A 144,179-nucleotide genomic window follows, 5' to 3' on the forward strand; every position below is an offset into this window, starting at 1 on the left:
GCGGTAGGCGCCGGGTTCGAATCCCGGTCAGGCAATACTATTTCAGTCGTCGTTTGAGGTTTCAACCCCACTACTGGTGACAAACTGTGATATCTACATTCTGATTTTACGTACTTATTCAACAATCCGATTAGGTGCTGGGGTCGCATCCTTGTCCCCAGCATTACATGATGGCATTTCAATTTTAAACATGTGCATCCTTTATTCCTTGACAATGCAACACTATATAACGTCTTTCGAGATTAATTACCAAGAAGGTAATTGTCATGTTAGAGTTCCTGCTTTCGCACAAAATTTATCGTCATTTACGTTCAAGTTGAGAATTGATAACTGATACTGGTGCAAACGTCAATATTTGACGTCTCTTTCTGCCTAGTGATCGAGTCTCGATAAGGCACAAAGCTTTGCTTGGTTAACAATGGCTTTACATTCTGGGTTTGCATCCAGATCCAGAACAAAGACGTTGGTCATGTCATTTAAAGTAGAACTTCGTGTACAAGTAACTGTTGATGAGTAATGTGAACATGATATTTCTTGTGATTCACTGTTAATGTTGGGATTTCCGTAGAGTGGTTGCCGCCATTAATCACGTTTTCTTTTAACTGCTTAGTACTACATATAGTTGATGCGAATCCACTCCCCGTTGAACGTTGAACGACGTTCAGCATGTGTTGCGTAAACCTTTCAGACAGCAAAGAACTTGTTTCCAATTGCCATACAACCTTATAAATCCATATACTGTCTCAAATATTTATTTGTGCCTAAGGATTAGTGAACGAATTATGTGACAAAACTAGTTGTCCCATAACGTTTGAAATGTCACTTATTGTAATTAAGTTTAGTTTACAAACGCTAAGGACTGTCCTCTTCTGTACCATTGTGGTGTTACTTTACATCTCGATGGACTGTCATAAAGACCGGTGTTCTCTAGCAGTCTCTAGCGGTACCCATTGTGTATCTTACAACGACTGTACTGTGGAGGGTTGCGACGATGTGCAACACAGATATGCAATGTTGGTTGCATACATTCAGGTGCAGCCTACACGTTGGAATTCAGGGGTGACCCACTTTTTTTGCTGTCGAGTGTACATATGGAACTACCGACTACCAGGACGGCAACGGCACGTGATATATATCACATCTTGACTCGACGACGGCCGAATAATGCCGCAGAGCGCCGCCAACCAACAGTTACGCGGTCAGTGGTATGGCGTACAGTGCACCACCCACGCCTTGATACGGGAACACGTGCACAGTGGTATCAGGTGGTAAATCGGAAATACGTGACTCGTTCCAGGTTGCATACAATTCATAGGGCGGGCGAGCCACTGTGTCAGCGGTGCAATGTTATGGACACAGAGGAACATCGCCTGACATGTGGACCTTCGGTGGACGTATGGTGTTTGGTCTAAAAAAATGATCGCCTTCCTCCTTTGGGTGGGGCCGCAAGCAATAGAACCACGGATACTACTTACCCCCGAACAAAGAAAAACGCAGTGACTTGGGTTCGACGTTTGACTGTGCGTTATCTTTTCCGAGACGGCAGTAAGAATGTACTCGACTTTTGGGTCTTACTACAAGAACATCACTCACACCTTATGAGACATCCGAGATATCGAACATATTACGCAAATTTTTTAGGGAGTGCCTTGCTTGATTTACTCGATCCCCTACTCAGTTGGGGTGTCCCGGGTAGGAGAATGTAATTACTGCCTATAAGTATCAGAACACGAAAGGACCAGGACAGTGGAGAGGATCCACCACCACACGTGAAGACGTACCCGTCACCAGCTCGTGGTGTAACGGGATTAGCGAGGTACGCGTCCAAGAAGAGGAACGTGGTCCGTTATTCTTTTGTTCTGACAGAAGCAGGGTATTTTTTCACTATTATGTAAAATCAGTCCCCTTATTTACGTTTCCCAGAAGTATTTTATTTTATAAAGGTCATCGCCTTATATATTAAAAAAATGCTAGAAGCAGTTTATGTTTATTATTGTTACACCATTATGTAAAAAAAGTACACTTATTTACGTTTCCCAGAAATATTTTATTTTATAAAGGTCGTCGTCTTATATATATATATATAAAATGGTCAGCGTGATGGACTGCCGTCCTAAGGGGCCCGGGTTCGATTCCCGGCTGGGTCAGGAATTTTCTCCGCTCAGTTACTCGGTGTTGTGTTGTCTTCATCATCATTTCATCCCCATCCGGCGCGCAGGTCGCTGAATGTGGCGTCGAATGTAATAAGACCTGCACCAAGGCGGCCGGACCTGCCCCATAAGGGGCCTCCCGGCCAATGACGCAAAACGCTAATTTCTACCGTGGCGCTGCTATACGGAGAAACACAGGGTCTTCAGAGGCACCTCCTGTACATTGTTGCGGATTGCAGTGGGCGAGCCCTCGCTAATGTCTGTGGTACCGATGTGTGTTGCTTACTTAGGTGTCGCACCGCAGTATTTGGACGATACCACAAAAATTCCTTAGGGGAGGGTGAGGAGTACATATAAGGCGTCAATGAAACCACCCTTTTCCTTGTAGCGTTAATTCCCGCGCAGCTCGCGGTCGAAAACAAGAGAGTTCCCAGTGCGGTGAGCAACAGGACGATGTTCTTGACAATCTTCCACACTGCTGACACCACCGGATTCGTGGGGCAGTAACCCCACTAAATACCATCTCATCCCTTTGAAGTGCAGTGTGATCCACAATTTTTGCTCCGGTGTAAAGGGTGGAACCACTAGGTACTGTTCAAAACAATTCTACGAAATCTGAACGTGATCCAAAGCAGGAAAGGTTCTTATGCTTTTTCAGCCCTCCTGTTTTGTGCCCTTTTGTGGTATCATGACAGAGGGGTGCGACATTGACACATGCGTGAATAAAAGGGCAAATGGTCCCACTAAGACCATCCAGTTATGCTGCACCGTTGGTGACCACCGTTGTTGACTATCTAAAACCGTACAGGTACGGACTAGACTTCTAGGCACATTCAGGCAGCCGACGCTGCAGATCTTGCGCCTCCTAGTAGGTCACCCTGATTCGGAAGGGTGTCGAAGGGGTTGCCTGCATGCGCGCACGTAATACTTCGTCACAGAGTGTCTCTGTTCAGGCAGGTTTTTTGAAGCGCTCCGTAAATGCGAGTGGATGGCAGCGAGATGTTTCCGAACTAGATGACCTTGGAAGGACCATTTGCCGTTTTATTCACGCATGTGTCAACGCTGCACCCCTCCACGATCACGCCCACAGTAAGGCATAAAAGGGGAGAGCTGGAAAAGTGTAAGCACCCTTTGCAGCTTCCAGTCACGTTCTGTAGGGTTAGGGGCCCACGAAGTCCTTAGAGTAGGTCGGAATCGTCCGAGGGTGTCTCCAGTGTCAAAGGTTGTGAATAACGCTTTTCTGTTGCTCATCGCACTGCGAACTGTCGTTTTCAACCGGGATTTGTGTGCAAATCAACGTTTCAAGGAAAGGATTGACTTCACTGACGCTCTTTTTGTGACCCCCTAAGGCATTTTCATTGTCATTCTGAGCGGTTTGTGCCTAAAATATTTTCCTTGGCTACCCAAAATTCATAAAATAGATTTATCTTTGAGAAAATAGTTGGTGCCATCATTTCTCCCACGTACGAAATAGCGAGATATCTAGCAACTCGTTTACAACCATATATTGAGAAAAGTGACTCATATATAAAAGACTCGCGTCATTTTACTGAGAAACTTGAAGGACTGATTCTAGCTCCTGAAGATATTCTTCTAAGTTTTGACATAGTGTCCTTATTCACTAAGATTTCAGTTAATGAAGTTATGATTTTCATAACGGATATTTTTCCAGGAGATTTGATTGCTCTTTTTAGACATTGCCTTACATCGAGTCAGTTCCAGTGGGACGATGAATTTTATGAACAACTTGACGGTGTAGCAATGGGTAACCCATTAGGTCCTGCGATCGCTAATTTCTATAAGGAGAAATTCGAACAGTCGGCTCTGGACAAGACAAATAAGAAACCATCTCGCTGGTATCTGTTTGTAGATGACACATTTGTGGTTTGGCCCCATGGTAGAACGGCTCTGCACGAATTCTTTGATCATCCAAATAAAATTAATCCAGTTCACCATGGAAATGGAAAATGACAATAAAATATCTTTCTTGGATGTTTTTGTTATGGGAGGATCCGATGGAAGTTTGGAACATAAAGTTTTTCGGGAAGTAACACATACAGACAGATATTTGCATAAAAATTCCAGTCACCATCCACAACAAAAGAGAGGTGTCATTAAAAGTCTTGTCGATAGAGTCGAGCGGATATGCACATCGGAACACATGGACACTGAATAAAACATTTGAAGAAAGCCTTCGAGAAAAATGACTACTCAGGGAAAGAGGTAAAAAGAATTTCACGATCAAGGAACAGAAGACCGAAGGACAAGGCTGAACCACAACGACGGAAAAATACAGTTCTTTCCCTTTTATTAAAAAATTATCGGATCAGATCGGTAGGATTTTACAGAAACATGACATCAGACCGGTCTTTAGACCAACAAAGAAAATAAGTCAAGTACTCCGATCTGTGAAGGATAAACGCCCTCCTCTGTCGACATGTGGTGTATACAAAATTCCGTGTACGTGTGGTAAAGTTTATATTGGAACTACCAAGAGGAGCGTAAATACACTGCTAAAAGAGCACAAAAGTCTTTAAGAGAAATCACCTGTAGCTGAGGATGCTCTTCAGTCAGGAAAGCACGAAGTGAAGTTTTGTGAAACAGAAATTTTATCTACAACGTCAAATTATTATCCATGACTATGTAGAGAAGACATTGAAATTTGTAAGCAGCAGGATAATTTTAATAGAAAAGGGGAGACAATGAAAGTTATGGACAGTAGCTCTGCAGAATCGCTAGACAATTTTATTTTTGACGTCAATCAATAGTTAAGTTTTATCTTTGACAAGGATTATCTCTGCTTATGACGTGTTACTTCGACCACGCCACTTTCCTACAGTATATATGTCGCTCTCGGACGTCCGACCAGCCAGTCGGCAAGATTCAGCGGAGGAGCGCCTCTGAAGATGTCCAGCGCAGTCCTGGACGAAACGTCAGGAACGGAAGAGTTTCTTGGATCACGATCTCACATGCCGCAAGGTTTACCAGTCATCCGGTTATGAAAGCCTTCATGCTATGATACGAGGGTAATCCCAAAAGTAAGGTCTATTTTTTTATAAGTACGTAGACCTGTTTATATGTACAATGGTTTACATCAGTTTACAGCTTGAACATTTAGCTATTTTTCGACATAATCACCATTTCTGCCGATGCATTTTTATAGACGCTGTGGCAGTTTTTGTATTTCCATGTCATACTAGCTCGCCACCATGCTGTTCAGAAAGTTATGTGCCTCTTCTTTCACCTCGTCGTCGGAGTTGAATCGCTTTCCGGCCAAATGTTCTTTTAACTTAGGGAACAGGTGATAGTAACTGGGCGCCAAGTCATGACTATAGGGTAGGTGGGTGATTATGTTCCACTGAAACTGTTGCAGGAGAGCAACGGTTTGCCGAGCGTTGTCATGGAGAATGTGTACGCCCTTGCTCAACGTTCCTCTTCTCCGGTTCTGAATTGCCCGTTTGAGTTTTTTCAGAGTCTCGCAGTACCTGTCAGCGTTAATTGTGGTCCTAGTGGGCCTAAAGTCGACCAACATCCCTTTCGATCCCAAAAAACGGTTGTCATGACTTTACCGGCAGACTGTGTTTGTTTGAACTTCCGCGGCTTTGGTAAAGAAGGATGCCGCCACTGGCGTGATTGTTGCTTGGTCTCAGATGTAAAGCGGTATGCCCAGGTTTCGTCAGCCGTGACAACTGAGTCCAGGAAGTTGTCCTGTTCGGCTGCAAAGCGGTGAAGAAATGCGCGGGAAGCATCAGCTCATTGCCAAATGTGGTCCTCAGTCAGCATGCGTGGCACCCATCTTGCGCGCACCTTCCAGTAGTTCAATGTTTCCGTTAAAATTCTGTGAGCGGTGCTTCGGGAAACCTCAGGAACCAACGTGCAGAGATCATCCAGGATGGTCCGCCGATCTTCACGCATGCTTTGCTCAGCCTACAACACTGTCTCCTCAGAAATTGTCGGTCTCCCGATCCTTTATTCGTCGTGAATTTCGGTCCGACCAGCTGCAAACTCTCTACACCACTGACGAACATTTTTGACATCCGTGCACGACTCACCGTACACTTCCGTCAATTGGCGATGGATTTCAATCGGCGCAGTGCCCTTTGCGTTCAAAAACCGAGTAACTGCGTGTAATTCGCACTTGGTGGTAACATCCAACGGGAGCTCCATTCTCAACGGCTGCCAAGCCAAGACTGAGTACCTCAGCGCGGCGTGCGCATGTTTACACATAGCGCGTGAAGCGCTCTTCATAACAGTGTGACCAATTGCCACACAAATAGAGTTCTGAACTTATAAAAAAATAGGAGACGTTACTTTTGGGATTACCCTCGTACCAAGAAGAAATCCGTGTGGTTTCAGCGCTGGGCGTCTCTGTTCTGAGCTCCAAAACACAGGCACCAAAAGAACTTCTGACCTTTGTCCTTAGTTCCGTGCGTGTCGACACCCCTGTTCTTTGAAGCGTCGCCGAACTCGAGGGCGACTTGGAAAGGCGTCCGCAGTTACACCGTAAGAGAGACAGGTTGTAGACACGTTTGAGCCATATTTGCAAATTCTGTGTAGCAATGAGAAACTATAATGGCGTTTCGAAAAAAAGACCCTTTAATTGAGTTGTTCAGTGCAGCTAAAGCCTGCGTCTGCTCAGTCAGAAATGTTCAAATGTGTGTGAAATCTTATGGGACTTAACTGCTATGGTCATCAGTCCCTAAGCTTACACACTACTTAACATAAATTATCCTAAGGACAAACACACACACCCATGCCCGAGGGAGGACTCGAACTTCCGCCGGGACCAGCCGCACAGTCGATGACCGCAGCGCGTGAGACCGCTCGGTCAATCCCGCGCGGCTGCTCAGTCAGAGTTAGAGCCTTCGGCGATTAGCACTTCAAGTGAAAGTGAGCTCCGTGTTTCGATTGCAAGTTCTTGGGTTTCATTCTTTATTACTGGCGTTGGGGTTTTGCGCAGTTCGACCGCCTCGTGTGCACAAAGGGAAGACGCCACGTGTAAAGTGCTTATTAATGATTGGGACAAGTAGTTCCATGCAGCATGAACCACAATCCAAATAATATTTTTAAGCTATCACGGGAGTTAGGTAACTTATCAAATATGGTTGGAAAGCTATGACTTAAACCGCTTCGTAGCACGACCTTTCACTATCGTGTGACTCAATCACGACAGAGGAAATTTTATCCCTTTCTGTCACTATGTTGCATTGTCTGTTTTATTAATAATATTAATATTATTTTTGTCTTAGTTTCCAGCTTTTGCGACATTACTTTTGCGATCACTTGCTCTGGTGTTTCATTGCGGTTATATTTAACCCTGATTTCTCAAAATGAGGGTCTATATAGATTATATTGTTAATCCGACGTTAGGTCATGTATTCCAATCATAGTAATAGATTCACAGTTTTAATCAGAGTTGTCCATCAAATGTCACTCCTCACCATGTGTACCATACATCCTCTAAATGCTCCCCCTAAAGCAGCAGCTGAGCCGTATGACCAGGGTTTAACAACGACGCCATTTAATATTAGGGTCTTAATAGAGTCTGAAAAGTTTCCAGACCGTCAGCATTGCATGCCTGTTGTCTACGAGTGAGACTTGAATTACACTTATTACCTGGTACCTGATTTCGATAACCCTGGACAAGTAACAAAAGTGCGTGATATAAAGCCGCTTGCGTTACTACACACTCATAGTAACAGGCAGTCCTCCCTGGTTATTTACATTATGTAGAGCGACATCAGAGTCAGATTGGTATACCTGTAATAATTAAGTCTGATTTTCATTTATCACGCCATATTACAGAGCAGCAACCTTGCCGTCTCAGGTTGCTGACAAGTTTTTAACAAAAGATTCTGGGAGGAGTGGTGATCCTGGAAGTTTACCTAAATATCGTCGCCACAATACACATCAAATGCGTGAGACAGCAAGTTATTAATAAAACGTATGTTGGATTTCCCATTTTAAATTATTGTACCAAATTTATGACTAGAAGCATTTGCTAGATCGATTGTGACGGAACGTGCGTCAGTTCACTTCATCCTTATTTCCATGAATGAGCAACTCATGGTTTATCAGAGTTGTTAGTAAAAGCATCATTTTGTTTTTTGTTTTGTCCTTTCTGGTATGAATATTTAATATTGCCACTGTAATTGTTAGCATTTCTTGTAGCTGGATCTATATGAATATTTGAGTCGGTGATTTTTTTATTCACTCATTCATTATCAGTACAGTGGTAACAAGTACAATTTCTCATTGTTCTATAGCTAATCTCACATCAAGAGTAATTCGGAAGTCAGACTTTCTTACACCGAGGATACTATTTAAACGTGTCTCACCATCAATACAAAATTTTTATAGACGGAACCAGAAAGAGAGAATTTATTGTGACGTAAACAAGTTTTTCACTGAGCAGCGTTATAATTTTACCTGAACTTGTAAACAAAATGGCCGTTTAAAATAGCAAGCTAATGTCCTGCATCTACATCTTCATTCACACTCTTCAGATTTTTCAGCATTTCTGTCACTCTCTCCGATGGGTCTATCTTTCGTGCTACCGTTCCAAGCTGTTACATCCGGGTATTTGCATGAATCAACTAATTCTAGCTGTGACTCATTGATATTGTAGTAATAAAATCGTACGTTTCTGCGTTATGTCAAGTTCACACTTCTGACTGTTTAAACCAAGTTGACAAAAATTGTCAATCTTTGTGCCACTATGAACTCTTATCGTGATTTGATTGAATATTCGCAGAAACTTTTTTATGTTTACGTCGTTACCCTGGGAGAGTCGCGTAAGACGTAACAATCTTTATATGCCATGAACTGTTCAGGATATCAAAACGAGCTTTTCTGCAAATCATAGTACGCAGAGGGGTTCGTAACAGTTACAGGCTTAACGCACTTAACTGTTGTATCAGTCGAGGTATTGAAGCAAAGGGGAAAGTGTTACATTGTTATTTAACCATAGTAAATTCATTTCTCCATATTTTATTCAAAGTAAATCATAATGTATAATTTATGCTCTAGTTCTCTATTGTTATAAGGTGTCCAGTGGTACGTCACTTGAAAAAGATAAGGGCTATTCGGAAAAGAGGTTCCGATTGGTAACGAAATGAAACTCACTGTGAAGATCTGATGACGTTTTGGTAGATATATTGGATACTGTCTCTAGTATGTCCATCGACCGTGGCATGTCGCTCTATCCAACTATGAGCGCCCAGTGAGCGCGTAAAGATGCCTAGAAAGTAGTGTCTACCCCTAATTATGAGGGCCTGGTGAGAAATTTCCCCTCATGTCATGCAACTCACGTACAATAATTGTAATGTACTTCCTTCATCATGACAATTCTCGGCTGCAACCTGCAGGGGTAATGAAGATGCTCCTGCAGCGTTTGCCATGTGATGTGATTGATCACACTCAATACAGTCCCTGAAGGCTTGTTCTGAGTTTCATCTCTGCTTACGTGAACAGTTGCCTTTGAAGACAACATTTCGGCACAGAAAATGAGCTGCAGACGAGCGTGGAGAATTGGCGGAAGGCACAGGCGGGTGCCTTCTATGACGAAGGCATTGGAAAGTTGCTACAACGCTACCGCCGGCCGGGGTGGCCGAGCGGTTCTAGGCGCTACAGTCTGGAACCGCGCGACCGCTACGGTTGCAGGTTCGAATCCTGCCTCGGGCATTGATGTGTGTGATGTCCTTAGGTTAGTTAGGCTTAAGTAGTTCTAAGTTCTAGGGGACTGATGACCTCAGAAGTTAAGTCCCATAGTGTTCAGAGCCATTTTAACCATTTACAACGCTACGACAAATGGATAATTCGGAGCGGCGACTATTTAGAACAGTAGCTGTAAGCTGTAGCTTACTATTGCAAATAAAACATTTTTGATATTCAAAGTGGTTTTCATATTGCGACCTATCGGAACTTAGTTTCCCAATAGCCTTCGTAAGTACAAAAGTCCTGTTTTACACCCAGTACCGACAACACCAGATTGGTGGGGACCGCGAATTGATACCAACTGCAGTCGTAAATTTTACGAAGGTTTAGCGATGCAGGCTTCAGTGAAAGGGTATACTTTTTAAAGAATTTTGACTGCTCTCAAATGATGAATACAATGATATAACGTTTGTTAGTATTAGCGCGGAAACTTTTTCCAAAAATATCCGAAAAATTTGTTAGAACTGAAAGCTACGCGGCCATAACCTGCTATTGCGTCTTAAATGTTGCCGAGCTAGATACTTACGCCAGCTCTGTTGTCGTATACAGCTTTTAAGTTATTTGTTTCGACAAAAATTTTCGACTTAAAAATTAGTACATACACAATTTTAAATTGTTTTCCTAGATAGTTTCTAACACAATAGAAGCTGATATATACAATGCGCAACATAACTAAAGAGTCACTTTTTCTAAACATTATCTCCCATTACGACAAAGATTTTTAAATTTAGCTGAACGGTGCCTGCAGACTTCCTCTGTAGTGGTGCAAAACCGTGGCGCCCTGTGATGTCATCCTCGAAATCAGCGACACCATGAGGAAGAAAAAAAGGCCACTCGATGCAAATGCTGTCACACTTCCTCTTAACCACATTTCTCCCATTCTTTTGCCGCCATTGCGATGGAGGCCACAACCGCGTCACTCAACGTTGCAATCACGCATTTGATCATGGGTGGTCGACGAAAACATTTCAAACGCACCACTGCTCAGTAACGAAAAGGCCTCGAGGCATGCCATAAAAGACGCAAATGAAACCACGCCATCACCTGGACCCTCTATTCCCACACATTTCTCGTCGAAAACGGCAATTCACCGTGTGATGAACAACTAGAGTTCGTTTCTGACAACCTTTCACACTGCTGACATCCCCCGGATGCTTCAACTCTTCTAGAAGGACGTCGTGGCCCTGCAGTCCTATTGAACGGTATCAGGCCTCTTTGAAGTGGAGCGCCATTGCAATTTTTGCTCTGGTGTACGGGCTGGAACCACTTGGTACTGTTCAGAACCATTCGACAAGATTCTAACGTGATCCGAAACACCCATTGATGTATACACTTTGTCAGCCCTCCTACTTCGCACCTTCCTGTGCCTTGATCACAGGAGCGTGCGAAATTGAGGCAGGAGTGAATCGAACGATATCCTCGGTGCTAGTGGTTAACCTTTTTTGAGCACTTGAAAAATGTTCCAGAGATTCCATTATGATTGGCATCCTTTTCGATTCTTAGATTTCACATGCTACTAGCAGACGTTAGATCGGCGACGTAGCATCACACAGCTCAGCGGTGTCGAAATGCTTACCTGTCACACGGGGGCGTCGGAGTCTACCACTGACTACCTCTGTACAGGTACATTTCTAAAGTGCCCAACAAAAGTTTATTGGTGGCACCGAAGATGTTGCCGAATTGGGAGGTCTTTTAGAGACCATTAGCCGTTTTATTCACGCATGTTTCAAGGTCGCAAACGCCCATGATGACGCCACAGGACGGCGCAAAACAAATTGGTTCAAATGGCTCGGACCACTATGGGACTTAACTTCTGAGGTCATCAGTCCCCTAGAACTTAGAACTACTTAAACCTAACTAAGGACATCACACACATCCATGCCCGAGGCAGGATTCGAACCTGCAACGGTAGCGGTCCGCGGTTCCAGACTGTAGCGCCTAGAACCGCTCGTCCACAGCGGCCGACTGGGGTGCGACATTAACACATGCGTCAATAAAAGGGCAAATGGTCCCTCTAATACCATCCAGTTTGCAGCACCGTCGGTGCCCACCTTTGTTGACTATCTAAAAACGTACAGGCACGGATTAGAGTTACAGGCACATTCAAGCAGCTGACGCTGTAGCTCTTGCACCTGCTAGTAGGCCATCCTGATCCGGAAGGGTATCGAAGGGGTTGCCTGTTGTCTGAATCGTCCGAGGGTGTCACCAGTGTCAAATGTTGTGAAGAACGTCTTTCTGTTGCTTATCACACTGCCGGCGGCGCAAAACAGGGGGGCTGTAAAAGCTTAAACACCACTTGCTGCTTCAGATCACAATTAAATTTCGTCGATTGGTTTTCAGCAGTACCTTGCGGTACGAACCTGTACACCAGAGTGAAAACTGTGATGGCTCCACACTTCATGGGGTTGCGATCACATTCAATGGGACTGCAAGCTCACGATGTTCTTCGAGAGGGATTAAATTGTCTTGAAGGGTGGTTCAGTAGAGTTAAAGGCTGTCAAGAACGTCTTTATACTGCTCATCGCCCTTCGGCATGTCGTTTTCGAGCATGAAATGTGTGAGAATCAGCGCCGCAAGGGGGCGGATGGCTTCATTGGTGCCTTTTATCTCGTCCCATGAGGCTTTTCGTGTCCATACCGAACGGTGGTTGTGTCTGAAATGTTTTCCCCAACCAGCCATAGGAAAACCGCGTGATTTCAAAGCTGGGCGTCGTGGTTCCGATCTCCATAGCACAGGTGTCAAAAGTAGGCGTTAAAGGTGGATAAGAAAGGAAGTGACAATCTTCCCATCGTGTGATACGTCCATGGTGGCGGTGGGCAGAGTTTTGGTGAAATTTCCTGCCAATGTGACATCATTAACCCACCTTACTCCTCACATGAACATTTCAGCTCTGCCTCTTTTTTCGCGTGCGTCAACACCTGGCAGGGCGCCGCGCCTTCGCACCATTGCAGGAGTAGCCTACAAACTTTAACCCATATTTCAAACTTCTTTGCGGCGATGGGACACAATTTCGTGGCTTCGAAAAGTGACACTTAAGTTGTATCTATGGCGCATGAAATAAGGTCAAGAAAGAATACGTTCTTTGCTGGTATCGTATACCTAATTTCTTGCCGCATAAACGACGGAGTTTGGAGAGAGAGTTCCATCTGGCTGCGGCAGTAGTCTATTCAAATCACTTTGTCTTTCAATTTCAGCTCATTTCTGGGATGCTAAAGTGAAAAGTTTTATCGCCAATATTAAGAAGCATTATATAGCTGTACCTGCGTTTCATGAGTTTCCCAAATCCGTTACGAACGTATGACAGTTCTCATATGCACAAACCAAAGATGATTTGAGCGTGGATCAGAAAACATAAGGTGGATCTGTTGAAGTAACTTCGCCATAGGTCGTTCAGAGCCTCACAGAACTTCCGTGCCATTAAGTTAAGTTCGTTTCAAAATCTGACAACATTCAACGAGCTGAAACAAACACCACTTTCTGTGAGGCAACTCGTCAGAAAAGTTTATACAAAATTGAAACACTGTAAAGGCAAAGCATAAGGACGTTATAAAAGCTGTTAGCTGCATCGGTGATGTCTTTCGCTCAAACGAGTACTCTGTGAGTGAACCGTTTCGCTCGTTTATTACTGGTACGGAAGGCTAGGCTGCCCCTTCCGGAAGAAGTTCAGTTTTCTGTTGTTTCACATGTCCACATGCATTACAAATGACTCAGGAAACAGCATTACAGCATTAGAGATTTTTAAAAAAAACTTTTGGTTTTCTGAAGATCATTACTCTTCAACTACATTCAGTCTTCATTTCATTAGTGTACATTTGAGAAGAACAAGATGCAATTTCATTAAAGAAAAAGTGCTGTCATCAGACATAAGAAATATTGTGGAGGTTCATCTGTTACCCCCGCCCCCTTCCACCGAAAGTGCTTTTCAGGTAAGCTCTTTCTCTCGTGACACAATTGTCACTCTACACAATTCTCTAATATATATTGATGACTTTGTTAATTTTACGCTGTTGTAGTGCTCCAATTTGCAGCCAAACAGTCTGATTAGAGTAATGTATGTAGGCTGTGGCTAAGCCATGTCTCCGCAATATCCTTTCTTTCAGGAGTGCTAGTTCTGCAAGGTTCGCAGGAGAGCTTCTGTAAAGTTTGGAAGGTAGGAGACGAGGTACTGGCAGAAGTAAAGCTGTGAGGGCGGGGCGTGAGTCGTGCTCGGGTAGCTCAGTTGGTAGAGCACTTGCCCGCGTAAGGCAAAGGTCCCGAGTTCGAGTCTCGGTCCGGCACACAGTTTTAATCTGCCAGGAAGTTTCAATGTATGTAGGTGTTTGAACAGAAAAGAAGAAATTGGCTAGATATTCCAGCAGTGGAAATGTAATCACTGTATGAATACATGTCTGCTTTCATTTGCACATAAATAATACATTCCGTACTGCAGCTAAAGTGATTGCTATTATCCTTTAGAAGCTCACTTACTTTATTTATCTGAAGTATTTGAACCTAAACAATATACATCACACCACCACACAAACACTAGTGCTCTAATTGAACTGGGTGTTAGATATTTTGAGGTATATGGAACAATGTCAGTCAGCCTTTGATGGGTGCTTTAGGAAATGCATGTCATTCCCTTTGGGTAGTGTATCGTAGCTGACTGATTTGTGGCTTCCATCCTGCATATGTGACGTGACAGGCAGTGTTATTGTACGCATAGCTGCAAAACACCACTGGAGTAGGTGTTTAGTAGTAATAGCTCTGGCTGATTATCATCACTTGCGTTGATGACCAAAGCACTGAGTGAAATTCGCAAATGTATGTCTCCCATAATGCAAGTAAGTGTCTTACAGTGTGACTATCATCAAGTTTCGTGTCTGCACCGTCATTCTGAAACGTTCACCCTTGGTGTGTCCTTATGTTTTGTATACCGTCTCAAACTCTTCGTCCCTCCTATAGAATTATTTCTTAGCAACTGATTTCTCTCTTCTGCGCCACTCTCTATTTACACACTAAAGACCATGCACCTGACAAAAAGCGTTTCCTATGTAAACATTCCACAGTTATACTTAGTTTGGCAAAGTTTCTCCTAGAGCCTTTAAACTCAGTTTTCTGTTGGGTAGTAACAAAAATGGTTCAAATGGCTCTGAGCACTATGAGACTTAACTTCTGAGGTCATCAGTCCCCTAGAACTTAGAACTAATTAAACCTAACTAACCCAAGGACATCACACACATCCATGCCCGAGGCAGGATTCGAACCTGCGACCGTAGCGGTCTCGCGCTTCCAGACTGTAGCGCGTAGAACCGCTCGGCCACTCCGGCCGGCCTGGGTAGTAACAATTATTCCACTTCAGTCAAATGTGTGGCTCGTATATCGCACTCGATCAGCGCTGAAAAGCCGACCAAACAAGCGAGACCCCTGTACTGTAACTTTAGAAATAGTCCTGTACCCTTGCCTTGGATACCTCTGTTCGACCAGATAAATTTTTCTCCTGTGTGGACCTTACCGTGTATAGGCAGATAAAAATATTATTAATATATTTAGTACAGCTTATAATAAGTAACTGTAAAAATGTGACGTACAGCTCCACAAAACTTGCAACGAAAACAGTTACAATATGCTAACAGCACAATTGTTTCTCGTGTGACAGCCATTTGTAACTCTAGCGTGTCATGTTAAAAGCGTACAGGCTGACACTTATTGAACGATATGAAATGAAATCGTCATAATTTCTGAACCGTTTGCGTTAGTACGTTCAAACTGCTCTGTCGGCCGTGCTGCTTGATGAGAATTAGTATGCGCATGCCCATTAGCGACGAAGCCCACTTTCATTCGGATGGGTTGGTGGTGGGTGTGAATTCTTAAGGGACCAGACAGCTGAGGACATGGGTCCCTAGACTTACACGCTACTGAAATTAATTTAAACTAACTTACGGTAAGAACGACACAAACACCCATACCCGGGGGAGGACTCGAACCTCCGTGACATGGATGGGTTGGTCAGTAAGCAAAATTGGTGCATTTGGAGGACTGAGATTCCGCATTTCGCGATCGAGAAGTCTCTTAAATCTCAACGGATGACAGTGTGGTGTGCAGTGTCCAGTCACGAGATGATCAGAGCGATATCCCTTGATGGCACAGTGACTACCGAACGTTACGTGGAGGTTTTGGGAGATGATTTCATCCCCATTATCTAAAGTGACCGTGATCTCGACAAGATATGGCTTATGAAAGACGGAGGTCGACCCCATCGAAGCAGGAGAGTGTTTGATGTCCTGAAGGAGTACTTTGGCGACCGTATTCCCGCTCTGAGGTACCCAGAGGCCACTGGCATGGGCCTCGACTCCCCACCATATTCTGCGGATAGGAACACATGCGATTCCTTTTTGTAGGGCTACATTAAGGACAGGGTATACAGCAATAATTCCAAAACCACTGCTGATCTGAAATCAGCCATTCAGGAAGTTATCGGCAGCATCGATGTTCCGACACTTCAATGGGTCAAGCAGTACTTCACTATTCGTCTGCCCCACATCATCGCCAATGATGGCAGGCATATTGAACACGTCATAACCTAAATCCGAATGTCTATAGTGACGTTCACACCTTGAATAAAGTGTGTGCACGCCGTAGTTTGCAGCTAATTTACATTTTTTCATACAGTTCAATAATTGTCACCCTGTATGTCTACGCTAACATTAAGAACAACCTGGATTAGCATGTACAATCAGCAATACAGTTAAAGGACCACCCTTTTGATACCCAAAAATTATTTCTCAATTTGAAATTTGTCTCAAAGGTGCCTACAGCCCTCTTCTGTAATACTCCAAAAGCGTGCCGCTATAGGACGTCATCCAAGATCTCGACACGAGCGAGGTGTAAGGAGAGGTAATGATATCACATTGTAAACAAATTTCGCCACAATTCTGTCCAACGCTTCCACGATGGAGATCAGAAGCGCCACACTCAGCGCCGAAATCGTGCGGGTCTCTCTCGCCTGGCCGAGGAAGATGTTTCAGACGCACAGCCTCTCATAATTGACACGAAAAGGCCTCAGGGGGTGACGTGAAGGGCGTCTGTGAAACCACCCCTTCCCTTGAGCCGCTGATTCCCAAACATTTTGCGGCCTAAAACGGCAGTTCGAAGTACGATAAGCAACACGACGAGGTTCTTGACAATATTTGACGCTGTTGACACCTCGTGGACGCTTCAACTCTTCTCTAAGAACATCGTGGGCTAGCAACCCAACTGAACATGATCGCACCCCTCCGCAGCGCAGTGCGACAGCAACTTTTGCTCTTGTGTACAGTGAGGAACCACAAGAAACCGTTTGAAACCATTCGACGAAACCTGAACGGAGTCCGAAGCAGGAAAGCGTGCTAATGATTACGTCTGAAATATTTTCCTTGGCCATATATAAGAAATCAGCGTGACTTCAACGCTGGGCGTAGCGATTCTACCCTCAATCGTAGAGGCGTCAAAGAAGGGGTAAAATATTGATAACAGGGACTGCGACGACCTTCTCATAGTGTGACACGTTTATGATGGCGTTGGGCAGTATTGTGGTGAATTTGGTGCCAATATGGCATCATTAACCCATCTTACACCTAACATGAACTTTTGTCCTCTGGATTCCTTTTCGGATGTGTCGACATCTTACGATTTGAAGCACCAGCGAGCCCGAGGATGGTGTCGCATGGCGCCAGAGGAAGGTTGTAGGCACCTTCGAGCTAATTTTCAAACTTACTCACAATGGGATATAATTACGTAGTTTCGAAAAAATAATAATTTAATTCTGTTGCACAGTGTGGGTTGATCGATGAAATATTTTACTTTTACTACAGTTCTTCATATTTGTATTTCTGTACTGTGTTGTTTGTTTGCAATGTGATGCTAATCCACCTGACAGAGATACAAAGAGAAATGCCTCCCCCTAGAAACACCTTCTCCCCAGTTGGCAAACTGTACATCACTTAAATTTATCAATGAACGTTTTTTGAGAGGAACAGTTTTTAGAGTATGTGTGTATCTTAGAACTGATCAGTGTTTTGTGAATGTCTCTCATATGAAACAGCATTAATGGCTTACTGAAGTGTGAATAGTTAAAAGTATACAGTAACTTCCATAAATAATTGCACCATTTAAAAGACTTAGTTACATTTAATTATAGGTTAGCACATCAGATGGGCAAGCTGTTTCAAAATTTCGTTAATTTCTTCGCTAACTGTACCGCAAAGTGCGAAAAATAAGCTTGCAGCATTACGGTAATACCACAAACGATTCACCCAAAAATGTTAGAATCTTTGGAATAGCCTGTCATCAGTTCCAATATGATAGCCATTCCTGTCTGGTTCAGTAGACGATTCATGTGTTAACTAGTTAATAGTAAAAAAAATGTAAAAAAGTTAAAATTTAAAGAATAGTTATTTGATTGTAAGTCGTGAGAGCACTCAAAATCATAAAGAAATACACTCCAGAGCCAAAGAAATTGGTATAGGTATGCGTATTCAATAAACAGGCAAAAAACGGTGCTGCGACAACGCCTATATTAGACAACAAGTGTCTAGCGCTGTTGTTAGATCGCTTACTGCTTCTACAATGGCAGGTTGAGTGAGTTTGAATGTGGTGTACCGTGAATATCAGGAATCCAGTAAAACATCAAACCCTGACATCGCTCCGGCCGCAAAAAGATTCTGCAAGAACGGCACCAACAATGAATGAAGAGAACCTTTCAACGTGACAGAAGTGCAACCCTTCCGAAAATTGCTCCCGATTTCAAAACTGGGCCATCAACAAGTGTCATAGTGAGAACCATTCAATCAAACATCATCGATATGGGCTTTCAGAGCCGAAGGCTCACTCGTGTACCCTTGATGACTGCACGACACAAAGCTGTTGGTGACTGGTCGGACGAGTCTCATTCCAAGTTGTATGGAGCGCATGGACGTGTATGGGTATGGAGACAACCTCATGAATCCATGGACCCTGCTTGTCAGCAGGGGACTGTTTAAGCTGGTGGAGGCTCTGTTAACGGTGTGGAGAGTGTGCAGTTGGAGTGATATGGGCCCCTGATATGATTCTGACAGTTGACATGTACGTAAGCAACCTGTCCACCTGCATCCATTCATGTCCATTCCAACGGACTTGGGCAATTCCAGCAGGACAATGCGACACCCCAGACGTCGAGAATTGCTACAGAGTGGCTCCACGAACATTCTTTTGAGTTTAAACACTTTCGCTTTCGACCAAACTCCCCAGACTTGAACATTATTGAGCATATCTGGGATGCCTTGCAACGTGCTGTTCAAGAGAGATCTCCAGCCGCTGTACTCTTACGGATTTATGGACAGCCCTGCAGGATTCGTGGTGTCTGTTCCCTCCAGCACTACTTCAGACGTTCTTATAGTCCATGTCATGTCGTGTTTCGGCACTTATGCATGCTTGCGGGGGCCCTACACGATATTAAGCAGGTTTACCAGTTTCTTTGGCTCTTCAATGAATAAACTTCGTTACTGTTGTTTTTAGCACATTTACGAGGATCACAAATCTGTATCTTTTAGCTTGCTTCCGACATTTATTTCCTTGTAATTTTGTGTTGTCGATAAATTATTTGTCAAAAATTTTCCAGTGAGTCTCACATGTAGTGATAATAGTTGAGAAAGCCTCAAAGAAGGAAAAGGATGGAGGTAAGTTTTGTGAAAAATAACAGCTCTTGAATGCGAAAGTTCTTTATTGTACACGTGCAGATATAAGAAGAGAGTGTGGTACGGAAATCATAAAAAAGTTTCACCAAATGTTCTGTGGAAATTACAAAAATGAGCATTCTAATACATTGCCACAGGCAGCTGCAATGAATGTGACGTTTCACAAAGCTCCAAAATAATTAAGAATCCATATTTGGTCCTTCTGCAGCAGGTCTTTATGAGTGAACCAGTGACAAATATTTTTGTTTTGGCAGCGGTAACTGTATTCTAGTTTAGCGTAAAAAAGGAGGATATCTAGTTACGCGATAACAGCTCCTGTTAGTGCTGTGGAATATGGTCGACAGAAAAATAAAAAATTAATTGCCTTGTCTGCTCCTCAGATTTATACAATCTCTATTTCCGAATGTCTTAAGGTACCTTTACACTATACGGAACTGCTCGCGAAATAAACGAGCGAGGCTATTTCGCGAGACAGCTGTTTAACCGTTTTCATTTACGGAGGTCGAAACGATATGCGAAACAGGCACACAAACGGTGAAATGTCCATTTGGGCGACACAGCCATTTCAACGTGGTCTTTTGTAATCTCAGAAGTTGCATCCCCATGCGCCCTCACAGATTCAGCAATCGTTTTACTTATTTATTTTTTAATTTTAGTTGGTACAGTGCAAATGGCATAAATGCTTAAGCGCCCAAAACGGAAAGAACAAAAGACGTAACACTGGATGCTGAAGAATCATCATTCCATCCTCGCCTTATCTCTTCTTGCCCGGTTGTGTTCTGCTCTTTCTTAGCTGTCCAACATATGCGAGTCGGTTTTATGGTCTTGGATGACATGGAGAGTTTCCCCGAGGTGTCTGTCTCGCTCACAACAAGTAATGGCGTTGGTACTATGTGAAACGAGAGAAGCAAGGCATTCTGATACGGACACATCGGCCGAATGGGGTTTGTATGGCCGAGAAGCAGGCTCTCGTAGCACAGTGGGGACGACGTAATGTTGCAGGAAATTTGACTCTATAAACTGTTCGCGAGGCTGTTTCGCTGAATGAAAACGTACCTTTACGTATTTCGTACTTCGTTTCCTTGGAGTTAATTGTTTTCAGTAGATTCGATTTTGTACTTGTAGTGTAATATTTGGTGGAACTTCATTTAAGTTTGCCTGTAAATGCAGGATAATATTCTAAGTGTAGGTATAGGCGTCTAGTGAGTACGGTCCTGTTGGTATTGCTGAGGATCCTGGAGCAGCTGTGTGCAGCAGGAACCGAAGGCGGGCGACTAGTGCTGTCGGCGACGGGCTGCGCCGTGATGCTTGGAGGCGCCGTGCTTGCTATGGCGACCAGACTTTGTTGCCTGGTGACGTGTGCCGGCGCGACGCCGCACTGACTTGCTGCGCGTCTCGCACTCTCCGAGGCACGTGGAACTTTTGTTGCTCCTGATCACCTTGCGGCCGTTGAGCGGCTGCGTGGAGCGGAAGTTGTTCACCAAGGGGCCGTTTGTCGACTGGAGAGTCCGGAACACCTCCAGCTGTGGACACGTAAGACACCGGTTATCACCACACTCAATGTTAAGCACGAACTGTCCGGATTACACTATTGGATCTTGAGTTTGTAACACCATGGAAGGCAGTACATAACGAAATTTTACGTATTGTGCGTCTAGTTCGAGGAATGCATGATTTACCCTAGTTTTTATACCCTTGGTCCATTGGACGCAGAGACAGCTTTAACTTTCAACTGCTGTACGAAAGACATAAATCTGAGCCCCCACTCCATCAGGTATGCTCTCATCCAACATTCAATGACACATCAGAGACACTATTAGAAATTAGTTTTATACTTTCAACTGTTACTTTTACACTTATGTGACAGAAGTCGTGGAATAGCGGTATGCACATATACAGATGAAGGTAGAGTCACGTACACAAGGTATAAAAGAGCAATGCAACAGCGGATCAGTTATTTGTCATGGGCGGTTCTAGGCGCTTCAGTCCGGAATCGCGGGACTGCTACGGTCACAGGTTCGAATCCTGCCTCGGGCATGGATGTGTGTGATGTCCTTAGGTTAGTTAGGTTTAAGTAGTTCTAAGTTCTAGAGGACTGATGACCTCAGAAGTTAAGTCCCATAGTGCTCAGAGCCATTTGAAGAGTCATTTGTACTCAGGTGATCCATGTGAAAAGGTTTACGGCGTGATTATGGCCGCACGATGGGAACTGACAGACTTTCAACGCGGAATGGTAGTTGGTGCTAGACGCATGGGACAGTCCACTTCGGGAATTTTTAAGGATTCTAATACTTCTGTATACACAGTGTCAAGAGCATCCCGGGAATACCATGTTTCAGGCATTACCTCTCATCGCCGACAACGCAGTAACGGAAGGCTTTCATTTAACGATCAAGAACAGCGGCATTTGTATAGGATTGTCAGTGCTTACAGACCAGCAACACTGTGTGAAATAACTACAGAAACAATTGAGGGACGTACTACGAACCTATTCGCTAGGACAGTGCATGGTAGTTGGTGCTAGACGCATGGGACAGTCCACTTCGGGAATTTTTGAGGATTCTAATACTTCTGTATACACAGTGTCAAGAGCATCCCGGGAATACCATGTTTCAGGCATTACCTCTCATCGCCGACAACGCAGTAGCCGATGGCTTTCATTTAACGATCAAGAACAGCGGAATTTGTATAGGATTGTCAGTGCTTATAGACCAGCAACACTGCGTGAAATAACTACAGAAATCATTGAGGGACGTACTACGAACCTATTCGCTAGGACAGTGCTAAGAAATTTGGTGTTAATTGGCTGTGGCAGCAGACGACCATGGCGTGTGTCTTTGCTAACAGTACGACGTCGTCTGCAGCGGCTCTCCTGGGACCGTGACCATATCAGACGGACCGTGGCCTCATAAAATGAGTCCCGGTATAAGCTGTTAAGAGTTGATGGTAAAGTTCGAATGGAGCGCACACCTCACGGAGTCATGGACCTTAGCTGTCAACAAGGCACTGTGCAAGCTGGTTGTGAGTCCATAATGGTATGGGCTGCGTTTACATGAAATGGACTGGGTTCTGGTCATGTTAGGCCACCTCATTTTCAGCCATCCATGGACTTTATGTTCCCAAGAAAATATGGAATTTTTGGTTGAGAATGGCCAAGCCATGGGCCACAATTGTTTGGGATTGGTTTGAAGAACATTCTGGACAGTTCGAGTGAATGATTTGCCCACCTAGATAGCCCGACATGAATCCCATCGGAAATTTATGGGACATAATCGAGAGGTCAGTTCATGCACAAAATCCAGCACCGGCAACGCATTCTTAATTACGGATGACTGTGCAGGGTGGAGAAAAATTGTGTCACGAAATTTTAATCCTGGATAGCTGATGTCAGTACGAACCAGAGTTACAAATGTCGTGTAGGTCGACAACGGACCATTTTTAAACTAAGGAAACTTGGCACCACGCGCTCCGATTGTAAATGGGATCACCCTGTTGCCGTTTTCCGGTTGAGGGGCAGCGCTATTGTTGTCGGTTCCCACATACAAACGTCCCTCGCTCTGTCACTGCCGCCACGTGATACGCACACGTGTCGAATAAGTCTTGCTGTTAGTCCCCGCCTCAAGCCAGAGGCATTCACACATAAGCTTCGTTTCGGAGCACAAATACGTCACCTGCGATTTAGTCATACAGTAAGCATGGCGGAACAGTATATTCGTTTGAAGAACAACGAGATATGGTTTTTGTTTATGGACTAGCCGACGGTAATGCGCATGAAGCTCGACGGTTGTATGAGGAACGGTACCCAGTAAGACGCCACCCACACCCGCAAACGTTTACAGCAATTCACCGGCGACTTGGCGAAACAGGGTCGTTAGCGGGATGTCATGGTGATGCTGGAAGACCTCGAACACGACGGCAAGCTACATTTGAAGAGACCTCGAGTACTACGAGGATGCATCTACGACAAGTATTCAAGATGGTTCAAATGGCTCTGAGCACTATGGGACTTAACTGCTGAGGTCATCAGTCCCCTAGAACTTAGAACTACTTAAACCTAACTAACCTAAGGACATCGCACACATCCATGCCCGAGGCAGGATTCGAACCTGCGACCGTAGCGGTCGCACGGTTCCAGACTGTAGCGCCTAGAACCGCTCGGCCACCCCAAAGTATTCAAGAGCTCATCGGTTAGTCTGGGAGGTTTTCAAGGACGACGGGCAACATCTATTCAGTTTCCACCCTGCCCAAGGCCTAAATCTTGTGGTGGACTATGAACACAGGCTAAGGTTTTGCCGGTGGTTTCTGCTACGTGTTGCGCGAGATCCGACTTCCCCGCCATTGTGATGTTTACCGACGAGTGCACCTTCCATCGAGATGGCCTTCACAACACTCGAAACATTCATTACTCGGAAAGATGAAAACATCACGTCACATACGTTCACGGACACCAGGAACGATTTTCGTTTAACATTTGGGCAGGCGTTGTGCGTGACCATCTGATTGGAGCGGTCCGTCTCCCTTCTCGACTTATCGGAGCAAATTACCTTCACTTTTTGCAAGAAACTCTACCTGGCCTGCTGGAAGATGTTCCCCTGGACATGTGGCTACGCATGTGGTTGCAGCATGATGGTGCTCCCGCACGTAACAGTCGTGTTGTGCGCAGATATTAACTGAACTCTTAGACGGCCGGCTAGCTGGCAGAGGAGCTCGTAGAACGATCACGGACCTCACGCCACCAGACTTTTTCCTGTGGCGATTCTTCAAGGTTCTAGTCCACCCACCCGGACGTGAACCACCAAGGAACGAAGAGGAATTAATGGATCGCATTCAACATGCGTCAATCACATCAGTTCAATGCCAGGAATCTCTGAAAGAGTTCGGCAAAACACCGTTTGACGTTACCAAGCTTGTGTCGCGTCAGAGGGTCGCCAGTTCGAGCACCTGCTTTAAGTAAACAATGTTCTAGCTTCAAAAAACGCCCTTTTCAGGGCGGACCAAATTTGTGAAAGAGGAGTTGACGGGTTTTTTCCCGGCACGTCTTATCATGAAACTACAATGGATGTGTCGGGACCCGAGCAGATTCGCTCCCAGGACCCTAGAGTCGAAGGCTGGAGCGCTACCATTGAGCGTGCGGTCCTCCTTGGATACATCGTGATCTCCGGCAGGCAGAGCATTTGCGGCCATGCGTTGTCCAGAGCATCGGGCAACAGGACAATCCCGCGGCTAATCAGGGCTCGTGATGCCAAGTTTCCGTAGTTTAAAAATTGTGCGTTGTAGACCTAATTTTGATTCCTACTGGCATCCGCTACCCAGGGTTAAAATTACACGATACAATGTTTCTCCACCCTGTAGAGACAGAATGGTTATATTTATGCTGGGGACTTGTTGAGTCCATGCCACGTCGAGATGCGGCCTGGGCTGTGCCAAAGGAGATCTGACACTATATTTGCAGGTATTCCATGAACTTTGTCACCTCAGTGTATTTTCTGAGCTCACATATAACACACTTTTACATAACCTGTGTCCGATGGACCCACTGGTTCACGTTGTGGTGTCGTTAAATCAGATTGGGCTGTAATCAATTACATTTCGTTGGAATACAGAGAATATTTTATTGGAACACTTACTCATTTTTGTGACTGCAGAAAAAACATTGTTATAACTTGCAGCTTAATTAACTGTCAGCTTACTACTCTGTTGTGTAAGAGAGCAAAATATTGAGCTAGGTAATTTCCAGTGTGTGAAGCAGTATAGAAATGTTGTACGTGATTGACATTCGATACTCATCCATTTGAAACACGAAACAATAACATCAACAGCAGTTATATTCCTACAGTCCATAGGAGAAGAGGCATTATTTATTCATATTATTCTTATTCAGATAGAATGCCTGAATCTACATCTAAAAAACCAAGCAGGAGAGAAGACAGCATATGTTTTTGAAGCCCAAATCTTAAATCAGTTGTTACTCGGTGGAGAGCTAAGGATGACGATTTGCTTCCAGATGTAAGTACTGCTTCGGATGAAATCCGTGAAGTTCTTTGTAAGGCAGCGGCATGCAACTCTTTAGATGAAGAGCAAAATAGTGGTGGTGGTGGAAGTGATGGAGATGGTGATGAACATAATAGTGCCTTTAGACAAATAATCGGTGAAACTACCAATATACTTGTTGTTCCAAATGGAGTAAAAACCCTCTAGTGCAACATAAAAAGTCTGCACGCAATCTAGTGAAATTTATACCAGGACCAGCGAAGGGTATAATCGCTCACACACTCAAAGATATTTAGGATCCTTTAGGCACTGTGGATGAAATTGTGAGCTGCACAAACTTAGAAGCAAGAATAGTGTGTGTACCAAAATGATAAACTGGTATGACTTAACTAGAGAAGAAGTGTAATCCTTCTGGGGAATTTTGTGTCGTAGTCGAGATGGTAAGGCCTGAAATTTTACAATCAGGGAACTTTTTTGAGAAAGTTTTGCAATTCGTCATATAGGGCTACCATGTCCATGAGTCGCTTAGAGGCAATAAGAGGATTCATTAGTTTTCGTAGGTACAAGAGACGCTCAGTTACAAACCGATGTGCTTGCTGATGTATTGTATGAATGGGAAATATTTATGGGACAGTGCAGGAAAGAAATGAGACACAAAATTAATTTTACAGTCGGAAGACAACTAGTTCCATTTACGAGCTGTTGTTGATTTGTACAATATAATATGTCAAATGAGCGTGGAAAGTTGTACCATTGATAGGACTGTATATGAAGGAGGAGAACCAGACGAGTCACCTCTGCAATATTTAGGCCTTACCACAGTGAAGAACCTTCGAAGCAATATTACTGGTGCAGCCGGAAATGTTACTATACTAATTATTTTATAGGCGTACCATTGGCAGAACAACTCTTGAGTAGAATCCTAACTCTTATGATGACATTGAGGATTAATAAGAGAAAAATTCCAAAAGAGATGACGCTAAATAGTCTAAGATAAAGTCTATTTCCATTCACAACAACAGATATTCAAGTGCACAGAGGATAATCGGGTACGAGCGTAACTAGATGTATATGTAACATTATCTGTCAGACTACCAGAGATGTAAATTTGTTCCAATAGACTGTTGTTCTGTGACATTTTCAGATTAAATATGACAACTGTGTTCTTCGCATGCCACTCTTAAAACCTTCTTCTCCCTGGCCCCTCTTCCCTCTTATTTCCCCTCCCCTCCCCCCACCATTTATCTGGAGCTGTCAGCAATATATATGTAGTTGGAACACGAAATTTCGTGCATCGGAAGAGCAGGTGTACGGATTGGGCAGTGTCTTGAAAGGAGGATATAAGATGAACATCAGCAAAAGCAAAACGAGGATAATGGAATGTAGTCGAATTAAACGGGGTGATGCTGAGAGAATTAGATTAGGAAATGAGTTTTGCTATTTGAGAAGCAAAATAACTCATGATGATCGAAGTAGAGAGGCTGTAAAAAGTAGATGGCAATGGCAAGAAAGGCGTTCCTGAGCAAGAGAGGTTTGTTAACATCGACTATAGATTTAAGTGTGACAATGAGATAATAGAAGCTTTTGAGATGTGGTGCTGCAGAAGAATACTGAAGACTAAATGGGTAGATCATGTAACTAATGAGGATAAAATTTTCTCGGGCTTCCAGCCGCGTCCAGCGGTTTAAAATACACAAGCTTTCGGCCAATTTCTCCTCGGCCATTGTCAATGGTGAGCAGAATTCCGCTGGAACCCCGAGAAATTTTATCAGTAAATATCGCCACGAAACAATGCATTCGTATGATGAGGAGGTACTGAACAAAACTGGGGAGAAGAGAAATTTGTGGTACAGCCTGAGTAGAAGAAGGCATCGATTGGTAGTACACATTCTGAGGCATCAAGGGTCACCAGTTTAGTACTGACGGATGCGTGGGCAATGAAAATCGTAGAGGGAGACCAGGAGATGAATACAGTAAGCAGATTCAGAAGGACGCAGGTTGCAGTAATTACTCGGAGACGAAGACGCCCGCACAGGATAGAGTAGCATGGAGAGCTGCATCACGCCAGTCTTTGGACTCAATACCACAACAACAACAATGCATTGGAGCTTCAAAGAGGTCATACAGCTACTGATAAATGACTTTATCACTCATATAGCTCACTTGACACGTTTCGGATTTATTTCCATCATCACATGTCCTAGTGCACAGAGGGTCACAGGATACAAGAATTACTAGATGTAATTGCAATAAAAGGTGACACAGTGCTCATCTCGGTCATCTTAAGTTCCATATAGAGACCACCAAAGCCTGTCGTGTCCTGCGACATTCTGTGTAATTGGATATCTGATGATGGAAATAAATTCGAATAGCGTCAAGTGATCAATTTGAGTAACAAAGTCATATTTCACCGATTGTATGACTTTTCTGAAGAGACCTATTCGGCTGCAATACAGTACTACACCATAATATAAAAAATGATGTTTTATGGGCCAGGATCTCCTTATCCACCTTCTTCTGTCCTGGGGACAGCGACCAGTCCCACATGACACATTTCGGAGACCATCCCGGAACTATCTGAAGCGTGCTCGTCTCCCTCCACTGTCACCGCGATGGAAGGTTCCATGACACTTTTGATGTAAACAACATCAACGATTGTCGCTTTCACGGCGTTTGGTGTGAGCGGGGCTGAACGTTGTTATTTATCCCTTGCTAGAGTGGTGATTACCTGTTTGAATACTTTTGACAAGCCTGGAAACTGCTGGGTTATGAGGTAGCACAAGTGGAAGTTAGCAACCTTGTATCTACAGCGGGCCTGATGAAACACTGTTTCTGGAAAACTCGATGTCAACAACATGGGCCCATCGCTTAAATGAAGACTCCACCCTGAAACTTCAGTTTTTTTCAAAGCAATTTTAATGGCTATTTCACTTCTTTGGAGTGTTTACTCTTACATCCCAAAATTGCTTGGCTTTATTGGAATTGCATGTACGTCTAAGAAATATTTGAAATATGAACTGTGCGAAAGGGCCATGCCACAATGGCAGCTATAAAGTGGCCAAGACAGTACCTGTCTATCAGAGGCTTGCGTCTGATGCACTACTGGCAAGATGGACTGCTGGCAAGACACAAAATCGAAATGCAAGTTTGTACAGTGTCATCTTGGGTCTTAAAACTGTTTCGCAGTTCAATATGCACTTTATCACTTCCCTGAAGAAGATCTCCTTATCTAAAGATCGACCGAACAAGCAGTCCTCAATATGCTGCATGTAGAAGAAAGGATACAAGAAAAAGTCTACCTTGGTCTTGGAATTACAACAAGAAGAAGCCTTACGTGAGAAGGAAGGGAAAACGTGTGGTGCTGGTGAATTGTAATTGGTATGAAGTGTCTTGAAAGCAGGGTATAAGATGAACATCAACAAAAGCAAAACGAGGATAATGGAATGTAGTCGAATTAAGTCGGGTGATGCTGAGGGAATTAGATTACGAAATGAGACACTTAAAGTAGTAAAGCAGTTTTGCTATTTGGGGAGCAAAATAACTGATGATGGTCGAAGTAGAGAGGATATAAAATGTAGACTGGCAATGGCAAGGAAAGCGTTTCTGAGGAAGAAAAATTTGTTAACATCGAGAACAGATTTAAATGTCAGGAAGTCGTTTCTGAAAGTATTTGTATGGAGTGAAGCCTTGTATGGAAGTGAAACGTGGACGATAAATAGTTTAGACAAGAAGAGAATAGAAGCTTTCGAAATGTGGTGCTACACAAGAATGCTGAAGATTAGATGGGTAGATCACATAACTAATGAGGAGGTATTGAATAGAATTGGGGAGAAGAGGAGCTTGTGGCACAACTTGACTAGAAGAAGGGATCGGTTGGTACGACATGTTCCGAGACATCGAGGGATCGCCAATTTAGTATTGGAGGACAGCGTTGAGGGTAAAAATCCTAGAGGGAGACAAAGAGATGAATACACTATGCAGATTCAGAAGGATGTAGGCTGCAGTAGGTACTGGGAGATGAAGAAGCTTGCACAGGATAGAGGAGCATGGAGAGCTGCATCAAACCAGTCTCAGGACTGAAGACCACAACAACAACAACATGTGTCTTCTACTAGCATTCATGTTTTAGTAAAATTTAGAATCCGTTGTCCCATAAGTTTGTTTTTCTACGTTCAGTGCCAACTTTTTAAACATAAATATTAACCAATCTCAACGATATTTTTGTAGGAAGTGGTCTTGAGGTATTTGTATGCTTCTATGCATTAGTATTAGCGACAGTGTAGTTTGTCAATTTCATTGTCACATTTACGTACTGATAATTAAAGAAAATTTAAGTTTGAAATTTAGGAAAAATGCTGAATTTTTTCTCGTAAGATGAATGCATAGAATTGCTGAACAATGTGTGGTGAATATACCTAAAGAAACTAAAATGTAAAAATTGAAGACTGAATACGTAAATTTGACTTTCAAACAAACCATTAAAAGTCACATTAAAAATTGGGAACTAAAAAACCAATGAAGCCTGGACTACTAAGCTTGGGAATTGCTACATCTTTATATGATGTACACTATTTTAAACAGCGGTTCAAACTGGCAAAGTAGAAGGAAAGTTAAATTATTGGGTAGAGTCTCTCCTTAAGATGTCTCCTGGTTTTGTGCGTGCCGAGCCAGAGGTGCAGTTTTTGGGATGGAGTCACAGTCGGAAGGACCCTCAAAACGAGCGTTCAGATCTCTGTTGTCTGTTCATCCGTATCAATTGGCGCTTCTCGGTTCGCTGGTTACTGGCACAATGAGACCAGCGACTGCAGAAGCAGATCACATCTCCATTGTGTTAACTACCTTGTTATGTCGCTCGATTCCGCGTGTAATAATGTACAGTGTACGGCGAAATCTGATAGCGGAGCAGCAACAAAAACCAGACAGGTCTCATTTGAATCAGTAATGCTAGAGCGCTGAATAACACACCTGCGATTCGGAGACGCCATTCAGAGGGGGATAGACGAACCACATGACGGTCTCTGTGCAGGGCGGAGTGGTGAAGCTGCCGTTGTAATAGTAGTAGTCGTCGACGGGGTAGCCGGAGAAGATCTCGTCGTAGGTGAGTTCCTCGTCTGGCTCTGTGGTCTGTCCAGGATTCACAACTTTGGGCAGGGCTCGCACGATTGGAATCAGCGACGGGTTGTCTTCATCTTGTAGCTGCAACAACGTAGCACACAATGCAATATGTACAGGGAATACTGATTTTCCTGTTCTTGCTCGTGTAACAACGTGATACTTAAGTTACGTACACAAATCTCTGGTCAGACTGATTTTCGTCTTCCTGTCCCTGTAACAAAATGGCACAAGAATAAAGCACAATATTCTTCACTAATGCGGTCATGGTGTCCGTTTCTGTGTCACTACATTAGGTATTTCGAATCCGTCTTTGCAGTTACTAAAAATGCGTATACGTTCTATGAAAAAGAAAAAAAAGGACAGTACCAAGAAGGAATTATCCGAATGGGATCAAATTCGGTGAATGTGTTGTAGTTGTAAAGACAAACAAATTATTACAGCTTCAGAAAAATTCGACGATTTATTCAAGAGAATGAGCTCCACAAACTGAGCAAGTCGATAACGCTTTAGGCCACCTCGGACTCATATGAAAGTAATTATTCGGCTTGGAATTGCTTGACAGAGTGGTTGGATTTCCTCCTGAGGGATATCGAACCAAATTCAGTTCAATTGGCGTGTTAGATCGTCGAAACCCCGAGATGGCTAGACGTCCCTACCCATAACGCTACAGACGTTCTGAACTGGGGAGAGATACGGCGACTTTGTTAGCCAAAGTTTGGAATCACAAACACAAGCAGCAGAACGCTCCTGGTGTTCAGGGAGGGGTGGGGTGGTGGGCGGGGGTTGGGGTGGGAGGGGGGGGGGATGTTATCCAGCTGAAATGTAAGCCCAGGGTAACTTGCCATGAATGGCAACAAAACAAGGCGTAGAATATTTTGTCGACGAACCTCTGTGCTGTAAGGGTGCCGCTGATGACAAACAGAGGGGTCCTGCTATGAAAAGAAGAGGCGCCCCAGACCAACCATCCTGGTTGTCGGACCATATGGCGAGTGACAATCACAATGGTATCCTACGGCAGTCCAGGTCGTCTCCAGACCTGTAATCTCATTGACCGGAGCATAAGTGTCTTCGGTCATGAGTCTCACTCCGAATTGAGCACCGCTGACCAGAGAAGCCGTATCTTGGACGACCTGGACAGCGGCGGGATAACAATGTGACGTCACCCACCATCCGGCCCGACCACCAGAGGTAATGGTCTGGGGTCCCATTCCATGTCTGGTTGTAAGCCGCGGCACCCTTACATCACAGCGGTGATTCGACTATCTCACACAGTCTGTTTTATTGCCCTTCACGGCAAGACACCGTGGTCTTACATTTCAGCAATGCGACACCCGCCCGCACACGGCGAGTATTTCTGCTACTTGTCTTTGTGCTTACTGAACTGTACGTTGGCCAACAAGGTAGCCGGATCTCTTTCCAATTGAGAAGGTTAGGAGTATTATGGGCTGGGCCCTCCAATCAGCTCAGGATTTTTACAATCCAGCTAGCTAACTGTGCAGAATTTGGCCCAATATTTCTCAGGGGGACATCGAGCAACTCCGTCAATCAGTGGCAAGCGGAATAATTGCTCGCATTAGGACCAGAAGTTGGCCAACACGTTATTGACTTGCTCAGTTTGTTAAGCTCTTTCTCTTAAATAAATCATCCTATTTTGTCTGTATTTTATCTAGCCAAAAGCTGTTTCTAAATGTACGGAAAGTTGCGTGTTATATTTATATATTTGCCAGCTTTCATAAGACAGTTTATTTCGTATCGATTATCTGCTAGCAACCTTTACTTAAGCCGCCAGCACACCATAGCGGAGAAACGAGGAAACTCTTCCCGAATTGAAGACACCCATTTGCATGGACGAATATGAGTACTGAGGTATTATTTAAAGGGTATGACAGACAGCGAAAGGGAAAGCACTAAACAAAATGAAAGGCTGTTTACTTAACAATCCCCGCTGAGTCTGTCTTAAATGAATGAAAATTGCCAGTTTTCTGTATTATATCTCCATCGAAACACGGGGAGCAGTTTGTATATACTGAAGAATGTAGGGCTCATTCTTACAAATAGGGGCGAAAATGCATCAAATTACCGAATCAAGATAGTTGCATGAAACTTCCGAAGTCTCAGACAGTGAGATTATTGTATCATTCATTAAGTTTTTCAGCTTCGGTTAAGGTTTCATATTTCGTGGCACTCACAACATGTCTGTCTTTTGAGCTTATTTTTCAGGCTTCAATTAATTTTTGTATGACATAATTTTATCTACCTTCCTTTCCACAATTTTATCGTATTTTCCTTCGAATTATTTGTACCTCAGTGATTGGAATCTCCAACATGACTTGAGCTAGCGACTTCATTTTCACACTTTTTCCTAACAGTAGGCTCCCAGAGTCCTTATGAATGTCAAGTGCAGGAAGCATTGCCCTGCAAATGTCGCCTTCAATGTGGTAGAGCTACACTAGCGCTAGTGAGTCGTATAGTTACTTTTAGTACGTCTGAGCTTTGGCCCTTAACTCTGAGCCCACTGATCGACTTTTGCTACATTAATACATCTGCTGCCTAAGTCAAGAGGGTATGCAGGCGACCAAAACGGTGGGCATGCTTCGCAAGTTTCTAAGTAGAAAAAAGCTATCGCTTCTCTGTTCGTACCTGTAGGAGAGAACAACTTTATGACGTTGCGGTGTGAAATCGTGTGCTATTGAAAGTGGTTGCATTTACAGGTTCTGAGGAAGAGGAAGAGAGAGAGAGAGAAAGCTACATGTATGTGCAAGCAGCAATGGATTGTGCGTGTGAGATATTTTATTGAACGCAACGATTCTGGATAAAGGGCAACACTTTTGCTTAACCGAATGCGGGGTGAGCCAAGTCGGCTTCTAAAGATTTGTCCAGCTCAATTACTGAATTTGTGGCAGAGTGGCTCTCGCGAATGCGATTCAGTGCGGCATTTCCGTTCTGTTTGTGAACTGCAAGTATTTCGCGATCGGGTTCTGGAAGGGTTTTTCATTCGCCAAGCAGATTCTGCGTCTTACATGATTTTCAAATGTACGTTGCTCAACTGTTCTTCACTTGGCTGTGACTGGACGCAGTACGTGTGTCATCTAAAATTAATCAGTGCAGTCTGTGTAAAACTTCGGTAGTTCTAAGGCATAATAATAATCACAAGATTAATGAAATGTTTTACCTTTATTCCAAATTCATACCATTCTTCTTCTTCTTCTTCTTCTTCTTCTTCGCGGATGGATCACTTAGGACCACGCGTAATCAACATTTGTTGGCCTTTCTTTTCGCCCAGTATTCCTTCATATACAACGAATGGGCTAGCTTTCGTTGCGTAGACCACGTATGTCGGTTAGTTTTTCTCTCTTCTTCCTCAAAACCCTGATTTAATTTCTATCATGTGGATTTGGAGACCCTAATTCTCTAAGGTATTTTTCCGTCTGTTTGTACCAGTTCGGTCTTGTAGTTTTGTTCTTTAAAAAATGTATGGATTTTGTGCCTTAACCTGTTTGAGTCCATTCTTTCTAAATGCCCCCTGAATTGGATTCTTCTCATGCGCATTGTGTCTGTTATTTTGGAGATATTTTTATATATTTCTGCATTGGGTTTTGGATAATGCACACCATCTTTAGTTCTTGGTCCTAGGATTTTCCTCATTTTACGTTCTTTCACTTCTAATTCCTCTTTTAGTGTTCTGTGTTGAAGGTTTAGTGCCTTAGATGCGTAGAGAGCATCGGGTTTAATTACTGTTGTGTAGTGTCGTATTTTGTAGTTCCACGAGAGACTCTTTTAGTTGTAAATGTTTTTTGTTAATTGAAACGCCGTCTCCATTTTCTGGACTCTTGATCTGACAGATTTCTTTTCATTACAATTTTCTTCAATCCATTCACCTAAATATTTAAATTTTTTTGCTCGAGAGATGTAGTTATTACCAATTTTTAGATCAGAAGGTGCATCTTTGATGTCAGTCATAAACTTTGTTTTTTCAAATGAAATTTGTAATCCTATTTTTTCTGCCTGCTCTTGTAATAATTCTAGCTGTTTCTGTGCATATGTAATGTCTTGTGCGATCAGTGTCATGTCATCAGGAAATGCTAAACAGTCTAATTCTATGCCCTTGCGCCTTGGTCCCAGTCTGTGTGCTGGTGCACCTGCTTTTCTCCATTCTCTAACAACTTTTTCTAGAGCACAATTGAAGAGCACTGGGGACAGTGCATCCCCTTGTCGTACTCCTGTGTCTATTTCAAATTCTGTGCTCAATTCTCCCATAAATTTTACTTTGTATTTGGTCTCCGTGAGTGTTTATTTTATGATGTTTGTTGTCTTTTGATCTACTCCAAATACTGCTAATACTTCAAAAAGGGATTCTCGGTCTACAGTGTCATATGCTTTTTTAAAGTCGACAAACGTGATGGTATAACTTTTGTTTGAAGTACTCTGCGAATATTTCATTGAGTTTTTCAAGTTAAGGATTTGTTCTACGCATGATCGACCTTTTCTGAATTCACCTTGGTATTCGCCTAGTTCTGAATCCAGTTGAGGTTCTGCTCGGTTCATAAATTCACTTTAATTAAATAATAGTTCCGTAGTGTAATACATGTGTACAGCGATAAGGCCTTGCAAAAATGCATTATCTAGAAGTAACTTAACTGAATACTTGTTCCTTTTTTCCTTTTTTTCTTTTTTTGGGATAAATTTTTCAGTCATCAGTTGCTGAAAATTACAGTCATGAATAAGACGATCCATATTTGTAGTAACTAATACTCAGAGGTAAGCCACTCTTTGCATTAATAAGTTACTTTCAGATCACGGAAGCTAAATTCTCCTCGAGTACTTCGAGAACGCAGCTGCTCCACAACCTGATTAAGTGTTTTGTGATACTGTGGTGTTGTGTGGCTCACCACGACGTAGTATAACCACTTTATGCACTGAAGCGACGAAGACACTGGTATAGCCATCCGTATTCAAATACAAAGGTATGCAAATAGGTCGAATAAGGCGCTGCTGTCGGCAACGCCTACATAAGACAACAAGTGCCTGGCACACTTGTTCGATCGGTTACTGCTGCTACAATGGCGGGTTATCAAAATTTAAATGAGTTTTAAAGTGGTGTTATAGTAGCCGCGCGAGCGATGGGACACAGCATCTCCGAGGCAGCGATAAGTGGGGATTTTCCCGTACGACCATTTCACGAGTGTACCGTGAATATCAGGAATCAGCGAAAATATCAGATCTCCGACATCGGTGCTGCTGGAAAAACATCCTGCATGAATGGGACCAACGACGACCGAAGAGAATCGTTCAACGTGACAGAAGTGCAATCCTTCAGCAAATTGCTGCAGATTTCAGGATTTCAGTTCTGGGACATCACCAAGTGTCAGCGTGCTAACATTCAATGAAACATCATTGATATGGGCTTCCGGAGCTGAAGGCCGACTCATGTACCCTTGATGACAGCCCGACACAAAGCTTTGCGCCTTGCCTGGGCTCGTCAACGTCGACATTGGACTGATGATGACTGGAAACATGTTGCCTAGTCGGAAGAGTTCCGTTTCAAATTGTATCGAGCGAGTGGATGTATTCAGGTATGGAGACAACCTCACGAATCCATGGACTCTGCATGTCGGTAAGGGATTGTTCAAGCTGGTGGAGGCTCCGTAATGGTGTGGGGCGTGTGCAGTTGGAGCGATATGGGACTCCTGATACGTCTAGATACGACTCTGGCAGGTGACACGTACATAAGTATCCTGTCCTGTCACCTGCATCCATTCCTGTCCATTGTGCATTCCGACGAACTTGGCAGTTCTAGCAGGATAATGCGACACCCCACACGTCCAGAATAGCTACAGAGTGGCTCCAGGAACCCTCTTTTGAGTTTAAACACTTCCGCTGGCCACCAAACACCACCGACATGGAAATTATTGAGGATATCTGTGATGTTTCTTTAAAGTAAGTACCGCCATTAGACTTGTTTATTTACAGTGTTACATTTACACAATCATGATTTCGGCTTCAAAGTGCCATTATCAAGTTTTTTCTGAAAGCAGGTTAGACAATAACAGTGAAATACAAACAAGTGATATAACCGTATAACAATCGATATTTGTAATGCGGATGGATATCCCTACTTTTATATTACGTTAAATTTAAATGTGCTGTTTAACATGAAATCTTTTGATTCTTTTATTTGCTTAAATGCTTTTATGTACATGACATGTTTCATACGCCTGTATTATTTGTGCGTATTCCTAAGTACTGTTTCAACACATGTAACAGGATTTACATGCCTGATGATAAGTACATCATAAATATCGCTTCCAACCTCACTGGTTAATTAATGAGTGAGTCGAATAAGTAATTGCATTGTATTGTATTAATTCTGAATTGAGGCAAAATTACACAACTTAGAGTTGGCCAAGTGTTAATTTCACATATAAAGCTGTATATTTACCTACTAAAATGTACTTTAAACAACGTCAGTGACTAGCTGGACTTCTATCTTTATGATGCAGCGAATATTATCGAGAGATTTGTTACTGTTTATGTTTATGAGCAGGCAACTTCATTGTATACTAAGATAAACAGGTACTGCAAAGATGTAACAACTACCAAAGAAAATAAATTGCTCCTAACCTTTCCCATCCAACCGGACACCGACTCCAAAGACTAAAAAAGGTTACGTGCTTGTAACAGGAATTTCTTTGACCAAGACAATTTGACACTTAGCCAACTGTCAAGATGGTGCACACAGTAATGAAACAAAGCAGTAGGCTCTGCCAGAAATATCGACTCTTAGACAATGATTCTAATAGTGTATTTAAATACGACAGCATGCCATCCCAGGCAGTTTATAATACTTGTAAGGAAGCATTACAAATATGGATTGTTATACGGCTATATCACGTGTTATGTACTTCACTGTTATTGTCTAACCTGCTTTCAGAAAACATTTGATAATGGCACTTTGAAGCCGAAATCATGACTGTGTAAGTGTAAATGTAACACTGTAAATAAACAACAGTCTAATGGCGGTACTGACTTTAAAGAAATATATTATGACTGTGGCCTGGCATTATGAAAAAATTATTAAATATCTGTGATGCCTTGCAACGTGCTTTTCAGAAGAAATCTCCGCCCCCGCATACTCTTACGGATTTATGGACAGCCTTGTAGGTATCATGGTGTCAGTTCCCTCCAGCGGGGTACCTACACGATATTAGGCAGGTGTACCAGTTTCTTTGGCTCTTCAGTGTATATGAATGTACAAGTTTTGCTCTATGTCGTACTAATTAGAAGAAAACTAAATCTTCAACTTGTTATCAGTAATTCAGATGTTAACCAGTGGCAATATTAAATTACTTCACATGTCAAACATAAGTCAACTTTGATATCTCTGAAGACCCCGAACTGAGGGTAGTCAGACTGCATTATGCCGGGTGGTGATAATTAAAGTCGAGCTACTTACGGAGGTCCAGCGTCAGCTGGAACTATCGTATGGCAGACACTTGGTAGATGTTGCAACGCCTTAATGAGGAACCGATTTACGCTGGAAAACAAATTGGTTCCAATTGTGGCGACAAGGTATAAGTCTGACACTGTACACTGTTGGTATGACGGTATGACATCCACGCTGTCATTTGACAGCCGTAACGTGAGCGAACAGTATGGCTATAGAGAAGAGAGACCATTCGCTGTTGATAGATCAGTTTTAATTGAACGGCGGCAATTACAGTGCAGCAATGAGGGAGTATCGTTGACTAATAGGTATAAGTAGAGGCCTGATGTCATTAAGAAGATGATAATGATGTTCAAAAATACGGGTGAGCTTGATGAGGCACCTTGGCTTAAATTCAAAGAAATAGCATCGGCAGCAATTGAGAGATTTATACCAAATAAATTAACAAACGACGGAGCTGACCCTCCTTGGTAAAAAAACGGGTTAGAACACTGTTGCAGAAACAACGAAACAAACATGCCAAATTTAAACAGACGCAAAATCCCCAAGATTGACGATCTTTTACAGAAGCTCGAAATTTAGAGCGGACTTCAATGCGAGATGCCTATAACAATTTCCACAACGAAACGTTGTCTCGAAACCTGGCAAAAAATCCAAAGAAATTTAAGTCGTATGTGAAGTATATTAGCGGCAAGAAACAATCAATGCCTTCTCTGCTCGGTAGCAATAGAGATACTATCGAAGACAGTCCTGCCAAAGTTACTAAACACAGTCTTTCGAAATGCCTTCACAAAAGAAGACGAAGTAGATACTCCAGAATTCGAATCGAGAACAGCTGCCAACGTGAGTAACGTAGAAGTAAATATCCTCGGAGTAGTGAAGCAACTTAAATTACTTAATAAAAAGAAGTCTTCTGGTCTAGACTGTATACCAATTAGGTTCCTTTCGGAGTATGCTGATTTATTAGCTGCATACTTAACAATCATATATAACCGTTCGCTCGACGATAGATCCGTACCCAAAGACTGGAAAGTTGCACAGGTCACACCACTATTCAGGAAGAGTAGTATGAGTAATCCACTAAATTACAGGCCCATATCATTAACGTCGATTTGTAGCAGGATTTTAGAACTTATATTGTGTTCGAACATTATGAATTACCTCGAAGAAAACTATCTACTGACACACAGTCAACATGGATTTAGAAAACGTCGTTCCTGTGAAACACAACTAGCTCTTTACTCGCATGAAGTGTTGAGTGCTATTGACAAGGGATTTCAGATCGATTCCGTATTTCTGGATTTCGGGAAGGCTTATGACACTGTACCACACAACCGGGTCGTAGTGAAATTGCGTGCTTATGGAATATCGTCTCAGTAATTTGACTGGATTTGTGATTTCCTGTCAGAGAGGTCAAAATTCTTAGTAATTGACGGAAAGTCATCGAGTAAAACAGAAGTGATTTCTGGCGTTCCCCAAGGTAGTGTTATAGGCCCTTTGCTGTTCCTTATCTATATAAACGAGTTGGGAGACTATCTGAGCAGCCGTATTCAGTTGTTTGCAAATGACGCTGTCGTTTATTGACTAATAAGGTTATCAGAAGATCAAAACAAACTGCAAAACGATTTAGAAAAAAATAGCTGAATTATTATGGTGCGAAAAGTGGCAGTTGCCCCTGAATAACGAAAAGTGTGAGGTCATCCACATGAGCGCTAAAAGGAACTCGTTAAACTTCGGTTACACGATAAATCAGTCTAACCTAAAAGCCGTAAATTCAACTAAATAGCTAGGTATTACAATTACGAACAACTTAAATTGGAAGGAACACGCGGAAAATGTTGTGGGGAAGGCTAACCAAAGACTGCGTTTTATTGGCAGGACACTTAGAAAATGTAACAGATCTACAAAGGAGACTGCCTACACTACGCTTGTCCGTCCTCTTTTAGAATACTGCTGCGCGGTGTGTGATCCTTACCAGATAGGTCTGACGGAGTATATCGAAAAAGTTCAAAGAAAGGCAGCACGTTTTGTGTTATCCAGATATATGGGAGAGAGTGTCACATAAATGATACAAGATTTGGGCTCGAAATCGTTAAAAGAAAGGCGTTTTTCGTTGCGACGGAATCTTCTCACGAAATTCCAATCACCAACTTTCTCCTCCGAATGCGAAAATATTTTGTTGAGACGACCTGCATAGGGAGGAACGATCACCACGATAAAATAAGGGAAATCAGAGCTCGTACGGAAAGATATAAGTGTTCATTCTTTCCGAGTGCTATACGAGATTGGAATAATAGAGAATTGTGAAGGTGGTTCGATGAACTCTCTGCCAGGCGCTTAAATGTGATTTGCAGAGTATTCATGTAGAGTAGAAGAGAAAAGCGTTATCCTGGTGGAAATTATTGACGAGATTGCTGTTACTGTAACTCACCATGCAGCATGTGCTAGTATTCATGCAATGTCACGGGAATTGTTCATCCCATGGTCAATATTACGGAAAGTTGTTTGGTCTGTTTCATATTGTACCCACACAAGATCCAGACACCGTAGAGACTGAAACCGCATGACACGCAGTAACGTTCTAAATTTTTTCTTCGGTTTCAGGCACGGATCGAAGTCGATTACGGTGCCGAGCAATATCCTATGAAGTGACGAGGAACATTTTACACTGCAGTGAGTACACAGAACTGCAGAATTTGGGGCACTGTTAAACCATATGCTGTGCAAGAAGAGTTATTGGTCTCGCCATATGTGATTATGCGGGGTGGATTCACAAGCACATTTATACTCGGTCCGTTCGTCTTTGAAGGGACGTCTGCTTATCGACACTTCTTTGCACAATACGTGATTCCTTCTTTGGAAAAGCACAACTGTGTGAGAACCACTGTTTTCGAGTAAGATAGAGCAAAACCTCGTCCATTAAAAGTTCTACTTAATGCAGCCTTCCACAAACTTGCAATCTCCAAATGTTTTCCACATACATGGCCTGCAAGATGATTTGATCTGAATCTACGTGATATTTGGCTCTGGGGATATGTAAACGAACGCTTTTACCAGCGACACTTTCGGTCTCTACGTCATCTATAGGCCAGTATGTAGGAACATGTTGCTCACATTCCACCGAAACTGCTTCGAGCAGCTGTTGATCAGTTTCACAGATGCACAATCTCGTCAACGTCTCTGGTGCTCATAATAAACAATCTGTGTAAGCGGCCGTTTATAACAGAATCAACATTATGCCTTTCTCATTTATTTTATCTTTTCTGCGTACGTCCAGTACCTAATCCGTTACATGTGGATTTTTTTTTTTTTTTCCTGTGTAGATCAGTTCCGTATCAACGCATTAACGCATTAGAACATCTACCAAGTTTCGCTCTAATTACAGCTCATACTGGACCTCAGTGAGCAGTTGCACTTTATTTATAACCACCAGGTACTAATTAACAGACTGACAGTTGCTCAACTATATGACATAAAATCGTCATAACTTCTGAAAGGTTCCCGTTTGAACGTTCAAACTGCACCGTTGACCGTTTGGCATAATGGGAATTAGTATGCGCTTGCGCACGCACGTTGTTGATGTCGGCCATTTTCATTTGGATGGGATCGCCAATAAGCAGAATTGGCGCTTTTGGGGGACTGACAACACGAATTTCGCGATCGGGAAATCTCTTCACTCTCAACGTATAACTGTGTGGTGTGCAGCATCTAGTCACGTGATAATCAGTGCATTATTCCTTCATGGCACGGTGTTTACCGAACGGTACCTGAAAGGTTTTGTAAGATCATTTCATCCCCATTATCCAAAGTGACCCTGATTTCGACAATATGTGGTTCATGCAAGACGGAGCTCTATTCCATTGAAGCAGGAGAGTGTTTGATGTCCTGGAGGAGCACTTTGGGAACCGCATTCTGGCTCTGGGGTACTCAGAGTCCACTGGAATGGGCCTCGATCGGCCACCATGTTCTCCAGATCGGAACACATGCGAGTCCTTTTTCTGGGGCTGTATTGAAGGCAAGGTGTACAGAAATAAACCCAAAACCATTACTGAGCTGAAAACAGCCGTTCGGGAGGACATCGACAGCATCGATGTTCCAGCACTTCAGCAGAATTTTACTACCAGTCTTCGCCACATCATCGCCAATGATGGCAGGCCTGTCGAATATGTTATAACCTAAATCCGAATATCCGTAGCGACGTTTAGGTGTTGAATAGAATGTGTGCTCGCCGTAGTTTGTAACTAATTTTAGGTTTTTGTTTTCATATAATTCAATAAATGTCACCCTGTATGTGGGCCTTCCTAATTTTCACACGAGAAATCTTGTATGGGACGTAATAACTGCTGGGTGTTGCAGTATAGACTACAACAGGATAAAACAAATGCTTTAGGTGTGTGTTTTCCATTTTAACTCATCTCTTAGGATAAATCGTAGGATTAGAACTGCCTCATGTCGTACTATATTTCTTCAGAATCCAAACTGATCTTCTGGCATATGTTACAGTCTTCCGATGTAAATTCGTCTTAGTAATTTACAACCATAAGTTGTTAATCTGATAATCTTCTGAGAATCACACTTGCCTACTTTAGTACTGGGAATTTTACATTCTTCTTGGTGACTATGGGTATTTTACTGGTCTCATGGGAATGCCTTTTCGTGCCAGGAGGGACAGCTATGTCATCGTTGGTTCTACAAATGATCTTAATAATTCTAAGGGAATGTTATCGACTCTCTGTGGATTGTTTCGATTTAGGTCTTTTAGTGATCTGTCAAATTCCTCTCCCAGTATCACATCGTTCACCCATTCCATAACTTGCCATAAAGTTTCTCTCCTTCTGTGTATCCCTTCCACTTTTAAGTCTCCCATTCCGACTCAGTACTGGTTGGAATGTGAACTGTTGAAGCCATACTCACAGGGTACAGCTGGGAAATCCTCAAGACCCCGCCTGGGTACTTGGACGCTTCCTCGTAGCTTGAGTATTCCTCGGAGAACAATGCCCACTGAGCTTCCAGTGGATACCTGAAACAATTAGAAATTAGAGATCAGCTGCATCTACGTTCACTGTCACACTCAAACACAAAAAGTGAAAAACTATGGAACATGTGGACGTGGATCTATGCACAGCGTCAGGGTTACACACACACACACACACACACACACACACACACTCACACACACACACATATACATACAATCGCACACCACACAAAAAAGTCTAACAAAATTTCGTTCAATGAGTATTTTTGGTAGAAAAGATATTTGTATACGTCAAAGAAAGGCTGCCAACGCTGTAATTACATGTGCACATTACTGTGAAGCTGTGCTCCACACCTGATGCGTTTCGTTGAATTTTGCGTTGGAATGCTGGAATTTTAAATTTTGATTTCACATCTAGTTGCATTTTTCTTTTAATTTCGTAACCTTGGCTGGGAGTGACAAGGTATCTGTATTCTTAGGTGATATACACCAGTTGCAGCAGTTCTTGCGCAAAGCATGTCATTATTTGAGACCAACAGTGACATGACAGAACAATCGTTTCATTATTCCGTTTTTAGAAACGGCTGTTAAATGTTACACATCATAATTAGCAGAAACTTACTTACTACCGTAATGTGCAGCTGTGGTATTATGGCCGGCCGCGGTGGTCTCATGGTTCTAGGCGCTCAGTCCGGAACCGCGCGACTGCTACGGTCGCAGGTTCGAATCCTGCCTCGGTCATGGATGTGTGTGATGTCCTTAGGTTAGTTAGGTTTAAGTAGTTCTAAGTTCTAGGGGACTGATGACCACAGATGTTAAGTCCCATAGTGCTCAGAGCCATTTGAACCATTTGTGGTATTATGATGGACTCCTGACACAGAATGTCTCATTAAACAAACTGACGACCTGAGATGTTAGTAACTCATAGCAAAACTGATTGTATGAGTTCGCAAAAACATAAGTGAAGAAGCTTCATATTTATTTTCGTGATACGGGATCCTCTTTTCACTAGATGTCAATGCATCCTAAAACATTATAGTACTGCATTGAAAAAAAAGAAAAGAAAACTATACCTACTGCTGTATTACCACAGAGAAGAAAATTTCGTGTATTAACTGTATGGCCAATGCCATAATTTCACAAACCTGATTTTGGTATCTCGAACCTTTTAGGAGATACAGTAGACGTTATGAATATCGCACTCTCATTGTATCATTAGCGCACACAATTGCACTACATAAAATCATTTTTATTGACTTTAGAGATGCATGTAGATCTCCTCCCTACTTTAAAGAAAAATTTCGTAAACAGCAACGTATAATCTAATGTCCACCAAGCACAGAATCTTAGACACTCCTATTTTTCACTGAAAACTTCTAGCATTTTGCGCATTGTGTTGGTTACATGCGAAATATAACAATAACTATGACCAATATGCACTCAGCATTACTCTGACATGTAAAGGTACATGTAACGAAAATATATTTTTTTATTGTGTAGTTTCTGTAAAATCGTTTGAGGCCTCGTGCCTCGATTTTGACAGAGCAACGTGCCGTCGACCGCTGACGTGACGTCGACTCTCGCAAATAATTTCTCGCGCCTTCCAGTTTGCACGCAGGTACTGTCACTGTGCTGTGCCAGTAGATAAAAAGGGAATCTTGTTGGCGGAGGCTCAAGCCGCCTGTCGCTGGCTTCTGTTCCGCAGATAAGTTTTTTTCTTCGTGTGCACACCCTGAGCGAACAAGCTTCCAATACGCATGTTCTGTAAAGAGACGGGGACGTCCAACATGTTGACACCTAATCGTGATTTAACGTCCTTCAGTCATACTCCATAAATGTGCTCAGTAACACTGGGTAACAGTCGACAGCTTCGATCCATGTGCTGGGCCATAATCATCTGCCCTTTATCACCCTGATCTAACGATAAACGTGATTCGTCGAGTTAGATGACACGTCTCCATTGATCCACCATCCAGTCTCGATGGTCCTGCTCATTGCAGTCGTAACTGATGATATCCTTAGCTCAAAGGAAACATGCAGATATCGTCTGCTACGGAACCCCACGTTCTATATAATATGTGCTGAGCGATGTGCTCCGAAATATTTGTGCCTCCTATATCCACGATCTTAGATAAGGAGTGGATGTCCAACATCTTGACGTCCACTAGTGACTTCATCTTCCTTCACAGCGTTGCTGCCTCTCGATCACGGGGTCCCGGGTTCGATTCCCGCCCGGAATGGGAATTGTCTCCGCCCATGGACTCGGTGTTTGTGTTGTCCTCATCATTTCATCACCATTAATGAAAGCGGCGAGATTGGACTGAGTAAAGACTGGGAATTTGTAGAGGCGCTGATAGCCGCGCAGTTGAGCGCCCCACAAACCAATCATCATCATCTTTCTTCAGATACTTTCCATAGATGCTCATAACAACAGCACGCCAACAGCCGATCACCTCCACTCCTTCCGACATGTTCGTTCCCAGGCGCTGAGCCGTTATAATCTCGCCTGTGTCAAAGTCGCTGATGCCAGTGCATATCCCCGCTTGCGGACTGTATCGCCGCTAGAATGATTTCCGATACGTCTCTGGTTCACTTCTATTTTTTTCTTACACCATCACTTGCCTGCTGTGCTAAGAGTCAGGTTTCAATCTCGATGTAGCTAGTGTTCGTATTGTTTAGGCTTATCAGTGCATTGTACGATTCTTCTTGGGAAACTACACATTGTATCCCATTTCGTTAGGACTGTGTAACTGCTCTTTTAATTGAGAACGAATAACGTCAGGCTTATTCCCACATAGGGGATAGGTGATCGATAATATCGGTAATAATTAATAGCACTGAAAAAGTTTTTAATTAAATTATCGATATATAATCTCACATCAGAATAACGTCCGCAGCAAAGTAGATCCTCAGGGAAATCAAAGAGAGTTCAGCATGGATACTTCTACTACATAAACTATGCGCGGGTATTGTTAATTCTCTAGTTTTCTGGGCTCTGAGTAAGTCTAGGTAGCTGCGACGTGCGATACAGCTGGTATTTCCGTGTGATATTCCACGGAAGGGATCAGGGAACTTCTGTTAAACTGCAAGAAACGTGACTATAGTTAATTTATACGGGACAGACTTATGATGAAACTTATACTGAGGTCTACAAAGATCTTTGCGGTAAGGTCAAGGACTAAGAATATCCGAGGAATTGTGTGCGCGAGAGAAAGCAGTGCTCTGTATTAAACACAATTACATATTGGGACATAATTGGATCTGTGGACTATATGAAGGGACGCTAAATTGAATATAAGAACGGAATTGGACACTTAGCTTTGTGAAGGTAAAAGCGTACGAAGTTTGAATAACTATATCGAAGTATAGTAATGGACCACAGTCCTTGCTATAACATCTTTGAGTGACGAAGGATAAAAATCACGGACATTTTAGTTGCCATAATTGCTGAGAGTAATTGTAGGATCAACTCTCCTTTTCTCAATATACAAAACGCATTCATTCATGATCATTTAATTTTTATTAAATGTTGTTAATAAAAAAATTAAAGTGATTTACACAGTAGCGTACGTATTAGTCAACGATAATCAAAGGCAAGCTGCAAACTGTATCTCTCGATGACGGAAGGTTAGATTATGAAACATTACGAAGTGTAAATTTTTACTTAAAAGCTATTTAACTTTTCATTTCCATTCGGACAGAAACAGTGCGGATAAGTAGTAACGTCGGAAATAGGAAGCTTAAATTATAACTAACATCCAAAGACGTTATTAATTATCTTGTCTTCGGTAACGCAGCAACTGCGCAAAAAGTCAACATTAATTATTATTATGAAAATCCGAAGTTTAGTCGCCGTTACAGTGAAGACGTTTGTGGCTGCTCCATCTGATGTTTAGATATAATTAAAATTCGGGCATTTACAGTAGATAAAAACATCAATATCTAACGTTAGAGAAGTCGACGACAGCAGATCGGCGAAGGGCGGCTAGAAGTGCTTGTGTGAAATTCCAAAATGCAATACTATTTCGTGGCGTCAATTTCCTTGAACTTTCAACAACAGCCGTGTAGGACGTCAAAGAATATGGAAATATGTATCGACTCTTCTCGGAAAATAACTGTGGAGCAGAGAGGTAACAAGTATTTTAAGTGCTCTGTCGTCTGCAGACGAGAATTCATCGAATTCGACCCAAAAATCGAGAGGCAGTTTCCAGGTCGCTACTCCATGACAACGTCCCAGCCCCGACACCGAAGACTGTGAGCGAATTTTTGGCCAGTAAATCGATAGCAGTGCTGCATCATCACAGTCCTGGGTCGCCGTATTGGTCAGTTTTGACCCCAGATGACTCCTGGTTGATCCCGAGTTGAAATTGGCAATTAAAGGACACAATTGCGACGCAACTCAGGACATTCAAGAAAATTTTACTGCGGTACTAAATGCTATTCCGATAAAGGACTACAACGTCTGTTTGAAAACGCTTTTAAAATGATTGTAGCTGTGTGCTGATTCAGGGGGAGACTGTTTCGAATAAATACAGTGATTTTGTGAACATAATCCATGATTTTTATTTTTCATAGCCATAGTCCTAACGAAACTGGGACACTATGTTAGTAACGTATGTTTGATTTGTCAATTATAAACATTAAAATAGGTTGCAGTATTTGTAAGCAATAAAAATAAATTAATTAGATAAATGCAGTTTCAGAAATGTAGGTAATGTACGCAATAATTGTTTTTATCTGTACAAAACTGATACCTCTTTAGGCCCCATTAATTAATGGTTGCTATAATTCAGTGTTTTAAGACCTTACTCTGAAGTATTTGAACCGAAACAATTGACAATAATATAATCATTCTATTAATATCACTCCCACGATCATTCCCTTCGCCGTTAGGTGTTACTTTGTGTGAAGCAGACCCACTACTCTGAAATATTAGTGCCTTTGCTTACTAGACAGTCTGTGGCCAATGAGTTTCATGCCGCATCCATCAGCCAGCCAGCAGTGACCGCTTGAATCGATCGGTGTTTCAGCAGTGGCTCTGCATCTCGATCCCCAGTCCTTGCGGTCCCGACCAGAGCCTTGGGCCATTTTGCAGCAGACACTTCTCTGTATCAGATGCGGCTTAGCAGAAGCGTGTTCAGCAGAAAGGCTTGACGTTCTGCGAAACTCGTTCCGGGTTTGACTGGCCAACCAGATTCTTCTTCCCCCAATGGAATTATTTGATAGCAAGTACTGATTTTAGACTGCCAGTATGTAACCTGCTATGGCCTGTGTCCTATCATGTCATAAAACTTCATCTACATCTACATCTACATTTATACTCCGCAAGCCACCCAACGGTGTGTGCCGGAGGGCACTTTACGTGCCACTGTCATTACCTCCCTTTTCTGTTCCAGTCGCGTATGGTTCGCGGGAAGAACGACTGTCTGAAAGACTCCGTGCGCGCTCGAATCTCTCTAATTTTACATTCGTGATCTCCTCGGGAGGTATAAGTAGGGGGAAGCAATATATTCGATACCGCGATGCAGAGCGCCTCTCTTACAGAGTCTGCCACTTGAGTTTGCTAAACATCTCCGTAACGCTATCACGGTTACCAAATAACCCTCTGACGAAACGCGCCGCTCTTCTTTGGCTCTTCTCGATCTCCTCCGTCAACCCGATCTGGTACGGATCCCGCACTGATGAGCAATACTCAAATATAGATCGAATGAGTGTTTCGTAAGCCACCTCCTTTGTTGATGGACTACATTTTCTAAGGACTCTCCCAATGAATCTCAACCTGGTACCCGCCTTACCAACAATTAATTTTATATGATCATTCCACTTCAAATGGTTCCGCACGCATACTCCCAGATATTTTACAGAAGTAACTGATACCAGTGTTTGTTCCGTTATCACATAATCATACAATAAAGGATCCTTCTTTCTATGTATTCGCAATACATTTGTCTATGTTAAGGGTCAATTGCCACTCCCTGCACCAAGTGCCTATCCGCTGCAGATCTTCCTGCATTTCGCTACAATTTTCTAATGCTGCAACTTCTCTGTATACTACAGCATCATCCGCGAAAAGCCGCATGGAACTTCCGACACTATCTACTAGGTCATTTATATATATTGTGAAAATCAATGGTCCCATAACACTACCCTGTGGCACGCAAAGGTTACTTTAACGTCTGTAGACGTCTCTCCATTGATAACAACATGCTGAGTTCTGTTTGCTAAAAACTCTTCAATCCAGTCACACAGCTGGTCTGATATTCCGTAGGCTCTTACTTTGTTTATCAGGCGAAAGTGCGGAACCGTATCGAACGCCTTCCGGAAGTCAAGGAAAATAGCATCTACCTGGGAGCCTTGTAGTCCTAGAAGGACTTTTAGTCCTTAGATTGGGTACGCTACTGCTGGTTGTCTCCGTGACCTGTAGACAAAAGCAGAGGTCCAACTACATAGGCGCTCAGGATGGCTAGCTTGCTGCGTCAGCTACTGTCGAGATGTGCCCCTCCTGCCTTTTGGTCCGCCCACGTATCGTGGACACGCCAGAACCAACTCCAGTGTCACTCGACTATTAGCTACAACAGCAGAAGAGAATATGGTCAAAGGCTCACTTCACCCCGTTGAAGCTGTGGTCGCTGCCCTTGGAGTCGTCTGATCCCCAGCAGAACTGCAAGTTGTGCAGATAGTAGCGAGAGTGTAGGGGACCTCCCTCCAGGTACAGGTAGTCGGCGTCCAACAGCTCCACCGTCACTGTGGACAAGAGGCAGGGTGTAGGCAGGTCTGTGTGGAGTACTGGGTTTAACGAATGAAAATGAGTTTGTAAATTAAGAACTACTTGAAACTTCCTTGCAGATTAAAACTGTGTGCCGGACCGAGACTCGAACTCGGAACCTTTGCCTTTCGCGGCCAAGTGCTCTTCCAACTGAGCTACCCAAGCACGACTCACGGCCCGTCCTCACAGATTTACTTCCGCCAATACCTCGTCTCCTACCTTCCAAACTTCACAGAAGCTCTCGTGCGATCTTTGCAGAACTAGCACTCCTGGAAGAAAGGATCTTCAGGAGACATGGCTTAGCCACAGCCTTGGGGATGTTTCTAGAATGAAATTTTCACTCTGCAGCGGAGTGTGCGCTGATAGTTCGGAAGATAGGAGTCGACGTACTGGCGCAATTAAAGTTGTGAGGACGGGGCGTGAGTCGTGCTTGGGTAGCTCAGCTGGAAGAGCACTTGCCCGCGAAAGGCAAAGGTCCCGAGTTCGAGTCTCGCTCCGGCACACAGTTTTAATCTGCCAGGAAGTTTCATATCAGCGCACACTCCGCTGTAGAGTGAAAATTTCAGTCTAAGAATTACTTGCTACCATCAACGAAATATTATATTTAAAAGCATATAAACCTTGCCAAAGTTCAGTAACATCACAGTAACGCTGTATTTTTAGTTTCTGCGGTGTGTTATTCGTAAAGGAAAAGTAAATTTGGTTATGTGACTGCACAGTTACTATTCAATTGAAAGTGGTGCTCTTTGTTACCTGGAAGTCGGAGCGTGAGAAGTAATCATGAACAGAAGTTATGATTACTTATTAATGCCAGTGGATTTAGTCAAGGAGAAACCACTTTCACAACGGAAAAAGCCACAGAGAACAGCACGAATGTATTCATCTCGAGGAGTCATGATTATTTCTTAATGCCAGTGGATTTATTTAAGGATAAAGCACTGTCAGTCACGATGGATAAGGCCACAGAGAATACCAGGAATATAGTAAAGTTGTCAAGTGACTGGTGTGCAAATTATATAAGAAAGCAAATGATGTGGGTGGCAAGCAGATTCTAGTACAAGAAACGAAGTTTTTGCTGTAAACATTAAACTGACAACGTGAATTTCTCACGAGACAGCAATTTATGCAGTATTATGAACAAGAACAAGAGTATTTCGAATGGAATGAGGAGCAAACGATATAACGAAATGCACACATCGTAATTATAGCAAAGCTTGTTTTACGACCGGTGCTATCGCTGTAAAAACTTCATTTTTACTGAACAATAAAGCCCCTGACCGTCACTTAATACAGACACAAATTTACAGTATCATTCTCGCAATATGCATTGTCCAATGTTCAACGTCTGGGGAAAATTCCCCGCTCTATTCACCTGTGTAGTTGTCGTTGCTGAGGCTGAAGTGGAACGGAATGCTGCGGTCTTGGTAGAAGGGCCCGTTGACGTTGGACAGGTCTTCCGTAATGGCGTTTTTGCACTCGACGTCTATGGGGCTCTGCTTGTCGCCGTTACACGCTGGCGAGCACTCTCCCCACTCTTTTTCTTCTGTGGACACAGACACAAATAGCTAAAGACAACGCAGGTTCGAGAAAACACTCCCCGTGTCACGATCCTCTTGTCCTGTGACTCCACAAGAGGGGGAGCTTCTTGTATACGTGTATGTTCAAAACTGAAAGTCAGTTGGTTAAATTGGTTTCTTAGATCATACATTATCAATTAATCAGTACTAACATTCACTTAAGAATTATACAGGTAATGTGTTGAACCCTGGAACAATTTTTAACTTGTACGCAGCCCTGTTATATAACTTCAGTATATTTTCTTGTTCCATTTTTAAAACATAGCATTCACATTTTGTGCTTAACACGCCTTTTATGAAATTACAAAAATTACTTCGGAAAGTTAAGTTTTTCCATTTGTGAATGAATGTTGCAAGGCAGAACACAATCATATAGGCTACCTAGGAACAAATATTTTACTGAAATTTAAAAGTGTTGCAATTCAGTAAATCTTGTCAATACTGTACTGAATAGTCTAACTGTTGAATTATTATTCTGCTACGCACGTGTAAACTCTAAATGGAATCAAATTAGGTACAAGTGTTATCGAAACCTAGTGACAGATTAAACAGATTTTGATATAGAAGCTACTAGAAACTAACACAAATTTCCGATTTCAGAACGTGTAAAGTTCTTGCCACATTGAAGAAACTCAGTTCAGTTGCAAATTGCACATGCTCCATGACAGAACACCTCCTACCGTTACAAGACACGAAATTTAGCTTAACCATCCCCAAGTCATATAACGAGACTCAAAAGTAAGGATGATTCACAGAGATATGCAAATACTTTAATATTTTATTCTAGAAATAAAACTAAAGAAAAAAGTTCATGTAAACATAGGTCCACAAATATTTAATTACGGTGGTATGGCTAATAAAAGATTTTGCCTAAAATGTAACAACTTCGCTACTATGAAGCCATCGCAAAACTCTAAAAGGTTAAAGTAAAGCACAATTTCTATTTGTTTTGTTGTTATTGATCTGGTGAATCTAATAAAACAGGTCCTAGCTGTGTATCTGCAGTAGTTTTCCAGAACATCCAGAGAAGCAAAGATTATTGTACAAGTAAATTTGTTTACTTTCCATTAAGAACGTATAAACGATACGTCATTGTTGGCAACTGTCAGTGACTTTTTTCAGTAGTTTCAGTCATCAGTAAATAAAATATATTTGTATAACCGCCGATTAGTATTTAACAAGTTTCACATCTCCAAGCCAAGGGCAGGATCTCCCACATGTAAATGATGCACTTTTTGTTTATGTTAAGGACACAGATTATTATACTTCAGTGTACGCCATACCTTAGATCGTGAAATGCGTAATCATTGAGAGATTCGTCGTGTACTGGTACCCAGGCTAAGTTGAACAGCATCCACAATATCCTCATTATCGTCTTCACGTATCGAGCGCTCGTACTGATTATGAACGGTAGGGAGAGAACCTGTCTCGCGTAACATTTGAAATACTGCGCTAATGGTTCGTGCATTCGGACTCCAAGTTGGATAACGTACGCGATATTCGTTAACTGCAGCCGTAGCTTTACCATCACATTTGCCATAAATAAACGCCATATTGTCGTATTCCTCTGTCGTAAATTTGAAAGGCATCCATATTTCATAAATAATCTACAAACTGCAACAGTTACTATGTAGTTTCACTTAAATACACTGTTGTTACAGAAAACTAACTCGTTTCAAGATTGGGAAACGACTGAAACAACACAGTAATGGTTGCCAACAGTGACATAAACGTTTCTAAATTCTTAATGGAAAGTAAACAAATTAACTTGTATAATAATCTTCGCTTCTCTGGATGTTCCGGAAAACTACTGCAGATACACATCTGGGACCTGTTTTATTGGATTCACAGACCACTAACAACAAAATAAATGGAAATCGTGCTTTACTTTAACCAAGTACAACTTTGCGATGGCTTCATATTAGCAAAGTTGCTAAATTTCAGGCAAAATCTTTTTTAGCAGTAACTCCGTAACTAAACATTTGCAGACCTAAGTTTATATGAACTTTTTCTTCAGTTTTACTTGTAGAATAACATATTAAAATATTTGCATATCTTCGTGAACCACCCTGTGTATACCATAAATTTCTGCATCTGAAGAATTAACCATACCTCCCAAATAGGTGTAAGACACGACCCAGCACATAAATGTGTTGAAGGCAAAATATCTACAAATGCTGTTCAGAATATTACCTCATATCTCACAACAACAAAAACTGTAGAAAATAGCAGAAACTTCCTATCGCGGTCTCAAGTGCGCATTCTTTCATGTGCTGTAACCGGTCAATGGGTTTTAAAGATCGACTAGGAAACATCATGTATTCCTAGGTACACTAACCTCGATGTACGACACTCCCCACTTCAGGTAAACATGATTTCTTCCTGACACATTTCCTCTGTTATAAAATCTTGATGCAGTTTGTGACACTACGTAGCCAATAGGGTAGGGTACTAAAAAACAACGTGTCACAGGACTCGGACAGGTCACTAAAAAAGGTCGTTGTTTTGAGACATCAGCAAAACAACCCGTAAATCGTAAAAAATATGACCTATATTAAGACTTGGAATCTACATTAAGATTCGACGTTGTTCAGCTGTTATTCATCCATTCTGTGTACAAAGGAAACGAGTAATTCTTCTTTAATTAGACATATGTCTGTTACGCGGAGTTATTATTTTCAAGTGTTAATGGAAATGGAGACTATAATCTGTTTTGTGACAGCAAATGTTTAAATTGAAAAATTTGAAGTTATTTCACTCAGATGGAAATGTATAGTAAAAGTGTGAAGTAAATCATCACAGTTAATCATTACAGTTACGTAGTTAGTCAAAATATATATAACTTTAAAATGCCTAGCGCACATCTCCTGTTCCTATTCCTACTGCAGTGCAGCTTGATTATCTGTATTTCGATTCACATCAGTATTAGTAAAATGCTAAACTTGTTTTAGTTTCAAGTCGCCTATCTAACGGTTTACAGAGACAAAAAAAGTTGATGTTCAGTATTTCATATCGTTATTTACTTACTACACAGTAACAAATCAAAGCTCACATGGGTCACAGTAACTGGCAAATAAGTGAAAGATAGCGTAATAGACAACAGAATTCCTTTTAGAGGGGCAACACAAAATGCAGGATTTCACGACAGAAAAAGGTTTGCAAAGGGAAAAAAGTAGATCTATGAATAAAAGGAACGATACTCCTGAAGGATGAAGGAAAACTGGGAGCAACGACAACTAAACACCAAGATGCAAAACAAAACTTGATTTACTGTACCCCCCAAAACGGTTATTCCAATAAATAAATAAATATTAACTGAATTAAAAAATTTAAAATGCGGTCATAATTCATTAAGTTATAAACGTATGCTTAAGAATTAACACAGTAAGTACTAAAGTTAGAAAGTGTGTATATATCTTGAGACATTGCAAATCAAGGCGCGCAAATCATCCACACTATGTTTACCCCTTATTCGAGAATAAGCGCATTTAGCGAATTCAACAAACATCACACATCATTTCACAGCTTTTCTCGCTGACACGCACCACGAAAAAAAGAGGAAAAAAAAGTTTATATGTTACTACATTTTGGCTATTCATGCAGTAAATCTTCACCATCAGGCATGACGTTTAAGCTTCTTTTTAGTAAGGTTCTAGTATCACTCCTTAAAACATTATTACGAAAGGTGTTTTGGAATATTTCCATTTTGAATTACGTCTGCGTTATCCTGACGTATATACAACATCTAATGTGACTGCATCTGGTTCTTGTTATATTCCACATGAAGTTCTAAAATATCGATTTCTCGTCGATTTTGTGCTGTTTTATACCGCGTGGTGTAATATTTTGGTACAATATTGTAGAGACTTATATTTTGACAGTTCACACCATAGATGTTTTTTAGTTTTTTCCAACACTAATTCTTATCGCAACACTTTTGCAAACATTATCCACATCTACCACTGTATTTATCTGCTAAACACCACTTCGCGACTGGAAAAATAAAGCACCGAGAACGGGAAGAGGAAACGAAATGAAACTTCGCGGATTTACAAGGTATGTGATGTTATTTCAGTAATTACATTATCGAGTCAGACTTATATACAACCTTACAATACGAACCAAATTTGCCAGTATGACACTGCACCGCAATGTCGCTTGGATACATGCTCTGATTTGTCTGGGAAGGGTGTCACGAATATGTTGTATCTTTTTCTGGGGCAAGCAGGCTCACAGCTGTAGTAACTCGTCCTTGATGGCCTGAGTTATTGGCACTGGGACTGAGTTGGCGCCCGATTTGGTGCCACACGTGTTCTAACATAGACAGATCTTTCTGGCCACCGGAGTACCTCAGCTTCACACAGACGCTTCAGAGAGATATACGTCACATGTAGACAAGCAATGCCTTGATGAAAAATGGTATCATGATACTGTCGCATGAGAAGTAACACATAAGAACACAGTCGTCTGTGATGTCCTCAGAGTCATACCCGATTGCTCACCACCGTACAAATCCATAAGTAACACCGCTGTGCCTCTTCAAATTCAAATGGCTGTAATCACTATAGGAATTAGTCCACTAGACTTATAACTACTGAAATCTAACTAACCTAAGGACATCACACAAATCCATGTCCGAGTCAGGATTCGAACCTGCGACCGTAGCAGCAGTGCGATTCCATACTAAAGCGCCTACAATCGCTCGGTCAAAGGCCGGCACTCTGTGTCTCTCCAAACCAGTGGAAGAATGGGACATGTCCCAACATCACCGGCACAATGGCCGACGAAAGACATCCAGGATAGTGCAGTACCGCGATTCGTTGCGAAAGACAATGCGGCGCCATTCTCATACACATGAGACGTTGCTAGTCTGCAACGAATGCTCCACGATAACACAGTATGTTGCTAGGAATACATTACTTGTTCCGAAATCACAGGCGCAGATGTGAAGGCATCAGGATGTGCTTGTCGAATAATACGGTGACCCTTCCTTGTCACGCTCAGACATGGTCGACTGGTACTGTAACCACGAGTATGCCTTCCTGACAGTCCCATGCAGCCGAACACTGCGCCGCTGTCACGTTTGAGTGACCCTTATTGTACGTGTCCACCAATGATTAAAATGCAGACAAAAAATGTGGCCCCAAAGAAACTCTGTCAGGTGTTATTTTCAGCCATAATGGCTATGCTTGTGAATCGTGACTGTGTGGGGTAATTATTTATTTCAAGCCTTTCACACTATTTTCGTAACACATAACTGATGCAAATCTATCTGCATCCTATAAAGGCTGTGATGTACATAGTCAACCATAAAGAAGAAAACCAGCAGAAGACATCACCGATTTCGATTTATATCTATACACTGCCCCCCTCCTTCCCCCAAAACGCCACACCAGCAACTACAGTAAAAAAACAATGGACAAAATGTTCTAGATTAATCTAGTTTAAGACTGTTTATTTTTAAGTAACGTTTCTCTATGTATGTATGCATGTGTGTATAAACACCTGAAGATGAACAGAACATGTTGCATTATGTTAAATTAAGCATAAAATAAAAACTGACTGGTAGCAGAAACTTGAAATAAATAATTCTGTCAGGTGTGGTTAACCCTGTCTCATGTGAGTGTGCAGCATCTCTGTGGCCTTCACAGTAATCACTCAACCTCTAACACTGTTCACACCCCTTGTGTTCTCTACTAGGCCTGCTGTCAACATTAATGCATGCTGATGGCTGTTCTGTCAGAGAGAATTGAAATTGTAGTTGTGCTGACGTAAACTGTGGCCAGTGCAGCGGTCAGCAAATAGGTTGCAAGAAGATCGATAATAGGCGCTGAATCAAGTGCGAATATCAGGAGAAAGGCCAAAGACAGACCCGCAAGCAATCTGCCGCCAACGACCTCTGACTGCCAGGACTTAGATCACCGCCGCACACTGGAGGGCCACATCAGTCACAGACAGTCAGCCCAGTGGCAGAGAGGCAGTCCCAGTCAACGCAGTTAGCAGCTCAGTTACTATTCTAGTGGCATCTGTCAGTTCACATCACTGGCCATGTGAGTGTAGTGTTTATAGCAGGACTAGTACTTCACCAACAGTGATGCTAATGTGGACTATTATGGAATAACTCGTACCACAACACATGGACTAGCTTAAAGATAAGTAGCTTTCTGTTCTGGTTAGTAAAGAACCGTGTTAACACCTGTGAGCAGCTTGCATTGTAAAAAGGGGATACTAGCCACCAAACAACATCCTCTCCTTGCTTCGCATGATACAAGATTCGACAGTGGCAACGAGATGACACAAAACTAGTCATGTACATACCCGCCTAATGTGTGTACATTGTTGTGGCAGCAGACACAGTTGAGACTTTGCAGCCTGTGGTGAGATGTGTAAGAAAGCTGCCTGCGAAATCCTATGCCAGGTGCCAAAATACTGCTGGCACAGCACCCTGCAACGAAGAGAGTCTGCCTCAGAGGCACTGCTGTTGGTGAAGTACTAGTCCTGCTATAAACACTACACTCACATAGCCAGTGATGTGAACTGACAGATGCCACTAGAATAGTAACTGAGCTACTAACTGCGTTGACTGGGACTGCCTCTCTGCCACTGGGCTGACTGTCTGTGACTGATGTGGCCCTCCAGTGTGCGGCGTTGATCTAAGTCCTGGCAGTCAGAGGTCGTTGGCGGCGCATTGCTTGCGAGTCTGTCTTTGGCCTTTCCCCTGATATTCGCACTTGATTCAGCGCCTATTATCGATCTTCTTGCAACCTAATTGCTGACCGCTGCACTGGCCACAGTTTACGTCAGCACAACTACAATTTCAATTCTCTCTGACAGAACAGCCATCAGCATGCATTAATGTTGACAGCAGGCCTAGTAGAGAACAAAGGGGTGTGAACAGTGTTAGAGGTTGAGTGATTACTGTGAAGGCCACAGAGATGCTGCACACTCACGTGAGACAGGGTTTCCACATGCTGTAGCACAACTCTATGCTTCGGTGGTGATTTATGTCACTTGGGGCACAGCAACTATAAATATTGACCGCTCAGCCGTTAGCAGTACTTGTGTTCGTACTACGAGTGATTCCACGTCTTTCGACTGTAACAGATACAGTAGCGGACTCCACACCAGTTGACTCTCCCATGTGGTCCAAGTAGTTTAGACCACCTAGCAGTGTCATCAGCCTAGTAGCTAGCCTACAAGCCGCCGCTAGGCCTGATGATTTGGGTCCTGATACGGTGCTGCCAATGGAAGATCCCTTCTAAGTGTTTTCTTTCGCCACTCTAGGCAACTCCAACGGGTCTTAACTTTAGCACTGGGTACCAGCACTCAAGGGCTGCTGTTCACGGCCACTGTGAAGTGAGCCTGCTGGCCTTCATTCTGCAGTATTACCTATAAAACAAGTTGAAACATCGTACAGGACAATTATAATTTCTTATCATTGAGACACATTTGTTAACTCTAAACTCTTGATCCACTTTAAAATCGAACACCACTAACTCGTTCTGACCATATTTTCGTCTGTGTTCCTTTTTAGTAGTTTTCCTCTAATCGTTTTTTCCCTGCTTACCATAGCCTACATTAATTTCGTAAAACCATTCGCTCCAATTGTCCAGAATATTCTTCAAACTAATCGCGAAAAATTGTGGCCCAGTGACGTGTCGCATCCATAATACTTCCATCGTTTGGCTGAAAGTGGTCTCACAGTAGCCGAACATAACCATTTCTACGAAGTGATCGATCCAGTTGGACCAGAGGATGAAATCAATTCCTTGTACACACAGCCGACAACTTGCGTCCATGACTTCGTGGGGTCTGCGCCATACTCGAATCCTACTATCAGCTCTTAACCACTGAAACCGGGATTCATGTGACCAAGCCACAGTTTTACAGTCGTCTAGGGTCCAACCGATATGTTCACAAGCCCAGGAGAGGCGCTGCAGGCGATGTCTTGCTGTTAGCAAACGGACTCGCTTCGGTCGTCTGCTCTGCCTTACCCCTTTACACCAAATTTCACCCCACTGTTCTAACGTATATGCTTGTCGTACGTCCCACATTGATTTCCGTGGTTACTTCAAGCAGAGTTGCTTGTCTGTAAGCACTGACAACACTTCGCAAACGCCGCTGCTCTCGATCGTTAAGTGAAGGCCGTCGGCTGCTGCGTTGTCCGTGGTGAGAGGAAGATCAGGAAACAAGATCACTGTTTAACGTCCCGTCAACAACGAGGTCATTCGAGACGGAGCACAAGCTCGGATTCTGGAAGGAAGGAGAAGGAAAGCGGCATCTGTCTTAAGCGATTTAGAGAAATCACGGAAAACCTAAATCAGGATGGGCGGACGCCCGTGGTTAGAGGCAATGCCTAAAATAAGGTATTCTCGGAATGCTCTTGACACTTGGGAGCTTGGAATGCTGAATCTCCTAACGATTCCCGAAAAGGAACGTTCCATGCTTCAAGCTCTAACCACTATTCCGCGTTCAAAGTCATTTAATTTCCGTCGTACGCCTACAATCATGTCGGAAAACTTTTCATATGAATCACCTTATTACAGCTGACAACTACACATACGCACTGCAGTTTTATACTTCGTATGTCCGCAATCTGCATACATGCACACCGCTATCCCATATCTTGTCACCTCAGTACACTAATGTTTGGCATTAGCGAAGTGTAAATTATCTTCACAATTTACAGAATCGAAATATGAATCGCCGGCACGGATCCACGCTTCGAGATGATGCCGTCTATGCCCTTTCTATCATCGAGTCACGTTCCACCGTTGGTCATCTTGAATCGCAACCATCGCTCTCGTCCTTTACTTCTAGTAGTGTTTGAAAAACAAAACACTCCTCTAGTTTTTGACGTCTCGTCAACATGTGAAACCTTATGGTCAACTGTAGTGAACTACTTTCCTTTGATCTTTGTACAAAAACGTTAAACCTTTGGTGCACAACTTATTTCATCGGCCGGCGAGTGTTTACAAAACCGTTCACATTTTCTTCCACTGCGATGTATCCTGCTGCTGTCGTCTTGAAAAATGGGGGTATCAGTAACATACACATCATGCAGATGTTGGCCGGCCGGTGTGGCCGTGCGGTTCTAGGCGCTTCAGTCTGGAACCGCGCGACAGCTACGGTCGCAGATTCGAATCCTGCCTCTGGTATGACTGTGTGTGATGTCCTTAGGTTAGTTAGGTTTAAGCAGTTCTAAGTTCTAGGGGACTGATGACCTCAGATGTTAAGTCCCATAGTGCTCAGAGCCATTTGAACCATTTGAACCACAACTTATTTCAATTGTCAAATCATATTTGGGCACATCCCAGCGATGTAACTTGCTGCTCACCTACTGCTCCATGATCAACCTTGATTAATAATTGTAATTATTCGTTGTTTGATTCCCACCCGTAAGTACAGGCCAGTACTACGCATATGAGGCGATTCAGAAGCGAACTGTGATTCCTTTGGTATCTGTTGATACAGGACTTGGTAGAAAAATTTGGCGTACGTAAGTCTCCCAGTGGCGACTTCCGAACTGTCTGCTTCATGCACTGAAAAGCCAAAGAAACTGGTCCACCTTCCTAATATCGTGTAGGGCCCCAGCGATCACACAGAAGTGCCGCAACACGACCTAGCATGGACTCGATTAATATCTGAAGTAGTGCTGGAGGGAGCTGACACCATGAATCCTGCAGGACTGTCCATAAATCCGTAAGAGTACGAGGGAGGGGGGGAATCTCTTCTGAGCAGTACGTTGCGTAGCATCCTATATATACTCAATAATGAGATGTTTGGGGAGTTTTGTGTCCAGCAGAAGTATTTAAACTTAGAAGTGTGTTCCTGGAGCCACTCTATAGCAATTCTGGACGTGTGGGATGACGCATTGTCCTGCTGGAATTGCCCAAGTCCGTCGGAATGCACAATGGACATGAGTGGATGCAGGTGATCAAACAGGATTCTTACGCACGTGTCACCTATCTAGACGTGTCAGGGGTCCCATATCACTCTAACTGCGCGCGCCTCGCACCATTACAGAAACTCCACCAGCTTCAACAGTCCCCTGCTGACAAGCAGGATCCATGGATTCATGAGGTTTTCTCCATACCCATACATGTCCATCCGCTCGATACAATTTGAAACGAGACTCGTCCGTTCAGGCAACACGTTTCCAGTCATCAACAGTCGAATGTTGGTGTTGACGGGCCCTGGCGAGGTGTAAAGCTTTGTGTCGTGCAGTCATCAAGAGTTTACGAGTGGGCTTTCAGCTCAGAAAGCGCATATCGCTGATGTTTTGTTGAATGGTTCGCACGCTGACATTTGTTGATGGCCCTGCACTGAACTCTACAGCCATTTGCGGAAGTGTTGCGCTTCTGTCTCGTTGAACGATTCTCCACCGTCGTCGCTCTTGGAGGATCTTCTTCCGGCCGCAACAGTATCGGAAATTTGATGTATTACCGGATTCCTAATATTCACGGTACACTCGTGAAAGGGTCGTATGGGAAAATATCCACTTCATCGCTACCTCGGAGATACTGTGTCCCATCGCTCGTGCGCCGACTATAACACCACGCTCAAACTCGCTTAAATCTTGATAACCCGCCTTTTTAGCAGCAGTAACTGATTTAACAGATGCGTCATACACTTGTCTTATATAGGCGTTGCTGATCGAAGCGCCGTATTGTGCCTGTTTACATATCTCTGTATTGGAATAAGAGTGCCTATACCAGTTTCTTTGGCGCTTCAGTGTATAATGACCTTCATCATACTGAACTGAAATGGGAAAGAATTTGACTTCCCTAAGTATGACTTCCGTATATATGTATTTTTTGAAGGGCGCTCGTATTGAGGGACACACATAAATCCAGGACATTTACTGAAGTTGTTCCTGGAAGCGCCTCACGATTATCTACAGTAAATGATGCGTAACGTTACTTATTTTTGACCGAGCTCGTCACATTCCTGACAGAAGTGAAATTTTCTCGAACGGTGTCTTCTGCATTTCGTTATATCGTAATCTAAACAAAGAAGTAATATCTATCAGCCAGCAATAGCAGACACAAGTCTTATTTGTAAGGGACATCGCCACGACAGCCAGTTCTGAAAGAAGAGGCTGTATATTGAGAGCTCTGCTACATGTTATTCAGAGATTTTAGTTCCTTCTGGGACATATCTTACGTCACAGGAGTCATTTTTGAACAGTTACCTTGCGTAGCATGTTCTGATTGGACGGTTATTATGGCCTTCCTGTTTACCGAAGGCATTTGTCCTTGAGCACGTTGTGAGCTCTATAGGGATTTGTGTGATATTAACGGCATTTAAATGCACAGGGTACTTAGCAAACGAACCCCCCCCCTTTTTTTTTAACAAATGATATCTCCATGGGGTAGTTTTAAGTAAAGAGACCTTGCAGCGTAGTTTGTAACCAATCATGCTATGTGCAGATTTAGCTGATAAGTCCTTAGTGGTTAGTGCTTTGCGTTAATACTTATTCATTTTAAGATTGCCATTTAAATGTTAGGTTGCTTTACCGTTGTTACATGTGAGTAGCGATACTGAATGCTGTTGAAGATTTCCCAGTACACCATATGCCACCATTTGCCAGAAATTGTTAGTATTTGTTGATGTGGAGGCAACAGTTGAAATGTCTGTAAGGTACCCATTATTTGTAGATAAAAACGCATTTCACTTTATCTCCGGTTTTGCTATTTCATATGCGTATGTGAAGTGAATGTGTCAGCGGCGCTGCAGTACGTACTGAGTAAGGAGAGAGCGGTAGGATCCCACGCTGGTTAGCAGAGGCGGTTGGCTATCTGCAGCTTTCAGAGCCAGTGGGATGAGGTACCGATGCAGAAATCGCTCGTGAAGTCAGCAATGACAATTACGTAAGGAAAGTACATTTACTCTCAAGAAATTGTTATTAACAAATAAGTGCTAGCAAAAGTTGCCTTTTACCACTCAGACATTAGGAGTGTACCGGTCATAACTACTATCTTTTAGTAATTTTAGACACCCAGGAAATGTTTACTAATAAATGGATGAGTAACTTTATTATAACCGCTGATGCACAATTTTATATCGATTGTATGCTCAGTTTACAGACGGCAGTCGCCGAAAGGACGCATTTCGATCTAGTCATTCGGTAGACCAGGCTCTCATGCCATCGGTAGTTAGCTTGTAATTAGTGTGAACAACTTCATTTTACGGTGTTTCTCAAATAAACGCACCATAATGACATGTCACATAAAATTATTTGCAAAAAAAAAAAAGTTTTCCGTTTTCCCGCTACATTACGTAAAATATAGACATCCGACAGCGCTGCTACGGATGTGCAGGTATACATAAAACTATGAGATCAGAATCACATAACAGGTAGGAAGAATTCCTCTCTGGCGAATCACTAAGTCAGTTCAAGTACGGACTGGATTAAGTATCTCAAAAAGACAGTATTTTCATCACTGTGTTGACTGTTTCATACTTTTATATGTTGGCTGAGATTCTTGGTTGCCATTTTGTATTTTGATGTTAACAGAGCAAAAATTCATCAACCAAAATCGTCTTCGTGTCATTTGTGTATCTGAAAACAAATCATTTGTGTATCTGAAAACAAATGTCTAATGAAAAGTGCAATTCACCAGTAATTTAGCTCGACCCACCACAACATTTCTCCTTTTTAAGTTTTGGATATGTTGATAATGTATTTTCTTCTCCAGCAATAAGGGAAGAAGTGATAGGTGGGGCTGAGCTCGGAAATGGCCTAATGAAAAAGCCGAAATCGGTAGTGAACTCAATGCTCTTAGTTGCCATTTTGTAATTTGATGTTAACAGAGCAAAAATTCATCAACCAAAACCGTCTTCGTATCATTTGTGTATCTGAAAACAAATGTCTAATGAAAAGTGCAATTGACCAGTAATTTAGCTCGACCCACCACATTTCTCCTTTTTAAGTTTTTGATATGTTGATGTTGTTCTCCAGCAATAAGGGAAGAAGTGATAGGTGGGGCTGAGCTCGGAAATGGCCTAATGAAAAAGCCGAAATCGGCAGTGAACTCAATGCTCTGTAGCAACTAGAGCGATTTTCGGATGCAGCACACAGTCCGAAACAGCAGAAACTAGTAATTATGTAAACGGTCAGCATGTTGCCATATTTTCCCCCATGAAAGTGCACCACATATTTAAAACTGACTCGTCCCACAGCGTAGCGATAGGCCGCGGTTACGATCCATGGACCACGCAAACAACTAAAGTAAACTTAGCCACTGCACATACTCACTAGAGCCTTATCCCGCCACCTGACGTTTTACAAACTGACTCATTCCAGCGAGGTAAATCGCCCTACACTTCTTCCACCATTCCGTGGAACTAACGTGCGTGAAAAGGAGGATGCAGAGCAAACTGGACAATACCACATCAATGGATGGACCCTACAACGAAGTTTTAACAGTGAAGAAGTTACAGTGATGTCGACCCAATCGTCACTGAACACAGGTGACCTGCAATTGCCCCATCAGCTTGAATCCAAAGGCGACTACCTCACTGGTCTGGATGTAGTTAGCAGTCATCGCTGACTTACCATAGGTTGTCTCGTACATCAAACAATTTATTTATAAATAATGTAGTGCTTCCGAGACATTTTGTTGCAAATGGATGGTCGCAGAAATTTATAGACAAGAGATATCCTCTGCCCCTACAATATTAACGTGGACGAGCTGTTCGAAAGCAAAATACAGTTTAAAATACAGTACTGTGGTGGCATGCAAGGTGACCACTAACTCCACCGTCAAAATTTCGGAGGTTGAACAGGGATGTTTTCTTAGTATTTTGGTACTAGATTCCATGGTGAGTGATGGCTGGTTATAGTAATAGCATTTAGTTTCATCACTTACACTCATTTATCTTTTTCTCCGTTTTGCACTGAAAATATTTACACGACAGTGCAGATATTAAGCTGTCCGGTGTCCGTTGTTCGGAAATAAACTAGTATTCACTTACGGTACAATAGCAGTGCCCAGTTTACTCTTCACCTTCGAACTCCTTTTCAGAAACCATAACTTCTGTCTGTGACATTCTGTCAGTGGAGTTCGCTCTCACCCTATACAGTGTACCGAAAGCTGTACACGTAAAGTTAACGTGACCAAGACATGCATGCACACCGCTTCGTGATTTCTTTTTAACGCAAAAACCAGTTTTGGTACTTACGCTCTTCCCCGAACCCGAAACTTGAACAGGATCCTGAAAGAGAAAGAACAGTTTGTTTGAAATGTAAGTATATTTAAGGCACTATAAAGTGTGCAAAACTTAGAGAGGTAGCGCGTGTTGAACAAGTCCGTCACAGTTTCCATTCCTTACATTATGTGAGATACATGTTCGCCTTGAACCCATATGCTTTATACTGTTGTCATGTTTACGGGTGAGCGAAACAAGAAATAGGCGTATGTCTCTCTCCATACAGACGTTTCTAGACTACCGAGCATCTATCGTCATGCCCTTAGAAGAAGCGCCATGTCCATAGCTGGCTGGCTACAGTAGAAAGAGGCGTCTCTGGACTTCAAGTATATTCAAGATTTGGTTTTTCTTTATTGCCATTTCGTTCCATTTGTAGCAGCTTCCCTCGAGCAATAAGCATTTATTACAGAAGAACAAGTTGAAACGGACCATTAAAAGCCGAGCAAAATGCAGACTTGCTAAAGAAGGTCTGTTCTTTATGTGGTAAAGTTGATTTAGATTGTGATGTCCATGACTCCTATCAGATTTTGATGATGATAGTGTTGAGGCTCGATGATCAGTTCCAGTTTTGATGACTGCTGGTAAGAGGATCGGGTGGAGGGAAATCCAATTAGGATGTTATTACGGCGCGGTTTAGGGATGTGAACTGGAGGAAGGTGTTTGCTAGGGGGGTATTGTAAGGGTTGGAGTAAAGAGTAAAGAACTTCCCATGCTGCGCAGGGTGGGATGGAAATATGCTAAGTCTACGATATATCCTTGAGAAAATGATTTGGCAGTGGTTTTGGAATTCAGATGGAATGCAGTGTGGCATCCACTGTGACTCGTTGAATGATATTGGCAGTATTCAAGTAGAGGAATAGATAACTTCCATAACAGAAGAAACAACATGGTACTGTCTGAGGATTATCAATTAAGTTTTGTTGCGAGGTGGCTTTCTCTCGCATTGATATGAGTGGGCCGGGTAGGATGGGTTTCAGACGTCAAATAATAGTCGGCATTGCGGGTTGGGATGCAGTGTGGTCTTCTTGGGTGGTTATTACACTCGTGGGTATATAGTCATCGTAGATCAGACGTTTATAGCAGCTGCATTCTACAATTCGGGGTGGGATGATTCTGGACAGCATGTGCATTGATAAATGACGGCAAATTACTTGATCAGATGATAAATGATTTTGATTCACACAAGATGTGGATGAGGCATGTGGGTAAGGTATGTAGAGATTTGCATATCTTACGCCTCATTCTAGCTCCTCCTTTGTGCTCAACCCCTTTGACCAAGACAGTTGTTACGTTTTTTGTTTGTGTTTCATTCCCTGGCCAAATGATTTGAAAAGTTTATTTAAAATCCAGTCATTTATAGAGCTCAGAGTTTTTGAGCCACATCCTATAGGAGTGGAAGGAGGCTTTTCTTTCTTCTTACATGCGTGTCATTCTTTCTTTTCTTTCTTTCTTTCTTTTGCTACCGCCTTTATCCCACATAGTGCGCAGGGTCGGTAGGGTTAAGTACGGAATTGGCATGGTTAATTTTAATGGGTGGCCTGATGCCGCCCCCAGGACGGAAGCAGTGTACCCCAGCTGTCTGCGTCTAGTGTAAATCGTGAAATACTGTGAATGAGTTTCAGATGTCTGCGAGTCGTGTAACTGAGGCGGGACGTGGGGACCAGTTCGGTATTCGCCTAGTAGGATGTGGAAAACCGTCTAAAAACCACATCCACGCTGGCCGGCACACCGGCCGTCGTCGTTAATCCGCCGGGCGGATTCGATCCGGGGCCGGCGCGTCTCCCCGCGTCCAGGAAGCAGCGCGTGAAACGTCCTCTTAGAAAAATTATACGTGACTGTGCTTAAACTGACACACAATATTTTTTAGCTCAACGCAATCTGACTTTCAATAATCCCTACAAAAGAATGGCCCTGACTAACATTAACCTATAACTTTCATGAATCACTTACCTCACAAAAATCTTCATTACTCGAACTACTGCAATACAGCGAGCGCCACTAATGCCAGCTAAATAAAAGATTCAAACTACTGAAGGCACTAACTACTGATAGGCATAGTTAGCAAATGAAAGATTTTGATAGAGAACAAACAATGTATTTACCTTAATAGTGTTCAAAAGTCATAATATATATACCAGTCCATGATATCCAATATTACAAATTTACTCTTTCTGATGGACACACGTCCAGATCGTCCGCTCTCAAAATTCCGCCATCTCTCTCCCCACATCCACCACTGCTGGTGGCTCACCTCCAACTCCGCAATTCACACTTAAGAGCCTGGCAGAGGGTTCATCGAACCATTTTCATACTACTTCTCTACCATTCCACACTCCAATGGTGCGTGGGAAAAAGGAACACCTAAATCTTTCCGTTCGAACTCTGATTTCTCTTATTTTATTATGATGATCATTTCTCCCTACGTAGGTGGGTGTCAACAAAATATTTTCACATTCTGAAGAGAAAGTTGGTGATTGAAATTTAGTAAATAGATCTCGCCGCAAAGAAAACCGTCTTTGTTTCAGTGACTGCCAGCCCAACTCGCGTATCATATCAGTGACACTCTCACGCCTACTCCGTGATAACATGAAATGAGCTGCCCTCCTCTATACTTTTTTGATGTCCTCCGTAAATGCTACCTGGTAAGGATCCCACACCGGCCGGGGTGGCAGAGCGGTTCCAGGCGCTACAGTCTGGAACTGCGCGACCGCTACGGTCGCAGATTCGAATCCTGCCTCGGGCATGGATGTGTGTGATGTCCTTAGGTTAGTCAGGTTTAAGTAGTTCTAAGTTCTAGTGGACTGATGACCTCAGAAGTTAAGTCCCATGGTGCTCAGAGCCATTTGAACCATTTGTTTAATGGTTTTAGAAAATATGTTCCTTCTATTTGCTAAAATTAACATGGAGGAGATGGATCGTTCCGGCTCCCCATAAGTGATTTGAGTTGTTTCGCAACACCTAAGATATCTACTATTTGAGTACAGACAAAACTTTGACTCGTCAGATCACATACATTCCTCCAGTCACCTACTGTACACGTTATATGTCTAGCCCACTGCAGACGCGCAGCCTTATGTGCCTTTGTGAGAAATAGCCTCTTAGGACTCTGACTCCAAATGTTCGCTGCATACAGCTCACATCGCAATGTTCTCTCGCTAACTGGCGGGGATGGTCCTTCATACAAAGCCTGCAGCTGTTCCTGTCGGGTTTGGAAGCGATTTTTATTCAACAGCCATGAAATCCTTCCGCGGTCTCACTAATGTTCTTTTCCCGACCACAGTTCTGACGTCTGTTTCCTGGTCACCATCGCTTGTAGACAAGTTGAACAGTCCGCCGCGAAACGCCAAGAAATTCAGTAACTTCACACGTCCAGTGATCATGGGCAAGGCGTTACATTTACCAATATTTATGTAGAGTGTCCGGCTGAAACGTAAATGTCTTACTGATCGATACTTCCTTATGCTCACACAGGGGTAGTGTGCGAACAATTGAGTATGCTGCCAGATAGCTACACCGTCCGTAAATGTTTAACGATTCATCTGTGTGTGAGCACTGGGGTGACTAATTTTTACTCCTATGATCTTATTAGTGAAGCAGACGTAATCTCATTTGCCTACAAAGCAATGTAAACCTCCTGAAAACGTTGAATAGTATTGAAAGATGGGAACTACTTTTAATTCAGTTTCATATGAATCTTCTGACTGGTTTGATGCGGTCCGCCAAGCATTTCTCTCCTGCGCCAACCTCTTCATCTCAGAGTAGCACTTGAACCCTACGTCTCCAATTATTTGCTGAGTGTATTCCAATCTCCATCTTCCTCTGCAGTTTTTACCATGGAAGTTATCCGCTGATGCCTTAACAGATGTTCCTTCTCCTTGTAACCTTGTAAGTGTTTTCCTTTTTCTCGTCGATTCTGCGGAGAACCAGGTCATCCCTTACCTTATCGGTACACCCAGTTGTCAACATTCATCTGTCGCACCACATCTCAAAGGCTTCGATTCTCTTCTGTTCTAGTTTTCCCACAGTCCGTGTCTCACTACTACACAATGCTGCGCTATAAGGGTACAGTCTCAGAGATTTCGTCCTCAAGTTAAGAACGTATGTTTGATACTAGCACACTACTCTTTTCTAGGAATGTCCTTTAGACCAGTGCTGGTCTGCTTTTTATGTCCTCCACACTCCGTCTGTCGAAGATTAATTTCCTGCCTAGGTAGTAGAATTCCGTAACTTCAGCTACTTCGGGGTCCCAGTCCTCAAGTTAAGTTTCTCGCTGTTCTCATTTCTGCTACTCCTTATTACTTTCGCCTTTTTTCAGTTTACTCTCAATCCATATTTCGTATTCATTGGACTGTTTATTACATTCAACACATACTGCAGTTCTTCTCCACTTTCACTGAGGATAGCAATGTCATCAGCGAATCTTATCATTGTCCTTTCACCCTTAATTTTAATCCCACTCTCGAAGCTTTCTTTTGTTTCCCTCATTGCTTCTTCTATACATGCAGGGTGAGTCACTAACTACTGCCACCAAGAAAAACTCCGAAAGTATGACAGGAGCTGAAAAGTTTGTGGGACAAAAGTTGCATGGAAAAACGGGGACCATAATATGATATTGGATTTTTGTTGCTAGGTGGGGTCGCTTCAGAGATATGAAGGTCAACTTTGTGTTTTTTAAATGGAATGCTATAGCTTGGTACTTATATCCTGATAGCGGCTATCGAGACGAATCCACTGATTTGTAACAGGAAGGTATTTGAAGTCCACCGAAGGTCACACAGGTGGCGTGAACGTCCATTTACAGAAGGTGTTTCGAAGTGATGATCATTGGTATCAATGTAGTGCTGCAATCTCCTTATCATGGATTGAATGGTATTCCTTATCACAACTCTCACATTTCTTCAGGTGTAGTTGGAACGTCTTTATAAACAATGTCTTTTACGAATTCCCACAAGAAAAAATCCAGAGGCGTCAAGTCTGGCGAACGAGCCGACCACGACACATCTCCTCCGCGTCCAATTCAACGACTTGGAGATTGTCTCTGCAACTCATTTCTAGCCATCAGCGAAATATGTGCCGGACACCTATCGTGTTAATACCACCTTCTGTTCCTTGTTCCTAAAGGTATTTCTTCCAATAAGAGCAATAATGTTTCTTGCAGGAATGTGGTGTACTTCCTACCATTAAGATTTCCTTCGACGAAATAGGAGTCTATAAATTTCTTCTCCAGAATCCCACATCATACATTCAGCGACCAGAGTCTCCGGTGTGCAACCTGCCGCACAACAAACATGGATTTTCAGTTGCCCAGTAATGCACGTTATGCAAATTAACATTTCCATGGTTCGAGAAAATAGCCTTGTCAGTAAATAAAATCAAATTAATAAATGTGTCATCACTCTGAATCTGAAGTTGACCCCATCGGCAGAATTCAATGCGACGCATACAATACGTACCAATTAATTCTTGGTGGAGACTGATATGGTATGGATGATATTTATGGCGATGCAGAACACGAACAAAACTTCTCTGGCTCATGCCAGATTCCCTTGTGACTTGACGCGAACTAACACAAGGATCTCGAACCATAGCGGCAAGAGTACCAATTTCCGTTTCCTCGTTAGTAACTTTTCTTTACTGGATATGTTTCCGATGCGTTAAAGATCCAGTTCTTTTCAATTTATCATGTTGTTGTTGATGTTGTTGTGGTCTTCAGTCCTGAGACTGGTTTGATGCAGCTTTCCATGCTACTCTATACTGCGCAAACTTCTTCATCTCCCAGTACTTACTGCAAACTACAGCCTTCTAAATCTGCATAGTATATTCATCTCTTGGTCTCCCTCTACGATTTTTATCCTCCACGCTACCCTCCAATGCTAAATTTGTGATCCCTGATGCCTCAGAACATGTCCTACCACCCGGTCCCTACTTCTTGTCAAATTGTGCCACAAACTCATCTTCTCCCCAATTGTATTCAATACCTCCTCATTAGTTATGTGATCTATCCATCTAATCTTCAGTATTCTTCTGTAGCACCACATTTCGAAAGTTTCTGTTCTCTTCTTGTCCAAACTATTTATCGTCCATGTTTCACTTCTATACATCGCTACACTCCATACAAATACTTTCAGAAACGACTTCCTGACACTTAAATCTATACTCGATGTTAACAAATTTCTCTTCTTCAAAAACGCTTTCCTTGCCATTGTCAGTCTACATTTTATATCCTCTCTACTTCGACCATCATCAGTTATTTTGCTTCCCAAATAGCAAAACTCCTTTACTACTTTAAGTGTCTCATTTCCTAATCTAATTCCCTCAGCATCACCCGACTTAATTCGACTACATTCCACTATCCTCGTTTTGCTTTTGTTGATGTTCATCTTATATCCTCCTTTCAAGACACTGTCCATTCCGTTCAACTGCTCTTTCAAGTCCTTTGCTGTCTCTGACAGAATTACAATGTCATCGGCGAACCTCAAAGTTTTTTTTTCTTCTCCACGGATTTTAATAGCTACTCCCAATTTTTCTTTTGTTTCCTTTTCTGCTTGCTCAATATACAGATTGAATAACATCGGGGAGAGGCTACAACCCTGTCTCACTCCCTTTGCAATCGCTGCTTCCCTTTCATGCCCCTCGACTCTTATAACTGCCATCTGGTTTTTGTACAAATTGTAAATAGCCTTTCGCTACCTGTATTTTACCACTACCACCTTTAGAATTTGAAAGGGAGTATTCCAGTCAACATTGTCAAAAGCTTTCTCTAAGACTACAGATGATAGAAACGTAGGTGTGCCTTTCCTTAATCTATTTTCTAAGATAAGTCGTAGGACCAGTATTTCCTCACGGGTTTCAACATTTCTACGGAATCCAAACTGATCTTCCCCGAGGTCCGCTTCTACCAGTTTTTCCATTCGTTTGTAAAGAATTCGTGTTAGTATTTTGCAGCTGTGACTTATTAAACTGATAGTTCGGTAATTTTCACATCTGTCAACACCTGCTTTCTTTGGGATTGGAATTATTATATTCTTCTTGAAGTCTGAGTGTGTTTCGCCTGTCTCATACATCTTGCTCACCAGGACTGGCTCTCCCAAGGCAGTCAGCAGTTCCAGTGGAATGTTGTCTACTCCCGCGGCCTTGTTTCGACTCAGGTCTTTCAGTGCTCAGTCAAACTCTTCACGCAGTATCGTATCTCCCATTTCATCTTCATCTACATCCTCTTCCATTTCCATAATTTGTCCCCAAGTACATTCCCCTTGTATAGACCCCCTATATACTCCCTCCACCTTTCTGCTTTCCCCTCTTTGCTTAGAACTGGGTTTCCATTTAAGCTCTTGATATTCATACAAGTGGCTCTCTTTTCTCCAAAGTTCTCCTTAATTTTCCTGTAGGCAGTATCTATCTTACCCCTAGTGAGATAAGCCTCTACATCCTTACATTTGTCCTCTAGCCATCCCTGCTTAGCCATTTTGCACTTCCTGTCGATCTCATTTTTGAGACGTTTGTATTCCTTTTTGCCTGCTTCATTTAATGCGTTTTTATATTTTCTCCTTTCATCAATTAAATTCAATATTTCTTCTGTTACCCAAGGATTTCTACTAGCCCTCGTTTTTTTATCTACTTAATCCTCTGCTGCCTCCACTACTTCATCCCTCATAGTTACCCATTCTTCTTCTACTGTATTTCTTTCCCCCTATTCCTGTCAATTGTTCCCTTATGTTCTCCCTGAATCTCTGTACAACCTCTGGTTTAGTCAGTTTATCCAGGCCCATATCCTTAAATTGCCACCTTTTTGCGGTTTCTTCAGTTTTAATCTATAGTTCATAACCACTAGATTGTGGTCAGAGTCCACATCTGGCCCTGGAAATGTCTTACAATTTAAAACCTGTTTCCTAAATCTCTGTCTTACCATTATATAATCTATCTGATACCTTCTAGTATCTCCAGGATTCTTCCATGTGTACAACCTTCTTTTATGATTCTTGAACCAAGTGTTAGCTATGATTAAGTTATGCTCTGTGCAAAATTCTACCAGACGGCTTCCTCTTTCATTTCTTACCCCCAATCCATATTCACCCATGATTATTAAATTTCCGTCTCCCTTCACTACCTGAATAATTTCTTTTATCTCATCATACATTTCATCAATTTCTTCATCATCTGCAGAGCTAGTTGGCATATAAACTTGTACTACTGTACTAGGCACGGGCTTCGTTTCTATCTTGGCCACAATAATGTGTTCACTATGCTGTCTGTAGTAGCTTACCCGCACTTCTATTTTTTCATTCTTTATTAAACCTACTCCAGCATTACCCCTATTTGATTTTTTATTTATAACCCTGTATTCACCTGACCAAAAGTCTTGTTCCTCCTGCCACCGAATTTCTCTAATTCCCACTATATCTAACTTTAACCTATCCATTTCCCTTTTTAAATTTTCTAACCTACCTGCCCGATTAAGGGATCTGACATTCCACGCGCCGATCCGTAGAACGCCAGTTTTCTTTCTCCTGATAACGACGTCCTCTTGAGTAGTCCCCGCCCGGAGATCCGTATGGGGGATTATTTCACCTCCGGAATATTTTACCCAAGAGGACGCCATCATCATTTAACCATACAGTAAAGTTGCATGCCCTCGGGAAAAATTATGGATGTAGTTTCATCTTGCTTTCAGCCGTTCGCAGTACCAGCACAGCAAGGCCGTTTTGGTTAGTGTTACAAGGCGAGATCAGTTAATCATCCAGACTGTTGTCCCTGCAACTACTGAAAAGGCTGCTGCCCCTCTTCAGGAACCACACGTTTGTCTGGCCTCTCAACAGATACCCCTCCGTTGTGGTTGCACCTACGGTACGGCCATCTGTATCTCTCAGGCACGCAAGCCTCCCCACCAATGGCAAGGTCCATAGTTCATGTGGGGCAATTTATCATATACACATTGAAATGGACGTCGTGTAGGGTGAGTAGGTTGAGGATATCTTTCAGCGTATAAGTCTCTAGCCCTCAGTGAATTTCGTTGGCATTCTGTTTTACTTTTCACTTTCTCCATTCTGCAGAGCGGGCTGTTTGAGCTAAGAGCCAGCTTAAGAGTCTCGATTCTTATCGTTCAAACACCAGGCGAGCCAGCAGTAGGAAAGAGGGATTTCTAGTTGAGAATAAGTGGGAGTTGTTCAGTTCTTCCGATATTACCTGACAAAGGAAAACCTTGGTCAGAATTGGCGTATTTGGATTATTCTATTTCATTCCTGGGACAACGTCAATCATTGTAGCCAACAAAAATTAAGGTTTCATGAATAAATTTTGTGTATATATCTGTTTATGTGCTTATCTTTTACATTGTATGTGTTTATTTGATCAGATATGTTGGAATTACTGCATTATATTTGCTCATATGAAACTAAATATCTGAGTATCAAAATTGCGGGATGTACCAATACTTCCTTTTTGTAATTTATATTACACCATGAATCAATACTGAGCTAAATGTTGTAAGCGTATTGACGAGTAAGTATCTTAGTGACAATGCATTGCTGGACACAATATGCAGGTGAGACCAAAGGTCTAGGATGAGTAATGGTAGCCCCATCGGTCGACTAAATGTATATTTGTCACTTGTCTGTTAGTGAAAAGATAATGGCGTTGCAGAAAGATTTTGATACAATAAGCGTGGGATTGGGAAACTGATGAATAATATATCGATCGTAAGAAAGGAGAATTTTCCTAGCGTGGCATGTAAAAGTATTGCCTGTGCATTTTAATGAAGAACTTTGCATAAGATCTCTGGATGACAAGGCGTGCACAATAAGACAGTAGGATATCGGTCGAGAACACTAATTTAAGTAGAGGCTTCATTAAAATATTTTGGACCAGGTCCCGTATAAAAAATAATCTGGTGATCCCACTTAATAACTATCCAAAGGAAGTTCACAATAGGCTGAAACTGCCAATCGGCCTCACGTGGGCTTACATCATCCCACCATTCTCCACAGCTATAAAAGTCACAGTAAACTCTTTCCTCTCCTAGATCGATAAATCCTTAGCCCTCCTAATCCTGATTACAAATTCCCTGTTGTCTCTTCAGTGATTTCGAACCCTGGGTCCCTCCCACTCCACTTATTACCCCAATGGACCTCTACCAGGATCTGCCTTTCCTACCCAAAACTACAACTATCCTATTAACAACAGTCTCCTCTCCTTACATCAAGGTCTCATTATCCCACAAATACTATTACCACAGGCCAGAACGTCTCACTTAAAACTTCCACCTACTGCACACTCACTTCCCTCCACACCACTTCAATACGCACGAAGTAGACACTTCGTCTAATCAGTATTGTTACTTATCCCTCCACTCTTTACGTGTACCGAGGTGACGGGCATGCACAAATATCCTTCGCCTGCTCGACAGACGCAACAGCTACACCTCACCAACAGTCGCGACATCGTCATCTGTATTTCTTGTACATTTATCATCAGTACAAATCGGGCCAGCCGAAGTGGCCGTGCGGTCAAAGGCGCTGCAGTCTGGAACCGCAAGACCGCTACGGTCGCAGGTTCGAATCCTGCCTCGGGCATGGATGTTTGTGAAGTCCTTAGGTTAGTTAGGTTTAACTAGTTCTAAGTTCTAGGAGACTAATGACCTCAGCTGTTGAGTCCCATAGTGCTCAGAGCCATTTGAACCATTTGAACCAAGTACAAATCGGCTTTTATTATTTGTAATACTTAAATTGTAGACCAGCAATAATGTTGCTACGAGTCCCCTATCCCGCCCCCCACCCTCCCCCCGGTTAATTTCCGTTCGTTACGTCAAAGGAAACGAAATATGGTAGAAAGGAAAAAAGTTATATCTATTTATATGTCAGCTGGTTCTTAGACAGTTTTAGCAACAATTCGGTGAAAGTATTTAAGTGTACTTTAATCTACAAAGCAAGTACATTGGCACATTTTTAATATAGTCCAATACAGGGTAAATTTGCGTTTATGTGTTGGTGGGAGGGGGGGTGTTACTCTTTCTTTTTACCTGTAGTGGCAGTTTGGAAAATGAGAGTAGGGGTAGGTGGGAAACTGATATGTATTAACTTGTGTGTGTCTTTGTGTTGGAAGATAAGAAAGACAATGCAGATTAGTCAACATACGTAAGCATGTCTTATTTTGTGTAACAGTCCGCAGCTCGTGGTCGTGCGGTAGCGTTCTCGCTTCCCACGCCCGGCTTCCCGGGTTCGATTCCCGGCGGGATCAGGGATTTTCTCTGCCTCGTGATGATTGGGTGTTGTGTGATGTCCTTAGGTTAGTTAGGTTTAAGTAGTTCTAAGTTCTAGGGGGCTGACGACCATAGATGTTAAGTCCCATAGTGCTCAGAGCCATTTGTGTAACAATACAGCGCAATTTTCAGTAGACTTGTCAATTACTCGTGTGAAATAATTCATCCTGATAAATGTGAGTTGTTTTTGGGCCATGGCTTGCTCAATTAGAAAACTCTTGCTAGTTGCCACCTATTCGTTCGTAGCGATCAGCGTCGTCAGTGATCAAAGAACTGGCGACGGCGTGCTGCTCACTGTGACAAACGTCATCGTATGGAATCGACGTGAGCGCCCATTGGAATTTTGCGACGCGTGGCTGATTCACTGATATGTACACACCTCCTGATCTGTGTCCAATGAGTGGACATTAACAAGCGGTGCGCCCACCCTTAGACATAAGGCGGTTAGAGCTCTACTGGAGACCCTATCAATGAGGTGTCTGAATTCCAGTGTATTAGTCCCCAAGAGCCGAAACTAGAGAATGTAGTGATGTTGGACCTGGGGTCTGGAGCGAAGTCGTCGTTCTAACTCATCCTAAGGGTGTTTCTTTGGGTTCAGATCTATACCCTGAGCTGGCCAGTCCCTTTCAGGGCTGTTATTGTCCACAAAACATTGGCTCACAAATGGCGCTTTATGACAGGGTGCATTGTCAATCCGATACAATCAGTCATTGTGTCCCAACTGTTCCTCTACTGTACACACTACATAGTGCTTCCGCATTTGATGTTCCCTTAAGCGTGTTAAGTAAACCACACCGTGACCACGAAAAATACCCCCATATCGTAACACTAACTTCTCCACAATTGACTGCTGAGACTACACATGATGGCAGACAACGTTCTCCAGTATTCCCCAAACCCAAATCTTGCCATCGGATTGTCACAGGGTGTAGCCTCGTTTCCAGTCATTCGCTGTCCACCCCTTAGCTATGACTATGGAAATGTGCAGCTGACGAGGAGCTCTTCGATCATTGTCCACGATTACTTTTAACTCCCTGCACACAGCCATTGTGCAAGCTGGATTGATGGTATCACTGCAGAATTTACGAGTGATTCCATCTGCTGATTTCATGCAACTGTTTACAACCACTCTCCGCAGTGCTCGACGGTCCCTGACCATCAATACATTAGGTACGCCTGGCCTTAACTTAGCAGTGGTCTTACCTTCTCGTTTCCATTTCACAGTCACATCATCAACAGTCGACTTGTGGACCTACGGAAGAGTTGAAATATCCCTGATAGATTTATTTCTCAGGTGACACTGACTGACTAGTTCGCATTCGAGGTCACTGAGCTCTCGTGAACGACCGTGTCTACCGACAAGACAATGGTCCTAAACTCATTTCACACTGGCGAGCCCGTGTCTCGTGGCATCTTGTGGTCGTTGCCGTACTAAATAGGGGCGTTTGCGTATTTTTGGTCAGACTGTGTACGTGCAGCTCCACCACCTACATTGGCTGGTCAGCTGTTAAATTAAGATGCAGTTTCACTTCGTTGGTACTAGTGTCTTACGCTCCCCCCCCCCCCCCCATCCCTCGCCCCCTTAAAGTATTTACCATTGTATTGAAGAATGTAGAAATGTAGAATGATACTCACCATCGTCAGAGTCAGACGCGCTGGTACCTGAAACAGAAACGTCAATGTTAATAGACAGATTTCCAAATGGCTGTTTGCTACAGACATAAACAGCAAGAAAGAGCCAGGAAAAATGAAACTGGATCTTTATAGCTCACTCACCTCTTTGAAAACAAAAGTGTAATCGTACGTCACGGACTGAACCCTTGTGAAAGTAAATTATTATAACTGTATGATTAAGCTGTTTTAATTTACTTAAAACAATCCTGTCACAAATCCACAGTTCTAGTACAAATTATTCCTCTTTCTGAATGTTGTTAGGCATTTAATACGCAAATTATTAGAAATTCAAAAATCCTTTTGACAATACAACAAATCAGGATGATCAAAGTTGTAACTTAGTTCTACTGTTTATGCAACTACAAATATGTGAGTTTTTTCTCATACGGGGAGATTCTCTGATCATATTACAGACTTTCAGGTCATCATCATCATATTGGACAGTTTCCAACCTCTGGCCGGGTCTGTATGGAACATTGGCCTCTCCATCGTCTTGTCTTGCCACCATCTCTCACTCTTCACCTCGGTCCAGTCTTCTCCTTTCTTCTGGACGCATTCCTCTACTCCTTTCAGCCATCTGTCTCTCGGTCTTCCTCTTGTTTCATCTCGTGTACCCTCCTGGGTATATTCTTCTCCTCTATTCTCTTAACGTGTTCATACCATCTCAGCCTTGATTTCTCTATCTGCTCCTCTAATGTTTCCACCTTCATTAACTCTCTGATCCTCTCATTTCTTAACCTGTCTATCTTTGTCACTCCAGTACTGTTTATCAAGAATTTTATCTCACTAGCTTGTACTTTGCTTTTCTCTGTTCCTTTCATAAACCAGGTTTCTGATGAATATGTGAGAATCGGGACATAGTATGACCGGTATATAACCTTTTTACTGATTTAGGGTACATCCTTACTCCATCTCAGGCTTCTGACACTCTTCCGAAATGCGTCTGCTTTTCTACCCCGCTCGTTTATTTCTCTGTCGTTTTCTGCTTTAAGGCTTTCAGGTACTATGGAAATATTAAGGGACTCAGTTCCAAAAACGACCAAGTCGAAAGTTGTAAGTGAAAGTCATTCTGATTCCTACAACAGTGGCTTACATGTAACGGCACTATTTTAAGATTGTAGGGTACGCAGCTCTCAGAACTGGTAGTGTGGATCTAAACAAGAAAAAGAAGTCCAGTAAATAAGTGCTCTAAAATGGGTGCCTCAAGAGCTGTGGGCACTTGTTCAGTACGAGAGGTGTGTTTCACAGTAGCGGAGATGATCAAATGGTCGTAGCTCTTAACGTATACATTTTAGAGCCCATGTCTAGACACTTTTTTCTTGTTTCGTCCATCGTGATGGATAAGATAAGACTAAACTCCTAAGGACTGATGTGATACCAGAAAAAGGGTACCATGTAAAACACTACTTTCGAATGTTTGGAGTAGTTTAAACCAAATGTGGTTGACATGAGAGCGTACTGTCTAAAAAAATACTTTAGGCTTAACACACCCCTAACAGCCTTATTTGCAGTGGTGCGGGAAGGAAGAGCTGACAGCTCGCAGCGTAATTTCAACCAAACTTTCTACGTCGGCCATGGAACAAAGTAATAGTGAATCCTTAAAACAGCAGATTGTCGTTTTGGAACGCTTTAGCTGGAGTAGAATAGCTACGTGGAGATCAGTTCACCCTTCATCACTGATGTAATAAAATGGAACAACTGCAGCCGTCCTTTGGATGTTATTTGATTAAGATGATGTATTTGTTAGTGAATGCTGGTCCATTTCGACTAGTATCCTAGCGGACTTTGCAAAGTGTACAGCTTGCAATGAGCACCTGGAGTCAGGTACCTCCCACAAGACGACTGCTGACAGCGACACATAAAGACTCTGCAGTTCTTCAGTGGGTCAGACATCTCAGAAACTAGGCAGCAGTTGACGAAGGGGGTAGTGTCAACCGATGAGTGAAGCTTCCGCCGCTTTCCGAGTTAGCCATAGCGTCCAGTGCATCTACGAGCTAACGAGGCTTTTAACCAGCAATGCTTGGAGGGAATAATCCAGGCCACAGTTGACTCTTTGACGTTTTGTGGTGTCTTTCGTGCCGTGAATTGTGCACCACTCGTTCAGATTACGAGGGAGCGCCCTAAAGAAACCAAACAAATTTTTTGGTGGGTAGGGCTTTTTAAATACTGCGTTCTGTCGCTAGTAGCACATAGAGGGAACATTCCAAAGTGAGTAAGCCGAATGCCGTCGCTGTAGAAGCTCAGGTCTAGTTTCGACATAGTGACAACTCTTTTGTGTCATTGTCGGGTTTGCAATGGCTAATTTTCGTGAACACAGTGCTGTGGTGAAATTCTGATGCTTGCTCGCAAACCGTGGAATAGAAACTCTTCAAATGTTAAAAACGGTATGCAAGGACGATGATATGGGAAAAACTCAAGTGTTTGAGTGGTTTTCCGTTTTCAATAATGGTGAAATGTTAGTTGATAAGAAACATCATTCTCGTCGTTTTCCACTGCCCAATCACATGAAAATGTTGAAAACATTTGGGCAGTTATCAACAAAGATCGAAGACGAACCACTGAAGAAATTGTGGAGCTGTCTGGAGTGGCTTCACTGCAGTGAATTGTGAAAGATTTGGGAATGAAAAGGATGGGTTCCCATGGAAGCTTGCTGTGCCTTGAAAGAAGAGTCCAGAAATAACCCAAATTCAAAAATAAACAAAGCAACAATCAAGCCAGTGAAAAACTTCGCCTCGCCTCAAGAAAGCCCTGTCTGTACGACGATTCTTGACCAAAAATTGTACGGCTCCTGTTGCTCATTGCCCCTCCCCCTCCACCCAACCCCCCAACCACAGCCTCACGCACACGGCCTTGCCCAGTACGACTCTTTTTTGTTTCCTAGAGTGAAAACGGACACAAAAGGAAAGCGTTTTGATGTCGTTGCTGAGGTGAAGATAAAAACTATGGGGGTACTGTCAAGCATCACAAAAGATGAATGTAAACAATGTTTTGAAAAATGAAATAAAAGATTAGACAAAGGTATTAATTAACTAGAGAATACTTTGAAGGGGACTGAAGGTTTGTGCTTAAAATGTGAATAAATAAGTTCAAAACAATGAGTTCGGTTTCTTTTGGGTAACCCTCGTACTTCACCATGAACCACGATGTTTATTTCAGCATTCCAGGTGACGACTTGCTGTCCATTCTTCTACATCTAAATGATGTGTATTCTGTGGACATTCTCATCTTCCAAGATAACAGCAGGCCTGTTCAGAGGGCTGCACGCATTCACCCTGGTTTGAAGTTCCCCATTGCACGGCAATTGGCCCGTTGGATTGCTAGATCTAGATGTCTAGAACTATTTGGAGCAGTCGGTGAAAAGCAGCAACCAGCATTGCTGCATTTGGTAGCTCTACTTGGTCTAACCATAAATGAGTGGTTTCTGCTGCAATTGGAATACCTGAGGAAACTTGTGGACTATCTTTCTCGCCGAATTCAGGTCCTTATCAAGTCTAGAGGTGGTTTCCTGCGACAGTAGCGTGATATCTACAGAGACAACAAAGATGTTTTTTGGTGTGATGGCATGACTTACTGTATGGAAAAAAAGTACCGTTTTTTGGGTGAAACCCCATCACCCTTAGGGATGGACTGTGGGTATGAAGCGTAAAAATAATCGAAACGAAGGGTATTAGGGTTGAATACTTCATATTTTTGGTCGCCAATCCAATTGCTGACAGTTCTGATATTTAAGCTATGGTGTGGGAATTGAGTTAGGGTGTGCTGACTTATTACATGCGAAAAAATTACTGTCGATTTAGGACAATCACAGCACTCGTAGGGATGGGGGCGTAGGCAGGAGAAAGGAGTGAGAGACATGTAAGAGAGAGATGGGATATATCTGAAGAGTGGAGGTGGAAAACTTTCGGGATATATCTGAAGAGTGGAGGTGGAAAACTTTCTAGGTGCCAAATTTCGCCTTCGTCAGGAGAATAAAAAAAAGGGTTGTAGCCTATCCCCGATGTTATTCAATCTGTATATTGAGCAAGCAGTGAAGGAAACAAAAGAAAAATTCGGAGTAGGTATTGAAATCCATGGAGAAGAAATAAAAACTTTGAGGTTCGCCGATGACCTTGTAATTTTGTCAGAGACAGCAAAGAACTTGGAAGAGCAGTTGAACGGAATGGATAGTGTCTTGAAGGGAGGATATAAGATGAACATCAACAAAATCAAAACGAGGATAATGGAATGTAGCCGAATTAAGTCGGGTGATGTTGAGGGAATTAGATTAGGAAATGACACACTTAAAGTAGTAAAGGAGTTTTGCTATTTGGGGAGCTAAATAACTGATGATGGTCGAAGTAGAGAAGATATAAAACGTAGATTGGCAATGGCAAGGAAAGCGTTTCTGAAGAAGAGAAATTTGTTAACATCGAGTATAGATTTAAGTGTCAGGAAGTCTTTTCTGAAAGTATTTGTATGGAGTGTAGCCATGTATGGAAGTGAAACATGGACGATAAATAGTTTAGACAAGAAGAGAATAGAAGCTTTCGAAATGTGGTGCCACAGAAAAATGCTGAAGATTAGATGGGTAGATCATATAACTAATGGGGAGGTATTGAATAGGATTGGGGAGAAGAGGAGTTTGTGGCACAACTTGACTAGGAGAAGGGATCGGTTGGTAGGACATGTTCTGAGGCATCAAGGGATCACCAATTTAGTATTGGAGGGCAACGTGGAGGATAAAAATCGTAGAGGGAGACCAAGAGATGAATACACTAAGCAGATTCAGAAGGATGTAGGTTGCAGTAGGTACTGGGAGATGAAGAAGCTTGCACAGGATAGAGTAGCATTGAGAGCTGCATCAAACCAGTCTCAGGACTGAAGACCACAACAACAACAACTTCTTCTTGTGCACAATTTATTCGTCTCGAAATACTTCGGATAAGTACCAGTAGAACACGTCCACCGAGGGTTCCGTACAAATTTCACTATGTGTATTGACAGTTCATCCATCCTGGGAATCAAGAATTTCTATGATTATTGCCTGTTATTGTTACTGGTATCACATCGATCCCGGGAATTCCATGACTTTAAGGAATAGCATAAAATATCTGCTTTCGTGTAATATAATTACAAATTAACAGTTTTCGGATTTTTTGCTTTATCTGTAGAGAGACGCTTGATTCTCGCCAAATTTCATGTTTCTGACTCAACAGGAATTGCCCTATACCTTTCGGTAAGTGAACTTGAGAGTATCAAAATGTGTGCCACACGTGGTCGTATATTTGACATAAATGGCCGTATTGTATGACTGCGTTGACGTAGAAGCTTCAATTTTTTAACAGCTGAAGGAGCGCAGACCTTTGTATGCGACTTACGTTTCAATTTGATACGTTTACCCCTTCCTAAGGAAAAGTGTTTTGAATAGTTGGACAGGCAGGTAGACAGACAGAGAGGGACAAAAAAGTGATGCTGCAAGGGTTCCTTTTTCGCCGAATGATGTACAAAATCCTAAAAATTGAGAAAGTATTCTAATTCCACAGAATTATGGTGAACATCTCATGGCTGCAACAGGTAATGATACGAATTAGAAAATAAATAATGTATCACTAGCGTTCTACGTGCAGTACCAGGAAACTGACAGGTTCTAAGTGTTGGTAAGGGAATTTTTGTTCTTCGCGACATTGATACGGAGACGTCACTTTTATTTGTGATAATACAAATACAGCTATAAGGCAGAGGTATTTTAAGTAGAAGAACAGTAACCTACAGAAACCGTTTCTCCAATCTGTCACTTTTTTTATACAACAGGATAATAAAATTACTCCATGACAAAGTACATCAGTATTGACTGCTGCATCTAAGATAGTTTCATTCTTGGTGTCAGATGTCGAGAAGTTTCTCGTGAAACCGCCCAGTGCAGGTGAGGCAGAATTGGCAGCATCGTGTACAGGTCTTTCTATTTTACAACTGGTAAAAATGTCTGGTTCTCGTCCGAAGTATGGCTTAGCATAGATCCGCTACGATTTTTCCTCTTTTGAACGCGTTATAATTTATCGATTATTGTGTTTCAGAGTAAGGACTTTTAATAGCTGTTTGGGATGCTTGATTGTGAGAGACTTTGATCATACTGCATTTTCAGATCTTACACGGCTACAATTAAGTCAGTTGTATGGATTGGAAAAGCATTTGGAACTCGTGAGGGAAGCACTGCTTAGCACAAAGACCACACACCTTCTAATAATGAATGTTTCAAATATTTTCGTCATTTTCTGACACTTGGAACAAGTGAAGGGAGATGCAACAGAGTTGCGAAAACAAAATAACACTGGAGGCGCGTTTTTGAAAGAAAATAGCACTTGGAACGATTTCCAGTTTCACTCTTGATATGAAACACAGCAATACTAGCCGATTAGATGTTGATTTATAGTAAAAAATATTCCAACTACTGATGAAATCACGGGTGCATCCATAGCAATGCAGTGTATTCATAATTCTCATCTGGTATTTATTACGGATAACATTTGACTAAGACATTAATTGCTCTCCTATAATCTACGTCGTTTCCAGGATGTGATACTCATTTAGAGAGTGGCCTGTAGCTCAAGAAGAGCCACCTGGAGACGAAACCAGCAGCGCCTTCGAAACATTGAAGTGCAAGAATTTTCAAGAACGGAATTGCCGAACAGTTTAGACAGTTTCATACTCTAAGATGACACCATGCTGAGTTATGTCCTTCATTTATGGTACTACACACGTCGACCGTCAAACTGAGAAGCACGTGTCACTAAATGTGGCTTCGTTCCTTGAACGTGCCCGTGTATATCTAACTTCCTCGTCGTTTTAACAAGGGCATAATACTACGTTTTCGGCAGATAAACAGCACGTAGTGCACCGTTTCTGACACACTCAACTGTTAAGTGGAGGCTAACTTTCAGCTAACTAACTAACGTAAAAAATGTCCCCGAGGAGTCTTATCGCATTGTGGGCTGCGTATCCCCAGGAGTTGTCAGCATTTTGTACTCGTACCTTAGCGCATAGAAGTTCCTTTCCATGCCGTGTGAGAGCTATGTTTTAAATATATTTGTTGTGTGTAGATGGCTATAATAGATCTATGAATAGTGTGTTAGCTGGCAAACCTGACATTGCTCCGTTATTCATTTTTCCATCTTTCTATTAGAAACGAAAACAAAAATGAGCTCTGTTATAGTGTAAAATAGGAAAAAAATTCATATTTATGTATTCGTGGAAACCCTTTCCAAATAATGAAACAATCGTACCGAGAAATATGAATAATGTACGAATATATAAGTACTGTATTCCAGGCCGGGTGCAGATGCTTCTCGTGCCTACAATGCGATTTTGTAAACGTCTCTAAGGCCTATTCATAGCTCTGTAGATGGCTATTGTTTTCGCCTACGCCCTTCTCCGCTTCGCAGTACAAAGCTGTCAAAAGTGCTGAAGGGAGTCAGAGATTTCCTCTAGTTGATTCGATTTAGGAGTGTCTTAGCACTAAACAATATTTAATTCACAAAATTTAATTCACATAACGCGACATTTTTTCGCACATTTCGTTGTTTGTGATGTAATACACTATGCGCTCAAAAGTATCCGGACAACCCCAAAAAAATACATTTTGCACATTAGGTGCATTTTGCTGCCACCTATTGCCAGGTACTCCATATCAGCGACCTCAGTAGTCATTAGACATCGTGAGAGAGCAGAATGGGGCTCTCCGCGGAACTCATGTGTTCAAGTGGCTGAGTGTCACTTCTGTCATACGAGATTTCCACACTCCTAAATATTCCGAGATCCACTGTTTCCGATGTCATAGTGAAGTGGAAGCGTGAAGGGACATTTACAGCACAATAGCGTACAGGCTGATCTCGTCTGTTGACTGACACAGACCGCCGTCAGTTGAAGAGGGTCGTAATGTATGATAGGCAGACATCTATCCAGACCATCACACAGGAATTCCAAACTGCATCGGGATCCTCTGCAAGGGCTATGACAGTTAGGCAGGAGATGAGAAAACTTGGATTTCATTATCGAGCGACTGCTCATAAGCCACAAATCACGCCGGTAAATGTCAAACAATGCCTCGCTTGGTGTAAGGGGCGTAAACATTGGACGATTGAACAGTGGAGGGACAAATCACGGTACACAATGTGGCCATCCGATGGCAGGGTGTGGGTATGGCGAACGCTCCGTGAACGTCATCCGGCAGCGTGTGTAACGTCAACAGTAAAATTCGGAGGCAGTGGGGTTATGGTGTGGTCGTATTTTTCATGGAGGGGGCTTGCACCACTTGTTGTTTTGCTTGGCACTATCACAGCACAGGCATAGATCGATGTTTTAAGCATCTTCTTGTTTCCCACTGTTCAAGAGAATTTCGGGGATGCCGACTGGATCGTTCAACGCGATCGACCACCTATTCATAATGCACGACCTGTGGCGGAGTAGTTACACAACAGTAACATCCCTGTAATGGACTGGCCTGCACAGAGTCCTGATCCTATAGACACCTTTTGGATGTTTTGGAACGCCGACATCGTGCCTCGCCTCACCGACCGACATCGATACCTCTCCTCAGTGCAGCACTCCGTGAAGAATGGGCTGCCATTCCCCAAGAAACCTTCCAACACGTGATTGAACGTATCCCTGCGAGAGTGGCTAAGGGTGGGACAACACCATACTGAATTCCTGCATTACCGATGCAGGGTGCCACGAACTTGTAAGTCATTTTCAGCCAGGTGTCCGGATACTTTTGATCACATAGTGTATGTCTTGAAGTATATGCCGTATGCTGATATATTTATGGAGGTACATTAAGCGGCATATGTCGACACCGTCTGTGAAATACGTTGCGAATAGATTCAGCAGCAAAGAAGCAATTAGTTTAAACGTAATGCATGTTGTGGCAGTTTTTCGTACATCTCAGTGTTTGTGGCGTCTTAGCTTTTGATCTCTCATGCTATGGCATAATATTGTATGAACATTCAGTGGTATTTGTGGATAGTGTCTGCAAAATGCGTTGGCATGGAGTTAACAGCAAAGAAGTAATAAATTTAAATCTCATGGAAAATGCAGCAGTTTCACGCATCTCATTGTTTACAGCATCATATCCCCTGAAGTATGATACACAGGGGGTGTTTACATCGAGAGCGATTGTCACCTGACAATAAGGGATATGTGTACCATGTTTGGTTGAAATTGATCCAGTGGTTTAGGAGTAGATGTTGAACACGCACGCAGGCAAACACACACACACGCACACACACACGCTCATGTGGCTGAATAAACTCTCGAGGTTCCAGCTACGTCAACTGGTTATAGACCCACATGCTTTCAGCCAGGCGTTTCTTTGCCTCTGTCAAATGATGACTGACTGCAGGGTGTTTTTTTTCTTTTGTATACGTTTCATTCTATGGGTGTCCTCAGGGCAGACCACATTAACGAAGCACTGTCCTTGTGGGTGAAGTCGTTTGCGTGTTTGCAACTGAAAGTTAAACTGGTGGTAGCATTGCTACTGGATGGGTCACCAATGCTGGACGGGTCTTCTCTGAGCAGCCAAATAACGTTTGTTCTGTATTTTCTTATCCAATTCCTCTCCTATAATAATCCTTTCCTACCCACAGGAACCAATGGGTGAGTATAGCAACTCCGAGACTTCTGAATCAGTCCTTTCATTATTTTATTTTTGTTTACTTTCCCTGCCATAGTAACCAGGACAGAAGGGTTTCTCATTTTCCAGGTTGGGAGTTGCGGAAAGACTGGTATCAAATCCATATAAAACTCTACATTACTCATTAACTTCAGAATAGAAGCCAGGCCAAGTTTGTGATGACGTCAAAGGTAAGGAAGAAGGATAAACAATTTGGAATCAAAGATTAGTTGAAAAGAGGAATTTTTGACGCAAGAGGTACAAAAAACAGAGATGAAGAATTGGATAGGCACCCGTCTACAAAAAAAAAATTATGCTCCTTTAATTACGGAGACATAAACTGAAGTGCAAGGAACTAAAGCAGTTGATAAAGAAGCACAGCAAGCAAGAGCTGATACTTTCTCCCGATACACATCTCACAGAATGATCACACGGGGAAAATCAGGAAAATTAGATTTCATGGGAAGACATAGGGACGCAACACGAAAACGGGGGCGCAATAGAGTCTCCATAGGTACCCTTCAACATACATTGCGAGGCAGCTTGTGGTGTCTAGATAGAGACGTAGATTGACTGAAGATATAGAACGCCAAAAGTGTCGTTGTAAGGAGCGCAACGAACTTCTAAACTACTTCCAGAAGCAAGCAGAGCTCCCATGTGTGAGTAACCATAGAGCATAAACGATTTTCTGTGCTGGGCTCTGAGTGATATTAGTGGAGACGTTACGTGACACCAGCGGGCTTGCAAGCACTCAGCTCGCCTCAGATTCCTCTGAAAATTTACTGAGAAGACTGAAAAACCTAGCACTGTAAGGCACACCGTCAACCACATGTCCTAGTTCTCACCATCATCACGTGCAGACATAAAACTTTACTAGATTTAACAAAAACACAAAAGATTTCTCTGTAATCATTTCACTAGTCCAAGAAGAGTGATAGTAACAGTAGAAGCACCCTCTGCCATCTACCCTGAGGTAGTTATGGAAGTACATTTACTGGGATTGTTCCTGCATGAAAAGCAAGTCGAATGCTTTCGTTGGTAAACTGTGCCAAAAAGCCCCTCTTATCGACTGACGTAGCTAATTAACTGGAGGGACAAGGAAAACGGCTTACTATCTCCTTCACGACCTTATCATGTTGAGGACGGATAATAAGGCAAAAGAAGGAAGAAAGATTCCCGCTATATCCCAAGGACGTTATCCACACGTGTCAGATAGAGCGAGGTGGCGCAGTGGTTGGTACGCTGGACTCGCATTCGGGAGGACGACGGTTCAAACCCACGTTCGGCCATCCTGATTTAGGATTTCCGCAATTTCCCGAACTCAGGCAAACGCCGGGATGGTTTCTTTGAAAGGGCACGGCCGATTTCCTTCCCCATCAATTCCTAATCTGAACCTGTGCCCTGTCTCTAATGATCTCGTTGTCGACGGTACACTACTTCGACTTTTGCTACTACGTGTGATATTACATTTTCCTAGGAATTCTTGGCTGCACTGCGATGCTGGAGTCGGCAGTAAGTTTGCTTAAATCACGTCCGAAAAACAACTCACGCTCTCTCTCTCTCTCTCTCTCTCTCTCTCTCTCTCTCTGCTCACAGGTAAGTGCTTGTTAGACGTGTTTTTGGCGAAGGATTTATGTTACCGCGTACTCCATACCTGTCACTTTTTAAAATTTTGGTTTACACTGTCCGTTGTTATTGAATTTGTGTCGACCGGGTTTTTGTTTGATGTTGCTGGAAACAGTCGCTACTGCGACGTCCACAATGGTCGGAGCTCAACTCCTGAGCAACGAGTTTTTGAACCGCTTCCCTTCTGAATACCAGTCCAGTGTCTTACTTCGCTGCATTATATTACAACCTACCAGTGATATGTTTACCAGCCCTGCAGTTATTTTCTGTAAGCTGTGCTACAAACTGTAATGCGTATTTACTCACGAACAAACAGTTTCGCTCAAGAGACCATCGTCAAGTCACGGATGAACATTACATCAGGTTTCTTGACATCGGTTCCAGGATCTCCCACCTGTACATGAATCCACCATCTTATACATGGCTCATGGATAAATGTTTAAGATAACTGCTGCATTTACAAGTGACTACCAACAATAATTATGTTTATGACGACAAGGAACCATTTCTCAATCTGATTTTACATTCACCCGTGGCCTGAAGATGGTCCCTTGACCGAAAATTTCCACGAATACACATTATTATAGGAGTTGTTGGTGATTTCCGTGATATCACTTTATTCACTACCTAACATATTTTCATATTTGAACATACTAAACATGGAGAAAAAATTGCAGTGTTTGAAGTCAAATATGGCAACCATGATTCATTTCTTGGACTCCTTAATTTACCTATAGCTAAGAAAACAGCAAAACTAACAGAAACTACTGCACATCTTCCATAGCGTTTCCACAGCTATAGTTTCAGTCAATAATTTTTTAGTATTTGACTCAAGGAAGTTGGATTATGTACGTGATTGCATTGACGAAATATAAGAACTGACTCCGGTGGGAGAGGACCTTATGATAGAGTAATCTACAGATGGGTTACTATCGTAAATAAATGAAGTATTGCACATTTTTTCGTCTTTACTTATCTGTCATTCTACTGCTATTAAAAGAAATTTCTGTATAAATGTGCAGAAATGTCGGTTGTATTTTTAAGAAACTACTGTCGTAAACGCGCATGTTACTGAAATATGAGATCAAATTCCCAGCTAACTTGTTTTAAACTTTCTTTATGATACTTTCCTCTGTCGATTTCGCTGTGAGCACTTGCTAAAAATTGTCTCAAAAACATTGTTATTTACCACTAATTATTTATATTCGCGATACAGTTTCCTGGTTATTAGTTAGTAACAGTGCTAGATAATAGGCTAAATAAATAATTAATGAAACAAGTAGAAAATAAGTGTCTATTTTAATTGCCGTAATGCCTGTCAACTAATCACCATCAATTAGTCTAATTGTTTTTATTTCTGTGCTGTTCTCAAGCATTATACGTACTTCGAAACACGTTACAGAAATGAAATTGACGAAAAGAACCAACAGATAGTGAATAGTTACTGTCACTATAAACGTCTTTATAAATACAAACAAAACTAAATAGAAACTGAGTTGACGAGAATGGATGGCAGTAAGTCTATTGTTGAATTGTAGCGGTCTATACAGTAAAAATTTTCAGGAATCATTAAGAAAGACATAGGTATTTACATACCTGACCAGGCGCAGTATAACACAGCAAATACGATTACACTTGTTACGCACTTCATCCTGCAGTTCTCCTGTTGGGAAAGCGCGGCTAAAGTGCTATATATACTGCTAACTTCCCCTCTGCCCCTCCTGCCTCCCCCCTTCGGTACAGATAGCCAATACGAAGCAGACAGGAAACCAGTCCGAACACTTGGCAAAAGCTGTCTTCAAACATATGGCGCTATCTCTTCGTTTTTAAGTGGCAACTAACACACTGCACTATATTTCTATTAAGCAGTGGTAAATTTGCTTGTATGGTGTGAGTGTGCAAGGGGAAGCTACGGCCACACCTGATTCTCAGGTAAACAGGGTCGGAACTGCAACATACTTACAAGCCGCCCCTCCCCTACAACCTATCATGTGAGCACTCCTGCTCATAACTACGTATTTCGTTAGGTAAAGGCGTACATCGTAATATGAAAAAGCGGCCCAAGAATTTACAACTCCCCTTCATGCAGTAGCTTGCCTAAGCTGCGGCCAGGGATTCAGTTCGTGAGATAGGTAACCTTTCTACCCTCATTACCGATTTCTCCTACTCCTGTACTGGCCTTCTCCTCCTCCATGGCCAATTCTTGTCTTGGCCAGTATGGCCTAGCCATGGCCTGAGATCGTGATGGCCTGCACCCATCGTGGTCTAAGCCTGCCACGCATAACCTTCTCATGGCGTGTGCTTGTCATGGCATGTTCTTGTCATGCACATCCTGTACTTTTCATGGTCTTTTCCAATCATAGCTTTGTTTCGAGTCATCATTATTCTGACTGGTTTGATGGAGTGTGCCATGATTTCCTGTCCTGTGCCAGCCTCTTCATCTCATAGTAGCACTTGCCCTCAATTATTTGCTGGATGTATCCCAATCTCTGTCTTCCTCTACAGTTTTTATCCTCTACAACTCTCTGTAGTTTGTGAAAGTTATTCACTGATGTCTTAACAGATGTCATACCATCCTCTTCTTCTTGTCAATATTTTCCATATATACCTTTCCTCACCGATTATCCGGAGAACCTCCTTGCTCTTTACTTTATTAATCCACATAATTTTCGACATTCGTCAGTAAAACCACATCTCAATGCCAGTGTCTGTCATGGCCTGTGACTGTCGCGTCCTACGCTAGTCACGCATGGCCTGTGTTTGTCATAGCCTGTGCTCGGAATGGTCTCTGATTTCCATGGCCGGCACCCATGATGGCCTGCGCCTCTCATAGCCTGAATCTTTCATGACATATGCGTACTGTACTCTGTGCCCATCACAACATGCATAACTACTGCATCCTACATGACCTGAATCTGTAATGGTCTCTGCCAGTAATGACCAGTGCTTCTTATGGTTTGTGCTACTCGTGGGAAGTGTTAGTCATGGATCATGATTTTCATGACTTGGACCGACAATGGCCTGTACCTTTCATGCATAGCCTGCACTTGCTATGTCCTGCGCTTGTCATAGTCTGAACTTATCATTAACTGTCCTTGTCACGGGCTGTCATGCACCGTATTTGCTTGTTAAGCGTGAAATGCGGTTCTTATGGTCCGCGCCAGTCATGGCCTGCACTTGTCACCACCATTACTTGTCATGGCCTTGCCTGTCATGCAATACTTGTAATTGTCGTGTCCCGTGCTAGTAAATGTGAAACCTCCCTTTAGAAAAATTTATGAATTACTGTGCTGATAAACATCTTACGTTATTTGATTTTCAAACAGCTGGGCAGAACTGAACTACTCAGACGTTTCTATCTTTACTTATTCTGAGCAACACTAAACTGACACACAATATTTTCAGCGCGACGCAATCTGACTTTCAATAATCCCTATAAAAGAATGGCCCTGACTAACAATAACCTATACCTTTCATGAATCACTTACCTCACAAAAATCTTCGTTACTCGAACTACTGCAATTCAGCGGGCACCAATACTGCCAGCTAAATAAAAGATTCTAACTACTGAAGGCACTAACTACTGATAGGCATAGTTAGCAAATGAAAGATTTTGATAGAGAACAAACAATGTATTTACTTTAATAATATTCAAAAGTCATCATATATATATATATATATATATATATATATATATATATATATATATATATATATATATCAGTTCATGATACCAATCTTACAAATTTACTCTTTCTGGTGAACACACGTCCAGATCGTCCGCTCTCAAAATTCTGCCATCTCTCTCCCCGCATCCACCACTGCTGGCGGCTCACCTCCAACTGCGCAACGCTACGCGGTCTTCACATCCAACTGCCCAACACTACAATAGCGAATATTCCAACAATGCCAACCAACCACAGAATGCACGCAGCACAGCCAGTGATTTTCATACAGAGCGCTACGTGACGTTACCAACATAAAAACCTAAACAGACTACTTACAAATGATCCATGACTGTCATAGCCTGTACTTCTAAGGACCAGTTCACGTCATGTACCCCTCAAACGTTGTATATGTTATGGTCTGTGCCCATGACAGCCAGAATGCTTCATGACTTCCCAGCTATCCGTCATCCACCATGACAGCCTGCGTCTGTAATGACTTGGATCATTCATGACATGTGCAAGTCATAACCTGTGATAGTCATGGCATGTAATTGTCATGGTCTGTGTTTCCCATGCATGACGTGTACATTCCACAGGCTGTGCTCATCATGTACCTGAGTTACGTGTCCAATTGGATTTCGCGCGGTGGGACAGACATTAGAGGATCTATTATTCCGATGGCGGGACAGAGATTTGTATCTCTGTTATGTTTTTACGATCTGATGACGTTCCACACATGTTATGTCACTGAAATCCTCTGCGAAGGCTTACAGAAGAAATGAGTAGTTCTCTTAAAAAGGGTTGGCCTCATATTCCAGTAGCACAAACGTTAAAAATTGCGTCTCTACATAAGAAAATTTGTGACACTGTCCGCTACACCTTAGCGAAAACCGCAACTCGATATATTTAGTAGTTCGTCATATATCTAGGGTGCCCTGCCTCAGCTGTCTCGCCTTGTACACAACAATTTCATTAGTAGTTTTCAAAATCTTCCTATTTCTCCGCTTTCGAAAGTTAATCTTATTGATTTTAATACTAAGTTCAAACCTAGAACCAACGATTATAGTAGCTGTGCCCACCGCACACCGGCTACTTCCAACATACAGCAAAACCGCTACTCTAGCGACCTTCAATTGTCTCCATTTGCCCCAACGATACAGCACTCCATCCTGGCAGCCAACTACGTACCACACTCACTGCTGAATGTTGTGCACATTACATTACTACCCTCTTACAGAGTATAAACATATTTGTACGCCTCCATAATCTCCAAAAAAATACATTGGCCACCTGTTCCGAGTAAATGGTACTGTCGTCTACTACAAGATTCACTAATTTTTTTTCCGTGTAAGTTGCTTTATATAGCCTAACTTCATTCTAACCCTCTACAGCAGATCCCATCCATATGCCCCCAGCCATCTCACAAGAGCGGCAAGATTGTTCCCCTTTATACCGAGCCTCAAAATGGTTCCTCAACTAGCTGTCTTATCCAGTTCGCGCCCATAAAGTCATGACTATATGCAAATATCACTGTCGTATCGTGTGTCACTGTATAAAACCGCCCTGGATTTCTAGTTTTTCAATATGCCCCTCAAGATCGTCTCTGTTTGACCATCTGCAGAGAAACACAATCAAGCTACAATCAAATGAACACCGTCATCTGAGTATCACATACATTTCTTCATCTTTTGATGTGTTTCCAACTATTTTATTTTAAATGTATGTTTATTGTTAAGATCAGACGTATTAGTGTTGCCATATCTTCCCGCATGATGGAATTCAATTACAGTAACGACATGAACAATGATAAACCACTTTTTTTAAAAAATAGTCAATTACTCTCACGTCAATTTACTTACGGGAAGCTCATTATGACTGCACACCAGCAGTGAGGACATGAATTTGAATACTACCATTTATGAATATTGTAGATTTTATCTTGTACCCGATTCCCGATTGGGTTTTACTGTGAAGAATGAGATGATAAAAGTCCTTCCGTCATGATGGATCCTTGCATTAACGTTCATGAGATTTTAGAGGTAGAAGGTGGTGGATAAGAACAGGTACATAACATTCTGAATGAAGTTTTTCAATATGCGGGTACCGAGTTTTACGTAGCTCGAGTTTAAAGCTCACCAGCACGGACAACTGAAATTCTGTTTGGGTGGATGATGAGTTATTTCAGTACATTTACATTGGCATCAAAATCCAGTTTTCTATAAACTGATTACCAAATACCGTTATTGTACTTGCTCATATAGAAACTCCAAGATCGTCTTTAACGTAGGTCTGAGCGTCTCGCGACTGATGCTGGCGCATCTTCGGCGACGGTGACACTTCGTTTGCTGCCACAGTCGCTATTGAGCGATGGCGAAATAAATCTGCGGCACAACGCAACGAGTCGGTAATAAAGCTTAGAAGTTATCGATTTCACAATTTAGTTAACGTTGAATTGTCAGATGTTTGGATACATACGTTTGCGTGACTAATCAGAGCTTTCTGGCGTAGAATCTTGGACTTTGGGCTATTTTCTTGCTTTGCTTGGGATCGAGTAATCACTCATACCGACAATCAAGGGAGCGCTTGTGTCTTACTTTTGTGTTCGATGTAACAAAAATCCTTTTTCTTATTCATTGGCAGTTTGATCTTACCTCCTAGTACTTCAATGTAATATTGTTAACATTCTTTAGATGTTTATGTTGTGTTCTTCCGTATGGTCCACTTTTTTTATAACGCGTATTTCCTTAAGCTTTTATTACGTTGATATCGTTTTGAAACATTGAAACTCTAATGTCCTGGATATCATCATCACAATCTACTTCCAAGGATTAGATGTCGTAGTCATCTGTTCCGGTCTTTATCATCCATCCACACGGTCTACTTAGTTCTCCATTTGTAGTCGGCCGATAATTCATTACTATTTTTGGCAATCTATTTCCTATCATTCTCTCAACACAATCCTTCAGTTTCATTCTACTCTATTGCATCTTGTCATTAACTGAAGAGATTTTTAAATCTGATCTGATCACTTTATTCCTTACTTTATCCGTGTTATTATAGACCTTTACATACATTATGAAATTCATATCTGCTGCCTGTATACGTTATTTTTCTCTTTCTGTTACTGTGATTCGGAACCATGCAAAAGAGTAAGGCCAGCCATAACTAAGAAATTTCACTTGTGTCTCCTATCTTGTTCTTCTCCCATAAGTTCTTCCAATTGTTCCGCCGATAGCTTGATATTTATTATCCTTCTTCTGAACGTCTTTGTTGTAGTTGAAACTAATATAACATTCTAGATAAATGAAGTGGGACACTTGTTTTAAAATTTTACATTTATTATTATTTTCGATCTGATCAGCTTCTTTCCTTTGAAAGCCATTATCACTGTCTTATTTGGAGATATAGTCAAGTTGTAATATATCGTGTGTTGCCTCAATCTACGTACAAATCTTTGTAAATTATCTTTTCTTTCCTGTATCATCAGCATATACACAGTATTTAACGGTACAGTAGTTCCTATTTTAATTCCTTTCCACTTCATAACTAGGTCATCGATATGATATTAAATAATGCGTGTTATAGACTACACGCTTGTGAAACACGTTGATTTATTAGAACATCATCTGACATTTTCGAAAGTGAAGAACTATTTATAGACTCTTTGTGGTATTAATAATTAGTTTAGAGAAACCTATTATTACCAATATGTTCCACAAAAGTGATCTTTTTTACATTACCAACGATTTTCTTATAATCAGTAAATGCTAAATGCGTTTGTAAACCAAATTTCCAAAGTTTTTCAATAATCTTTCTTCTTGTAAATATGTTATCATTACACAAATGACACTTTCTGAACTCTGATTGTTCTTCTGAGATTATTGCATCAACGATAGTTTGTTGTCCTTGATTCAGAATTTTCACATAAATTTTATGTCTTGCATTTAGTAAATTTATTCCTTTACAAATTTCTATACTTTCGTATAGACTTTTTTAAATTCAGAAATAATTTTAGTTGTTTTCCATTTTCCAGGCGCGGAACAGTTCTCTCAACAGGTCTTTAAAAAATAAAGGAACCAAAATTCTGAAATGATTCCTCCATATTTCATTCATTCAGAATTAATGCCATCTAGGTCAGTAGCTTTTCCATTTTTTGTAATATCCTGGACATTGAACTTGATTTCGTAGTTGTATTTTGTGCCTCCGCTTAATTGTACACGGGGTCTCCGTCGCCATAACATTGTTAATAGGGACTAGATTCTCATCACATTAATTTCATATTATTCGGGGATCTTACAAGCATTTCGCAGCCCGGAGTGGCCGAGCGGTTCTAGGCGCTTCAGTCCGGAACCGCGCGACCGCTACGGTCGCATGTTCGAATCCTGCCTTGAGCATTGATGTGTCTGATGTCCTTAGGTTAGTTAGGTTTAAGTAGTTCTAAGTTCTCGGGGACTGATGACCTTAGAAGTTGAGTCCCATAGTGCTCAGAGCCATTTGAACAAGCATTTCCGCAGCGCGACACTTTTATGGTAACTGGATTCATGTGAGTAGTGTGTTTCATGAGGGTCCAGGCGTGACAAACGATTTTGATCGATCTTTGCTTCGAAACCCAGACGGAGCCTCACAGGTTACAAGCCGGATATTTTTAGAACTTCTGTGAATGCGTTCCGGTGTCCGTTCTAAGCATTTTTGAATCGCCAAGAAGGATACAGCTTAAAAAAGCCTGTTTCTTTGTAACAAGAATGGCTTTAAGCTCTCCGCTTAAATTTACCAGGTCCTAATTAACTTGGAGACATCCTTAGGTTGTCAGATACTTTTCAAACTGATGACCTAAACGGGACACTCCATCCACAGCGAAGCATAACAATTGCAAACCGCACCAGACTTGGGTAGAGCTTCTGCCAATCCTCTTCCACTTAGTGTGTAACTTCCCTAGCTCCTCATCACTGAAAGCCCTCTTTCATGATGAGTTTATGAGCATGCAATGTGAACGAACGAATAAATGAAAGAATGAGTGAAATCGAAATAGCTCTTTAGCCTGCAAATCTGGCTAAATTATTAACTTCTAAGCCTACCCTTCCATTTAATATAAAAGGTTCTCGAACACAGTGACTGATGACAACACACTCTTTAATGTTACTATGTAAGCATGAATGGGAATGGTCTTTATTCCATTTCTAGCCATTATGGATCTCCAAAAGATTTCACGAACAATAATCTTTCACCAGTTGTCACTTCTCACTTGTTTCCGGTACATGCGTGATTTAGGTGGATGCAAAACAACAGTTTTACACACCTTAATTCTGCTGCATAAGATTTTAAAATGTCACTAGAACCAACGGATTCAGAAGTTCGATCTTAGTTGGCCCCAAGTTGTGTCACATACAGGGTGTTACAAAAAGGTACGGCCAAACTTTCAGGAAACATTCCTCACACACAAAGAAAGAAAATATGTTATGTGGACATGTGTCCGGAAACGCTTACTTTCCATGTTAGAGCTCATTTTATTACTTATCTTCAAATCACATTAATCATGGCATGGAAACACACAGTAACAGAACGTACCAGCGTGATTTCAAACACTTTGTTACAGGAAATGTTCAAAATGTCCTCCGTTAGCGAAGATACATGCATCCACCCTCCGTCGCATGGAATCCCTGATGCGCTGATGCAGCCCTGGAGAATGGCGTATTGTATCACAGCCGTCCACAATACGAGCTCAAAGAGTCTCTACATTTGGTACCGGGGTTGCGTAGACAAGAGCTTTCAAATGCCCCCATAAATGAAAGTCAAGAGGGTTGAGGTCAGGAGAGCGTGGAGGCCACGGAATTGGTCCGCCTCTACCAATCCATCGGTCACCGAATCTGTTGTTGAGAAGCGTGCGAACACTTCGACTGAAATGTGCAGGAGCTCCATCGCGCATGAACCACATGTTGTGTCGTACTAGTAAAGGCACATGTTCTAGCAGCACACGTAGAGTATCCCGTATGAAATCATGATAACGTGCTCCATTGAGCGTAGGTGGACGAAACTATAATGAGCTCTAACATGGAAATTAAGCGTTTCCGGACACATATCCACATAACATCTTTTCTTTATTTGTGTGTGAGGAATGTTTCCTAAAAGTTTGGCCGTACCTTTTGTAACACCCTGTATAAACATGGAGATTATTTGATTGGGGACGAAGAGGATTTACTGTCACAGCCTATAGACAAAACCGCAGTCCAAAAAGTGGGTTGTGCAAACTGACTATCCTGGTTAAGAAACTTATTCACGTCGTTCTGCATCAATGCTCTGGAACTGAGTCTAGAAGCTACTAGGAGGCGGGCGAATAATCGACCCCGACAACAGGCCATTGCTTTATTCGATTTCTAGCCATTATGGATCTCCAAAAGATTTCACGAACAATAATCTTTCACCAGTGGTCACTTCTTACTTGTTTCCAGTACATGCGTGATTTAGGTGGATGTAAAAAAACAGTTTCACACGCCTTAATTTTGCTGCATAAGATTTTTAAATGTCCCGCGAACAAACGGATTCAGAAGTTCTATCTTCGTTGGCCACAAGTTGTGTCGCATATAAATATGGAGATTATTTGTTTGTGGACGAAGGGGATCTACTGTCACAGCCTATAGACAAATCCACATTCCAGAAAGTGGGTTGTGCAAGCTGACTTTCCTGGTTAAGAAACTTATTCACGTCGTTCTGCATCAATGCTCTGGAACTGAGTCTAGAAACTACTAGGAGGCGGGCGAATAATCGACCCTGACAACAGACCATTGCTTTACAGTCGCAGGGGCTCACCGTCGACCGCCGTGTCTTTGCCCTAATAACAGCAACAGTTGTCTAGAATAGGTTTTGTCTGGCAAGCGCAGATTACACATGTAAGGCTTGGTATATACAAGGTGTCCCAGCACGAACGGTCAGTACTCAGGTATATGACAGGAACGATAATTCGAATCAAGGAAAGTAAAGTAAACAGTGACTCTAAAATGCATACCTTAAAAGCTATGAGCACTTGCTCAGTAGATGAGGTTTGTTTCACAGTAGCAAAGATGAACAAGTGCTCTTAGCTCTTAACGTATAGATGTTGGAGTTGATGTTTGCTTCTAATGATCAATCATGTCATAGAATAATGGGAAAGCTCAGTCTAGTAAGGAGTTTGCTTACAAAAAACTGTTTACACCCATTTTGCAATATGTCACAGACGTTTGTGACCCATACGAAGTGGGACTAACAGGGAGAATATAACGCATACAACAAAGGGCAGCACGAAATATACCGCGAAATCTTACTTGCAAAACTAAAGAACCAGTGTTAAATGGGGTGACTAGCTACATACTACAGCCTTCTACACTACTGGACATTAAAATTGCTACACCAAGAAGAAATGCAGATGACAAACGGGTATTCATTGGACAAATATATTATACTAGAACTGACATGTGCTTACATTTTCACGCAATTTGGGTGCATTGATCCTGAGAAATCAGTACCCAGAGCAACCATCTCTGGCCGTAGTAACGGCCTTGATACGCCTGGCCATTGAGTCAAACAGAGATTTGATGGCGCGTACAGGTACAGCTGCCCATGCAGCTTCAACACGATACCACAGTTCATGAAGAGTAGTGACTGGCGTATTGTGACGAGCCGGTTGCTCGGCCACCACTGACCAGACGTTTTCAATTGGTGAGAGATCTGTAGAGTGTGCTGGCCAGGGCAGCAGTCGAACGTTTTCTGTATCCAGAAAGGCCCGTACAGGACCTGCAACATGCGGTCGTGCATTATCCTACTGAAATGTAGGGTTTTGCAGGGATCGAATTAAGGGTAGAGCCGCGGGTCGTAACACATCTGAAATGTAACGTCCACTGTTCAAGGTGCCGCCAATGCGAACAAGAGGTGACAGAGACGTGTAACCAATGGCACCCCATACCATCACTCCGGGTGATACGCCAGTATGGCAATGACGAATACACGCCTCCAATGTGCGTTCACCGCGGTGTCGTCAAACACGAATGTGACCATCACGATGCTGTTAACAGAACCTGGATTGCTCGAACAGTCCACGGGTGTACTGCCGGTCCATAGTGTCCAACGGACACCCGTGGACTGTTCGGGCAAGATATACGCTGGGAGAAGTTGAAGAATTACATCAGAACCTGGATTCATCCGAAAATACGACGTTATGCCATTCGTGCGCCCAGGTTCGTCGTTGAGTACACCATCGCAGGCGCTCCTGTCTGTGATGCAGCCATGGTCTCCGAGCTGATTGCCCATGCTGCTGCAAACGTCGTGGAACTGTTCGTACAGTTGGTTGTTGTCTTGCAAACGTCTCCATATGTTGACTCAGGAATCGAGACGTGGCTGCACGATCCGTTACAGCCATGCGAATAAGATGCCTGGCATCTCGACTGCTAGTGATACGAGGCCGTTGGGATCCAGCACGGTATTACTCTCCTGAACCCACCGATTCCATATTCTGCTTACAGTCATTGGATCTCGACCAACGCGAGCAGCAATGTCGCGATACGATAAACCGCAATCGCGATAGGCTACAATCCGACCTCTATCAAAGTCGGAAACGGTACGCATTTCTCCTCCTTACACGAGGCATCACAACAACGTTTCACCAGGCAACGCCGGTCAGCTGCTGTTTGTGTATGAGAAATCGGGTGGAAACTTTCCTCATGTCAGCACGTTGTAGGTGCCGCCACCGGCGCCAACCTTGTGTGAATGCTGGGAAAAGCTAATCATTTGCATATCACAGCATCTTCTTCCTGTCGGTAAATTTCGTGTCTGTAGCACGTCATCTTCGTGGTGTAGCAATTTTAATGGCCAGTAGTGTACATATAGCTCCAGATAGGACTGCGAAGCATAGGTTGAAAATACCGCTTCAGCTGTAAATTTATTTATTTTCACATGACCAGTTTCGGACTGTTATGAGCCCATCCTCAGGTGTCGTAGCTGTGCTGTGGTCCCCGAGCGCCGCGTGTACCAGGCGCGGTGTGCTGCCTATGAGAGCAGAACAGGGAGTAGCGGATGCGAACGAGGAGGCAAATTGGTAAACCAGAGTGGCAAAAGTGCTGCCATCTATTGACGGAGAGAAGAACGCGGGGCCACTAGCCCGGACGTTCACAATTTGAATTTAGTGGTTTACATTTAAAATGAAGAAAAAACAAAAAAATTACATAAAAAGACACGAAACAAGTTAAAAGTGCATTATGCGTAGTAAAGGAGCATTTTGAACAGGTCGGTACTGAACTGTAGTAAAACTGAGTGGAAGGTGCGGTATAAAATTATAATATAAACCGTAAAGCGTAATGAAACTATCCTTTTACATGGGTGGCAAATTTAAAACTCCCAGTACCTATTGCAACTTACATCCTTCTGAATCTGCTTAGTCTATTCATCTCTTGGTCTCGCTCTACGATTTTTACCCTCCACGCTACCCTCCAACACTAAATTGGTGATCCCTTGATACCTCAGAACATTCCTACCGACCAATCCCTTCTTCTAGTCAAGTTGTGCCACAAATTTCTCTTATCCCCAATTCTATTCAGTACCTCCTCATTAGTTATGTGATCTAACCATCTAATCTTGAGCATCCTTCTGTAGCACCACATTTCGGAAGCTTCTATTCTCTTCTTGTAGAAACTATTTATCGTCCATGTTTCACTTCCATACAAATACTTTCAGAAACGACTTCCTGACACTTAAATCTATACTCGATGTTAACAAATTTCTCTTCCTCAGAAACGCTTTCCTTGCCATTGCCAGTCGACATTTTATATCCTCTCTACTTCGACCATCATCAGTTGTGCATAGAACTTCTCGTGCCACTTGGGACAGTCTAAGCTAAGTCGTTGCCCTTGACTTGCACCGCTCTAGAAGTAACGGCCCCTCAACTGGAAGAGGAGGAGGAGATTAGTGTTTAACGTTCCGTCGACAACGAGGTCATTAGAGACGGAGCACAAGTTCGGAATAGGGAGGGTTGAGGATGGATGGCTGGACGCGGATTTGAGCCGCCGTCCTCCCGAATGCGAGTCCCCTCAACTGGTTTTCCTACCAAACATACACGGAAACTTCCTGGACAGTATCCTCCTCCACCATCCAAGATGCAAAGACACTGTTAGCACTGTTTGAAGGCGTCGATGCTGAGCCTTCGTCGTCTGTACAACATTCCGCAAATAATGTAAGGTGCCTGCATGGAGGACAAATGTGTTATATCGCGTAGCTGCTAATAAACTTGGTCCAGTCTTAACATTAATTTACCTCTTTTCACTATTGTACCATCAAACATTGAAGAAGACAATTATATTGATAAAATATTTACTTAGCGTGTCCAATTACCATCGCATACGTGATACGGTCTAGAAGAAAGCAGGTGTTGACAGATGTGAAAACTACCGAACTATCAGTTTAATAAGTCACGGCTGCAAAATACTAACGCGAATTCTTTACAGACGAATGGAAAAACTAGTAGAAGCCGACCTAGGGGAAGATCAGTTTGGATTCCGTAGAAATATTGGAACACGTGAGGCAATACTGACTCTACGACTTATTTTAGAAGCTAGATTAAGGAAAGGCAAACCTACGTTTCTAGCATTTCTAGACTTACAGAAAGCTTTTGACAATGTTGACTGGAATACTCTGTTTCAAATTCTGAAGGTGGCAGGGGTAAAATACAGGGAGCGAAAGGCTGTTTACAATTTGTATAGAAACCAACTTGCATTTATAAGAGCTGAGGGGCATGAAAGGGAAGCAGTGGTTGGGAAGGGAGTAAGACAGGGTTGTAGCCTCTCCCCGATGTTATTCAATGTGTATACTGAGCAAGCAGTGAAGGAAACGAAAGAAAAATTAGGACTAGGTATTAAAATCCGTGGAGAAGAAATAAAAACTTTGAGGTTCGCCGATGACATTGTAATTCTGTCAGAGACAGCAAAGGACTTGGAAGAGCAGTTGAACGGAATGGATAGTGTCTTGAAAGGAGGATATAAGATGAACATCAACATAAGCAAAACGAGGATAATGGAATGTAATCGAATTAAGTCGGGTAATACTGAGGGAATTAGATTAGGAAATGAGACAAAGTAGTCAAGGTGTTTTGCTATTTGAGGAGTAAAATAACTGATGATGGTCGAAGTAGAGAGGATATAAAGTGTAGACTGGCAATGGCAAGGAAAGCGTGTCTGAAGAAGAGAAATTTGTTAACATCGAGTATAGATTTAAGTGTAAGGAAGTCGTTTCTGAAAGTATTTGTACGGAGTGTAGCCATGTATGGAAGTGAAATATTGACGATAAATAGTTTAGACAAGAAGAGAATAGAAGCTTTCGAAATGTGGTGCTACAGAAGAATGCTGATGATTAGATGGGTAGATCACATAACTAATGAGGAGGTGTTGAATAGGATTGGGGAGAAGAGAAGTTTGTGGCACAACTAGACTAGAAGAAGGGATCGGTTGGTAGGACATGTTCTGAGGCATCAAGGGATCACCAGTTTAGTATTGGAGGGCAGCGTAGAGGGTAAAAATCGTAGAGGAAGACCAATAGATGACTACACTATGCAGATTCAGAAGGATGTAGGTTGCAGTAGGTACTGGGAGATGAAGAAACTTGCACAGGATAGAGTTGCATGGAGAGCTGCATCAAACCAGTCTCAGGACTGAAGACCACAACAACAAGAACGTGATACGGAAAGTGCTACGGCATTAAATTCCTCTCTCTCACGTATTGAGAGTTATTTTAGCTGAAGTGCCTGTGGGCCGGCCGCGGTGGTCGTGCGGTTCTAGGCGCTGCAGTCCGGAACCGCGGGACTGCTACGGTCGCAGGTTCGAATCCTGCCTCGGGCATGGATGTGTGTGATGTCCTTAGGTTAGTTAAGTTTTACTAGTTCTAAGTTCTAGGGGACTAATGACCTCAGAAGTTGAGTCCCATAGTGCTCATAGCCATTTGACCCATTTGAAGTGCCTGTGATACTAGAAATAATACGAGTAAATGCACTTGATTTGACTTCCACTGTTTGCTCAAGAGATTTTAGCACTTACTTGCAGTAGTCCCCAGCTCGTGGTCGTGCGGTAGCGTTCTCGCTTTCCGCGCCTGGGTTCCCGGGTTCGATTCCCGGCGGGGTCAGGGATTTTCTCTGCCTCGTGACGACTGGGTGCTGTGTGCTGTCCTTAGGTTAGTTAGGTTTAAGTAGTTCTAAGTTCTATGGGGCTGATGACCATAGATGTTAAGTCCCATAGTGCTCAAAGCCATTTTGAACTTACTTTCAGCAATTTTGTTCTCTGCAAGTGTTCGACAACGTTGAGGCCCTCCGGCTTCTTGAAATATGATATCTTATCCAGTTCTGATTGTTGATAAATTTTATTTGTTTCTAAAAGCGTCGTTTTACATTTGTTGGAGTGCTTATTTGACTCCCGGGTGCATTCTCAGCACAGTGATCCTGTGCGTGCTACACCTATGGCACAGGCAACTGCAGCGTCGGACCACTGTCAGCTTCCATAGTTTTGATAGCCTCTCGAATTCTTCGAGAAACTGAATTAATTTGTCGGCTACCTGGTAATCTCAGTTCCTAAAGAAGAGTATTTCCCCGAATCCACGTGAAATTTCAGCAATTTGTTCATGCTGTATAAAAACGGATTTTAGCACGACACTCAAAGTATTCCACTAAGTCTCACCGTATCGCTTTACGGAAACTACAACCGCGAGCCTTTCATATGACCACTTCTTTTTAAATAATTGACGGCATTTTTAGTTGATTCCGACGACGGATGAACGTTAGGATATTATTCGTGCAGTCATTTACGCTCAAGGTTCAAAATGGCTCTGAGTACTATGGGACTCAACTTCTGAGGTCATCAGTCCCCTAGAACTTAGAACTACTTTAACCTAACTAACCTAAGGACATCACACACATCCATGCCCAAGGCAGGATTCGAACCTGCGACCGTAGCGGTCACGCAGTTCCAGACTGTAGCGCCTAGAACCGCTTGGCCACTCCGGTCGGCTATGCTCAAGGGTGTGGCTCCTAGTGCTAGGAGAGTGATTGTTCCACAAGCTGCGTCATGATCACGTATTGAACAGTGACCCGAAAATAGAATAAATTTTCTTTACTTTAGGTCTGTGATAAATTTTTCGGTCTATAATCACCATCTTCAGATCTGTTTTACAAAAACATGTCCTAATATACTGGAGCCATAGTGGGAGTGATCGTTGTACAGGAGACGACATTAGTTCTCTAGTACCTTTTTAATATTAGCCTCCTAATCGGTAACAAACTTAAGACCAAAGAGATGGTTTGTAAATATCCCTAACTTGCTTATGCTATTTTCAATTTCGTTCCGTAAAATTCTAGTACTCTTCTCCATTTAGTATTTTATCCATCTACAACAACTGGATTTCTATTTACTGAAATAGTCACCAACCAGTTGCACAAAAGAAATCTTACTGCCTTTACCGGTTTCAGACATCTAGTGCCCTTCTTGTAAACATTATAATTATCACAATATTTGCGAGTGTTCACTATGAACTATGGCCCACAAGGCCACTGCAAAATTCTGCGAACATCTTATTTTCGACGCCGGTAGAAAAAATGAAGTTCCTTTTGTGCAGGTGAATGCTGATTATTGCAGTAAACTTTTTTCCATATCAGATGGGAACTTTGCAACAAACAGGACCCGATTTTCGCATTGCAACTCTCGCGAGACTGAATGCGTTGTAAGAGTCAGATAACGTCTTTTAGTGTACGCGTCTGTCTACATGTCAGACGTACACGCGCACGCACCATCCTCCACATCCTGCAATACTTAGGGGGCCGTAGCCATAAGTATTCGTCTGCGACTTCTTTTCATGGCGAGATATTGTTGATGGGTGAGGAACCACGTCTCTTGCACTTGCAGTGGGGTTCTGTGCTCTTGTGCTCTTATTTCTGTTAGTGTCCGTACAAGATCTAGAATGTCTTCTCCCGCTTCTTTGTTGAGCGGCTGCAGATCTCTTGTGCTCATTGTTACACACTTCTCCAGGACAATGGATTTTGTTGACACCGGAATGTTGCCACTCCTATTGATCTGACTATTAGGAGAAGCTTTGCAGGTATTCAATTGTCGCACAGATAACTGTTACTGTCATCACGGAAAGCTAATAACGTACGACAGCCACTACACTCTGAAAAACCTACAGACATATTTTGACTGTCCACAACTTGTGTAAAATTTTGCCATACCACGCTCACTCCTGATTTCTTCAGGCGATTATCGGTTCCCTCCTCCAGCTTCAGCGAAACTCTTTTTTCTCCTCAATATATTTTCTGATCCGTCGACGCTGGAAGGGCCTTTGTTGTTCGATGTCTATTTCAGACGTAATAATGATAATAAGAACAATAATATACGCTAACGCAAAAGGGACTGGTCACAGTGTCTTGCTCTCAACTGTCAGCACAGAGCTGCACTATAGCCGATGTTAGGGACGGTAAACGGATATTTCCGACACATTTTCGTCTGGACCTGCAGTATTCACCTGTGCATTAGTGGAGACACGATGTTGAGAGCGTCAGCTGCAATTCCCGGGACAGGTGATCCGGCCTCCTTATGTTGCGGTCACAGTGGCTCCGATGTCGGTGGATCCCGCCAACGACCGACATCTTTTCAAAACAGTACGGCACTACGTGCGCGGACGCAGATTTTAACTGTCCGCCACAACCTGCCGGAATTCCCTTTTTTTAATCATTTACGTTGCAGCTTGGATTTGCCGCCTGATTTATCAGCCGGCCGGCCGTAGTGGCCAAGCGGTTCTAGGCGCTACAGTCTGGAACCGCGCGATCGCTACAGTCACAGTTTCGAATCCTGCCTCGGGCATGGATATGCGTGATGTCCTTAGGTTAGTTAGGTTTAAGTAGTTCTAAGTTCTAGGGGACTGATGACCTCAGAAGTTAAGTCACATAGTGCTCAGAGCCATTTGAACCATTTTTTATCAGCCGTTTTAGTGAATGACGCGTGAGCTGTCGTCCAAGTTTTACTTTTTCCGCCGCAGAAATTGGGCGAAGGCCATTTAATTTTTAGTTTTGGACCTCCATTACTGTATGGTGTTTTTTTAGCCCTTTTTCGGGCTTTCTTGTTTTTAGCTGCCTCCTATTCTGTCCATTGGGACTGACGCATAGTCGTTTAACTACACTCTGTGTTCGTGTTCTCTAGTTTTCACTTGGGCGCGTATGACCCCAGGTGTTTTTGTGCCCTAAAGCAAAAACAAACAAACAAACTGGCGTTTTATGCCAGTAGAACAGTTATTGTGTTAACATGAAGTAGTATGCAAATGTAGTGCACGGTATGTATTTCCACTTTTAAGTGGTTTAGGTTTTAGCGTATCTTATGCTTCGCTTTTTAGCTTGTCTTTCACTCGTGTGCTAAATGACAATCATTGAAGGTTAATTGACGCACGTCTGCACAACTTTGTAACAAATTCAGCGAAACACAGTGTTTATAACTTGCTTTTCAAGGTTACCACGTATTAGCTCGAGTATGTAACAGAACGTTTGTCCCGGCATCACATATATTCGTAAAATTGTCTGTTTATTCCGATAACTGAGCACAGCGTGTATAGTACTCGCCACGTTCTTTACGAGACAAGAAAGCTCTTTCACTTGCCTTCGGCGTCTCTTTAATAGCAGCATGCGCTGGGCACCACTCGTATCCAAGCACAGCGGCGTCGTGGTGTGCACCCCACCCTAAGAGGTTAAAATCTAACCTACTTCACTCATGGAATAGAGTCTCACCTAACCTGACCTCCTTGACCCTGACAAAGGAGATCGGACGCGGTACGTCCATTCTGTCGGCCGATGTTATCGGGCGGCCTTTGACGACAGCGTCTGACGACTTTTGTCGGTGCCAGTGTAAACTTAGCGTTAACTGGGTGCACATTGTGCATTTCTGCAACAGTGAGTGAGACCGGTTCACGAAGTCAATGAGTTTTCCTGCGATTTTCATGTGACAGCGTGTTCAAGTTGCTTCCGGTATGGCGAAGGGCCGGCCACTGTGGCCGAGCGGTTCTAAGCGCTTCAGTTTGGAACCGCGCTACCGCTACGGTCGCAGGTTCGAATCCTGCCTCGGGCATGGTCGTGTGTGATGTCCTTAGGTTAGTTAGGTTTAAGTAGTTCTAATTTCTAGAGGACTGATGACCTCAGATGTTAAGTCCCATAGTGCTCACAGCCATTTCAATTTTATGGGCTAAGGATTTGACCACCGACACATTGAGAACTTATAAAAGTGTACCGCAAAAGACTGTGTTTGTCGAAAATTATCCAGGAACATTACACGAAGAAGAATTTTTAAAATTAGAATGTACAAAGAGGTGGTTGAAACATTTGTGGATGATATCCCTACTGTGGATGACAAAAATAATAACAACTTAGCTACAGTATTTGAGATGAAGTGTCATAAAAGGGATCAGGAAGACGGAAGGGAAAGCATGAATTGTATAAAGCAATAAAAAGTTGCTTGTACTATGTTCATCACTGTATTACAAGCTACTCTGTTGTACCCATTATTTTGCATTACGAGTTATTTTTCTTTACAAAGGCTCAAGGACACCATGTTCCTTGTATATCAATCCTTCACCGATTCTCAAAGGAGTACAAACGATTCAGAAAGCAACTCCGACCGCTTGTGGACAGTCATTCCCGCCTCCCAGAGCTGTCGACACCTGGGCTCGGTCGCGTACCAGACCGTGCTGCTGCCCTCGACGGCGCATCGCGGCTCACCTACTCTGCTCCTGGGAAAATTAAGCTCGATTACCGGCGGTGCTGGCAGCGGAACGGAGCAGTCGGCCGCACGCGGGCTCACGAGTGTAAGTGCGACGAGATGCACATATCTACTCTCTGCCATTCGCTTCAAAGTGGTTCGAAGTGTATGGATCTCAAGTTGGTGAAGAGTTTGTCGTACATTTATCCAACTCTGAGGTTTCAGGTGTTATTTATAGTGCATAGTGTACACATTTATACACCAAAGTGCCAAAGAAACTAGTATAGGCATGCGTATTCAAATACAGAGATACGTAAACATACAGAATACTGCGCTGCGGTCGGCAACGCCTTTATAAGACAAGCGTCTGTCGCACTTGTTAGATCGGTTACTGATGCTACCATGACTGGTTATCAAGATTTCAGTGAGTTTGAACGTGGCGTTTGTAGTCGGTGCACGAGCGATGGGACACAGCATCTCCGAGGTAGCGATGATTTGGGGATTTTCCCGTACGACCATTTCACGACTGTACCGTGAATATCAGGAATCCGGTAATACATCAAATCTCCGACATCGCTTCGGCCGGAAGAAGATCCTGCAAGAACGGGACCAACAACGAATGAAGAGAATTATTCAGCGTGGCAGAAGTGCAACCCTTACGCAAACGGCTGCAGATTTCAGTGCTGGGCCATCAACAAGTGTCAGCGTGCGAACCAAGAAAATGGCTCTGACCACTGTGGGACTCAACTTCTGAGGTCATTAGTCCCCTAGAACTTAGAACTAGTTAAACCTAACTAACCTAAGAACATCGCACACATCCATGCCCGAGGCAGGATTCGAACCTGCGACCGTAGCGGTCTCGCGGTTCCAGACTGCAGCGCCTAGAACCGCACGGCCACTTCAGCCGGCCGTGCGAACCATTCAGCGGAACATCATCGATATGGAACCGAATGCCCACTCGTGTACCTGACACGCGCCTTTGCATCTTAGCATTACACAGAAAGCAACAGGGCCATAATATCAAATACACAGAGCTTGTGTTAAACAATTTTATCTACCTCACACATACAACATGACAGCTTGGTGTTTAACAACCTCACCACAATTACTATAAAACCTTTCTCAAACCCCTATGAACATTTACTTAACCGGTGTATAAAGCATTAATTAAAGTTGCTCCGGCGCTTCAGTCCGGAACCACGCTGCTGCTACGGTTGCAGGTTCGATGGATGTGTGTGATGTCCTTAGGTTAGTTAGGTTAAAGTAGTTCAAGTCTAGGGGACTGATGATGATCTCAGATGTTAAGTCCCATAGTGCTTCGAGCCATTTGAACCAATTTTTGAAAGTTGCTCCTGGCACAAACATTTAATAAAACCAGAACTTACCAAACTCAGAACGGCAATACTATGCTATACAATGTCTTAACATAAAAAAGCCAACTAACCAAGCGGAGCCTTAATGAATTTGTTCGGGCGCTAATGACAGAGCGCCACTCAACATTACAAAATCGAAGTCATACTTCAAGCCTAAAGTACATTCGCCAGAGAGACGAAGGAACGGGGTACCAAGCTTAACGACCTGACGGAGCCAGAGAACAAGAGCGAAGCAATACTAAAACATAAAGAGCTGATCGAGGAAGAGGACCTCCACATGGAGGCGGTCAAACGAATGACAGTTCCTCTGGCAACAGCCAAGTCGTCAAGCCCCGATGCCTCGCCCCACCGTACCAGACGAAATGCACTGCGCTCCACCTAACGGAAACATAAATCAACTTCAACAGCACACGTGCATTTACACATTCCTACTACACAAGACATAAAACCATAACTTTTAAAACAGGAAAGCTCGCCTAAAACAGGTTTTTAACTCAGCAACTTAAACATTCACTAAACACCACGCAATAGTAACAGCTGAGTTTATTTTAAAGACAAGACCGAAGTATATTTTCATGAAACATGAAACGAGACAGCATCGTCTTTCGTTATTCCTCACAAATGTGCAGATACTCTTGTTTAAAAAGCACGGTTAGCACCACCATAAACATACAATCACCAAATAATGAGCAGTTCACCAGATTTGCTTACATATGTCTGCTGATCCTTTATCAAGTAGTAAGAAACCGAGGTGGAATACCTAAGGCATTCAAACTGCGGACAACATTGATTAACTATTAATAGATATAATTAGGCACACAGTTGCATCAGCTTTAATCAAAAACACACCATATGACCAGGCAGAAGGTTAATCCAGGTGGCGCTCCGGCAAGCTCTTCACCTCAGCGTGCACTGCGTGGTGAGCACAAAACCAAACACCACGCATCGTGCCAGAACCCAACTTCGCCGCCGTCTCCGGCCGCAGCACCCCACTCGTATCAGGCGCAATGATCCTGCGCGCCAAGTAAGGGTCAACCTCCCGATCCCGTAGTAACTCGCGACAGACAGACCACTTAGTCCGTTGTTGCCTCGACGCTGCAGACTTAAATAGCCGAACCCGCAATGAACAACTGACTTGCGGCTTTCCAAAGGAAAATCGAAAGCAAAGATGACACTAGCGGGACAGAAGTACTGGCGCCAGCCTTTGATCGCTGCACGACACAGAGCTTTACGCCTCGCCTGGGCCCAACAACACCAACATTGTTGATGAATGTAACATGTTGCCTGGTCGGACGAGTCTCGCTTGAAATTGTATCGAGCGGATGAACGTGTACGGAATGGAGACAACCTTACGAACCCATGGAGGCTGATTGTCAGCAGGGAACTGTTCCAGCTGGTGGAGGCTCTACAATGGTGTGGGGCGCGTGCAGTTGGACTTACATGGGACTCCAGATACGTCTAGATACGACTCTGACAGGTGAAACGTACGCAACCATCCTGTCTGATCATTTGCATCCATTCATGTCCATTGTGCATTCCGACGAACGTAGACAATTCAATCAGGACAATGCGACGCCCCCGAGCAGTTCTAGGCGCTTCAGTCTGGAACCGCGCGACCGCTACGGTCGCAGGTTCGAATCCTGCCTCGGGCATGGATGTGTGTGATGTCCTTAGGTTAGTTAGGTTTAAGTAGTTCTATGTCTAGGGGACTGATGACCTCAGATGCTAAGTCCCATAGTGCTCAGAGCTATTTGAACCAATGCGGCGCCCCACACGCCCAGAATCGCTAAAGAGTGGCTCCAGGAACACTCTTGTGAGTTTAAACACTTCCGCTGACCACCAAACTCCCAAGACATGAACATTATTGAGCATATCTGGGATCCCTTGCAACGCGCTATTGAGAAGAGAGCTCCACACCCTGGTACTCTTATGGATTTATGGTCAGCCCTGCAGGATTCATGGTGTCAGTTCCCTTCAGCACTACTTCAGACATTATTCGAGTCGATGCCACGTTGTGTTCCGGCAGTTCTTGTGTGCTCACGTGGCTCCTACACGATACTAGGCAACTGTACCAGTTACTTTCGCTCTTCAATGTAGAAATGTGGCAAGTTAACATGACAAAATATAAAAATATCTGTTATTGTGGCTTTACCTATTAGAAAGCGAAAAATTAACAAAGAAAAGTATCTAAGAAATGTTGGACTAACCTAAGCCACCAATCTGTGCATCTCATAGCTCCAGATTCGATGTTCTTGGGTGCACTTTAACTCTGGCGTAGTAGGTAATATGAGCTACGAGCTTATTAACAACGCACAAGCGACAATACGATAAAATGCACTGAAAAACCTACATAACAGCAGGTGTAATCCCTTCTCTCCGTTTGACAATAAAAAGACAGCAACATCTCAGTTGTGACACTAGTTGCAAACAAGTGAAATGCCGTTGAATTTATCTCTTGAAAGTTGTAACCCAAATTCATGCCTAATACTGAATGCAGATTTGTGAAATGCATGTACAAATCCCATGGTACTTTGTAACGCATTTGTGTCTCTACTTTTGAACTGGATCTGACCGTACTGGCAAAGTAATGACATTCAAAATCTGCAAAGCGCTGACAACCAAACCTTACGTCATACCCAAAGCACGTGAGCTGGGAGGCAATGTCCGTTGACGAAAAGAAATTTCATCTTCGCATCTTAATATTTACTCCATAGATATCGAACTCTGTGCATTTAGTTCAACTTATTACAGATGCACTTCAAAGACAGCAGACTCAACCATACCAGTGCAATGAAACTAACATCAGGCAGTATTTAGTATCCAGTCGAGTGCAAAAGAGCAGTTTGTCTAATACTAAGAAGACGTAAAAAATTCCGTAGCTGATACGAAATACGAATATTCCAAAAAACGTGTTAATTACGTAAACGCTCGAAACATTGTCCAGTTCTTTTAGAATCGTGATTTTATAACTGACACAGCGTAAGTTTACAGCTTTCCTAAGAATTGTTTTGTTGAATATAAATTTTCCCCTTAGTTAGTGAGTTAGTTACTTAGTTAGTTACTTGTTCCATATATCATATTCCCTACAAATGTTCTAATGTGGAATATGTCATTTATATCGCTACACACTGGCCATTTACAGTTTTTTTGTGTAATAATGATCAGTCCTGCTAAAGAATTCCGATATGGTATAAAAGGAGGTATTAAAGAGAAACATCATTAAGCTACATTTAAAACCACTTCTGCTATCTGGGAGACATCTTGCTACCATGGGTAGACTGTAAAAGTGTCTCATAGCTGCGTATTTCACCTCTTTCTGTGCTAAAATTTGATTCGTTAAAGGGTAATGGACTCCGTTTTTCCTTCTAATGTTGCGAATATCTCAGATACTCTCAAACTCAGGTGGATTTTTGATAACTTCATAAGGGAATAAATATCCTGCGAGGCTGTAGTTAATATTCCCAGATGCCTTCAAGTTGTACATGTGTGAACCCAACACACGCTTCTAACTACTTTGATTTGTGTAATGAATACTTTTGCCTAAGTGAGAAATTGTCGTTAAGACATTAGTGAATGACAATACGCAGAATACTTTAAATTACTGATTTCCATTTACCCAAAATTGTTTATTCCTATGGCAAAAGTGGCCGAATCTCAATGTTTTACCAGGTCTTCTGTATGATTTTAAAGTTCATGTTTTCATCAATGTGCACACTTAAGAGCTTAGAACTTTCTTTCGCGTTTACTATTTCGTGTTTGTATACTAGGTTAATAAGAAGGGGGATATTTTTGACAGTAAAAAAATTGGTTGTGCTGTGTATCATACAAGTTAAGTTTGAGCAAACTAGTCAGTTACTGCTATGTCACAAATGTCACTTGTAATGCAGGATGACGGTGTAAATAGCAGAACAAAGAGAACTTTATCAGAAAGAACATTGTGTTCATTAGCATCAATATCGCGAAGTATTGTTCAGGAACTGGAAGTACTCGTACGTTTTCTCTGTAATTATGGCAGGAAGTACGCTGGGCTACATGCTGAGACCACAATGCGTACATCGCGTTGACCTACCACTGCCCTTGTCGCACTCATTCTGAAGCTATGTTTCTTATCTTACTTCTAATAGCTATCGTAGTAGTTACATTACTTAGCCTGGTACGAACATTCTTGAGACAGGTCGGCTCTAGTATGGTAACGCCTGACGGTTTAATTCTAACCGGCTGACACTTGCGGAACGAAAGAGTAAAAGACATCTGTAGCCGTTTCTTTACTCTGCATATTTGCTCTGTAAGGTACGCTGTTTCTTTAAACCGTTCAGTTCTTTGCATTTGTGCTCCCGTTAACTTGAAAATGCTCCTCTTTAGCCCACAGAAAGTAGTGACGGGCAGAATAGACAACTTCAAGGAAGTTGCTCGAGAAAAAAAAGGGACTTGAATACGCTTTCGAGAACCGAGAACTTTTACTACAGCCTATCTTCATGGGTGATTGTACGCTTAACTACGTAGCTGGCTAGACTTGTAATGTGCAAGTAACATACCTGTGTCCATGATGTGGGATATAATTTCTATCTGCAGCACCTGTAAGGAACGTAGTTTTTAATTAACTGAATCAAAGCTCCAAAAGTTTCTGAATTTAGTTTTCTTCATAAAATTTTTTATTTTTTGAATAGAAATAAAAAATAATACTTTCCGGTCAGCATGTTTTGGTTGCTGTGCAGTCTTTCTCAGGCAAAATTAAGATAAAAATTCGGTTACGAAAGAGGTTCTTACGCTTATTATAGTCTCACATGACGGCTTTTCTTATTGAACTTACTAAATCTTTGTGGCTCGGTGGGTCAGTGGTTAAGTGCTCGACTCCGCATCCAGAGGTCTCTGGCTCGATGCCCGGTTAGTCACAGGAATTTTATCTGTCACTTATCGCAATGGCAGTGTTTGTTAATGGGGAAAATGCCTCCTTCGTCTATCTGAACCCTCGTTAAATTGTAGGTCTGCATCCAAATCCATACTCCGAAAACCATGGCGAAGAGCATGGCATAGAATACTTACCATTGCGCCAGTTACTAGGGCTTCTTCCACCGAGCGTGGTGGCTCAGTGGCTAGCACACTGGACTTGCATTTGGAAGGACGGCGGTTCAATCCCGTGTCCGGCCATCCTGATTTAGGTTTTTCGTGATTTCCGTATATCGTTTCAGGCAAATTCCGGGATGGTTCCTTTGAAAGGGCACGGCCGACTTCATTCCCCATCCTTCCCCAATCTGATGAGACCGAAGATCTCGCTGTCTGGTCTCCTTCCCCAAAAAACCTACCTGGGGCTTCTTCCCGTTCCATTCTCATATGGGGCGCGGGAGGAATGATTTGTTAAACATCTCTGTCCACGCTGTAGTTACTCCTGTCCCCCGCGATCTCTACGGGTCTGGTAGGTAGGAGATTGTAGTAGCCGGCCGCTGTGGCCGAGCGGTTCTAGGAGCTTCAGTCCGGAACCGCGCTGCTGCTACGGTCGCAGGTTCGAATCCTGCCTCGGGCATGGATGTGTATGATGTCCTTAGGTTAGTAGGTTTAAGTAGTTCTAAGTCTAGGGGACTGATGACCTCAGATGTTAAGTCCCACAGTGCTTAGAGCCATTTGAACGATTTGATTGTAGAAAATTCCAAAATCAATTTCTTGAGGCTGATTCTTCGCATTTTGTAAATAGTATTTTATCGGGTAGACTCGCATCTTTATTCAAAAGTCTGTCATTTAAGTTTTTTGAGCATTTCCGAGACGCTCTCCCGTCTCTCAAAGAAACCTATGATCATTCGTGTTACCGTTCTTTGTTTACGTTCATGACGTCCTTTCAGTCATGCTTGGTGCGAGTCCCACATGACAGTTTTCTAAGATGGGTCAGCCGAGTATGTTGTAGGCAGAGTGACTGCATGGCCCTCGTAGTCTAGCGATGAAGGGGAAGTCTGTCACTGTTTTACTTGGGATGGGGCCTATATGGTCTTTCTGTTTCATATCCCTACAAACTGCCACAGCGAGCTATTTGTATGAGTCGATAAATTCTAACTTAACTCACTGGCACTGTAGTCATATTATGCTACATCTTCATCTACTTCATTACTCTCGAATACAAAATTAAATGCCTGGCAGAGGGTTCATGGAACAGCGCGCAGGAAAAACGATCACTTAAATCTTTCTGTGCGAGCTCTGGTATCTCTCATACGATTATGGTGATCAGTTCTTACCGTGCACATGGACGCCAACAAAATATTTTCACACTCTGAAGCGAAAGTTGGTGACTGAAATTTCATGAGAAGGTCCAGCCGCAGAAAAAAAATCCCATTGTTTCAATAATTGCTCCCCAATCCGCGTATCATATTCATGGCGCTCTCTCACCTATTTCATGATAATACAAAACAAGCTCCCCTTCTTTAAGTATTTTCAATGTACTCCGTCAGTCCTATCTGGTGCATATCCACACAGCACAGCGATATTCCAGAAGAGGGCGGACAAGCGTAGTGTAAGCTGTCTCTTTAGTACATCTCTTACATTTTCTAAATTTTCTAAATTTTCTATCAATACAAAGCAGTCTTTGGCTTGATTTCCCCGAAGCATTATCTACATGATCGTTCCAATTCAAGTTTTTCGTAATTGTAATCCACAAGTATTTAGTTGAGTTTACAACCTTTAGATTTGTATAACCGGAATTTAGTACTAATGTGGATGACTTCAAACTTGTCATTATTTCGAGTCATTGCTACTTTTCACACCATACAGATATTTAGTCTGTACCATCCTGCAATTCGCTTTGATCATCTGATAACATTACAAGACGCTAAATGACAGCATCATCTGCAAACGCTTTGAGAGGGCTCCTCAGAATATCTCCTAAATCGTTTGCATAGGTCAGGAACAGTAGAGGGCCTGTAACACGCCAGATATTACTTTTGTTTTACTCGATGACTTTCTGTTAATTACTATTAACTATGATCTTTCTGGCAGGGAATCACGAATCCATTCAAACAGCTGAGACGATATCCATAGGCACGCAAATTGATTAGAAGTCGAATCTGGAAATCTCTATATATGGAATCGGTTTGACGTGCACTTTCGATATCATTCATTATTTCGGTTATGTTTGTGTTTCACAAGAACGATATTTTCCGAATCCGTGTTGGCTATTTGCCAATAATTCGTTTCCGCGAGGTAACTCGTAATGTTCGAGCACAATATGTGTTCCAAAATATTACTGAAAATACATGTTAGTGTTATGGGCCTGTAATTCAGCGGATTACTCCTATTTCCTTTCTTGGGTATTGGTGTGACTTGTGAAACTTTGCAGTTTTGGGTATGGATCTTTGTACGAGCAAACGGTTGTATATGATTGCTATGTATGAAGCTATTGTCTCACCATATGTTTAAAGGAATCTGACAGGTATACAGTCTGGACCAGAGGCCTTGCCTTTATTGTTTTAAGCTGCTTCACTACAGTAACTCTGTTTCAGTGGCACCCATCAGTGAAATCATCATTGTTATCGTGTAGTGAAGGCACTGATTGCGTCTTGCCGCTGGTGCACTTTGCATGCGACCAGAATCTCTGCCAGATTTCGAGAGAGGTTTTGGTTGTGAAACTATTAAGAGCATCTCGCACTGAATTTTGTGCTAAATTTCGATCTTCCGTAAAGATATTTTACGTTCTTTAAATGTGGCATGTTTTTTTTCCGTTGCTTCTGGAACAGTGTTACGACCTGTTTCTGTACCATGAAGGATCAGTACCATCTCTCATTAATTTATTTGGTGTATATATCCCTTGACTGCCTTCGATACTATTTCTCTGAATTCAATTTCTTAGGAAGGCGTCAAGCAAATTTTGATCTGCTTTTTTAAATAGATGAATATTGCGTTAATTTTTGGTGATTTGGATGCTACGGCGTTGTCTGCCTACAAAAATCTTGTTGTCATTAATCCCTGTATGTGTCATGATGCTCCCTTTTTAGTAAAGATTATTTTTTATGTCTCCATATAATTGGCTGAGTAAGTCAGTTCAAATTCTGGAGGAAGGCAGTTACAAAAAACCTCCAATAAGACTATTCATGGTAAAGCACTGTGGTGTCAAACCAACCTGCGGGTTTTCGATGGGTATATTGGTGATAATTGTTAATATACTCTGAAATTAAGTAAATCACGGCACGGAAGTCAAGGAATATGCAATGATAAATATAGTCACTGAGTATTTAGCCTTTAGTTCATCTTACGTCATACACAGCTGAGTCTGAAATGTATCTAACGTTTCTAAATTGTTATTCATGCTGAAGGCAATGTATAGACACCAATACAGATCCGAGTAATTTTTTCGAGAACAACCAATAGCTATTCTCGTTCTGGTCTCTAACACTTCTGACGCCACTCGAACCGCAACGTGAAACGGGAGGTCTTGTTCTTTGACATGGAACTAGAATTCACTGCGTTAGATCTCGAAAACACAGACAGCGTGTTCGAAACAGGAACTATGGAGTAATTGGTTCTTGGATTACCTAACAATAAAGGCCTATTAAATACACTTTAACTTCAAAACACCATTTCAAACGATCCCTGACTTCGATAATTCAAGTTCTAAGGCCTCCGATTTTTTTTCTCCAGACTGGAAAGAGATAGAAACATGCGCATTGTTTTAAAATGAGGCCGCGTTCATTGTCAATACGTCCCAGAGATGTCAGCACCGTACGGCAGATGGAATTTTACCGCCAGCGGCGAGAATGAGAACTATGGCGACGTTTTCCTTACATGAACAGCGTGCAATCATTCGTTTTCTGAATTTGCGTGGTGTGAATCCAATTTAAATTCATCGACAGTTGAAGGAGACATGTGGTGATGGAGTTATGGATGTGTCGAAAGTGCATTCATGGGTGCGACAGTTTAATGAAGGCAGAACATCGTGTGACAACAAACTGAAACAACCTTGGGCTCGCACAAGCCGGTCTGATGACATGATCGAGAAAGTGGAGAGAATTGTTTTGGGGGATCGCCGAATGACTGGTGAACAGATCGCCTCCAGAGTTGGCATTTCTGTGGGTTCTGTGCACACAATCCTGCATGACGACCTGAAAATGCGAAAAGTGTCATCCAGGTGGGTGCCACGAATGCTGACGGACGACCACATGGCTGCCCGTGTGGCATGTTGCCAAGCAATCTTGACGCGCAACGACAGCATGAATGGGACTTTCTTTTCGTCGGTTGTGACAATGGATGAGACGTGGATGCCATTTTTCAATCCAGAAACAAAGCGCCAGTCAGCTCAATGGAAGCACACAGATTCACCGCCACCATAAAAATTTCGGGTAACCGCCAGTGCTGAGAAAATGATGGTGTCCATGTTCTGGGACAGCGAGGGCGTAATCCTTACCCATTGCGTTCCAAAGGGCACTACGGGAACAGGTACATCCTACGAAAATGTTTGAAGAACAAATGCCTTCCTGCACTGCAACAAAAACGTCCGGGAAGGGCTGTGCGTGTGCTGTTTCACCAAGACAACGCACCCGCACATCAAGCTAACGTTACGCAACAGTTTCTTCGTGATAACAACTTTGAAGTGATTCCTCATGCTCCCTAGTCACCTGATCTGGCTCCTAGTGACTTTTGGCTTTTTCCAACAATGAAAGACACTCTCCGTGGCCGCACATTCACCGGCCGTGCTGCTATTACCTCAGCGATTTCCCAGTGGTCAAAACAGACTCCTAAAGAAGCCTTCGCCGCTGTCATGGAATCATGGCGTCAGCGTTGTGAAAAATGTGTACGTCTGCAGGGCGATTACGTCGAGAAGTAACGCCAGTTTCATCGATTTCTGGTGAGTAGTTAATTAGAAAAAAAAGAATCGGAGGCCTTAGAACTTGAATGCACCTCGTAGTTTGAAATATATCAATTCAACTCCACTCATCTCATTCCTCACGGATACCTGTTTCTGTGTCTTAACCTCCACACTGCTAAGGATATTCAGATTTAATATTCGTTCAGTTGAGCTCGTCGTATCTCTAGCACATGCATTACAAGACGTGTTCATTAATAAACCAGCGGAAAAATGCTCCTACCAGTGCACAAAAAGTACGAATATGTTCCTGTTTACTTTAAAGACTCTGAGGCGTAGCGCCATATACCGATCCTGCCTTGGAGGCGGTTAAGTGGGAGATGTGTCTCAGAACTGGATAGTGACAGATAGTGACACGAGACACGCTGTCACTATCTCTCTCTACCTCGTCGTCATTGTCATACGCTGTCTCTCATTATTACTTGCTCTCATCTACTTCCACTTTCTCTTTACCCCTCTCTCCCCCCCCCCCCCCCCCCCCCCCCTCAGCTGTGGTCTCTTTCACTCTTTTCCCAGCGCTGAGCGCTGTTCTGTCCATTGTCCACTGTTTCCTTCTCTTTCTCTCATACTGCCATTCGCGCACCGTTCTCTGCTGGTAGAAAAGACTTGAAGTATTCTAGAGAAGAGTCGGAGCCTAGCCATGAAACAGTTCGGACGTGTGTAGTAGTAGTTCCGATGGAAATGATAAGCTGCCGGATCTAGCAGTCTTTCGTACATCAAAAGTGTTGTAAAGTGACGGCATAATTATTCCGATGGGTGTGTAGAAATTTCGGAATTTTTAAGTGAATTTTGTGACGAGAAAAGACATAAATTCCGCGTGGCGTATTGAGCAGGTCGGTGGCTAAAAACTGTGACTGCATTTGGTACTGACAGACTTAATATTTGGCGAGCATTCTCAATCAAAAACAATCAGTATTTTTGTAGCTATTACGTTTTCTGGAAATGCAACACCATAAACTTGCTAACGTGAGCGAAAGGGATTGTGAGTGACTGTGTTAAGACTAGCACGGGCTTGGCAGTGATACTTGTTCACCTAAGGTTCAGAATATATTAATTGAGGACAAAATTTCCAACCTTTCATTTCATATGAAAACTTTATCCCGAAACGTAGATTAGTGACTTTAATTGCAGCCTGGTTCACGTCAAAGTACAGGAGGTTTCACTCGACTTCCCTACTGATGATCTGCTGAGACAATGTTCACAGGTAGGTGCAGGTTCGTCGTAAAGGGACGGAAAGAACCGCGCCGCCGCATCTCTGAATGAAATGTGAGGTGTCAGCTGTCTCATTCTATCTTCTTCAGCACATTTAATTTTTTTTTCAAATATTTTTGCATGCGAACATATTTGTGCTTTTTTGTACGTGCAGCCCACATCAAACTCCCAGAAGCTCTCCTAATTGTAACTCACTGACATCTGGTACTCCATCGCTGAAATTCGCTCATACTCCTCCACACCCTGTTACCCTTTCTCACTCACTCATTCAGTCCCCCTCATTATCGTTATCTCTTTGTGTCTCTCTGTCATTGTCTCCTGTGTCACAGCCACTGTCCCCTTCGATTTGTCCTACTACTATACTCTCCTCTCAGTGTAACTCATTGCTTCCTTCCTACTGTTGCTGTCTCTTCTCGCTGTCACTATCTCTCTCTACCTCGTCGTCATTGTCATACGCTGTCTCTCATTATTACTTGCTCTCATCTACTTCCACTTTCTCTTTACCCCTCTCCCCCTCCCCCCCTCAGCTGTGGTCTCTTTCACTCTTTTCCCAGCGCTGAGCGCTGTTCTGTCCATTGTCCACTGTTTCCTTCTCTTTCTCTCATACTGCCATTTTCACCTTTCTATACCAGAACTACTGACCACTGTATTACACTATTTATTATTTTTCCGTCTATTTGCCAGTTCCACTGTCTTCTTCTCTCTCAGCATAAAAATGTGCGACTATGTACGCATGCCAAAATTCTTGGGAAATATTTTAAATTTGCCGAGGAAGAGAGGACAAGGCAGATGGTGCCCGACTTTTCAGTCGGCGACTTTTCAATAAACAGGGGCATACTCGCTTTTTTTATTCTCCAGTAGGAATATTTTTCCACTGCTTCGTTCCTTCTCCCTGCTGCAGCAAGGTATGTAACTTACATAAAAAACTATTTGTCAATAAATTTAAATAGTTTACTTACGTGAAACAAAAATCATGCAAAAATAACTGTAAACCTCAGGCCGGATTATACATACGGAAAAAGGCATGTGTATAACATGGGGTTCCCACATGATAACGGAGACGCTTTACAGCATATTTATCCATGCTACGTCACTTTATAAAATACATTTTCGTCTCACACTAGACTTAGCGTGCTTATTTTACGGGTACAAGTACGGTAACATTATACATCTGTACTTCGGAAGCGGATAAAGATATGAAGAAAATTTTCAATGTCGTTCGTGATCAGGTCTTGAACTGCTACCCCTGAAGAAACGTTATAACCGGCTAGTGATCAACAGAAGATCCCAAAGAGGATGGCAATATTTAATCACTTTAGAGTACGACATCAGTTCTGAGGAAAACCGCACACCACTTCTGAGCTGTGGTTGCCTGACTGACGTATCTGAAGATTCCGGTGAAGATATCAAGAGAAGGTACTGACAGGGTATAACACCATAAATTGACATTACCCGACTAGCGTATCAAACAGATTTTCAAAGAATAGTGCCAATAGGCAATCAAAGCATAATACAATCTACCTTCTTAGTTGTGGAATCAGTAGAAACGATTAGCGGTGTTAAAATATATTGATGTTCAGTTGTGATCTCTCAAGATCAATATCGTAAGTCAATCCACAATATATAAGAAAACTTTTGAGTACACTACAGAGAATCTTTAGAGATGGATTCTCTAAACTAATGTATGTTCATTGGGCTTATACTTTGGTAACAACAACTTCCTTCAGTAACGTAACACCACAGTTTTATTTAGGCCGTTAGTGTTGAAAAGAGTACGCAACCTGTACGCGTACGTTATATGCAACATAATTAATCTGACACCGACACATTGGTTAAATAGTTTTTTTTTTCTTTTCAGAAGATGTCCAGCTCCGCCTCAATTCAACATCCAAATAAAAACTCACAACGTTGTAATTCCAAGTCGTCAAATCACAAATTCACAAATTACTGCCCTACTTATAACTTCCGCTCAAATAAATGCCAATATAGATACTAGTGGGACTCTCAGTGCATAGACGCACAAAATATTACGTACCCGAGTATTGCAATCTGTAAGTCATGTTTCCTTACGATAAAACAATCCTATGTCTGTGACCTGTATTTGAAGAGGATTAATGTAAAAAGGTATTTCTTTAGATAATAAAAGAAATCGTTATTTCAATCAGATTGTTAAATCAACGCTAAAGAAAATTCACGACACAAAAACGCCTATTTGCGATCAGCTGATCTGATAGACAAATGACTACTGTTTGCGTATTGTTTCGATGTGATAAAATATATCTTTTCTACCAGAGGCACTTAACCTCTCTGACAGCTTAAACTTTATATCGTAACTGTCAAAATTCAGTCTTATGCTTTTCTTTTCACTTTAGAGAAAAAGTTACTAAATATTTCTCTTCAGAAGTATTTGTATTATTATTTCTGCTTTTAAAATGCTCAGAGACATTGACACAAGAATATAAGTAGTATTAACTAACTACACAATAAGTTCGGACACCAGTGGAACTTTGATTTTAATTTAACGATGGACGTTAATTTATTGTCCTTGAGGAACGTTACACAATATTTCAGTCTTTTATGTTTCAACAATTTCAGTTGTTATATAATCTTTTGCTGGAAAATATTTTTAAAAAATCCCTATTTTCGGTATTGAATAATAAATCAGAAATAAAGAAAAACAAATCACTAAGCTCCACCGCCACTTTTGTCTCTGTATGAAATAATGTGCAAGACTCAACCTCTTCAGGCGTTGGACATTCGCGGTTACTAACCCTTTTTAAAATATCTTTTTCCAGCAATGTAGAATAAGAACTTTTTTTTTAGTATGTCCGGCAATTGTTCACTTTATTTACTACCCAATAGTAATGTCATCACCGCAAGTGCTCACAGTCATTGAACTCGCAATTGCTTATTTCAGTATGAATTGGGAGAACAACTATTACAATAGTATAAATTCTTTAGGTGAAATGACCAGGATTTAATCACACAATCGTTTACACTCTCCACAGGGGTTAGTAGTCACAACCACCAGCAAATATACCATACATATACCGACACCTACCATCAAAATAAATCAATATACGACAAAGGCTTCACTTACGCTTGTCGTCACTTTCTCATCAATTGATAGGTTCGCGTGATTTACAATATAGAATTACTACCCCGAAGACAACGAAAATTCAACCAAGATCACCTACTCACTTTTCAACCCAAACAAAATTTATTCTGAAATTAACTTCAGATACTACGCTGAACCTCTGTTCAACTTTCTAGGACAGCTCAGTCCTTACTTTATAAACCATTTGGAAGCATCTAGCTTCGAAACTTTCCATTTCAATCAACATAAGAACAATCTCCGACCCAGAATTATTCCCTTTTTTACAACGAACTTTATATGGTTGTTCACTCACCTTAAGTGAAAACAGACTTATCTTCTTCAGAATTAAACGAAAACATGAGCCTTACGTAAGTGATGACAAATTTCAAACTTTGTAGTCAGGATAGAATCCAATATTATCTTGCTAATTTTCCTTTCTTTACGAATCGATGTAAATACGTAAGTCAGATCATAAATTCTCCTACTGCAAGATATAAGCAAGATTAAGCGTCAAACGCCGAACTAGTGTCCTAACCACGATCAAACGACGAACTCTGTGTCTACTTCAGACCTACTTCGGACATACTACTAAAATTCTTATTCTTGTACATCATTGTTGTTTTAAATGATTAACTCTTCTTTGGCCTTCAGTATTCTTTTCTCTTTAGACGCCAGGTCGCTGTTGTACCGCGATCGGCAGCCAAGCCCACCACTTTGTCGTGCTCTCTATAACATATAACAGAATTCCTTTTAACAAATAAAATTTATATATTTATTATCCAACCACTTTGCGTATTTTGAGGCTACGTACATCTTGTGCTGATAAAATATGAGCGAATGTTTACTCAGGGGCAGCACAGTCTTCGGAATATATCATAAAAAATTGCAGCCCTTTGCTGTGCATAGCGGTCTCGGAATCTGCGGCTGGGTTTTGGTACCGAAAAAACAAGTTTTTGGGAGTTCCTCGATAACAGATAAAAGGTTTTGAAAACTGCGAGATGGCTCTTCCAGATAAATGTCTAGGGAGTATTCCCTTAAAATATGAGCAATTTACTGCGCTTATTTAATATTTAGATTTCGCCTCATACATGATTTTAAGTGTTGAAGTGGAGTAAATTTGAACCTCTGTATGAGAAATGGATAAACATATCAAGGAAATTTTCAAAGTTTTCGAGATCGGGATTGTAGGAATATATCGTAAAAATTTCAGCCATTTAATGTTCATAGCCGTCTTGCAATCCTCGGCTGCGTTTTGGGTCACTGGTGAAGGCGAAAATACAATAAAAAACCTTTTGTGGGGTTTGTCAAGGAATCCCCCATGAACTAATGGTGCCCTCACAAGTTTCTTCTTTGTTTTTTGATTGGTGAGTCATCTCTCTATTCTGATGTGGTCCACTATGAATTCCTATCGTGCACCAACATCCTCATTACAGAGTAGCACTTGTAGCCTACGTCCCCAGTTATTTGCTGAATGTATTGCAATCTGTGTTTCCCCTTCAGTTTTTTCCCTCTACAGTTCCCTCTAGTACCAGGGATGTCAATCCCTCATGCTTTAACGCACGTTCTGTCATCCTTTCCTTTCTTCTTGTTAGTATTTTGGGATATTCCTTCGCCAACTCTGCGGAGAACCTCTACCTTCTTTATCATCCACCTGATTTTCAACGTTATTCTGTAGCACCACATCTCAAACAATTCGACTCTCTTCTCTTCCGATATTCCTGCCGTCTGTGATTCACTACCATACAATTCATGTGGTCCAATCGTACATTCTCAGAAATTTGTTCCGACAATCTTGGTCTACGTCTGACGCCAGGTATGTCCTCTTTGGCTTTGGAAGTCTACCTTCAGCTCTTCCTTGCTTCGTCCATCATGGGTTATTTGGCTTCCGAGGTAGCAGAATTTCTTAACTTCATCAACTTCGCGACCACCAATTTGATGTTAAGTTTCTCGCTATTCACATTTCTGCTAGTTCTCATTACTTTCGTCTTCTTCCACTTTACTCTCAAACTTTATTCTTACTCATTAGACTGTTCATTCCATTCAACACATGGTGCAATGTCATCAGTGAACATTATCACTGATATCCTTTCACTCTGAATTGTAATCCCACTCATGAATCTTTCTTTTATTTCAGACCTTCTGCATTACTGAGATATTCAAACCATCCTTCTTGGTGAGGCCAGCTTCTGATGTATGAGCAATATTGATGAGTACTGCTGCAAGGTAACTGTTTGCACAGACTAGAAGCGCTGAACAACTTGTCTGGTGTAATGGCAATGAATAATATACACAAATTGTCCTCGTGAAAACCATTTCGAATTTCCCACAATACTTTAATATTTCTACGGTTGTATGGTGTTCAGAATTGTTTAGTTTTACGACATGGTTCTCAAAGTATGACTTGCTTTACATACTTCTAACTCAACACTACATTTAAGAACGCAAAATAATTTTATATAGGCTCAAATTGAATGCGGGAATGAGTCCGGGGGTGAGGCAGGTTTACGCACCTATAATTTGGCCTACACAGAAATTTGAATGTTAATGAAGGGCCTGTCCATCACCACTGCCTGACTTTCAATTTATGCACACAAAGAATTGTGTTTGTTGCGGCACAACTACTATTAGACATAAGACACTGGATCCATTCTTCGTTCCTTTTTGCGTCATTTACAGGAGTAAATAAAAAGGCAATTTTTATTTGTTTCATCAGACTGCTGCAGGTTAGACGAGAAACGAAGAAGAACTGGATAGGATATTCATCGAGATTGGAGTGCTTGCTTAGAGACCCTTTGGATGAATTACATTGTGAGAGGAAATGAAGAGGCAGGAAGAAATGCAAGATGAGAGACGGCGTAAAAAGAAGCGAAAATTAGGCGGACACGATGAGGATGGCACAAGAGAAGAAAGCAAGGAGGCTTATCGTGTGAAAACCTGCCTTTGTCCAGAACAACTAATGATATCAGAAGTAGGCCTATTCACAGTTTTCCTTGTTCTTGGTTTTAACAAATTCTTGTCGTGTCAGGCCTTGTTCACACAGAATTAATTCTTTCTTCTTGAGATTCTTCAGGTTCAGACAGCTTTTCTAGTAATTTCTACCTTTTATTCTACTGTCATTTTTACTTCATTTCCAAGTGCTGTTGTCTCGTATAGTTACCTCGACTGAAAATCAGGATGGCACAGCAAAATGGTGCGTAGACGTGCTCCTTAAATGTGCCCAACCGTCAAGTTTAAATTAGTTGTGAAACTACAATAGTAAGTTTCAGGCTTTGAATTTTCACAAGTGTACCTTGGAAGGTAGAACAATCTCCCATAAGCGAATATACATTGAAGAGCCAAAGAAACTAGTACACCTGCCTAATATCGTTTAGGGCCCCTAGGAGCACTCAATAATGGAAATGAGCGTATGACATCAGTGGCCGGAAGTTCCCAGTTGAGAATTTCGGCCGAAAAGTGCAGGTCTTACTGAGTACGCCGCCACATTGGGTGACTTGCGCGTCGACAATGGTGATGAAATGATGACGAGGATAGAACAACACCAGGTCCCTGAGGGGAGAAAATCTCCATCCCCAGCCGGAAATCGAACACTGGCCCCCGTGTATGGCAACCCAACGCGCTGACCATTCAGCTAATAGAGCGGACGGGAGCACGCAGAAGTGCCGCAACACGAAGTGTCATGGACTCGACTAATGTCTGAAGTAGTGCTGGAGGGAACTGACACCATGAATCCTGCAGGGCTGACCATAAATCCTTAAGAGTACGAGGTGATGGAGATCTCTTCTGAACAGTACGTTGCAAGGCATCCCAGACGTGTCCAATAATGTTCATGTCTGGGCAGTTTGGCGCCAGCGGAAGTGCTTAAACTCAGAAGAGTGTTCCTGGAGCCACTGTAGAGCAATTCTGGGCGTTTGGAGTGTCGCATTGTCCTGCTGGAATTTCCCAAGTCCGTCGGAAAGCACAATGGACATGAATGAACGCAGGTGACCAGACAGGATGGTCACGTACGTGTCACCTGTCAGAGACGTATGTAGACGTATCAGGGGTCCCATATCACTCCAACTGCACACGCCCCTCACTGTTACAGAGCCTCCACGAGCTTAAACAGTCCCGTGCTGTCACGCAGGGTCCATGGATTCATGAGACTGTCTCCATACCCATACACAACCATCTCCTCGATACAATTTGAAACGAGACTCGTCCGACCAGGCAACATGTTTCCAGTCATCAACAGTCGAATGTCGGTGTTGTTGGACCCAGGCGAGACGTAAAGCTTTGTGTCGTTGAGTCATCAAGGGTACACGAGTGGGCTTTCGGCTCCGAAAGCCCATACCGTTGATGTTTCGTTGAATGGTTTGCACGCTGACACTTGATGGCCCAGCATTGAAATCTGCAGCAATTTGCGAAATGGTTGCACTTCCGTCACGGTGAACGATTCTCTTTGGTCGTTGTTGGTCCCGTTCTTGCAGGACCTTTTTCAGGCCACAGCGACGTCGGAGATTAGATGTTTTACCTCATATTCACGGTACACCGATGAAATGGTCCTGCGGGAAAACCCCAATTCATCGCTACGTCGGAAATGCTGTATCACTTCGCTCGTGCTCCGACTATAACAACACGCTCAAACTCACTTAAATCTTGATAACCTGCCATTGTAGTAGCAGTAACCGATCTGACAACTGCGCCAGACACTTGTTGTCTTATATGGGCGCCGTATTTTGCCTTAGTTACATATGTCTGTATTTGAATTCGCATGCTTATACCAGTTTCTTTGGCGCTTCAGTGTATGTATTTGAGCTTTCGGCCAAGAGGCCTTCTTCTAAAGCAGGAACACGCACACACATTCACACAACCGCAACCCATATAGATGCATGACCACAGTGTTTGGCCTCTGAAGCTGCAGCGGCCAAAGAGAATGGTTACGTTGGTGTGGATTGTGCTCGTGTGAATGTGCGTAAGAAGTCTCTCATGAGTTCCAAAGCGCTATTATCACCCCATGTAGTACGATGTCTGTGCGCAGGGAGTTAAAAAGAACGGGAGAAAGGTCGAGCAGCTCCTCATAAGTCAAATACTTCTGTAGTCGTTGCTGAACGACGGTTTATGTGGTACGAAGAGCGACGACACTGGACAGTGGTTGACCGGTAGAGAACGATTTGGAGTGATAAATCACGCTATACTCCGTTGCAATCGGATGGAAACTTTTGGTTTCGGTGAATGGCTGGGGAACGTAACATGAGGTAATGTGTAGTGCCAGCAGTGAAGTACAGACGGGGGTGGTCTTATAGTACGGGGGTGTTTTTCGTGGTCCCATAATTGTGCTTAAGGAAACACTAAATGCGGGAACACATTCTACTGCACTGTGTAGCCTGCTGCATATGGTAGAGGAACAGTTCGGAGACGACGGCTGTTTGGTTTATCATTACAATGCCCGCTGTAATGAAGCAGCATCTGTGAGGGAATGGTTTGGGGACATAACATTCCTGAAATAGACTGGCCTGTCCAGAGTCCCAACCTGAACCCAGAAGAACTTCTGTAGGTTGGTTTAAAACATCAACATTGTCCCAGCATCCAGCGTCCACCATGTCTACCTTCTCGACTCTTGAGGAAAAATGGGCTGCCATTGCTCCAGACACTAAGACACCTCATTGAAAGTGTGCCCAACAGAGTTCAAGTCATCATAAAAGCGAAAGATGGACACACCCCATATAAATGTCCACTAATAGTTGTCCTGATATTTTTGATCAGATAGTGTATGTCATCTATCTGCGATTTTCATAGATAACGTGCATGCGACGAAATGAAAGGAAAAAAAATGTATCTGAAGCATCAACAGACTGTTGCGCTATAATACTTGTTGGCATTTCGAGTGGAGAACTACAGTTAACATAAGCCCAATGTGTGTAATGAATAACAGACGGCCAGTCGGACTTAATCTTTCTCTGCTTCAGCAATACCTTTAATTTTTGCCTGCACATGGTAGATGTTAACGTAATCTGCTTAGGAACAGTGCCTTCGATACTTTTTAGTGCCTGTTTTTGCTCGTCACTTTTTCTCTACGTTAGTTGTTCCATCACACGTGTGGAGCAGTAGTTTTCGTATGAAATATCTGATTTTTAGGGATTCACGCCGTCAGAGCTTCATCACTATATACGATACAGTCCACATACATCCTCTGTGCAGGGCCATCTTCTGTAAGGAAAACGTTTTGAGTTTTACGCTATCAAACGCCTCATGACTGAATATACCGTAGTCTTAAATGCAGCACCGGCTCTTGTAATACATATTTCGCTAGCCAGCGGTGTACATACCGGTTCTTCAATAAAGGTAGATCGCATTACTGATAACTACACCACCTGCGAAAAGTCTAAGTCTAAAATTAATATTTACTGTAAAGTACACAGCTTTTTTCTGCAAAGCGTACAACATGAACAGCAGGAGTCCGAAAACACTACCCTGGGTCACATCTGGAATTACTCCTACATTTGTCGATGACGATACATCCAAGATAATGTGCTGTGATCTCCCTACCGAAAAATCCTCAATTCAGACATAAATGTCACGTGATAGCTCCTTCCGATCGTACTTTCACTAGCAAGCGTTGATGTTGTACTGAGACACACGGTTTTCGCAAGTGAAGATAAACTGCTTCTACTTGACTACCTCGATCCGTAACTTTCAAGGCGTCATACTACAAGGGATTTCGCGTGTTTGACATGAAGGAGACCAGTCCGTCAGAGATAACCACACGAAGGAGCCTGAGATCAGAATAAGCTCTACGATTCTACAACAGATGTACGTCGATGTTACTGGACGGAACTTTTGGGGATCACTACCACTACCCTTCTCGTAAACAGGTGTGATCTGTACTTCCTTAAGACCACTGGGAATAGTTTTCTGTACATTGGAAGTACCTAAAAATATTTATTTGTGATTCTCTGCAGCCATGTTTTTATGGCAAATAGAAAATGAAATACCTTAAGCGTTCTTTTATCTATTCATTCTACATTATCATTTTAATTATATTCAAAATCAAGCTCTTAAGCGCTTCACATTTCTTCATGTGCAGGAACTAAAATATGGTGCAAATGTACTGTGATATTTCTCGGGCTTTCCGACAGTTAACAACATGGAGAAAAGTCGACTCAGAACTGCAAGACGTGTGCGCCGATTGTTGTATCCCCTCGGGTAGACCGCAAGGATAACGTAGATGTCCTCAGAGGATCACAGTGATAGATACTGCAACAGTATCAAAAGACTAGATAGTGAAAAGTTGGCTGCAAATGCGTTTTAAATAGTCCTTTAACTAGTCCTTGCTAATTATTGGCGGCGTAAATTAGCTTTTGGTGTCCAACTAGGTGCACTACTGATAACAATAAATGACACTGCACAGCCAGCAACTACTTTCCTGGTTTCTTTGCTGATAAAACAGCTAAGGAGCTCAAGAACTCGTTCCACTCGCAAACGTGTAAACCACCTTCCTCCATGGAAGGGGAGGGTAAGCATACGATATAAGTAATCTCGGTACCTGATATCTGTGGACTCCAGACTGACATGGTACGCACATACCATAATTATACCTTCCGAGACAATAGAAATCGATAAACGTCCCTTTTGTTAAATTTATCTGCGCCATTTTTGCTACGATGCAATTCCTGCCGTCATACTCGTCGTATGTCGATCGCAAAGGAGACCTAAGTTGGATTGCAGTTCATTGTGCACCAAACCAAAAATTTATGATTCCCTGGAGTTATCATACGAATACCGTGTAAGACCACATCTAGCCTAGCCCTTAAGAATGACCTCTGTTCTATGAGTCAGTCTCCACAAGCCGGCCGCGGTGGCCGAGCGGTTCTAGGCGCTTCAGTCCGAAACCGCGCTGGTGCTATGGTCTCAGGTTCAAATCCTGCCTAGGGCATGGATGTGTGTGATGTCCTTAGGTTAGTTAGGTTTACGAGTAGGGGACTGACGACCTCAAATGTTGTCCCATAGTGCTTAGAACCATTTGAACCATTTTAAGTCTCCACAAGTTCCTCCCAGCAGAACCTAGGGGATTTCAAGCAGATGGTCTCTGCTATCTCAGGTAGCAATGATTCCTCGAGTTGCTCCAGTTGAATAGCAGGGAACGAGGAAAATTCAAAAAGGTGGCCTCTGTGATCTTGGGGTAGCATTGATTTCTCGAGTTTCTCCAGTCACAAAGCAGGAAGCTCTGGGATTTCAAGCAGCTGCCGTCTCCGGTCTCAGGGGAGCGTCAAATCCTTGAGTTTCTCCATCTGAATAGCAGGGAGCTGGGGATTTCATCAAGCAGCTGGCCTGGGTGTTTTGAGATAGCGCCAATTCTCGAGTTGCTCTGGTTCAGTAGCGGGGAGCTGGGGATTTCATCAAGCAGCTGGCCTATGTGTTTTGAGATAGCGCTATTCTCGAGTTGCTCTGGTTCAGTAGCAGGGAGTTGAGGGATTTCAAGCAGTTGGTCTCCGTTTTCTTGGGGTAGAGTTGCGGTTGAATAGCAGGCAGCTAGGGGATTTCAAGCAGCTGGTCTCCATGGTTTCCGGGCAGAATCGATTCCTCGAGATGTTCTGGTTAAATAACTGGGAGCTGGGGGATTTGAAGCAACTGTGCTTTGTGGTCTCGGAATAGCGCCAGTTCCTCGGGATGCTCCGGTTCTGTACCGGGGACCTAGGGGATTTGAAGCAGCTCCCCTCCCTGCTCTTAGGGGAAGAATCAATTCCTAGAGTTGTTCCAGTTGAATAGGATGGAGCCAGGGCATTTCAAGCAGCTGACCTCCGTTGTCTTAGAGTAGCGTCGATTCATCGAATTGTTCTGGCTGAACAGCACGGAGCTACCGGATTTCAAGTACCTGGCCCCCCGAAATCCGAGGATAGCGTTGATTCATCAAATGGAACATGTGGGGTGAGGTATATTTTTCACTACGGACACATTTGAGGTGATAAAGATATTGATAATATATTTTCTCTTTGTCAATTAGACAGTATGACCTCAGGAAATAGTAGGCGGGTTTCATTATAACATTACTAACCACCAACAGGCAGTTATTTGTTTACTCCTTCAGATTATACAGTGTTTTAGTGTGAGGATAGATCAATATGAGTTCTGTTGCTCTTTATGCATTCTCCGTAAGTTAGCATATTGTAAGATAATTGTCCATTACTGAAATCATTATAGACCAAAGCAATACTTATAAACTAGTATCCCTACAATACTAAATCTTTTGGAAACTACATAAAATAGTCGTACTTTAGCATAGATTGAAATAAGTCTGAGCTACACAGCCTTTAATTCCACTGCATTTTATTCAAATCTTCTAAAGGGCAATACAAAATTAATTGAATATCTAAAATCTCGACAAAGCAGAGAGAACCATAAAACTTTTGATAGATCTAAAGATAATTTTGTTTCATTGAACCTTGCTGGATTTCACTAAACAAAGTGTCTGAGCCTTGGTTGGCTCATGCTATGCGTTGGATTAAACCTTGGTTGCTATGCTGTGTTTAGTTTCCCACGGTTATCACGATTATGCTGTTATCCTCCCATTCAGTGGGTGGCAGCAGCGGTGTGTATCGATATTCGCACCTTGAACTATTTTTGGCCTGGCGTTTATAGTTTCTGGCTGGACTGTGTGCGGGGGTTGGTCGGTTGGAGTGGAACAGCCAGGAAATCTCTGCGACGCTTAGTTTGGCCGGGCCCACTGGCGGCCTCTATGCGGTGTCGGAGAGTGTGGTGCTGTTCCCATTGCTACGAGGTTCGTGGCTCACCGATCCTGGACAGGAAAGTTGAGTTTTGACTTAATCAACCAGCAAGTCACGACTGTCCACGTTGTGTCGTTTGGAGTTGACTGTTGGGATATTCCCACTGGCAACAGAATGTGTTTTCAATCTGGCAAATTTTAGTCACCCTCCAGTGGAGTTTAACTGTACTTGGTTATTTGAATTGAAGTGCACCAGCGGAATCTTCTGACTTGTGGCCGTTAATGTTCCGGTTACCTGCCCTGGCCGTTGATGTAAATTCAGGCAGTGTATTTTCCTCATCGTGTTGTCCCTGCCAAGGGGGAGGTTACTATGAGAAAAAAAAAGATTGAATAATCAACGAAAGGATAACGTTCTACGAGTCGGGGCGTGGAATGTCAGAAGCTTGAACGTGGTAGGGAAACTAGAAAATCTGAAAAGAGAAATACAAGGGCTCAATCTAGATATACTAGGGCTCAGTGAAGTGAAGTGGAAGGATGACAGGGATTTCTGGTCAGATGAGTATCGGATAATATCAACAGCAGCAGAAAATGGTATAACAGGTGTAGGATTCGTTATGAATAGGAAGGTAGGGCAGAGGGTGTGTTACTGTGAACAGTTCAGTGACCGGGTTGTTCTAATCAGAATCGACAGCAGACCAACACCGACAACGATAGTTCAGGTATACATGCCGACGTCGCAAACTGAAGATGAACAGATAGAGCAAGTGTATGAGGATACTGAAAGGGTAATGCAGTATGTGAAGAGGGACGAAAATCTAATAGTCATGGGTGACTGGAATGCAGTTGTAGGGGAAGGAGTAGAAGAAAAGGTTACAGGAGAATATGGGCTTGGGACAAGGAATGAAAGAGGAGAAAGACTAATTGAGTTCTGTAACAAGTTTCAGCTAGTAATAGCGAATACTCTGTTCAAGAATCACAAGAGGAGGAGGTATACTTGGAAAAGGCCGGGAGACACGGGAAGATTTCAATTAGATTACATCATGGTCAGACAGAGATTCCGAAATCAGATACTGGATTGTAAGGCGTACCCAGGAGCAGATATAGACTCAGATCACAATATAGAAGTGATGAAGAGTAGGCTGAAGTTCAAGACAAAAAAATGGTTCAAATGGCTCTGAGCACTATGGGACTTAACTACTGTGGTCATCAGTCACCTAGAACTTAGAACTACTTAAACCTAACTAACCTAAGGACATCACACACATCCATGCCCGAGGCAGGATTCGAACCTGCGATCGTAGCAGTCGCGCGGTTCCGGACTGCGCACCTAGAACCGCTAGTGTTCAAGACATTAGTCAGGAAGAATCAATACGCAAAGAAGTGGGATACGGAAGCACTAAGGAATGACGAGATACGTTTGAAGTTCTCTAACGCTATAGATACAGCAATAAGGAATAGCGCAGTAGGCAATACAGTTGAAGAGGAATGGACATCTCTAAAAAGGGCCATCACAGAAGTTGGGAAGGAAAGCATAGGTACAAAGAAGGTAGCTGCGAAGAAACCATGGGTAACAGAAGAAATACGTCAGTTGACTGATGAAAGGAGGAAGTACAAACATGTTACGAGAAAATCGGGAATACAGAAATACAAGTCGCTGAGGAATGAAATAAATAGGAAGTGCAGGGAAGCTAAGACGAAATGGCTGCAGGAAAATTGTGAAGACATCGAAAAAGATATGATTGTCGGAAGGACAGACTCAGCATGCAGGAAAGTCAAAACAACCTTTGGTGACATTAAAAGCAACGGTGGTAACATTAAGAGTGCAACGGGAATTCCACTGTTAAATGCAGAGGAGAGAGCAGATAGATGGAAAGAATACATTGAAAGCCTCTATGAGGGCGAAGATTTGTCTGATGTGATAGAACAAGAAACAGGAGTCGATTTAGAAGAGATAGGGGATCCAGTATTAGAATCGGAATTTAAAAGAGCTCTGGAGGGCTTACGGTGTGTCACGTTGGTGTGTAGAATATATGAGTCTGGCGATATACCATCTGACTCTCGGAAAAGCATCATCCACACAATTCCGAAGACGGCAAGAGCTGACAAGTGCGAGAATTATCGCACAATCAGCTTAACAGCTCATGCATCGAAGCTGCTTACAAGAATAATATCCAGAAGAATGGAAAAGAAAATTGAGAATGCGTTAGGTGACGATCAGTTTGGCTTTAGGAAAAGTAAAGGGACGAGAGAGGCAATTCTGACGTTACGGCTAATAATGGAAGCAAAGCTAAAGAAAAATCAAGACACTTTCATAGGATTTGTCGACCTGGAAAAAGCGTTCGACAATATAAGATGGTGCAAGCTGTTCGAGATTCTGAAAAAAGTAGGGGTAAGCTATAGGGAGAGACGGGTCATATACAATATGTACAACAACCAAGGGGGAATAGTAAGAGTGGACGATCAAGAACGAAGTGCTCGTATTAAGAAGGGTGTAAGACAAGGCTGTAGCCTTTCGCCCCTACTCTTCAATCTGTACATCGAGGAAGCAATGATGGAAATAAAAGAAAGGTTCAGGAGTAGAATTAAAATACAAGGTGAAAGGATATCAATGATACGATTCGCTGATGACATTGCTATTCTGAGTGAAAGTGAAGAAGAATTAAATGATCTGCTGAACGGAATGAACAGTCTAATGAGTACACAGTATGGTTTGAGAGTAAATCGGAGAAAGACGAAGGTAATGACAAGTAGTAGAAATGAGAACAGCGAGAAACTTAACATCAGGATTGATGGTCACGAAGTCAGTGAAGTTAAGGAATTCTGCTACCTAGGTAGTAAAATAACCAATGACGGACGGAGCAAGGAAGACATCAAAAGCAGACTCGCTATGGCAAAAAAGGCATTTCTGGCCAAGAGAAGTCTACTAAAATCAAATACCGGCCTTAATTTGAGGAAGAAATTTGTGAGGATGTACGTGTGGAGTACTGCATTGTACGGTAGTGAAACATGGACTGTGGGAAAACCGGAACAAGAGAATCGAAGCATTTGAGATGTGGTGCTATAGACGAATGTTGAAAATTAGGTGGACTGATAAGGTAAGGAATGAGGAGGTTCTACGCAGAATCGGAGAGGAAAGGAATATGTGGAAAACACTGATAAGGAGAAGGGACAGGATGATAGGACATCTGCTAAGACATGAGGGAATGACTTCCATGGTACTAGAGGGAGCTGTAGAGGGCAAAAACTGTAGAGTAAGACAGAGATCGGAATACGTCAAGCAAATAATTGAGGACGTAGGTTGCAAGTGCTACTCTGAGATGAAGAGGTTAGCACAGGAAAGGAATTCGTGGCGGGCCGCATCAAACCAGTCAGTAGACTGTTGTTTATTCAGTATTTTTGTAGTGTTGAATCACCCTTGCAGTCCCCCCCCCCCCCTCCCCCAGAGATACGAAACGGGTCTAATCCAGAATCTTTCGCCAATGGAGAGATCGTCATGAGACTTTTTCAATTACAGGCCAAATGTCCTGTGAATACACATTACATTTCTTTAATGCTGTGGTTTCCATTGCCTTCTGCATCCTCATGCCCTAGGTCATTGCTGATTCATCCGCCTTTTAGAGGTAGATTCCCACCTAAAGGGCAAGAGAGAGCTCCAAACCTCTGTCCGCTACATCATACTCTTTGACAAAGCCGTTGGCAGAATGAAAGTGAATTATCCCGGATGTCTTCGGCCACCATTGGCAACGATTTCTATTCGGAGCTCAAGCAGTGGCGAGTTTCGAACCTGGCACTCAGGAGATTCTGATTACCAGTCACAGACGCTACCCTTAGACCGTAGGTCTTTCCACAAGATACGTAAAACTTTTCGAAATCCATGATTAAGAGGTCTGGTGGTCCCTTATAAGTTACAGCAACAAAGATGTAAAGGAGGGTAGATTACCTAACGATAATGAGCCGAAAAATGACTTTGATCCAAGAAATTGATATAGAAGAGGAATATGAGGAAGAAAAGGCAGTCAGTTGGGAACAGTTCCAAAATGGTTCAAATGGCTCTGAGCACTATGGGACTTAACATCTATGGTCATCAGTCCCCTAGAACTTAGAACTACTTAAAGCTAAGGACATCACACAACACCCAGTCATCACGAGGTTGAGAAAATCCCTAACCCCGCCGGGAATCGAACCCCGGAACCCTGGCATGGGAAGCGAGAACGCTACCGCACGACAACGAGCTGCGGACAACAGTTCCAAACCAGGGTTGTACAGTAAGCCGAAAAGTTAATCCCATAGAAGAAGAACAAGAATCACCCTTGGTGAGACTCACTGTATGAAGACGTTTTAGAAAAACGATAAAGAGCATTCCGGAAATATAATAGTGACAGAGTACCTGATATTTTGCAACACTTTATCGAGATCAGAAAGCAAGAAGCTAAATTAATCAGACAAAAATGGAGACACACAAAAAGACAATTAAATTCTACTGAAAAAAAGTCTAACGAACATAATCCACGTCACTTTTACAGGACGTTCAAAGGAAAAATCCGTGGATTAGCAACACAGAAACTATGCTTTAGAAATAAGGACGGTAAACTCGCTCTGAAAAATCACAAGTTGGTTCGTTAATTTGGGTAAGGGGACCAAACAGTGAGGTCATCGGAAATCACAACAAGTGTTGGTAGTTAATTCTGTACTTCTCTGAGTTACTCAACTGTCAAGAACTACATTGAAGATTTTCCAGCGGGACTGCTAAAAATAGAGACCCAGAATCTCAACCACCGATCAAAGATGTAACCGAAAAATGTATACTTGAGCTCAAATACAAGAGGTCATCGGGGAAGACGGCACCATCGCAGAGTTTCTGAAGCACATGGCGACAAACACACTTGAGGAACTTCCACAAATTATTACTGATATTTAGCGCACAAAAAACTGGAAGTTTGTACACATTCATCCAGTACCTAAGAAAGGTGACAGGACAGACGTAAATACGAGTAAATAGGGTGGGATCTCTCTCCTCAGGTCACATACAAGATATTCCCAGCATGATTACTATCTTTGAAGTGTAGTTAAACAAAAGATCGGCGAATATAGGTATAGACCAGAGCGCTCACGCGTACAACAGCACTGAAATATAGGGCAACTTGAAATTACCCAGTCATCTGCACTTTATTTGAGTTCTAGATTACCGAAAGTCTCTTTTTGATAACCTACAGGGTGTTTCAAAAATGACCGGTATATTTGAAACGGCAATAAAAACTAAACGAGCAGCGATAGAAATACACCGTTTGTTGCAGTATACTTGGGACAACAGTACAATTTCAGGCAGACAAACTTTCGAAATTACAGTAGTTACAATTTTTAACAACAGATGGCGCTGCGGTCTGGGAAATTCTATAGTACGATATTTTCCACATATCCACCATGCGTAGCAATAATATGGCGTAGTCTCTGAATGAAATTACCCGAAACCTTTGACAACGTGTCTGACGGAATGGCTTCACATGCAGATGAGATGTACTGCTTCAGCTGTTCAATTGTTTCTGGATTCTGGCGGTACACCTGGTCTTTCAAGTGTCCCCACAGAAAGAAGTCACAGGGGGTCATGTCTGGCGAATAGGGAGGCCAATCCACGCCGCCTCCTGTATGTTTCAGATAGCCCAAAGCAATTACACGATCATCGAAATATTCATTCAGGAAATTAAAGACGTCGGCCGTGCGATGTGGCCGGGCACCATCTTGCATAAACCACGAGGTGTTCGCAGTGTCGTCTAAGGCAGTTTGTACCGCCACAAATTCACGAAGAATGTCCAGATAGCGTGATGCAGTAATCGTTTCGGATCTGAAAAATGGGCCAATGATTCCTTTGGAAGAAATGGCGGCCCAGACCAGTACTTTTTGAGGATGCAGGGACGATGGGACTGCAACATGGGGCTTTTCGGTTCCCCATATGCGCCAGTTCTGTTTATTGACGAAACCGTCCAGGTAAAAATAAGCTTCGTCAGTAAACCAAATGCTGCCCACATGCATATCGCCGTCATCAATCCTGTGCACTATATCGTTAGCGAATGTCTCTCGTGCAGCAATGGTAGCGGCGCTGAGGGGTTGCCGCGTTTGAATTTTGTATGGATAGAGGTGTAAACTCTGGCGCATGAGACGATACGTGGACGTTGGTGTCATTTGGACCGCAGCTGCAACACGGCGAACGGAAACCCGAGGCTGCTGTTGGATCACCTGCTGCACTAGCTGCACGTTGCCCTCTTTGGTTGCCGTACGCGGTCGCCCTACCTTTCCAGCACGTTCATCCGTCACGTTCCCAGTCCGTTGAAATTTTTCAAACAGATCCTTTATTGTATCGCTTTTCGGTCCTTTGGTTACATTAAACCTCCGTTGAAAACTTCGTCTTGTTGCAACAACACTGTGTTCTAGGCGGTGGAATTCCAACACCAGAAAAATCCTCTGTTCTAAGGAATAAACCACGTTGTGAACAGCACACGCTTACAGCAGAAAGACGACGTACAGAATGGCGCACCCACAGACTGCGTTGTCTTCTATATCTTTCACATCACTTGCAGCGCCATCTGTTGTTGAAAATTGTAACTACTGTAGTTTCGAAAGTTTGTCCGCCTGAAAATGTACTGTTGTCCCAAGCATATTGCAACAAACGGTGTATTTCTATCACTGCTCGTTTAGTTTTTATTGCTGTTTCAAATACACCGGTCATTTTTGAAACACCCTGTAGGAGGGCAGAGGCTACATCCAAAGGCGGTAGGCCCCATGAAGCAAACCCTCACGTATATAAAGACCAAAACGAAATTTATGTACGAAATATCAGAGCCATCTTCAGTTAAATTCCATGTTAGCCAAGGAGATTGACTGTCGCTAATCCTCTTTAATCTCACCCTGGATGAAGTCATTAGGGAATAGAAAAAGTATTAAAAAGCAAAACTTGCTAGAAGCCCATTCAACTTGTATGTACAACAGATTACTATAATATCGCACAGAGCCGATTTATGGTTTTTAAAATTCTGGCCAACGAGAAGGTCTCAGCAGGTCCCTATGATGAAACATGTGCTTCTGCCCAGCGCAGAGTTGTCTAATTTTTTTAATATGTTGTAAAGGAAATTTTAAGATAATCTGATGATGCCCAAAAAGGCAAAATATGTGGTTCATAAAGAACAAGTAGCAACCAAAACTGTTTTTAATTCAAATATATTCTACACACGGTTGCTGTACCAGACGGACTAGTACGATGGAAGACATTTTCTAGAAAGACCCTTTATTGTATGAGCTGTATCGGGGGCTATGCCTACCCTACCGGAAACCCACATTACAGCCAGGCAATGCGGGCCGCTGCCGTCGTTGCAGAAGACACATCTGCACAGCCACCAGTCGGCAACCCAACTGCCGTCAGAGGTCGCTGGCCCCATGGATCTTTCCCGTCATGGGCCACGTGATCGAAAGCAGGATCAGCTGTATCCCGGCGCCTGGGGCTGTATTTAGGCCAGCACTCGGGCCGAGACAGATAATTCACTACGAGTGAGCTTCCTGGGCCAGGTGCCGAATACAGTAGCATTCCATCATTCAAGAACTCACTTTGGAGCCGCTGCAACGACGACGCCTGTTTCAGTGTCAGGAATCAGCTAGTGGACTTGGAAGAATTCCTTTATTTGCTTCATTACTGCTGCATCGGACTGAACTGCGTTTCATTATAGTGGAGTTTGATCCTGAACTGTTGTCTCAGACTTTGGAAGAGATCGGTTTACATTCAGACCTTAGAGCTTCCCAAAACTAGTGTTGTGTTGGCAAAAGAGCCAACACCGTGTTACTAATGGAGGCCGAAATGCACGCGTTTTAGCTCATGCAGGCTGGCGTGAAGAGGGAAGAACTATACTGACGTGTGGTCTGGAACATGACAAGGAATGAGAATTCAGATAGCGGACATAATTAGTTTGATGTTTAACGCCGGCCGCGGTGGTCTAGCGGTTCTAGGCGCTCAGTCCGGAGCCGCGCGACTGCTGCGGTCGCAGGTTCGAATCCTGCCTCGGGCATGGATGTGTGTGATGTCCTTAAGTTAGTTAGGTTTAAGTAGTTCTAAGTTCTAGGGGACTGATGACCATAGATGTTAAGTCCCATAGTGCTCGGAGCCATTTGAATCATTTTTTGATGCTTAACTTTTATCCATTAATGATGAACGTCGCTCTTGACGGTACGTGATTCACAATATTATCTGTTCAGAATACATTCTTGAAGAATATGGCGCCTTGCTAGGTGGTAGCAAATGACGTAGCTGAAGGCTATGCTAAACTGTCGTCTCTGCAAATGAGAGCGTCTGTAGTCAGTGAACCATCGCTAGCAAAGTCGGCTGTACAACTGGGACGAGTGCTAGGAAGTCTCTCTAGACTACACCTGCCGTATGGCGGCGCTCGGCCTGCAATCACTGATAGTGGCGACACGCGGGTCCGACGTACACTAACGGACCGCGGCCGATTTAAGGGATACCACCTAGCAAGTGTGGTGTCTGGCGGTGACACCACAAATAGTACTGTTACTTCGATACTTGGAAAGAGATTTTCTTTCGATGCTGAGTACCCTTATTGAAGAGGTAATTGTTCTTTTACAGTTTACCTTGTACTCAAAGCACGTCGGATTGGACATATTCTCCCTTGTTAAACAAACTTGTTCTACCAATCTACGTGAACATTTCTTGTCCACCAAATCAGG

At 42.6% G+C, this 144,179-nt stretch overlaps 1 protein-coding gene and 1 non-coding gene across 2 annotated transcripts; one reads left to right on the forward strand and one right to left on the reverse strand.

The window, feature by feature from the left end:
- Positions 1 to 14,069: 14,069 nt before the first annotated feature.
- Positions 14,070 to 14,144, forward strand: Trnat-cgu. Its single transcript has one exon. It is a non-coding gene; the product is annotated as a tRNA-Thr (tRNA).
- Positions 14,145 to 19,566: 5,422 nt separating this feature from the next.
- LOC124594924 (carbonic anhydrase 1-like) lies at positions 19,567 to 91,520 on the reverse strand. The gene is made up of 8 exons (XM_047133416.1): positions 91,437 to 91,520; positions 78,533 to 78,559; positions 65,617 to 65,649; positions 51,225 to 51,395; positions 49,692 to 49,830; positions 43,023 to 43,128; positions 30,515 to 30,745; positions 19,567 to 21,081 (listed from the first exon to the last, which is right to left on the reverse strand). Exons 1-8 carry the CDS (start codon positions 91,489 to 91,491, stop codon positions 20,833 to 20,835), a joined length of 1,011 nt encoding a protein of 336 aa, XP_046989372.1. The 5' UTR covers positions 91,492 to 91,520; the 3' UTR covers positions 19,567 to 20,832.
- Positions 91,521 to 144,179: the final 52,659 nt, after the last annotated feature.

The sequence above is a fragment of the Schistocerca americana genome, chromosome 2 (genome assembly GCF_021461395.2).
Source record: "Schistocerca americana isolate TAMUIC-IGC-003095 chromosome 2, iqSchAmer2.1, whole genome shotgun sequence".
Classification (NCBI taxonomy): domain Eukaryota; kingdom Metazoa; phylum Arthropoda; class Insecta; order Orthoptera; family Acrididae; genus Schistocerca; species Schistocerca americana.

Excerpts from the sequence above, each read along its gene's own strand:
- LOC124594924 (XM_047133416.1), bottom strand. The coding sequence starts at position 91,491 with ATGAAGTGCGTAACAAGTGTAATCGTATTTGCTGTGTTATACTGCGCC. Across the intron at positions 65,650-78,532 it reads CGCGTCTGACTCTGACGATG|GATCCTGTTCAAGTTTCGGG; the intron begins GTGAGTATCATT and ends TTTCTCTTTCAG. Across the intron at positions 49,831-51,224 it reads CAGCAACGACAACTACACAG|TGACGGTGGAGCTGTTGGAC; the intron begins GTGAATAGAGCG and ends TCTTGTCCACAG.